The 136,516-nt window shown below is 41.2% G+C and overlaps 3 protein-coding genes, 1 long non-coding RNA gene and 3 pseudogenes across 4 annotated transcripts; 4 read left to right on the plus strand and 3 right to left on the minus strand.

Annotated features, from left to right (window-relative positions):
* The first annotated feature begins 43,702 nt into the window (after positions 1 to 43,702).
* ubxn4 (UBX domain protein 4) lies at positions 43,703 to 69,828 on the plus strand. The gene is made up of 13 exons (XM_085374490.1): positions 43,703 to 43,873; positions 44,847 to 44,949; positions 45,927 to 45,955; positions 48,340 to 48,458; positions 49,308 to 49,455; positions 49,794 to 49,872; positions 50,639 to 50,693; positions 54,601 to 54,765; positions 57,211 to 57,338; positions 64,810 to 64,912; positions 66,512 to 66,643; positions 68,074 to 68,291; positions 69,089 to 69,828. Exons 1-13 carry the CDS (start codon positions 43,789 to 43,791, stop codon positions 69,225 to 69,227), a joined length of 1,503 nt encoding a protein of 500 aa, XP_085230616.1. The 5' UTR covers positions 43,703 to 43,788; the 3' UTR covers positions 69,228 to 69,828.
* A 3,099-nt stretch (positions 69,829 to 72,927) lies between these two features.
* On the minus strand, positions 72,928 to 79,121 carry LOC146615602 (uncharacterized). The gene is made up of 11 exons (XM_085374983.1): positions 79,000 to 79,121; positions 78,410 to 78,546; positions 77,966 to 78,180; positions 77,352 to 77,410; positions 77,204 to 77,269; positions 75,914 to 76,001; positions 75,590 to 75,804; positions 75,202 to 75,469; positions 74,905 to 75,059; positions 74,433 to 74,665; positions 72,928 to 73,178 (listed from the first exon to the last, which is right to left on the minus strand). The coding sequence occupies exons 1-11, from the start codon at positions 79,119 to 79,121 to the stop codon at positions 72,928 to 72,930; spliced, it is 1,809 nt and encodes a 602-aa protein (XP_085231109.1).
* Positions 79,122 to 82,673: 3,552 nt separating this feature from the next.
* Positions 82,674 to 83,186, plus strand: LOC146615603 (uncharacterized). The gene is made up of 3 exons (XR_014906954.1): positions 82,674 to 82,715; positions 82,832 to 82,965; positions 83,072 to 83,186. It is a non-coding gene; the product is annotated as an uncharacterized LOC146615603 (long non-coding RNA).
* A 263-nt stretch (positions 83,187 to 83,449) lies between these two features.
* LOC146615604 (uncharacterized) lies at positions 83,450 to 84,877 on the plus strand (annotated as a pseudogene).
* An 8,546-nt stretch (positions 84,878 to 93,423) lies between these two features.
* LOC146615605 (C-type lectin domain family 4 member E-like) lies at positions 93,424 to 106,909 on the minus strand (annotated as a pseudogene).
* A 14,795-nt stretch (positions 106,910 to 121,704) lies between these two features.
* LOC146615606 (uncharacterized) lies at positions 121,705 to 126,778 on the plus strand (annotated as a pseudogene).
* A 3,091-nt stretch (positions 126,779 to 129,869) lies between these two features.
* LOC146615607 (C-type lectin domain family 10 member A-like) lies at positions 129,870 to 132,727 on the minus strand. The gene is made up of 6 exons (XM_085373754.1): positions 132,658 to 132,727; positions 132,451 to 132,552; positions 132,124 to 132,270; positions 131,298 to 131,440; positions 130,339 to 130,442; positions 129,870 to 130,020 (listed from the first exon to the last, which is right to left on the minus strand). The coding sequence occupies exons 1-6, from the start codon at positions 132,725 to 132,727 to the stop codon at positions 129,870 to 129,872; spliced, it is 717 nt and encodes a 238-aa protein (XP_085229880.1).
* Between the last annotated feature and the right edge of the window lie 3,789 nt (positions 132,728 to 136,516).

Below are 136,516 nucleotides of genomic sequence, written 5' to 3' on the forward strand. Positions count from 1 at the left end.
CACACAGTCCCAAGGCCAGAGACAGCTATGACACACGGCCAAGTTGCACTCCACATGTTGCCTTTAACAGGGTTAGAAGTTGTACTTGGAGACCCACCACCCTGCAAGCATATAGTCAGTGGTCACTCAAGCCTCTGCAACCCAGCTGCCTTTAGGCTGTGGCATATAATAGGCCCTGGCCTGCACAGAGAGACAAAACGACACACTTAATATAAAATTCATAGCGCAAAACCAATCCATCCCAATCATATCTGATTTCATCACATTACATACCTGCACAGAGAGACAAAACAAAACAGCAGTGGTTGTAGTGTGGGCTATAAGTAGACCAGTGTATCAGTGCAATCAAGTACACCTGCCTCTAATTAGTCCAACCTCATTCCAGCCATTGGCTCACCAAAAATGTGACACACACACAAAACCACTCCCAACCCAGTGCAACTTCACACAATAATATAAAGCTGAATTAACACAGGCACATTAGTCTACCATGTTACAAGCTGCATGCTATTAAAAGCCAACATATGCAGACTTCTGCCTTGTTCGGGTGGCAGCATTTTTCTTTTTCTTTTGTGTCCTGACACGTTTATGTTTTTGTTTTTCTTTGATTATTTTGTTGGTTTTGGAAACGAATTTAAACGAACTTGTGACCATACTTGAGAATCACAGTGACACATAGTGATTAGGCATATGATTGAAAAATGCCTAGGTTTAGAGCTGTGAGCTATGAGCTGTGAGCAATGCAAAGTTAAATATATATATTTGTATAAATGGGAAACAACCCTAACTTGAAAGTTTGAAATGTGTGAGATCCATGCATTGTTTGAAGAACTAGAAATTATCTAAAACTGCCTTAAGTGAAAATGTAGAGTTGCATCTATTCTCCCAAACCAAAAAAACAAAAAACAAAAAAAGGGAGAAGCATTCTGTAACTTAAAAATAAGGCTGACTGTTGACAACAGACTAAAACACTAATCCGCAGGTGGCTATCAGGAACAGAGAGGCGAGCAAAGTCACAAACACCAAGGCTGCAGACAGCCACGCAGAAACAGCAGATAACATAGAGACAACGCCTGCTAGAACCGTGGAGAGGAAGGTCACTTCACACGAGATTGTTGCGCATGTGAAATACACAAAGATAAACAAATAACCATTTATATAGACAGCCAGTATGTTTTCTCTGCTGTGCATCATTTTGCAAAAAATCTGGAAAACCAGAGGAATGATTACACCAACCGGAAAACCAGTTCACCATGCCAACCTCTTACAACGCCTACTGACTCTTTCATTACTACAGGCAACAATTTTGCTGACAGAGCAGCAAAATAGGCGGCACAAAAGACAAACATCACATTGATGGCAGTAAACACACATCAGATTCCACTGGATGTGTTGAAAAATGAACAAAAACAGCAAGCACAGCAGAGCAGGCAAAATGGCTAAAACACGGTGCAGTTCTGACAAACGACTTAATGATGTGTTATGGCAAGCCAGTGTTGCCAAAATTCCTCCACAAAATGGCGGCATTAGTGACTCATGGCTGTACGCATTTGTCAACGGGGGGACTGACCAGTATTGTCAACTCTCATTTCTACACTGTAAATTCTACACAATACTCTCATTTCTACACTGTAAATTCTACACTGTAAATTTTGAAACCTCAGCAAAACAATTTGTCAGAACATGCATGACGTGTCAAAAATGTAATGCTCAGGGAAACCTGAGACCACACAATCCATATGGACTTTATTGAGCTAAATGAATGCCAAGGGTAAAAATACACCCTAGTGGTTATAGATGTATTCTCAAAGTGGCCAGAAATCTACCCAGTGAAAAAGGCAGATACAATTTCAGTAGCAAAATGTATGTCTAAGTTGTAGGAAAATAAAGAGATGATTGTAAATGACGAAGAATGTAATGATGTCTATCAAGTGTCTTGCAGATCACAGCCCGGTGACTGGGTTCTGATCAAAGTGCTCCAAAGGAAAAACTGGAGCTTGCAAAATTGCGGAACGACCATCCTGGGTCCATCAGAGTCACTGCAGGCGAGTCAGTGAAGCCATCTAAACACAGCTGACGGCAGGCTTGCCTACTTGTTGTGATCTCGCCCGGTGGAGGGGTCAGCTTTCCTGGCCGGGGGGTCTACTCGCGACAGGAGGGTGTGTCCCGTCGTCATGAGGTGGTGGCTCTTAATAACTGCAGCGGCCCTGACCATGGCCGGGCTCCTCATCTTTGCTTCCGTGAGGGACAATAAGTCACGCTATATGGAGAAAAGGCAGACACTGTATGACAAAGGAAAGTACACCAAGTTTCCCCATGGCTATGCCACTAATTTCTGGTGGCAGTTTATGAACACTACAGCTTACTTGAATAATAAAACTGACTGCTATGCAAATACATATACACTTTCTGCCCACCAAGGAACGAGAGGAAGTGTATGGACTGTTCACTCAACGAAACCTGTGCCAGTAACGCGACACTGATGAGCCTCAACTGTCGCTCCAACTACAGCTACCGAATGATACTACAAACAAAGACTCATTACCAGACAGGATGTGCACGGACGGCACCAAGCAGTAAAGGAACCAGAGTTTCGCATCTGAGGAGGAGTGAAATTCTTACAGCGCTTGATCCCCGGCATTGGAGTTGCCGAGGTGCGGGATCACGTGGAAATCAACCGATATGCTCTGCTACGACACATCAACTTAACTAAGGCCCTGGGAACGGCCTTAGCAGGAGAACAGCAGGCCATCAGAACGATGGTGCTGCAGAACAGACTGACACTAGACCTGCTAACAGCATCACAAGGAGGAGTTTGCAAGCTGATCGGGGAAACATGTTGCACTTTTATCCCTGATGGATACGAAACTGGAGGAGACATTTATGAAGCTTTGCAGAATTTGACCGCTCTGCAAAAATATGTCACTGACCACACACCTGGAGCAGCTACAGCACAAAGCTGGCTGGACTGGCTGTTCAGCGGTTCATGGCTGGCTGCTGTAGCAAAGCCATTTTTCCTTCTAGGTCTCATCATGATAGCACTGCTCATATTAGTGTTGTGTGTGTTGCCATGCCTAAGAGTAATGATTTCACAGATGATAACAACTACAATGACTGCTTATGTTGCCGTGCCTGAAGAAGAACAACATCCCGTTGCAATTCTGTTAGAGGAGAACTTGTACTAGCTGCTAATAAATGACGTGGTGATTAAAAATGACTTGTCAAGTGATCATGCACTGATTAAAACATTAGTAGGTTATGCAAGTTTTCATGCTTTTATTTTTTTGAAGTCTTCAGTTTTAAACAAAGTTTTTCATTTTAAATATAAAGTTTTCATGCTTTTATTTTTTTGAAGTCTTCAGTTTTAAACATAAAGTTTCCATTTTAAATATGAAGTTTTCATTATTTTACATATAAAGTTTTCAATTTAAGGTTTGCATCGTTTTAAGTATAAGGTTTCATGCTTGTTTTTTTTGAAGTTTTCATTTTACATATTAGGTTTTCATCATTTTTAAATATAAAGTTTTCATTTTACTTTTCACCCTTTTATTTTTTGTAAGTTTTCGTTTTAAAATATATCCTTTATTTTTTGTAGTTTTAGTTTTATTATTTTTTCTTGTTTATTCCACTTGTTATTTCATTTACTATGTTTTTCTTTGTATTATTTTCTTTTGTTTTATTCTTTAGACCAAATGACTGCCATTTCTGCTATGCTGACATTTTGAAAAATTAAAAAATTGTTGTTTAAGATACTTAATAAATAACCTTCACAGACAATTGTTGTATACATTTAAAATAAGTTAAAACAGGAGGGAATGTTACAGGAAAAATGTTTCTATGTTTCTTTACCTTCTTTTAAATGTGCAAGCATGCCCTTTTGTCTATGGTTAGATTAGTTCAGAATTATCTTTTTAGACTTTCTCAGCAAAGACATACTGTTTTGGGACATATTGTTTTAGATTGTTTTATCTCTCACAGCCTTCTCCCAGCTCTCTGCTGACGAGACTAGCGCCACATATGGAGTTGTTTATTTTATTTGTTTTGTATTTTCTTATCCTGTTCTCACTGTCTTTCCTATAAAAATTACCAAGCCACTGTGCATGGTGTGAGTTGTCCTTAGCAGCTCACCCGTGTACACGTTTGATAAAGAAAGTAACTTTGTCTCATTGTGTCTTTATTTCTCCTGGGTCTTTTACAGAGTTTTCCCCCAACAAAGTACAAGATATTTACAATAAGCAGACCTCAGTGCAAGAAAGAGTCTTTACAACACTGAAAAAGCACAGAGGCCAACTTTGACATGAAAAGGTGTAAAAACAAGTACAAGATATTTACAATAAGCAGCCCTCAGTGCAAGAAAGAGTCTTTCTAACACTACAGAAGCACAGAGGCCAACTTTGACATTAAAAGGTGTTCAAACAAGTACAAGATATTTACAATAAGCAGACCTCAGTGCAAGAAAGAGTCTTTCCAACACTGATAAGCTCAGAGGCCAACTTTGACATGAAAAGGTGTAAAAACAAGTACAAGATATTTACAATAAGCAGACCTCAGTGCAAGAAAGAGTCTTTCCATCACTGATAAGCTCAGAGGCCAACTTTGACATTAAAAGGTGTAAAAACAAGTACAAGATATTTACAATAAGCAGACCTCAGTGCAAGAAAGAGTCTTTCTAACACTGAGGAAGCGCAGAGGCCAACTTTGACATTAAAAGGTGTTCAAACAAGTACAAGATATTTACAATAAGCAGACCTCAGTGCAAGAAAGAGTCTTTCCATCACTGATAAGCACAGAGGCCAACTTTGACATGAAAAGGTGTTCAAACAAGTACAAGATATTTACAATAAGCAGACCTCAGTGCAAGAAAGAGTCTTTCCATCACTGATAAGCACAGAGGCCAACTTTGACATGAAAAGGTGTAAAAACAAGTACAAGATATTTACAAAAAGCAGACCTCAGTGCAAGAAAGAGTCTTTCCATCACTGATAAGCACAGAGGCCAACTTTGACATGAAAAGGTGTAAAAACAAGTACAAGATATTTACAATAAGCAGACCTCAGTGCAAGAAAGAGTCTTTCCATCACTGATAAGCTCAGAGGCCAACTTTGACATTAAAAGGTGTTCAAACAAGTACAAGATATTTACAATAAGCAGACCTCAGTGCAAGAAAGAGTCTTTCCATCACTGATAAGCTCAGAGGCCAACTTTGACATGAAAAGGTGTAAAAACAAGTACAAGATATTTACAATAAGCAGCCCTCAGTGCAAGAAAGAGTCTTTCTAACACTGCAGAAGCACAGAGGCCAACTTTGACATTAAAAGGTGTTCAAACAAGTACAAGATATTTACAATAAGCAGACCTCAGTGCAAGAAAGAGTCTTTCCAACACTGATAAGCACAGAGGCCAACTTTGACATTAAAAGGTGTTCAAACAAGTACAAGATATTTACAATAAGCAGACCTCAGTGCAAGAAAGAGTCTTTCCAACACTGATAAGCACAGAGGCCAACTTTGACATGAAAAGGTGTAAAAACAAGTACAAGATATTTACAAAAAGCAGACCTCAGTGCAAGAAAGAGTCTTTCCAACACTGAAAAAGCACAGAGGCCAACTTTGACATGAAAAGGTGTATAAACAAGTACAAGATATTTACAATAAGCAGACCTCAGTGCAAGAAAGAGTCTTTCTAACACTGAGGAAGCGCAGAGGCCAACTTTGACATTAAAAGGTGTAACAACAAGTACAAGATATTTACAATAAGCAGACCTCAGTGCAAGAAAGAGTCTTTCCAACACTGATAAGGTCAGAGGCCAACTTTGACATAAAAGGTGTAAAAACAAGTACAAGATATTTACAATAAGCAGACCTCGGTGCAAGAAAGAGTCTTTCCAACACTGATAAGGTCAGAGGCCAACTTTGACATAAAAGGTGTTCAAACAAGTACAAGATATTTACAATAAGCAGACCTCGGTGCAAGAAAGAGTCTTTCCAACACGGAAAAAGCACAGAGGCCAACTTTGACATTAAAAGGTGTAAAAACAAGTACAAGATATTTACAATAAGCAGACCTCGGTGCAAGAAAGAGTCTTTCCAACACTGATAAGGTCAGAGGCCAACTTTGACATAAAAGGTGTTCAAACAAGTACAAGATATTTACAATAAGCAGACCTCAGTGCAAGAAAGAGTCTTTCTAACACTGAAAAAGCACAGAGGCCAACTTTGACATTAAAAGGTGTAAAATCAAGTACAAGATATTTACAATAAGCAGACCTCAGTGCAAGAAAGAGTCTTTCTAACACTGAAAAAGCACAGAGGCCAACTTTGACATTAAAAGGTGTAAAATCAAGTACAAGATATTTACAATAAGCAGACCTCAGTGCAAGAAAGAGTCTTTCCATCACTGATAAGCACAGAGGCCAACTTTGACATGAAAAGGTGTTCAAACAAGTACAAGATATTTACAATAAGCAGACCTCAGTGCAAGAAAGAGTCTTTCCATCACTGATAAGCACAGAGGCCAACTTTGACATGAAAAGGTGTAAAAACAAGTACAAGATATTTACAAAAAGCAGACCTCAGTGCAAGAAAGAGTCTTTCCATCACTGATAAGCACAGAGGCCAACTTTGACATGAAAAGGTGTAAAAACAAGTACAAGATATTTACAATAAGCAGACCTCAGTGCAAGAAAGAGTCTTTCCATCACTGATAAGCTCAGAGGCCAACTTTGACATTAAAAGGTGTTCAAACAAGTACAAGATATTTACAATAAGCAGACCTCAGTGCAAGAAAGAGTCTTTCCATCACTGATAAGCTCAGAGGCCAACTTTGACATGAAAAGGTGTAAAAACAAGTACAAGATATTTACAATAAGCAGCCCTCAGTGCAAGAAAGAGTCTTTCTAACACTGCAGAAGCACAGAGGCCAACTTTGACATTAAAAGGTGTTCAAACAAGTACAAGATATTTACAATAAGCAGACCTCAGTGCAAGAAAGAGTCTTTCCAACACTGATAAGCACAGAGGCCAACTTTGACATGAAAAGGTGTAAAAACAAGTACAAGATATTTACAATAAGCAGACCTCAGTGCAAGAAAGAGTCTTTCCAACACTGATAAGCACAGAGGCCAACTTTGACATTAAAAGGTGTTCAAACAAGTACAAGATATTTACAATAAGCAGACCTCAGTGCAAGAAAGAGTCTTTCCAACACTGATAAGCACAGAGGCCAACTTTGACATGAAAAGGTGTAAAAACAAGTACAAGATATTTACAAAAAGCAGACCTCAGTGCAAGAAAGAGTCTTTCCAACACTGAAAAAGCACAGAGGCCAACTTTGACATGAAAAGGTGTATAAACAAGTACAAGATATTTACAATAAGCAGACCTCAGTGCAAGAAAGAGTCTTTCTAACACTGAGGAAGCGCAGAGGCCAACTTTGACATTAAAAGGTGTAACAACAAGTACAAGATATTTACAATAAGCAGACCTCAGTGCAAGAAAGAGTCTTTCCAACACTGATAAGGTCAGAGGCCAACTTTGACATAAAAGGTGTAAAAACAAGTACAAGATATTTACAATAAGCAGACCTCGGTGCAAGAAAGAGTCTTTCCAACACTGATAAGGTCAGAGGCCAACTTTGACATAAAAGGTGTTCAAACAAGTACAAGATATTTACAATAAGCAGACCTCGGTGCAAGAAAGAGTCTTTCCAACACGGAAAAAGCACAGAGGCCAACTTTGACATTAAAAGGTGTAAAAACAAGTACAAGATATTTACAATAAGCAGACCTCGGTGCAAGAAAGAGTCTTTCCAACACTGATAAGGTCAGAGGCCAACTTTGACATAAAAGGTGTTCAAACAAGTACAAGATATTTACAATAAGCAGACCTCAGTGCAAGAAAGAGTCTTTCTAACACTGAAAAAGCACAGAGGCCAACTTTGACATTAAAAGGTGTAAAATCAAGTACAAGATATTTACAATAAGCAGACCTCAGTGCAAGAAAGAGTCTTTCTAACACTGAAAAAGCACAGAGGCCAACTTTGACATTAAAAGGTGTAAAATCAAGTACAAGATATTTACAATAAGCAGACCTCAGTGCAAGAAAGAGTCTTTCCAACACTGAAAAAGCACAGAGGCCAACTTTGACATGAAAGGTGTAAAAACAAGTACAAGATATTTACAATAAGCAGACCTCGGTGCAAGAAAGAGTCTTTCCAACACTGATAAGGTCAGAGGCCAACTTTGACATAAAAGGTGTTCAAACAAGTACAAGATATTTACAATAAGCAGACCTCGGTGCAAGAAAGAGTCTTTCCAACACTGATAAGGTCAGAGGCCAACTTTGACATAAAAGGTGTAAAAACAAGTACAAGATATTTACAATAAGCAGACCTCGGTGCAAGAAAGAGTCTTTCCAACACTGATAAGGTCAGAGGCCAACTTTGACATAAAAGGTGTTCAAACAAGTACAAGATATTTACAATAAGCAGACCTCAGTGCAAGAAAGAGTCTTTCTAACACTGAAAAACCACAGAGGCCAACTTTGACATTAAAAGGTGTAAAATCAAGTACAAGATATTTACAATAAGCAGACCTCAGTGCAAGAAAGAGTCTTTCCAACACTGAAAAAGCACAGAGGCCAACTTTGACATAAAAGGTGTAAAAACAAGTACAAGATATTTACAATAAGCAGACCTCGGTGCAAGAAAGAGTCTTTCTAACACTGAAAAAGCACAGAGGCCAACTTTGACATTAAAAGGTGTTCAAACAAGTACAAGATATTTACAATAAGCAGACCTCAGTGCAAGAAAGAGTCTTTCCAACACTGATAAGCACAGAGGCCAACTTTGACATGAAAAGGTGTAAAAACAAGTACAAGGTATTTACAATAAGCAGACCTCAGTGCAAGAAAGAGTCTTTCCAACACGGAAAAAGCACAGAGGCCAACTTTGACATTAAAAGGTGTTCAAACAAGTACAAGATATTTACAATAAGCAGACCTCAGTGCAAGAAAGAGTCTTTCCATCACTGATAAGCTCAGAGGCCAACTTTGACATTAAAAGGTGTTCAAACAAGTACAAGATATTTACAATAAGCAGACCTCAGTGCAAGAAAGAGTCTTTCCATCACTGATAAGCTCAGAGGCCAACTTTGACATGAAAAGGTGTAAAAACAAGTACAAGGTATTTACAATAAGCAGACCTCGGTGCAAGAAAGAGTCTTTCCAACACGGAAAAAGCACAGAGGCCAACTTTGACATTAAAAGGTGTTCAAACAAGTACAAGATATTTACAATAAGCAGACCTCAGTGCAAGAAAGAGTCTTTCCAACACGGAAAAAGCACAGAGGCCAACTTTGACATTAAAAGGTGTTCAAACAAGTACAAGATATTTACAATAAGCAGACCTCAGTGCAAGAAAGAGTCTTTCCAACACTGAAAAAGCACAGAGGCCAACTTTGACATTAAAAGGTGTAAAAACAAGTACAAGACATTTACAATAAGCAGACCTCAGTGCAAGAAAGAGTCTTTCCATCACTGATAAGCTCAGAGGCCAACTTTGACATTAAAAGGTGTTCAAACAAGTACAAGATATTTACAATAAGCAGACCTCAGTGCAAGAAAGAGTCTTTCCATCACTGATAAGCTCAGAGGCCAACTTTGACATGAAAAGGTGTAAAAACAAGTACAAGGTATTTACAATAAGCAGACCTCAGTGCAAGAAAGAGTCTTTCCAACAATGAAAAAGCACAGAGGCCAACTTTGACATGAAAAGGTGTAAAAACAAGTACAAGGTATTTACAATAAGCAGACCTCAGTGCAAGAAAGAGTCTTTCCATCACTGATAAGCTCAGAGGCCAACTTTGACATGAAAAGGTGTAAAAACAAGTACAAGGTATTTACAATAAGCAGACCTCAGTGCAAGAAAGAGTCTTTCCATCACTGATAAGCTCAGAGGCCAACTTTGACATTAAAAGGTGTTCAAACAAGTACAAGATATTTACAATAAGCAGACCTCAGTGCAAGAAAGAGTCTTTCCAACACTGACAAGCACAGAGGCCAACTTTGACATTAAAAGGTGTTCAAACAAGTACAAGATATTTACAATAAGCAGACCTCAGTGCAAGAAAGAGTCTTTCCATCACTGATAAGCTCAGAGGCCAACTTTGACATGAAAAGGTGTTCAAACAAGTACAAGATATTTACAATAAGCAGACCTCAGTGCAAGAAAGAGTCTTTCCAACACTGAAAAAGCACAGAGGCCAACTTTGACATTAAAAGGTGTAAAAACAAGTACAAGATATTTACAATAAGCAGACCTCAGTGCAAGAAAGAGTCTTTCCAACACTGATAAGCACAGAGGCCAACTTTGACATTAAAAGGTGTTCAAACAAGTACAAGATATTTACAATAAGCAGACCTCAGTGCAAGAAAGAGTCTTTCCAACACTGAAAAAGCACAGAGGCCAACTTTGACATTAAAAGGTGTTCAAACAAGTACAAGATATTTACAATAAGCAGACCTCAGTGCAAAAACGTGTCTTTCCAACACTGACAAGCACAGAGGCCAACTTTGACATGAAAAGGTGTAAAAACAAGTACAAGATATTTACAATAAGCAGACCTCAGTGCAAGAAAGAGTCTTTCTAACACTGCAGAAGCGCAGAGGCCAACTTTGACATTAAAAGGTGTTCAAACAAGTACAAGATATTTACAATAAGCAGACCTCAGTGCAAGAAAGAGTCTTTCCAACACTGAAAAAGCACAGAGGCCAACTTTGACATTAAAAGGTGTTCAAACAAGTACAAGATATTTACAATAAGCAGACCTCAGTGCAAGAAAGAGTCTTTCCAACACTGATAAGCACAGAGGCCAACTTTGACATGAAAAGGTGTAAAAACAAGTACAAGATATTTACAATAAGCAGACCTCAGTGCAAGAAAGAGTCTTTCCAACACTGATAAGCACAGAGGCCAACTTTGACATGAAAAGGTGTAAAAACAAGTACAAGATATTTACAATAAGCAGACCTCAGTGCAAGAAAGAGTCTTTCCAACACTGATAAGCACAGAGGCCAACTTTGACATGAAAAGGTGTTCAAACAAGTACAAGATATTTACAATAAGCAGACCTCAGTGCAAGAAAGAGTCTTTCTAACACTGAGGAAGCGCAGAGGCCAACTTTGACATTAAAAGGTGTAACAACAAGTACAAGATATTTACAATAAGCAGACCTCAGTGCAAGAAAGAGTCTTTCCAACACTGATAAGGTCAGAGGCCAACTTTGACATAAAAGGTGTAAAAACAAGTACAAGATATTTACAATAAGCAGACCTCGGTGCAAGAAAGAGTCTTTCCAACACGGAAAAAGCACAGAGGCCAACTTTGACATTAAAAGGTGTAAAAACAAGTACAAGATATTTACAATAAGCAGACCTCGGTGCAAGAAAGAGTCTTTCCAACACTGATAAGGTCAGAGGCCAACTTTGACATAAAAGGTGTTCAAACAAGTACAAGATATTTACAATAAGCAGACCTCAGTGCAAGAAAGAGTCTTTCTAACACTGAAAAAGCACAGAGGCCAACTTTGACATTAAAAGGTGTAAAATCAAGTACAAGATATTTACAATAAGCAGACCTCAGTGCAAGAAAGAGTCTTTCCAACACTGAAAAAGCACAGAGGCCAACTTTGACATGAAAGGTGTAAAAACAAGTACAAGATATTTACAATAAGCAGACCTCGGTGCAAGAAAGAGTCTTTCCAACACTGATAAGGTCAGAGGCCAACTTTGACATTAAAAGGTGTAAAAACAAGTACAAGATATTTACAATAAGCAGACCTCAGTGCAAGAAAGAGTCTTTCCAACACTGATAAGGTCAGAGGCCAACTTTGACATAAAAGGTGTAAAAACAAGTACAAGATATTTACAATAAGCAGACCTCGGTGCAAGAAAGAGTCTTTCCAACACTGATAAGGTCAGAGGCCAACTTTGACATAAAAGGTGTTCAAACAAGTACAAGATATTTACAATAAGCAGACCTCAGTGCAAGAAAGAGTCTTTCTAACACTGAAAAACCACAGAGGCCAACTTTGACATTAAAAGGTGTAAAATCAAGTACAAGATATTTACAATAAGCAGACCTCAGTGCAAGAAAGAGTCTTTCCAACACTGAAAAAGCACAGAGGCCAACTTTGACATAAAAGGTGTAAAAACAAGTACAAGATATTTACAATAAGCAGACCTCGGTGCAAGAAAGAGTCTTTCTAACACTGAAAAAGCACAGAGGCCAACTTTGACATTAAAAGGTGTTCAAACAAGTACAAGATATTTACAATAAGCAGACCTCAGTGCAAGAAAGAGTCTTTCTAACACTGAAAAAGCACAGAGGCCAACTTTGACATTAAAAGGTGTAAAATCAAGTACAAGATATTTACAATAAGCAGACCTCAGTGCAAGAAAGAGTCTTTCCAACACGGAAAAAGCACAGAGGCCAACTTTGACATTAAAAGGTGTTCAAACAAGTACAAGATATTTACAATAAGCAGACCTCAGTGCAAGAAAGAGTCTTTCCAACAATGAAAAAGCACAGAGGCCAACTTTGACATGAAAAGGTGTTCAAACAAGTACAAGATATTTACAATAAGCAGACCTCAGTGCAAGAAAGAGTCTTTCCAACACTGATAAGGTCAGAGGCCAACTTTGACATAAAAGGTGTAAAAACAAGTACAAGATATTTACAATAAGCAGACCTCGGTGCAAGAAAGAGTCTTTCCAACACTGATAAGGTCAGAGGCCAACTTTGACATAAAAGGTGTTCAAACAAGTACAAGATATTTACAATAAGCAGACCTCGGTGCAAGAAAGAGTCTTTCCAACACTGAAAAAGCACAGAGGCCAACTTTGACATAAAAGGTGTAAAAACAAGTACAAGATATTTACAATAAGCAGACCTCGGTGCAAGAAAGAGTCTTTCTAACACTGAAAAAGCACAGAGGCCAACTTTGACATTAAAAGGTGTTCAAACAAGTACAAGATATTTACAATAAGCAGACCTCAGTGCAAGAAAGAGTCTTTCTAACACTGAAAAAGCACAGAGGCCAACTTTGACATTAAAAGGTGTAAAATCAAGTACAAGATATTTACAATAAGCAGACCTCAGTGCAAGAAAGAGTCTTTCCAACACGGAAAAAGCACAGAGGCCAACTTTGACATTAAAAGGTGTTCAAACAAGTACAAGATATTTACAATAAGCAGACCTCAGTGCAAGAAAGAGTCTTTCCAACAATGAAAAAGCACAGAGGCCAACTTTGACATGAAAAGGTGTTCAAACAAGTACAAGATATTTACAATAAGCAGACCTCAGTGCAAGAAAGAGTCTTTCCAACACTGATAAGCACAGAGGCCAACTTTGACATGAAAAGGTGTAAAAACAAGTACAAGGTATTTACAATAAGCAGACCTCAGTGCAAGAAAGAGTCTTTCCAACACTGAAAAAGCACAGAGGCCAACTTTGACATTAAAAGGTGTTCAAACAAGTACAAGATATTTACAATAAGCAGACCTCAGTGCAAGAAAGAGTCTTTCTAACACTGAGGAAGCGCAGAGGCCAACTTTGAAATGAAAAGGTGTAAAAACAAGTACAAGATATTTACAATAAGCAGACCTCAGTGCAAGAAAGAGTCTTTCCATCACTGATAAGCTCAGAGGCCAACTTTGACATGAAAAGGTGTAAAAACAAGTACAAGATATTTACAATAAGCAGACCTCGGTGCAAGAAAGAGTCTTTCCAACACGGAAAAAGCACAGAGGCCAACTTTGACATTAAAAGGTGTTCAAACAAGTACAAGATATTTACAATAAGCAGACCTCAGTGCAAGAAAGAGTCTTTCCAACACTGAAAAAGCACAGAGGCCAACTTTGACATGAAAAGGTGTAAAAACAAGTACAAGGTATTTACAATAAGCAGACCTCAGTGCAAGAAAGAGTCTTTCCAACACTGAAAAAGCACAGAGGCCAACTTTGACATGAAAAGGTGTAAAAACAAGTACAAGGTATTTACAATAAGCAGACCTCAGTGCAAGAAAGAGTCTTTTCAACACTGAAAAAGCACAGAGGCCAACTTTGACATTAAAAGGTGTTCAAACAAGTACAAGATATTTACAATAAGCAGACCTCAGTGCAAGAAAGAGTCTTTCCAACACTGATAAGCACAGAGGCCAACTTTGACATTAAAAGGTGTTCAAACAAGTACAAGATATTTACAATAAGCAGACCTCAGTGCAAGAAAGAGTCTTTCCAACACTGAAAAAGCACAGAGGCCAACTTTGACATTAAAAGGTGTTCAAACAAGTACAAGATATTTACAATAAGCAGACCTCAGTGCAAGAAAGAGTCTTTCCATCACTGATAAGCTCAGAGGCCAACTTTGACATGAAAAGGTGTAAAAACAAGTACAAGGTATTTACAATAAGCAGACCTCAGTGCAAGAAAGAGTCTTTCCATCACTGATAAGCTCAGAGGCCAACTTTGACATTAAAAGGTGTTCAAACAAGTACAAGATATTTACAATAAGCAGACCTCAGTGCAAAAACGTGTCTTTCCAACACTGACAAGCACAGAGGCCAACTTTGACATGAAAAGGTGTAAAAACAAGTACAAGATATTTACAATAAGCAGACCTCAGTGCAAGAAAGAGTCTTTCCATCACTGATAAGCTCAGAGGCCAACTTTGACATTAAAAGGTGTTCAAACAAGTACAAGATATTTACAATAAGCAGACCTCAGTGCAAAAACGTGTCTTTCCAACACTGACAAGCACAGAGGCCAACTTTGACATGAAAAGGTGTAAAAACAAGTACAAGATATTTACAATAAGCAGACCTCAGTGCAAGAAAGAGTCTTTCCATCACTGATAAGCTCAGAGGCCAACTTTGACATTAAAAGGTGTTCAAACAAGTACAAGATATTTACAATAAGCAGACCTCAGTGCAAGAAAGAGTCTTTCCAACACTGAAAAAGCACAGAGGCCAACTTTGACATTAAAAGGTGTAAAAACAAGTACAAGATATTTACAATAAGCAGACCTCAGTGCAAGAAAGAGTCTTTCCATCACTGATAAGCTCAGAGGCCAACTTTGACATGAAAAGGTGTAAAAACAAGTACAAGGTATTTACAATAAGCAGACCTCAGTGCAAGAAAGAGTCTTTTCAACACTGAAAAAGCACAGAGGCCAACTTTGACATTAAAAGGTGTTCAAACAAGTACAAGATATTTACAATAAGCAGACCTCAGTGCAAGAAAGAGTCTTTCCAACACTGAAAAAGCACAGAGGCCAACTTTGACATTAAAAGGTGTTCAAACAAGTACAAGATATTTACAATAAGCAGACCTCAGTGCAAAAACGTGTCTTTCCAACACTGACAAGCACAGAGGCCAACTTTGACATGAAAAGGTGTAAAAACAAGTACAAGATATTTACAATAAGCAGACCTCAGTGCAAGAAAGAGTCTTTCCATCACTGATAAGCTCAGAGGCCAACTTTGACATGAAAAGGTGTAAAAACAAGTACAAGATATTTACAATAAGCAGACCTCAGTGCAAAAACGTGTCTTTCCAACACTAACAAGCACAGAGGCCAACTTTGACATGAAAAGGTGTTCAAACAAGTACAAGATATTTACAATAAGCAGACCTCAGTGCAAGAAAGAGTCTTTCTAACACTGCAGAAGCGCAGAGGCCAACTTTGACATTAAAAGGTGTTCAAACAAGTACAAGATATTTACAATAAGCAGACCTCAGTGCAAGAAAGAGTCTTTCCAACACTGATAAGCACAGAGGCCAACTTTGACATGAAAAGGTGTTCAAACAAGTACAAGATATTTACAATAAGCAGACCTCAGTGCAAGAAAGAGTCTTTCCAACACTGAAAAAGCACAGAGGCCAACTTTGACATGAAAAGGTGTTCAAACAAGTACAAGGTATTTACAATAAGCAGACCTCAGTGCAAGAAAGAGTCTTTTCAACACTGAAAAAGCACAGAGGCCAACTTTGACATTAAAAGGTGTTCAAACAAGTACAAGATATTTACAATAAGCAGACCTCAGTGCAAAAACGTGTCTTTCCAACACTGACAAGCACAGAGGCCAACTTTGACATGAAAAGGTGTTCAAACAAGTACAAGATATTTACAATAAGCAGACCTCAGTGCAAGAAAGAGTCTTTCCAACACTGAAAAAGCACAGAGGCCAACTTTGACATTAAAAGGTGTTCAAACAAGTACAAGATATTTACAATAAGCAGACCTCAGTGCAAGAAAGAGTCTTTCCAACACTGATAAGCACAGAGGCCAACTTTGACATGAAAAGGTGTTCAAACAAGTACAAGATATTTACAATAAGCAGACCTCAGTGCAAGAAAGAGTCTTTCCAACACTGAAAAAGCACAGAGGCCAACTTTGACATGAAAAGGTGTTCAAACAAGTACAAGGTATTTACAATAAGCAGACCTCAGTGCAAGAAAGAGTCTTTTCAACACTGAAAAAGCACAGAGGCCAACTTTGACATTAAAAGGTGTTCAAACAAGTACAAGATATTTACAATAAGCAGACCTCAGTGCAAGAAAGAGTCTTTCCAACACTGATAAGCACAGAGGCCAACTTTGACATTAAAAGGTGTTCAAACAAGTACAAGATATTTACAATAAGCAGACCTCAGTGCAAGAAAGAGTCTTTCCAACACTGAAAAAGCACAGAGGCCAACTTTGACATTAAAAGGTGTTCAAACAAGTACAAGATATTTACAATAAGCAGACCTCAGTGCAAAAACGTGTCTTTCCAACACTGACAAGCACAGAGGCCAACTTTGACATGAAAAGGTGTAAAAACAAGTACAAGATATTTACAATAAGCAGACCTCAGTGCAAGAAAGAGTCTTTCCAACACGGAAAAAGCACAGAGGCCAACTTTGACATTAAAAGGTGTAAAAACAAGTACAAGATATTTACAATAAGCAGACCTCAGTGCAAGAAAGAGTCTTTCCATCACTGATAAGCTCAGAGGCCAACTTTGACATTAAAAGGTGTTCAAACAAGTACAAGATATTTACAATAAGCAGACCTCAGTGCAAGAAAGAGTCTTTCCATCACTGATAAGCTCAGAGGCCAACTTTGACATGAAAAGGTGTTCAAACAAGTACAAGATATTTACAATAAGCAGACCTCAGTGCAAGAAAGAGTCTTTCCAACACTGAAAAAGCACAGAGGCCAACTTTGACATGAAAAGGTGTAAAAACAAGTACAAGGTATTTACAATAAGCAGACCTCAGTGCAAGAAAGAGTCTTTCCAACACTGAAAAAGCACAGAGGCCAACTTTGACATGAAAAGGTGTAAAAACAAGTACAAGATATTTACAATAAGCAGACCTCAGTGCAAGAAAGAGTCTTTCCAACACTGAAAAAGCACAGAGGCCAACTTTGACATGAAAAGGTGTAAAAACAAGTACAAGGTATTTACAATAAGCAGACCTCAGTGCAAGAAAGAGTCTTTTCAACACTGAAAAAGCACAGAGGCCAACTTTGACATTAAAAGGTGTTCAAACAAGTACAAGATATTTACAATAAGCAGACCTCAGTGCAAGAAAGAGTCTTTCCAACACTGATAAGCACAGAGGCCAACTTTGACATTAAAAGGTGTTCAAACAAGTACAAGATATTTACAATAAGCAGACCTCAGTGCAAGAAAGAGCCTTTCCAACACTGAAAAAGCACAGAGGCCAACTTTGACATTAAAAGGTGTTCAAACAAGTACAAGATATTTACAATAAGCAGACCTCAGTGCAAGAAAGAGTCTTTCCAACACTGAAAAAGCACAGAGGCCAACTTTGACATTAAAAGGTGTTCAAACAAGTACAAGATATTTACAATAAGCAGACCTCAGTGCAAGAAAGAGTCTTTCCATCACTGATAAGCTCAGAGGCCAACTTTGACATGAAAAGGTGTAAAAACAAGTACAAGATATTTACAATAAGCAGACCTCAGTGCAAAAACGTGTCTTTCCAACACTGACAAGCACAGAGGCCAACTTTGACATGAAAAGGTGTAAAAACAAGTACAAGATATTTACAATAAGCAGACCTCAGTGCAAGAAAGAGTCTTTCCATCACTGATAAGCTCAGAGGCCAACTTTGACATGAAAAGGTGTAAAAACAAGTACAAGATATTTACAATAAGCAGACCTCAGTGCAAAAACGTGTCTTTCCAACACTAACAAGCACAGAGGCCAACTTTGACATGAAAAGGTGTTCAAACAAGTACAAGATATTTACAATAAGCAGACCTCAGTGCAAGAAAGAGTCTTTCTAACACTGCAGAAGCGCAGAGGCCAACTTTGACATTAAAAGGTGTTCAAACAAGTACAAGATATTTACAATAAGCAGACCTCAGTGCAAGAAAGAGTCTTTCCAACACTGAAAAAGCACAGAGGCCAACTTTGACATGAAAAGGTGTTCAAACAAGTACAAGATATTTACAATAAGCAGACCTCAGTGCAAGAAAGAGTCTTTCTAACACTGCAGAAGCGCAGAGGCCAACTTTGACATTAAAAGGTGTTCAAACAAGTACAAGATATTTACAATAAGCAGACCTCAGTGCAAGAAAGAGTCTTTCCATCACTGATAAGCTCAGAGGCCAACTTTGACATGAAAAGGTGTAAAAACAAGTACAAGATATTTACAATAAGCAGACCTCGGTGCAAGAAAGAGTCTTTCCATCACTGATAAGCTCAGAGGCCAACTTTGACATGAAAAGGTGTAAAAACAAGTACAAGATATTTACAATAAGCAGACCTCGGTGCAAGAAAGAGTCTTTCCATCACTGATAAGCTCAGAGGCCAACTTTGACATGAAAAGGTGTAAAAACAAGTACAAGATATTTACAATAAGCAGACCTCAGTGCAAAAACGTGTCTTTCCAACACTGACAAGCACAGAGGCCAACTTTGACATGAAAAGGTGTTCAAACAAGTACAAGATATTTACAATAAGCAGACCTCAGTGCAAGAAAGAGTCTTTCTAACACTGCAGAAGCGCAGAGGCCAACTTTGACATTAAAAGGTGTTCAAACAAGTACAAGATATTTACAATAAGCAGACCTCAGTGCAAGAAAGAGTCTTTCCAACACTGAAAAAGCACAGAGGCCAACTTTGACATTAAAAGGTGTTCAAACAAGTACAAGATATTTACAATAAGCAGACCTCAGTGCAAGAAAGAGTCTTTCCAACACTGATAAGCACAGAGGCCAACTTTGACATGAAAAGGTGTTCAAACAAGTACAAGATATTTACAATAAGCAGACCTCAGTGCAAGAAAGAGTCTTTCCAACACTGAAAAAGCACAGAGGCCAACTTTGACATTAAAAGGTGTTCAAACAAGTACAAGATATTTACAATAAGCAGACCTCAGTGCAAAAACGTGTCTTTCCAACACTGACAAGCACAGAGGCCAACTTTGACATGAAAAGGTGTTCAAACAAGTACAAGATATTTACAATAAGCAGACCTCAGTGCAAGAAAGAGTCTTTCCAACACTGAAAAAGCACAGAGGCCAACTTTGACATTAAAAGGTGTTCAAACAAGTACAAGATATTTACAATAAGCAGACCTCAGTGCAAGAAAGAGTCTTTCCAACACTGATAAGCACAGAGGCCAACTTTGACATGAAAAGGTGTAAAAACAAGTACAAGATATTTACAATAAGCAGACCTCAGTGCAAGAAAGAGTCTTTCCAACACTGACAAGCACAGAGGCCAACTTTGACATGAAAAGGTGTTCAAACAAGTACAAGATATTTACAATAAGCAGACCTCAGTGCAAAAACGTGTCTTTCCAACACTGACAAGCACAGAGGCCAACTTTGACATGAAAAGGTGTAAAAACAAGTACAAGATATTTACAATAAGCAGACCTCAGTGCAAGAAAGAGTCTTTCCATCACTGATAAGCTCAGAGGCCAACTTTGACATGAAAAGGTGTAAAAACAAGTACAAGATATTTACAATAAGCAGACCTCGGTGCAAGAAAGAGTCTTTCCATCACTGATAAGCTCAGAGGCCAACTTTGACATGAAAAGGTGTAAAAACAAGTACAAGATATTTACAATAAGCAGACCTCGGTGCAAGAAAGAGTCTTTCCATCACTGATAAGCTCAGAGGCCAACTTTGACATGAAAAGGTGTAAAAACAAGTACAAGATATTTACAATAAGCAGACCTCAGTGCAAAAACGTGTCTTTCCAACACTGACAAGCACAGAGGCCAACTTTGACATGAAAAGGTGTTCAAACAAGTACAAGATATTTACAATAAGCAGACCTCAGTGCAAGAAAGAGTCTTTCCAACACTGAAAAAGCACAGAGGCCAACTTTGACATTAAAAGGTGTTCAAACAAGTACAAGATATTTACAATAAGCAGACCTCAGTGCAAGAAAGAGTCTTTCCAACACTGATAAGCACAGAGGCCAACTTTGACATGAAAAGGTGTAAAAACAAGTACAAGATATTTACAATAAGCAGACCTCAGTGCAAGAAAGAGTCTTTTCAACACTGAAAAAGCACAGAGGCCAACTTTGACATGAAAAGGTGTAAAAACAAGTACAAGGTATTTACAATAAGCAGACCTCAGTGCAAGAAAGAGTCTTTCCAACACTGAAAAGCACAGAGGCCAACTTTGACATGAAAAGGTGTTCAAACAAGTACAAGATATTTACAATAAGCAGACCTCAGTGCAAGAAAGAGTCTTTCCAACACTGAAAAAGCACAGAGGCCAACTTTGACATTAAAAGGTGTTCAAACAAGTACAAGATATTTACAATAAGCAGACCTCAGTGCAAAAACGTGTCTTTCCAACACTGACAAGCACAGAGGCCAACTTTGACATGAAAAGGTGTAAAAACAAGTACAAGATATTTACAATAAGCAGACCTCAGTGCAAGAAAGAGCCTTTCCAACACTGAAAAAGCACAGAGGCCAACTTTGACATTAAAAGGTGTTCAAACAAGTACAAGATATTTACAATAAGCAGACCTCAGTGCAAAAACGTGTCTTTCCATCACTGATAAGCTCAGAGGCCAACTTTGACATGAAAAGGTGTAAAAACAAGTACAAGATATTTACAATAAGCAGACCTCAGTGCAAAAACGTGTCTTTCCAACACTGACAAGCACAGAGGCCAACTTTGACATGAAAAGGTGTTCAAACAAGTACAAGATATTTACAATAAGCAGACCTCAGTGCAAAAACGTGTCTTTCCAACACTGAAAAAGCACAGAGGCCAACTTTGACATTAAAAGGTGTTCAAACAAGTACAAGATATTTACAATAAGCAGACCTCAGTGCAAGAAAGAGTCTTTCCAACACTGAAAAAGCACAGAGGCCAACTTTGACATTAAAAGGTGTTCAAACAAGTACAAGATATTTACAATAAGCAGACCTCAGTGCAAGAAAGAGTCTTTCCAACACTGACAAGCACAGAGGCCAACTTTGACATGAAAAGGTGTTCAAACAAGTACAAGATATTTACAATAAGCAGACCTCAGTGCAAAAACGTGTCTTTCCAACACTGACAAGCACAGAGGCCAACTTTGACATGAAAAGGTGTAAAAACAAGTACAAGATATTTACAATAAGCAGACCTCGGTGCAAGAAAGAGTCTTTCCATCACTGATAAGCTCAGAGGCCAACTTTGACATGAAAAGGTGTAAAAACAAGTACAAGATATTTACAATAAGCAGACCTCGGTGCAAGAAAGAGTCTTTCCATCACTGATAAGCTCAGAGGCCAACTTTGACATGAAAAGGTGTAAAAACAAGTACAAGATATTTACAATAAGCAGACCTCAGTGCAAAAACGTGTCTTTCCAACACTGACATGCACAGAGGCCAACTTTGACATGAAAAGGTGTTCAAACAAGTACAAGATATTTACAATAAGCAGACCTCAGTGCAAGAAAGAGTCTTTCTAACACTGCAGAAGCGCAGAGGCCAACTTTGACATTAAAAGGTGTTCAAACAAGTACAAGATATTTACAATAAGCAGACCTCAGTGCAAGAAAGAGTCTTTCCAACACTGATAAGCACAGAGGCCAACTTTGACATGAAAAGGTGTAAAAACAAGTACAAGGTATTTACAATAAGCAGACCTCAGTGCAAGAAAGAGTCTTTTCAACACTGAAAAATCACAGAGGCCAACTTTGACATTAAAAGGTGTTCAAACAAGTACAAGATATTTACAATAAGCAGACCTCAGTGCAAGAAAGAGTCTTTCCAACACTGAAAAAGCACAGAGGCCAACTTTGACATTAAAAGGTGTTCAAACAAGTACAAGATATTTACAATAAGCAGACCTCAGTGCAAAAACGTGTCTTTCCAACACTGACAAGCACAGAGGCCAACTTTGACATGAAAAGGTGTTCAAACAAGTACAAGATATTTACAATAAGCAGACCTCAGTGCAAGAAAGAGTCTTTTCAACACTGAAAAAGCACAGAGGCCAACTTTGACATTAAAAGGTGTTCAAACAAGTACAAGATATTTACAATAAGCAGACCTCAGTGCAAGAAAGAGTCTTTCTAACACTGAGGAAGCGCAGAGGCCAACTTTGACATTAAAAGGTGTTCAAACAAGTACAAGATATTTACAATAAGCAGACCTCAGTGCAAGAAAGAGTCTTTCCATCACTGATAAGCTCAGAGGCCAACTTTGACATTAAAAGGTGTTCAAACAAGTACAAGATATTTACAATAAGCAGACCTCAGTGCAAGAAAGAGTCTTTCCAACACTGAAAAGCACAGAGGCCAACTTTGACATTAAAAGGTGTTCAAACAAATACAAGATATTTACAATAAGCAGACCTCAGTGCAAGAAAGAGTCTTTCCAACACTGATAAGGTCAGAGGCCAACTTTGACATGAAAAGGTGTAAAAACAAGTACAAGGTATTTACAATAAGCAGACCTCAGTGCAAGAAAGAGTCTTTTCAACACTGAAAAATCACAGAGGCCAACTTTGACATTAAAAGGTGTTCAAACAAGTACAAGATATTTACAATAAGCAGACCTCAGTGCAAGAAAGAGTCTTTCCATCACTGATAAGCTCAGAGGCCAACTTTGACATGAAAAGGTGTAAAAACAAGTACAAGGTATTTACAATAAGCAGACCTCAGTGCAAAAACGTGTCTTTCCAACACTGACAAGCACAGAGGCCAACTTTGACATGAAAAGGTGTTCAAACAAGTACAAGATATTTACAATAAGCAGACCTCAGTGCAAGAAAGAGTCTTTCTAACACTGAGGAAGCGCAGAGGCCAACTTTGACATTAAAAGGTGTAAAAACAAGTACAAGATATTTACAATAAGCAGACCTCAGTGCAAAAACGTGTCTTTCCAACACTGACAAGCACAGAGGCCAACTTTGACATGAAAAGGTGTTCAAACAAGTACAAGATATTTACAATAAGCAGACCTCAGTGCAAGAAAGAGTCTTTCTAACACTGAGGAAGCGCAGAGGCCAACTTTGACATTAAAAGGTGTAAAAACAAGTACAAGATATTTACAATAAGCAGACCTCAGTGCAAGAAAGAGTCTTTCCAACACTGAAAAAGCACAGAGGCCAACTTTGACATTAAAAGGTGTTCAAACAAGTACAAGATATTTACAATAAGCAGACCTCAGTGCAAGAAAGAGTCTTTCCAACACTGACAAGCACAGAGGCCAACTTTGACATGAAAAGGTGTAAAAACAAGTACAAGATATTTACAATAAGCAGACCTCAGTGCAAAAACGTGTCTTTCCAACACTGACAAGCACAGAGGCCAACTTTGACATGAAAAGGTGTAAAAACAAGTACAAGATATTTACAATAAGCAGACCTCAGTGCAAGAAAGAGTCTTTCCATCACTGATAAGCTCAGAGGCCAACTTTGACATGAAAAGGTGTAAAAACAAGTACAAGATATTTACAATAAGCAGACCTCGGTGCAAGAAAGAGTCTTTCCATCACTGATAAGCTCAGAGGCCAACTTTGACATGAAAAGGTGTAAAAACAAGTACAAGATATTTACAATAAGCAGACCTCGGTGCAAGAAAGAGTCTTTCCATCACTGATAAGCTCAGAGGCCAACTTTGACATGAAAAGGTGTAAAAACAAGTACAAGATATTTACAATAAGCAGACCTCAGTGCAAAAACGTGTCTTTCCAACACTGACAAGCACAGAGGCCAACTTTGACATGAAAAGGTGTTCAAACAAGTACAAGATATTTACAATAAGCAGACCTCAGTGCAAGAAAGAGTCTTTCTAACACTGCAGAAGCGCAGAGGCCAACTTTGACATTAAAAGGTGTTCAAACAAGTACAAGATATTTACAATAAGCAGACCTCAGTGCAAGAAAGAGTCTTTTCAACACTGAAAAAGCACAGAGGCCAACTTTGACATGAAAAGGTGTAAAAACAAGTACAAGGTATTTACAATAAGCAGACCTCAGTGCAAGAAAGAGTCTTTCCATCACTGATAAGCTCAGAGGCCAACTTTGACATGAAAAGGTGTAAAAACAAGTACAAGGTATTTACAATAAGCAGACCTCAGTGCAAAAACGTGTCTTTCCAACACTGACAAGCACAGAGGCCAACTTTGACATGAAAAGGTGTTCAAACAAGTACAAGATATTTACAATAAGCAGACCTCAGTGCAAGAAAGAGTCTTTCCATCACTGATAAGCTCAGAGGCCAACTTTGACATGAAAAGGTGTAAAAACAAGTACAAGGTATTTACAATAAGCAGACCTCAGTGCAAGAAAGAGTCTTTCCAACACTGAAAAGCACAGAGGCCAACTTTGACATTAAAAGGTGTTCAAACAAGTACAAGATATTTACAATAAGCAGACCTCAGTGCAAGAAAGTGTCTTTCCAACACTGAAAAGCACAGAGGCCAACTTTGACATTAAAAGGTGTTCAAACAAATACAAGATATTTACAATAAGCAGACCTCAGTGCAAGAAAGAGTCTTTCCAACACTGATAAGGTCAGAGGCCAACTTTGACATGAAAAGGTGTAAAAACAAGTACAAGATATTTACAATAAGCAGACCTCAGTGCAAGAAAGAGTCTTTCCAACACTGATAAGGTCAGAGGCCAACTTTGACATTAAAAGGTGTTCAAACAAGTACAAGATATTTACAATAAGCAGACCTCAGTGCAAGAAAGAGTCTTTCCAACACTGATAAGCACAGAGGCCAACTTTGACATTAAAAGGTGTTCAAACAAGTACAAGATATTTACAATAAGCAGGCCTCAGTGCAAGAAAGAGTCTTTCCAACACTGAAAAAGCACAGAGGCCAACTTTGACATGAAAAGGTGTTCAAACAAGTACAAGATATTTACAATAAGCAGGCCTCAGTGCAAGAAAGAGTCTTTCCAACACTGAAAAAGCACAGAGGCCAACTTTGACATGAAAAGTTGTTTAAACAAGTACAAGATATTTACAATAAGCAGACCTCAGTGCAAGAAAGAGTCTTTCCAACACTGAAAAAGCACAGAGGCCAACTTTGACATTAAAAGGTGTTCAAACAAGTACAAGATATTTACAATAAGCAGACCTCAGTGCAAGAAAGAGTCTTTCCAACACTGATAAGCACAGAGGCCAACTTTGACATTAAAAGGTGTTCAAACAAGTACAAGATATTTACAATAAGCAGACCTCAGTGCAAGAAAGAGTCTTTCAAACACTGACAAGCACAGAGGCCAACTTTGACATTAAAAGGTGTTCAAACAAGTACAAGATATTTACAATAAGCAGACCTCAGTGCAAAAACGTGTCTTTCCAACACTGACAAGCACAGAGGCCAACTTTGACATGAAAAGGTGTAAAAACAAGTACAAGATATTTACAATAAGCAGACCTCAGTGCAAAAACGTGTCTTTCCAACACTGACAAGCACAGAGGCCAACTTTGACATGAAAAGGTGTAAAAACAAGTACAAGATATTTACAATAAGCAGACCTCAGTGCAAGAAAGAGTCTTTCCATCACTGATAAGCTCAGAGGCCAACTTTGACATGAAAAGGTGTAAAAACAAGTACAAGATATTTACAATAAGCAGACCTCGGTGCAAGAAAGAGTCTTTCCATCACTGATAAGCTCAGAGGCCAACTTTGACATGAAAAGGTGTAAAAACAAGTACAAGATATTTACAATAAGCAGACCTCAGTGCAAGAAAGAGTCTTTCCATCACTGATAAGCTCAGAGGCCAACTTTGACATGAAAAGGTGTAAAAACAAGTACAAGGTATTTACAATAAGCAGACCTCAGTGCAAGAAAGAGTCTTTCCAACACTGAAAAGCACAGAGGCCAACTTTGACATTAAAAGGTGTTCAAACAAATACAAGATATTTACAATAAGCAGACCTCAGTGCAAGAAAGAGTCTTTCCAACACTGATAAGGTCAGAGGCCAACTTTGACATGAAAAGGTGTAAAAACAAGTACAAGATATTTACAATAAGCAGACCTCAGTGCAAGAAAGAGTCTTTTCAACACTGAAAAATCACAGAGGCCAACTTTGACATTAAAAGGTGTTCAAACAAGTACAAGATATTTACAATAAGCAGACCTCAGTGCAAGAAAGTGTCTTTCCATCACTGATAAGCTCAGAGGCCAACTTTGACATTAAAAGGTGTTCAAACAAGTACAAGATATTTACAATAAGCAGACCTCAGTGCAAGAAAGAGTCTTTCCAACACTGAAAAATCACAGAGGCCAACTTTGACATTAAAAGGTGTTCAAACAAGTACAAGATATTTACAATAAGCAGACCTCAGTGCAAGAAAGAGTCTTTCCAACACTGAAAAAGCACAGAGGCCAACTTTGACATTAAAAGGTGTTCAAACAAGTACAAGATATTTACAATAAGCAGACCTCAGTGCAAGAAAGAGTCTTTCCAACACTGATAAGGTCAGAGGCCAACTTTGACATGAAAAGGTGTAAAAACAAGTACAAGGTATTTACAATAAGCAGACCTCAGTGCAAGAAAGAGTCTTTCCATCACTGATAAGCTCAGAGGCCAACTTTGACATGAAAAGGTGTAAAAACAAGTACAAGGTATTTACAATAAGCAGACCTCAGTGCAAGAAAGAGTCTTTCCAACACTGAAAAAGCACAGAGGCCAACTTTGACATTAAAAGGTGTTCAAACAAGTACAAGATATTTACAATAAGCAGACCTCAGTGCAAGAAAGAGTCTTTCCAACACTGAAAAGCACAGAGGCCAACTTTGACATTAAAAGGTGTTCAAACAAGTACAAGATATTTACAATAAGCAGACCTCAGTGCAAGAAAGAGTCTTTCCATCACTGATAAGCTCAGAGGCCAACTTTGACATGAAAAGGTGTAAAAACAAGTACAAGGTATTTACAATAAGCAGACCTCAGTGCAAGAAAGAGTCTTTCCAACACTGAAAAAGCACAGAGGCCAACTTTGACATTAAAAGGTGTTCAAACAAGTACAAGATATTTACAATAAGCAGACCTCAGTGCAAGAAAGAGTCTTTCCAACACTGAAAAATCACAGAGGCCAACTTTGACATTAAAAGGTGTTCAAACAAGTACAAGATATTTACAATAAGCAGACCTCAGTGCAAAAACGTGTCTTTCCAACACTGACAAGCACAGAGGCCAACTTTGACATGAAAAGGTGTTCAAACAAGTACAAGATATTTACAATAAGCAGACCTCAGTGCAAGAAAGAGTCTTTCTAACACTGAGGAAGCGCAGAGGCCAACTTTGACATTAAAAGGTGTAAAAACAAGTACAAGATATTTACAATAAGCAGACCTCAGTGCAAGAAAGAGTCTTTCCATCACTGATAAGCTCAGAGGCCAACTTTGACATGAAAAGGTGTAAAAACAAGTACAAGGTATTTACAATAAGCAGACCTCGGTGCAAGAAAGAGTCTTTCCAACACTGAAAAGCACAGAGGCCAACTTTGACATTAAAAGGTGTTCAAACAAGTACAAGATATTTACAATAAGCAGACCTCAGTGCAAGAAAGAGTCTTTCCAACACTGAAAAGCACAGAGGCCAACTTTGACATTAAAAGGTGTTCAAACAAGTACAAGATATTTACAATAAGCAGACCTCAGTGCAAGAAAGAGTCTTTCCAACACTGATAAGGTCAGAGGCCAACTTTGACATGAAAAGGTGTAAAAACAAGTACAAGATATTTACAATAAGCAGCCCTCAGTGCAAGAAAGAGTCTTTCCAACAATGAAAAAGCACAGAGGCCAACTTTGACATAAAAGGTGTAAAAACAAGTACAAGATATTTACAATAAGCAGACCTCAGTGCAAGAAAGAGTCTTTCCAACACTGATAAGCACAGAGGCCAACTTTGACATTAAAAGGTGTTCAAACAAGTACAAGATATTTACAATAAGCAGACCTCAGTGCAAGAAAGAGTCTTTCCAACACTGAAAAAGCACAGAGGCCAACTTTGACATGAAAAGGTGTTCAAACAAGTACAAGATATTTACAATAAGCAGACCTCAGTGCAAGAAAGAGTCTTTCCAACACTGAAAAAGCACAGAGGCCAACTTTGACATGAAAAGGTGTTCAAACAAGTACAAGATATTTACAATAAGCAGACCTCAGTGCAAGAAAGAGTCTTTCCAACACTGAAAAAGCACAGAGGCCAACTTTGACATGAAAAGTTGTTTAAACAAGTACAAGATATTTACAATAAGCAGACCTCAGTGCAAGAAAGAGTCTTTCCAACACTGAAAAATCACAGAGACCAACTTTGACATTAAAAGGTGTAAAAACAAGTACAAGTGTTAACTCAAAATACACGACGTCGTACTCTCAGTCACAGCGCTTTATTTGTTCCGCCATTTTTCATACGGACAACAACAACAACCCTTCGCGGTCTACAGTACTCTCGCGATAAAATAGAAAATAACAAGTTAACAATCTCCCTCTTTCTTAAAATAAAATAAAATAAAAGTATAAACACACCCCTGTAAACATTTGTATACATATATGTATATATTTATATAAATAAATAAAAAAAATTTCAAAAGTGCTTTGCTTTACTTAAAGCATACTATCATTGCACACAATAAACAATGGTACATTTGAATGCAAAGACAACTTTGTAAACAAAGGATTACAGTATCCAGAGTCCTTCATCTAGCGCCTTTAGAAGGGTTAAAGGTGAAACTCCCTTTTTTGTCAGACAATCAGCAAGTTGAGATTTTGAATCTGACCAACAAACCTGTCTGATTTTCTTGCCTTGTATGAGCTCTTTAATGCTGCTCATTTCTAGCCCCAGTCTCTTCTCTGTAACCTGCTTAGTAGACTTGAGTGCATCAAACAAGGAATGATTATCAGTCACACAGATCAAAGGAAGAGCGTTTAGACCAGTGTTACCAGTTGTAAGCTCAGAAAAAAGTGTTGCCAGGAAGACTGCACTGTCTATTCCATCTGACATGGCAAGAGTTTCTCCTGCCAGTGTACTTCTGACCACGCGCCTGATTTTTTTAGACTGCCAGAAGAGAGGACAAAACTTTCCTCCTTTACCCATAAGGACGATTAATGCCCCTCCTTGAGTACCGCCATCAGGAAGGTTGCCAAATGAAGCATCACTGAAAACAACCAATGCCAGATCCTCACTGTTACCCAAGTGCTGAAACTTAAGAGTCACTTTCTCTGCCTTAAGTTTACGGATTACTTTGTTCACTTCATGAATAGACTGTACAGTTGCATCTTTGATATTAGATCCAAGGCTACATGTGTCAAACATAACATCAGGCCTTGTTTGTTTGGCAACCCACAAAATCTGTCCTATTTTTGACCTGAGTTGCTCACGTTCTGTTTCACTTAAGGAAGCCTCCCTCTGTACAGCCCGTGCTGCTTGTAACTGAACCGGTTGTAGGTTGTCAATGTAAAGTTGTTGATGCACCTCTATTACATCATTAACTGTACAAATGTCCATACCAACATAAGAAAAGCTGTCATGTTCTTCACGGCCCACAAGGAAGGTAGATTTCAGTACAGGAATGATATGAGTTGCAAAGTGACTTGAACCAGCCCAAAGGAAATCATCAACGTGACATGCAAGCACTCCTGTAACCTCAGATTGTTCATTCTGCCAATAGAACACTGCAGGATCAACCTGTGATATTTTACCACCAGTTTTGAGCATAATGTCTTTGACCTTATTGTACCAATAAAGTGAAGCATCTGCAAGTCCATAAACACACTTTTTCAGTTTCCATAGAACATTGTCCTTGCCAGCTTCAGGTGGGGGACGAAGATAGATGCCTCTTGACAGTTCCATTCCCTGCAAGAAGGCAGATTTAATGTCCATTGAATTTACTCTCCACTTGTTTTGACATATCACAGCTAGCACCAGTCTGAGGGACTCAGACACACATGTTGGAGAGTCTTTCTGTAGTTCTTTAGTATTTACCTCTTCAAACCCCCGTGCCACAAGTCGAGCCTTTGGGACAACACCATTAGTAGTTTCTTTGAGTGTACAGACCCATCTAGTAGACACACATTTTTGACCCAGCTCTTTCACTTCATCAAACACACCATTACTTTGCCAGCTCTCAATCTCCTGCTGCTTAGCAGAATCAAAGGAAATATCTTTTGTTATGAGTACATCTGCATCTCTGTTTTCACCTTCACTACCATCATGCTCAAGATATTGCACATTGTACCAGTTTTTGTATTGCCCTTTTGCTTTTCCCGCTCTGCCTAGCACTCTGGCTGTGTGTTGAACACCGTTGTCGCTGTTGGTAAAAGCAATCAGCTGTCCTGATCTTAATTTTACATTTGCAGAGACGTGATCAGTGGGTGTAGAGGGCTCATTTGCAGTTTGTGTGACAGACATGTTTTCTGTAGTGTTGGTTTCTCTGTCAATAGTGATGTCTTCTTCCTCACTAATACTCTGTTCACCATCGGGTGTGTCAGTGTCATCATTTTCAACTGCGTCTTTGTTGTCATCATCAGTAGTACTGTGTGGTATTTGTTTATCTCCAGTCTGTGAATCCACTTTAGTCAATCTTGACTGGTGTACTCTTACAAGAGTCCCCCCATGTCTTACAAATACAACAGTTCCATCCTGCCCAATAACTACACCTGGACCCTTCCACTCTGTACAGTCGACTCGTTTGTAGTATACTTTATCTCCTGCCTCATATTTGTCATCTGTAGGCCTAAGTTGTTTGCGTAGTGCTCTCCTGATCCTTTCTGAACACTCTGCCTCAGTAAATGCTTTCCTGGAAGCATGTAATGCTGAGATATGTTCAGCTACTCTTGCACTTACAGTTGTGCCCTCTAAGGCAGGTGGCTTATCCATCAACACAGAAGGAAGGTTGGGGTTTTGGCCAAACACAAGTTGATGTGGACTATAACCATGTACATTAAGCATACTGTTTTTGGCCATAAGGGCCCAGTCTAGCGCAGTATGCCAGTCACATCCACGTTCCTTTTTTACCTTCAGGAGGATTTCTGTAAGTGTCATGTTATGTCTCTCCAGTAGTCCGTTGCTCCAGGGACTATACCCCGCCGTTGTTTTTACCTCAATGTTGAAGTTTTCAGCCATGTCCCGAATGTCTGTGTTGTTGAACTCTCCGCCGTTGTCTGTGTAGAGCCGTCTGGGGGCACCGTGAATGCTTATCCAGGTGTGAATGAAGGAGTTGATGATCTCTGCAGCTTTCTTTGTCTTTACGATGCTGCCGGCACTGAAGCGTGTGAAGTGGTCGATGATGTGAAGGTACCACACATTGGGCTCCAGCTCATGTAGATCCATCGCTACTGTCTCATTATACTCAGAAGCCAGGGGTAGACCAACAGCAGGTCTCGGCTTGGTTTTGCAATATTTCTGACAAATGTCACAGTCATGAACTATCTCTTGTAGAATAACTGCACATTGTTTATCTGTATTGCCAGAGCTTTGGATGAGCCTCAATAACCTCTCTGCAGATGCATGACCAAACTGCTTATGAAGTTTCACAAGGACTTTCTGTTTCTCTTTTGTAGACATTTCAGCAGTTACCATGAGAACTTCATTTTCATTGCAACTTTCTGTAGTATTTTCATCTCTAATGTCCACGCAATAGTGTCCCGAACTAGTGAGCTCTAGAGGAACAGGCTGCTTGAACATGACAACACTGTCATTCTCCATGTCTAGAACAGTCCCTGCTTTCTTGAGAGACGTTTTGCTCAGTAGTAGTGGAATGTCAACAGGAACTACTTCACTTTCAATGTCACATTTTGTTTGTCCAATTTTGGCTGGAAGTTTCACTTTTCTGCTGGAATACACTACAATACCATCCCCAAAGCAAAATGGTCTGGAGCTGGGGGTTTCTGATTGCAACATCTTGTTTACTTGGCCTTGGCTGAGGTCACGCATGTAACTATCTAGCCACTTCTGACCACAAACTGTACGTGTACATGCAGTATCAATAATGGTTGACCCCAGTGCCTCAGTCAGGAAAATTTCAGCGTCTGTCATTGAGGCTTTAGTGTACAAAGTAATGTTACACTCCTCCACTTTTTCATCCGGTTATAACGCTGTTCAAAGTCTATAATGTAGTCTGCCATGGACACGCTGTGGTTCTTTGCAATGGAGTCAAAACACGAGTAGGCTTCATAAGCGCGGTCTTTCTCTTCTCTCTGAAACACCGCGTCAAGTTTTGCAAGCAGTATTTCCATACCGTCATCTTTGTCCAAATCTTCTGCGGGTATCTCCATGGCCGTTTCTCTGGCTCTTCCCTCGAGGCCCAGCACCACCGCGAGTGCCTGTTTCTTTTTATCCAGCTCCGTAACTCGTCTCCAGATGTTGACTTCATTCTTCCAGCATTCGTATGGCCTGGCTTCATCAAGCTTTGGTGGTACTTTGTAATTGGAAACCATCCTCTGCTACCAATGTTAACTCAAAAGACACGACGTCGTACTCTCATTCACAGCGCTTTATTCATTCCGCCATTTTTCATACGGACAACAACAACAACCCTTCGCGGGCAACAGTACTCTCGCGATAAAACAGAAAATAACAAGTTAACACAATATATTTACAATAAGCAGACCTCAGTGCAAGAAAGAGTCTTTCCACCAATGAAAAAGCACAAAGGCCAACTTTGAAATTAAAAGGTGTAAAAACAAGTACAAGATATTTGCAATAAGCAGACCTCGGTTCAAGAAAGAGTCTTTCTAACACTGATAAGCACAGAGGTGAACTTTGACATGAAAAGGTGTAAAAACAAGTACAAGATATTTACAATAAGCAGACCTCAGTGCAAGAAAGAGTCTTTCAAACACTGAAAAAGCACAGAGGCCAACTTTGACATGAAAAGGTGTTCAAACAAGTACAAGATATTTACAATAAGCAGGCCTCAGTGCAAGAAAGAGTCTTTCCAACACTGAAAAATCACAGAGGCCAACTTTGACATTAAAAGGTGTAAAAACAAGTACAAGATATTTACAATAAGCAGACCTCAGTGCAAGAAAGTGTCTTTCCATCACTGATAAGCACAGAGGCCAACTTTGACATGAAAAGGTGTTCAAACAAGTACAAGATATTTACAATAAGCAGACCTCAGTGCAAGAAAGTGTCTTTCCAACACTGATAAGCACAGAGGCCAACTTTGACATTAAAAGGTGTAAAAACAAGTACAAGATATTTGCAATAAGCAGACCTCAGTGCAAGAAAGAGTCTTTCAAACACTGAAAAAGCACAGAGGCCAACTTTGACATGAAAAGGTGTTCAAACAAGTACAAGATATTTACAATAAGCAGACCTCAGTGCAAGAAAGTGTCTTTCCAACACTGATAAGCACAGAGGCCAACTTTGACATTAAAAGGTGTAAAAACAAGTACAAGATATTTGCAATAAGCAGACCTCAGTGCAAGAAAGAGTCTTTCCAACACTGAAAAATCACAGAGGCCAACTTTGACATTAAAAGGTGTAAAAACAAGTACAAGATATTTACAATAAGCAGACCTCAGTGCAAGAAAGAGTCTTTCCAACACTGAAAAAGCACAGAGGCCAACTTTGACATGAAAAGGTGTAAATACAAGTAGAAGATATTTACAATAAGCAGACCTTAGTGCAAGAAAGAGTCTTTCCAACACTGATGAGCACAGAGGCCAACTTTGACATTAAAAGGTGTAAAAACAAGTACAAGATATTTACAATAAGCAGACCTCAGTGCAAGAAAGCGAGGTGGGGAGGGGGTACTCACCTTCCACTTCACTGACACGCATCAGCATCCAGTTCTTCATGAGAAGAGGGGGAGGATGAGAGGGCGATGTACTCACCTTTACTGACACGCACGGTATCAGTGTCCCACGCTTCATCAGAAGAGATGGCGCTCAGGAGACTGTCATCAAGGATCCTGATGACTTCAGAAAAGTCTCGTTCTTGGGACGTTCAACAATGTAGTCAAGACAGCCTGTAAGGAAACAAAGTTTAAAATAACAGTAGGAATGTAGTAAGCACCCAGTGCTAAAGCTACAGGCTACATTCATATCAGACTGAATGACACTTTACTTGTTCATGTGAGAAGAAAACAAGATTTCAACTATGTCCACAATCATTAAGTGAAGCATCCAAATCTCTGCCAAGGCAGCTCACTCTGTGCACACTACACTTTTAAGGTAACAGTATTGTATTTTGTATACATTCATTTTGTTTATTTGTTCTTTTTAAACCTTTATGCAAACACTACGTTGGACTAGGTCATGGATAATAGGTACTGATTTGTAAAGAACTGGACATGAATAGCATACTGCAGAAAATCCATAAATAATTTAGCAGCTCATTCTCATATTTTTTTTAATTCTTTCATTAACGATGTAAAATATAACGAAACATTTAATCTCCCCATGTACCAATTCCATGTCCTAAATATTGCTAATGCAAAAAAGGCAGTAGAACTCCACACACAATTTTAAAAATAAAACACATTTTTGTAACAGTTTGACTTTATGATTATTTTTGACTATGATTGATGTTTTAATATTCTTTTTTATATTATTTCATTTTATTTTATTTATCATCGCATATGTAGCTGGGAAAAAGTTATAGTTTATTCAAATGAAGCCTTTGAGAAGAAAATGATGTCAGGACCTACAGGGGACCTGGTGTGTTTACTCCTATATGTCCTAACATTGTGAGGAGATGCTGTTACCATAGAAACCGGTATACACATATACATATGTATATTTGGGGAGGGGGGCATTTTACGAATTTTAAGCTAATTTTAACCATTTCATTGGAAAAAAGTGTCAAATTTGAAGGCTTCAAATCAAAGTAAAACCTTTTTTCACATTCATACACCAGTCGGTAATAAATTCTACACCTCTCCTGGAAAATTTAAAGCATAAAAGCGATTTGCCAGGAAAAGTCTTAGAACACACTTATTTTGATCACATTAAAACGTGATATTCACACTGGAACATGTAAAATTACTATAGTCATCTAGTGATTCTTGAAATAATTGAAGAAATTTTGAAATGTACCTGGTGGCTGTCGACGAGTCGGGGTCCACGATCTTCAAGCTTTGCTGTTATGATGAAACACAAGTACAAAAGATCCAAAGATGCAGTAGTTGTTGTCGCTTTGTAGTAAAATCCGCTTTCTGTAGAAATATTCTCCAAAAGTTATCTTTCCACAAGCTGAGCTTGGAGCAGGTCAAGACAAATCCAAGAGCAAGTGTAAAGGAACAGCTGGAACCTTGCGCAGCATTCATATACCAACAGCCTGCGTGGTTACGGTTGCTAACATGCGTGTGCACGTGATATAACTATATGAACTGAGCCCATCAGTGTAATTTACAGTAAAGTTATGGTCATTTATAGTTACTGCCTTTGTCACCCTTTATGTGGGATGTCTAATAACCATGTAGGTATATTCAGAAATAAACACAGATATTAGAAAGCAGTAAGTCAGTACCTGAGATGTTTGTTTCAGTGAATAACATTAGCATAGCTCATGCTAATATTATAGCTTCACATTTTTCTTTTCAAAGGTAACAAAAACTTTGCGTTCTCGCTACTTACCATGCTGTAATACAGGTATATGCTAGCAATGACAACATTTAACAGATGTTTTTAAAATGCTAGCCGTGCTAATTAGCCTTAGGATCGCTTGAGGTCTTGTTTCCAGCTCTAGTTGTCATAAGGGAACTTAGGCCTGTGCAAGCCTTTGGCACGAAAATGAGTCTCGTAAAGCTCACTATTAAACTGACAAAAAGCCTTAGAACCTAGAAACTATTATTCTTACAACTGTGCTGTGTTTATGTTATAACATATAGCAAGAACCTATAACGATAATTGACATTTGACCTCACTGTATGATTATAGCAGCTGTGTGTTATGTCATGGCATGTTTTTAAAATGCCACCTGAAATTTAGGAGGGGGGTTCTTGAGAGTTTTGTACTTTCATCTGATAACACATACTGTTTATGTATATTTAACACAACAGGCAAGGGATTGTGGTATAATTAGAATTAACACAGATTGTGTAGTCTTTAAATAGACGAGCATTTTTAAAAGCACACATATTATTTGAACACTTCCGTAACTTATTTTTAGTTTTGCTGCACATAAGTTGAATGCAATTAAATCTCATTACCTTTTATTATCCTTGAACTTATTTCATTACACGTAATATAAACACTTCTTATTTAGAAAATAATAATTAAAACACTCCTTGTAATGCGTTAAAATCAGCCCAACTTTTATTTTCAAATTTAAAGCATTTCAGCCAACATACTGGACACTGTTCTGCTGAACAACACACATATTTCCAATATTGTAGCTGGTGTTACTTAATAATTTATTATTTTATTTGTCACACACTTTAAAACTTTAATAACTTTTCAATGAAACAAAGTCTCAGATTTAATTATTCTGAAACTAAGTTTAAGCTTCCCATAACTTTTTATTGCAAGTTACATTACTAATATAATAAATATAAAATGTTTTTATTGTTCATCCACAAGTGCAGTCTCTGGCTCAAACAACACAGAAGCTTGGTATGTTCGTTTGTCAGTCGAGGCATTACTGCTTGAGTGCCTGTCATGAATTTAGCTCATCCAAATGCAATTGTCTGAAGAAAGTCTTTAACATTGTCCCAACTTCCCTTAAGTACAGTGGCAGTAGATGTGGGCTGGAGATGCAATGACCTTGAACCTGCAGGTGACCACACCATCTGTGATGGAGGGCTCATCTCTCCTGGTGTCCTGCAAGGAAACAACAATATTCTTTAGAACACCAAGTTATATTTGATCTACTTATTTCACTTATCTGTGGCCGGGTTGTGGGGGCAGCAGCCTAAGCAGAGAACTCCAGACCTCCTTTTCCACACCCACCTCCTCCAGCTTATCTAGGGGAACTCCATCATGTCTTGGGTCTGATTCAGGGCCTCCTCCTGGTGGGAGCTCGTCCAGTACACCTCACCTGGGAGACGTCCAGGAGGAATCCTTGTCAGATGCCAGAACCACTTTAACCTGCTCCTTTTGATGTGGATCTTTGAAAAATACAGAAAAAACCCAATAATCATATGATTTCTGATGAGCATGCGCTTTGACAACAGTGGGAAGGAAAAACTCCATTTTAAAAGAAAGAATCCTCCAGTAGCACCAGGCTGAGGAAGGGACAGCCATCTGCCACAACCTGTTGGGATGAGCAGAGGAAGACAGGACAAAAGATAAAACTGAAGGCTCTGCCTCCCATTCTACTTTTAACAGGGAGCCATAGTCTGTCCCCCAGTGCATGTAGCAGGCATGGAGGAAATCCAGGCCCCAGACACCCAGAGGCCCCCAGAATGTGAGAGCCCAAGGAGGACTATCGGAGTTGCAGCCATGCCACCCTCCTGGGAAGCGCTGAGGAGAGCCCCAGATTAGAGGTCACCCAGCAGCCACGGAGCAGAAGCCACAGGGGGCCCGTGATGTGGCTGTGGGCTCTGCCGGCAGACAGCTGTGGCAGAGTGACCTGAGCCACAGGCCCAGAGGCCAGAGGACTGAGAGCCCCCCACCCCCCGGAAGTGGCCTGACGGAGCCACGGGTGCCAGACCTCGCCAAGCAGTCACTGGGAGTGAGCCGGTACATACCTGAGCGCCCAGCCCTGGACACCAGAACCACCAACACACCGACGCCTGAGGGCATCAACTAACGGCAAGGAGTGTGGTGAATCGAGATAGGCCTCCATACCTTGGAGGGCCTGAGATGTTCCCAGAGACGTGGAGTGTAACCGACCTGACATACAGACACAGTCGAACAGGCGCACGCAGCCACCAACGGGCATTCCCACCCTCATGCACACATATTCAAATACTCCACAATCACCCAACGTGGAGACAGACACAAATGGACACTGTACACAGTCCTCTTTTAAGGAAGAAAAATCATTGCAGATTCATGCATTACTGACTTTGAAACAGTTACAACAACATATCTAATAAAATGGACATTCTCAGTCACCCACACATGAAGTCCTACCCCACCACCCTCGGGAAAAAACATACGTTACTTATGTTGTTTCTTTTTATGTGTTTTACAACTGTGAAAGATTCACTGACTCTTACTAAATGACCTCACACAGTGCCTAATTTCTAAAAAGGATTTCACACTAATAGAAACACATCGACTTCTCTTTTTCTCAGAGAGAAACATGTAAACCTGCACTCACACTGTATTCTTTTTGTTAAACCGTCACTGGCTCCTTCACTGGCCTCCTCATGTTTGGGTGACACTTAACAGCTAATTACTGAAATGTTCTCATTGCATGTTTGTATATCAACTAACGCACGGTTGGATCACCCAGAGAACTTTCTACTCACACGAAACATTTTTGCAAATGCATCCTGACGCTAATTTGACCTGCAGGCTTTCAATTGCTCCTCTGTTGTAAACCCCACAGCAGCTTTTTCAGGCCAAAAGAAGGTTTTGCACTAGCACAGAATCTGACCCTGAATATCACCATGATAGCTCTGACCACTTGATTTCTCGTTATTAACTTTATCAAATGAAACACTCTGAAGATGACAGCTGAATTCCAATCAATTAAACTAACTCTGCATATTGTATTCCTGTCTTGGGATCAAAGTGCTGGAGAGGTGATCCGGTGAGTTCCTGCAGGACAACATGATGTGAAAAATTCTTGTTTGGTTTGAACAACAAAACTGATGAGTTGCTGACTGTGAGCTGCAGCTAGTGTAAATCATGCTTTTGATGGATATTTCTCACTGACACACTTTTTGACCTCCTCTAATAACAAATGTTACCTGAGTTCAGTGTGCACTGCTTTCGTGTCAAGTAGATATGTGTCATATGTCATATGTGTTCTTGATTGAACCTCCTGCTCTGGTTGTTTCATGCAGGCTATACTTATGTTCTTGATCAAAACCGACCTCAAAAATAAATGATGTTTATCTTAAGATAGACACTCAGTGATGCTGCAATAGCAGGAACTGACCTTCAAACCCTCATCCTGCCCTGCACCAGTGGTCACAGTGGGAGATTGAAGTAGTTTAAGCAGTTTTGTCCTGTTGAAATCATCTTTAGTGAGCCCCTCTGATAAATATTTAGACTTTCACACATTTCAGGTTGTAGGAGTGGGCTGATTAAAGTGTCTACTTTCTTCACTTTACAAGCAGCTTAAATATTGTACAAGGACATTGCTCAAAATTTTATAACACATCTGTTCTGCTATCCCTCCTGTCAGCTAAGCACAGAAAGCTGAGGCTACAGTTCATATGGGTTTGGAAAATTGGGAAACAATGCTGAGTTTCAATTTCAATCTTGTTGTAACACAGATTATATTTTTCATGAATAGAGTCAGCCAGGACACAGCCTTCCTCTGCACCCGTACCTACTCCTAATACCTAATACACAGAAGAGTAAACACAGTCAGTAAGCTTGTCACTTACGGAACTCATCAGGAATCAGAAGACTGCAAATCCTGTAAAAGAGTTAAAGATGCAGCGTTAAGAGCATATGAGCTGGCATTATGGTTAGTTTATTGAAATTTAATTTTACACTTTTTTATTTAACAAGCAGACCTCAGTGCAAGAAAGAGTCTTTCCAACACTGAAAAATCACAGAGACCAACTTTGACATTAAAAGGTGTAAAAACAAGTACAAGATAAAAATGTAGGAGACTCTCACCCACGCTTGACTGCAAAAGGTAGAGATAACTTAAACAACCAGAGGAGAAGTAGGGCAAGGTCGTAGCCTTGCTGGAGCTGAGTAAAGACGTTTAGCAGCTAATAGACAACAACCTATGAGTACGCTATGCAACGTGCCTACCGAATGCTTGTGTAACACTGTTGTTTAGACTAGAGTGGGAAAACTGTTAAGCACACACCGTCATTTCGAGATTGGCAGCAGAGTGCCATGCAGGACACATCTCCCTTTTGTAAGAAATAAAAGTGTAAAATAAAAGTGTAAAATGGTCTACTGAGTGGCTCAGTAGACCATGTGCTGTCTTCCATCAGATGCCTATGAGGAATTAAACGAAACACGAAGTGTTGATACTTAACAATATTTATGGCTGAATCTTATAGAATTCAACATCCCCATGTTGTGCAAATGTTTTTTGCAGCTGTTTGATTTAAGATTTTCAAGTTACTCACAAAATAAAAAACTATAATTTGTTTTGTTTGAGAATGCCAAATGCATGTAACAGTAAGCATTACATGCAATAAAGCGTTTTTCTACAACTTCATATAAATAGCTGTAACTTTTGATAGAAGACTCAGACACACATATTTATGGCTTTATCTTAAATAATTCAAAATCCACGTGTTGGGAAAACAGGTTTTGCAGCTGTTTGAGCTAAGATTTTCAAGTTATTCACAAGATGAAAACCTATACTTTGTTTCGGTCGAGAACTCCATTCAAATGCATGTAATAGTCAGAAACGCACTGTCTTGGCGAAATAAAGCCTTTTTGTACAACTTCATGAAGTTAACTGTACCTTTTGATCAAAAGACTCAGATATACGCATTCATGGTTTTATCTTATAGACTTCAATATCCCCGTGCTGAGCAAACAGGTTTTGCAGCTGTTTGAGCTAAGATGTTAAAGTTATTCACATAATGAAAAACTTTTTTTTGTGCGAGAAAAGCACTGGCCACGGTGTAATGTTGATGGAATCAGCCAGCAACACAGGCCCTGGTGAAATGTGAATGGTATCAGCGAGCAGCACAGGCCCTGGTGTGGTGAATATGGCCTCACAGAGACCAGTGGCCCTGGTGCAATGTGAATGTCCTCAGCCAGCAACACTGGCCCTTGTGTATTGTGGATGGCAACAGCCACCAACACAGGCCCTTGTGAAATGTAGTTGGCCTCAGCCAGTAGCACAGGCCCTGTTGTAATGTCTCATCTAACAACACTGGCCCTGGTGAAATATGGATGGTATTGGTCAGCACCACGCACCCTGGTGTAATGTGGATGGCCTTAGCTAACACCACTGGCCCTGGTGAAATGTGCATGATATCGGTCAGCACCACAGGCCCTAATTTGGATGGCATCAACAAGCAGCAGAGGCCCCGGTGGGGTGAAGATGGCCTCACAGGAAGCACTGTCCCTGGTGTAGTGCGGATGGTAGAAGCCGGCATCACAGGCCCTGTTGTAATGTGGATGGTATTAGCCAACAGCACAGGCCCTGGTGTGGTGAAGATGGCCTCACAGGAATCACAGGCCCTGGTGTAATGTGAATGTCCTCAGCCAACAACACTGGCCCCAAGATGAAAACCTATACTTTGTGTCTGGCGAGAACTCCATTCAAATGCATGTAACAGTGAGAAACGCACTATCTTGGCGAAATAAAGCGTTTTTCATCAATTTCATAGAGATAGCTGTAACTTTTGATAGAAGACACATATTTATGGCTTTATCTTATAGAATTCAGCATCATGGTGTTGGGCAAACAGGTTTTGCAGCTGTTTGAGCTAAGATTTTCAAGTTATTCACAAGATGAAAACCTACACTTTGTGTCTGGCGAGAAGTCCATTCAAATGCATGTTACAGTGAGAAACGCACTGTCGTTGCCTGTTACCCACCAGCTTACCGCATTTTTATGTTTGTTTGTTTTTGTAATGGTATAAACAATGAAAGGAGGTGGATTAGCCAATTTGTCATAATCAACTCTGGGCTGGACCAATTACAATACACAGTAGCGGTTATAGATACGGGCGACACTGGCGGTTGCCCGGGGCGGCATCGTGGTGGGGGGCGGCATCACGGGCATCGGCAAAAATTTTTTTTAAAAAAATGCTCGTACTCGTGCTGCCCTGACGTCAGCCAGCGCATATTGGGAATGGCATAGGCACCGATCGGTTTTCTATCGCCCATTTCCTGGGAGTATAGGGCGCCCTTCGTTTGCGAGGTGCGCCTGCTGCTTGCGGCGCAGAGAGGAGAGGGCGGGGCGGCGGGGGATTCTCTGACCGGCTGGAGCAGCATCTAATAACCAACTCGCAAAATAAAACAAAATAAAAACAAAACAACAAACACGAAAACACCAGACATTATAATACAGACTTATAATTTGCACCGGTGTTTTTTCAAAATTCTATACATGAAAAGTGAGCGCGAGAGCCCTCGGTGCACCTGCTTGCTGCTGAAGTCAAAGTAAACTTTATTGTCATCTCCGCTACAGTCCAGTATATAGAGAGACGAGACGACGAGGCTCCAGTTACAGCAGTGCAAGTAAACAAACAATATATATAAGAAGAGTAAGAAAATAAAAATACACTTTAGGACTAGGGATAAAGGGATCAATAACAATTTAAAATTTACAGTTTGATGATTTAAAGTCTCACACACAAGCCGTCGAAAGGGGAGGGGGGTTTCCAAATAGAGCGCATTTCATTTATAATGTTGTAAATCCAAGCCTCACAGGGAGAAAATCTCAAATCTCAGAAATGCACCCTAGACAAAGTGAATCTGTGAACTAAGATGTAGGTGTGTTAGATCATGTTGGGTTGAGGGATGGGTGTTCATACTGGAGTGCAAAATTAAAACCAATGGAAGATGGACAAGAAAAGTTCAAAGCCATCAGGTCCTCAGTTTAGAAAAAAGAGAAAAGAAGAGGAAGAGAAACGAGCAAAAGATACAGGGAGGGAGTGTTCGCCCAGGGCGCCAAACAGGCTAGGACCGCCACTGAGAAGAACAGTACCAAAAAAGATGTGTCACAGTTTATGGATGATCCCTACATAAAATGCTGTTAGTATTTATGTCTCTTTTAATCATGTTACTCACGAAGCCGTGCTAAGTTTGCCCGTCACTATGGCAGTGGGTGGGCCTGGACTCCGCAGTGGATCTGCCCATTATCCCATTTCTTATTAAATAAACACTCTTTTCTACAGTCATGGGCGCTTCATTACTCCCCATAATTCTTTAGAATGTAACTGTGTTGATTTGACACATGGATGCAATGAACAAGAGGAGAGGTGATTAGAGATCTGTAAAGTTTAGGGCCAGGGAAGAACAGAAGGAGACTCTTTTCGAGAATAATTAATTAGCATAGAGTTGAACCGATTGTAATTAACTAGTGAACCTGAAGGAGGCAGAAATGCAACACTTAGGATGCTGATTGTCGTTAAACTGGAGAGAAGAAGAGAAGCTGACGCTGCAGCCAGCTGATGTGCGCTGTGAGCGGAAGTAGAAAGTGACAGGCTGACTGGGCTTTAGGTTTGGTAAGCCTAGCTGCTCATCCGTGTCTCCAAAGCAGAAACACAGAACTCAGCTTGCAATGATGCTTTGGTTTCAGGGTTCAATTCCCGATGCCATTAAATCGGCTAAACAACGGAGTTTGGTCTTTGTCGTTGTCATCACAGGTAACAGTGGAAAACATGCGAAAACTCTACATGGTGCTAGCCAGTTAGCGTTGGAAGCCATTGTAGCCATTAGCTAATTAGCATAGTCAGTGTGGTATGAAAGAAGTCGTCATATGTATTTGATGAATACCCATCGACAGCAAGAATACAGAAGTCTAGTAACGTATCTATGGTGTACACGGTGTGTCGGTGTAACGTCCTGTGCAACAGCACCTGCTGTCCTCACAGCTGAACCGGGCTGACGTAACGCTAGCGTTAGTTGTTTGCATTCCGCAGGCCAGTCCGAGGATTTCATAAATGACGGACCGTCCGTCCACTTCCAGAACAGTAGCCGAGTACACTCGTGTGGCCAGCCGCGGCGCCTTCGTCGTTACATCACAGTATGACAGGGCACTCTGGAGCAAAAGGAGCTCCACATAGTCAGCATGGTTCACGATATGCCGCATATATCTGTGTTTTGTAATTAATCAGAAAGCGAAATGTAAAAAGAAACACATTTATGGAAAGGCCTACGATCATATGTATAATAAATAACGAATTATAAAGAACTAGACCCATGGCATGGTCTCCTTTAAACAGCTCTCTACAATAAGTCTCAGCATCACACTGGACCAGGTATAAACAGCCTGTGTTAGTAGTATACAACAGTTTATTGATTTTAATGTGACTTTTGATCTGAACAGATGTTGTCAAGCACAAAGCTGACACAAAGTGAAAAGCAGCTTCTGTTTTCTGTGGGGTAAAAAAAGGTTTTGTGTCTCCGTCCTGGCACAGTTGTGTTTCTGTAATACATCAGTGCATCACAGAAACACTGAGAACAGAAGAGAGAAAAGTGGATCCCAGATTACGCAGAGGGACGTTACTGTAAGAGTTGGAAAAGATGAGACTTGCACTCTTCTGCAGTTCCATCTGTGAAGCTGGACCCATAGTTTTGACCACATGTCTCATCAGTTTTCTGTCACTCTGTCCTTAGGAGAAGATGAACAGTCAGCACAGCTGATGTCCAGCTGGGAGGATGACAGGGTCTCAGAGGCAGCCCAGAAATGTTGCGTGGCCATCAAAGTGGAGGCCAAGAGGTAAAGAGTCATTTTAGTTGAAAGTAAACTGCTAAATGATGAACCAGGATTTAAAGTTACCTGTGTGGAATTAACTGTACATAAAATCAACAATAGATTGAGGTGTACTAGCAAAACTTGCTGTGGCGACTTTAAAATCATATGACAGGGTGCTTCATGGATGTTTGTAGATATGATCTGTTACACATCATTTTGTTTCAGCTTCTCAATATTGAATCAGTTGAACATGACCTAAGTCTGTGTGTACCCTGTCTCCTACTCACCGTGTCGGCCAATCTGAATGAAACTCTGCATAAACATTGTCATAGGTACGGCGATTATGAATATTGATTGACATCGCATGTCACAGCATGATTTATTGACATAAAAAAGTTATTGTATTTGGCGATTAGACCCCGATGATCCATCATAGCAGGATGAATCACAGCAGTGATGGGATTTGAGACAGGACGCCCTGGAGTCTAGACTCTGGTGGCGATGAAGATGAAGACTGAGGCTTGGATGGAGCTATGTCTGAGGTGGAAATGGGGAGGAGGTTGGTTGCATGGACGAGAGTCTTTTTAAACCAGAGGCTAATTGGCTCAAAGAAGGTGGACAGGAAGATGATTGGACTAGAGTAATGATGCAAGTATTAAGCTTGACAGTGTGAGAAAGTAGAAGAACAGAAAACCAGACCTTATTAAACTTATGCATAAACTTATTGTTTTTAAAAAGATGTGTTATAAAGTCTTCTGTTACCTGTTCGTAGCTTAACAGTCACCAAAAATTGTATGTGCTGTGGAATTTTGTGTGAGTCACCACTAAATGGAGAATGAAGAATTTAGAAAAGTATTGATCATTGTGGGTTTTTGCCTTTTGATGTAGATCTCGATCACTCTGTCAGTCTAACAAGCATTTGATGTAATACCTCTAAACAGATGTTAATGTACATGGAGTTAAACCATGAAATGTTTCAATTTTTTCTTCTTTCCCCACAGTGACACGTGTGCACAGTTCTCCCAGATTTGTATCCTTCTGTTGTGCGAGGTTTGAACTTATTAACTAAACTTATTACTGACTTGTCTTTGGGAACTGGGTGTCTTGCCGGAGCCTCACAGTAAGAAAGTTCTGACTTGATCTGATTTTAGAGCTTTCTGTGAGCACGTTTTGCTTGTGTGGCTTTTCTCCAGGCTGCTGTGGCTTATCCTCACAGTTCAACAAAGGAGTTTTTAGAATTGTTGCTCAAGACAACTTAAAAACTTTACACAGAAGTCTGCCTTCATAGAAGCAAAATCCAAGGAAATGAAGGCAGGCTTGAGATGCTTGCAAAGTACTGTAAATTGAGACAACAGATGCTGATGTTAGCCCATATTTCTTAGCTTGAAACTGAGGTCACAGTACATGTTGCCTCTGTTTAGATATTTTTCTTAACTTTTAACTCTTAGCATTGTTATATTTATACTATTATTTCTAAGTTCTCGTCTCTTTTTAATTTCTCAGCCTCTGCTGATGATAATGTTGGGCACCTAGTAAACTCTTTTAATGAACATTGCCTTGCCATTATGATCAGGTTGCTCCTTACAAATATATAAAGTAATTGCTTTAATTTTACCTAATAGGCTGAAGGCTTTGGCTGGTGTTTCTGTCTCAGCACTTGACTGATTTTCCCCCTGTTTATCTGGAAGGACGTTCTCCTTTAGGGCAGCTTCTCCTCCTACACTGCTTGTTTGACCTGCGGTGTCTCTCAGGGTTCCATCCTGGGTCTGTTGTTATTCTCCTTTTACATGCTTGCTTTAGCCGGTATCATTCAATCTTTCTCTGGTGTTTTGTTTTTTACCATTTTTAAGCCAATGACATTCGATTGTAAGTAGAGCAGGGCGATATGATCAAAAATATTTATCACGATATACATTTGAAAATTTGCGATAACGATATAACTGACGATATAATTGACACTAGACAAAATACTTTACAACTCCACAACTTTATTAGTGCAAAAAACCCCATTAATGTATTTTCACTTAAACAAGCAGCTGTTTTTTAAGTGCATTAAAGTTATATAAAAATGTAACAGTGCAAAGGCAAATTACTTGCTGACAGTTTAACCAAAAGGCATTTCCAGTGGAAATTGGCCGACATATCCTCAGCATAACCATGTATAATATCCACAAAACTTAAAAAGAGCTTATACACACACAAGATGTTGAAGCACATTACGTATCACTCCGCGAGGCTCCTGCCTACGATAGCCTTAATGCTCCGACAATCCATCAAGCGGTGCGGGTTCGTAGCTTAGCAAAGTCGTACTGAAACATTTGAGAGATTTTCGAGCGCCGTGTACATAAACTCGTTTCGAGGTCAGTAAACACAACCAGAGTTCATACATAAGGCACACGGGATTATAAGAGGCACTGTCGACTTTCAGAAAAATCAAAGGATTGATTTTAAGTGTGCCGTATTTTCCAAACAACACGGTAATAACGACGGCCCGCTAGCATGCGCTACCAAAAATAGTGCTTTGTTGTGTATCTGAGGGACGAAAGCTAAACCACTTCCACACCACTGAAGCTGCAGCATTTTTACAAACCAGTTCTGGTTCATCCGTTTCATTTAACGATCTGCTTTCGCTCTTCTCATTCTGCGTCGCCGCCATGTGCGTATGTAAATATAGGCACTGCGCATGCGCGTTTTACCCATATTTTATCGCGATATTTCATTTTCCTATCGTTGCCCAAAATTACACCGGTATTACCGTGAACGGTATGATATAGCCCAGCCCTAATTGTAAGTGTCTTTTAAGCCTCACCAGCTGGATTGGCTGTCCACCCTAGTTGACTGTTAATCCCGCATTAGTGACCGGCTCACCGATAATTCCCTCATTTTAAACTCCAACAAGACTGAAGCCGTGATTATAACTCCTCCTCAGATACACTCAAGAATCAGTCAGACAATTGAAGTGTTAATGACGTGTGTGATATGAACTGAGATGGTAAGGTTTAAAGCCTTCAAAGAAAATAATGAGAGTAATGATGAGAACCTGCTACCAAGATCCATCTGCTTGTAACTAATGACTGGAATAAGTAACGTCGGGCTTGAATGAATGAGCACATTTTTTTTGCAGTTCTTAATGTCAGTTATCGTATTGTCATTTTTAGAAGGAAATGCAGTAAAGATTGTGCACATTCATGCTACCCTCACAAAGTCTCGTAGGTCAGCAGGCGTACTCAAATGTTTGGTGTTGTTTTGGTGTATTGTGTTTATTGGCAACCCTTTCTGCTCTGTATGCCTGTGGACTAGAATCCACTAGAAACCCTTTTAATGTAAATGATGTGTGCTATTTAAAGACTCAGTCAGTTCACATCACTCATGTGAGTTGCTTGAAACTTGGGCCTTAACAAAACCACCCTTAAGATCCAGTGGTGTGCGTACCATCGAGCTTCTTCATTGGAGAGAACGGGATTCCTTTGGAGGTCATCGCTGGAAGTGTGTCTGCTGAAGAACTGATAAAGAGAATCAACAGAGTTGATCAGGTACTGATGCAATGTGTGAATTATGTACAGTTACTTTTACAGCTACGGGCAACCCTACTGTTAATTTTTTTTTTTTAAATAACTGTTCCTGGAGTCGTGATTCTATTTTGCAGCTCAGCAATGTGATGTTTGTGTGTGTCTGTGTGCACATGACAAATTCTTTTAAATGAAGATGGCAGCAGAAATCAACCATACTTTGTCAGTACTTGGTATCCCGTTGGTAGAGAGATTGTGCCAGAGACCCTTTAAAGACTCACACTCTGGCCTTTGTAATGAGGTGACAGGTCATTTTTGTTTGCACAGTCATGCTGCACACTGTATCAGTGCAACATTATATTGATGTTAGTTAAAAGTTGCTGCTTTTGCAGTGGAATTGAGGTTCTTTTATCTGCTCATGACATTAAAGTTCCATATGTTGTGAGGTTGAGCACGTATGATTTTATAGCCCTTCCAGTAGTGAGTTTCATAATATACAGTGCTCATCAAATGTATTAGACCACCACCCAATGTTACACATGAATTATACTTCTGTGTCAGATCTACGTCGTAATTTACACCACAAGGAGAGCCCCACCAAACGCAGCAGCCTTGTACATAACCTGGTGTGTACCTCCTGAGAAATGTAACTACACGTAGCGTTGACAGATAGCACAACGACTTGGAAGGTTGTGCTGTAAGGATACCAGTTACTATGTAAGCTGGGACATGAATTTCCTGAAGAATGCCACAGCTGCTCTAAATTATCAGTATTGGTAATAACCAAATACATGTAATGTTTCTTGGTTAACACGAGATATTTAATTCAAATTATTTTTTTGTGTTATGATTTTTCTCCCTGCTTTCTGGTAGATGCACACTCAGGAGAGTGGAAGTGGGACAGTGTCATCAGAGGCAGATGATCCTGTAGCGACCAGCTCAGCCACAGAACCTGCCTCAGCTTCAGCAGTGCCTCTATCATCTACAGAAACCACAGAGCCTGTAGCAGAAGCAGCAGGAGGTGATTGAGCCTGCGCCACATACTTAAAAAAAAAAAAAAAAAAACATGTCAGGAAAAAAAAGTCCACCCTAGATTTGGGGATCATGTGTGATCGCTGTTCAGATAGCAATACCTGCTGTTAATGAAGCTATACAGCAAACAATCGTTGTTAACTGAAGATCTGAAACGGTCACTTGTTCAGACCACTAGCTGTGGAGATTTTGATCCATTTCCATTTTTTGATGGATCAGGAATTTAACGAGGTTGTGTGGATGTAGGGAAAAGATTATGCTCAGACTGTGTTCATGCTGACAAGGTCTTAACTCTGTGCTTCTCTTCTGCGTCCCTGTTCTACATAGTGTCTCCCTCAAGTCCAGAGAATGCATCTTTAGATCATCCGACTCAGGGTGAAGAAAACTTGGATGCTAAGGTGGAACGGTGGGTACACAAATGCATGTCAGGCTGAGTGTGATCTAAACAGAGGATGTTCTTTGTGTTAAATTGCAAAAAATGGCAACTTTTACAGCAGAATAACAATCAAGTCTAATGTTTCACTGCAGTATTAATAAAAATGTGAGAGTAGCTTTGTGAAGCTGTGCTTTGATCTTTGTGTTTGTAAGCTTAACGTCTGAGACGCTGCTTTTTTGACCCCTCAGCTATAGAAGGCTGATATTGCCAAAACCCTACTGGGCGGGTGGGCAACGTGGACAGTTTGAAAATACGATAACTCGAGAACAAGGCAACATGTGATTTTTTTTTTTTTTTTTTTTTTTTTTTATTAAATTGATAGCAAAGGTGGAGCTACTAAAAAATCTCTGAGTTTGCCTTCCAGTGACCTTAACCTCAAAGTCAGGTCGACTTTTCTGTAAATGTTCACATTTTCATCATAGATGGGTCTATTGGGAGGCCCAGGGGTAGCACTGGTGGCTGCCAGTATTCTCCAGGGTTCTAAGACACAAGCTTAGAACCCTGGAGAAATATTGGCAGCGTATTAAGGTGTGGCGTGATGGATGTCAACCAAACCTTCTGTGCCATAGCTCGATTAAAACATTACACGTAACCAGCAAAGAACAACAAAGACTCAGACTGCCAAGTTTAATCATAATTAATTTTGGCATTTCGGGACTGGGTTACGATTGACATGAGACTGGAAAGATAAAATACCAGCTCGATGTGTGATTGGATCATTTTCTTACTTTGTCAGATTGACCAAGAAGCTGGAGGAGAGACGAGAGCAAAGAAAGAAAGGAGAAGAAGAGGTAAGACATTTTGAACACTGAAAACTGTTTAACCAGAAAGAGCACAGTGTTTGTAGGCCCTGGTTTTTTGCAATGATGCTTACATAAAGTGAAAAGTGTAATATCAGAGAAACATAACAAATCCGATGCCTGGCCATAGCATAGCCCATTTATCTTTGTTTACGCTAAGGGAACAGTCAGACCACACTTGAAGGATTTTCACCATGTGATCCACTGGGGCATCTACAACAGCAATGTGTTGTTTCAACAGATATGAGTTAATTACCTTTGAGCTGAGGTCACACGAGGGCAAAGTGGGCTCTTCTGTGAAGGTGGCGTGGTGTTTTGATGCGCTCTGTTTATTCGTAAACTCTGCTTTGCATTCAACCAGAACTTCTTACACCAGAGATAAGCTGATGAACATAAGGGCTGCAACCCATTAAGACTTATTTCTATCATTCATCACCTCAACTGCCAACATTTGGACCGTTCTTATTCACAACGTGAGACACCGTAGGAGAGGAAAGCCAGACAGTGTGCTCGTGTGTCTCTTTCCTCTCCAGTGTGTCCTCACCAGTGTTGGTCAAGTTACTTGAAAAAAGTAATCAGTAACTAATTACTGATTACTTCCCCCAAAAAGTAATCCCATTACTTTACTGATTACTTATTTTCAAAAGTAATTAATTACTTAGTTACTTTTTTAAAACACGATTTACAACCTGAATAGGTGATAAAGTGATAGATCTTTCAGCCCAATTCTACTTTTTCTACATAATCCATCATACAAAATGTAATCCAATGGAAAAGTCCCTTTTTAAAACTTGTTTTATTAGTTTTAATCTTTTAACTTTATGCATCAAGCAAAAATTTAATTACATGCAACATTCTCTGACTGGAAGAAATTTGTTTAATATTTAAACCTATTTTCTGCACATTCCAGCACATAAAATAAAATATTTTTTTTGTGTGTTTACACTCACTAGATGCAAGTAAAACACAGCAGAAAATAAATAAAATCAAAGACTAGCGGTCCTTTTGCTCTATTTTCACCTGTAAAGCAGGAGTAGGGAAGGCGGAGGTTTACCCTGGTGCAGGTGTGCCGCAGCGGGCAGTGGAAGAATCCGCGAGTTTCTCTGTGAATTTCCCATTACGTCGTAGCGCACTCGGTGCTTGCTTGGAAGTTTAGGGGTTTTTTTCGCTGTAAAAAGAAGTTTTCTTCCCACGCGCAATGGACGCTAATGTTTTTGCCACGTTTTATGTAATCAAACTCAAAGTAAGATCAGTACTTCCACACTTTAAACGCTGCACGCTCATACTCTCTCCCGCACTCGATATATGATCCATTGTTGATCTGCACACAGCTGTTGTCACGAACCTCGCACTCACTTACGTCACTGTCATGAGACAGTCTCGCCAAAAAATCACGGTTTTAGTAGCGCAGTAACGCAGCGTTCCTACGGGAAAGTAACGGTAATCTTATTACCGTTTTTGCAATAGTAATCCCTTACTTTACTCGTTACTTGAAAAAAGTAATCGGATTACAGTAACGCGTTACTGCCCATCTCTGGTCCTCACAATAAAACAGATGAACTCCAGCGATTGAGAGGGAAAAACAGAGACCCCTCTTCATCGGCTGTTTTGTGGAAATGTAGCTGTGCGGATCAATATTGGGCTCTGCGATGCAGCTGGCAGGATTCCACTTCTTCAGAGCAGATTGGCACACGGAGATCTGCAGCAAGACAAAAGCTGGAGGAATCTGTGTTTATATAGGCAGTGGTTGGTTTAACCATGTGACTGTTATTTAATAACATCGCTATCCTTACCTAGAAACTTGTTTCATCCACTGCAAACCTTTTTCCCCGTTTTGAGTATACTTCAATTATTTTGCTCAGCGTGATTATTCTTCCAAAGGCCAGCGTACAGGAGGCCCAGTGTGTGGAGTGAACAAACCCAGAATCCTCAGGTATTGTTCTTGGTGATTTTAACAAAGCAAACCTCAGACAGGAACTCCCCAAATACAGACAAGTTATTAAATGTCTGACCAGAGAAGACAACATTTTGTTACGTCATAGTAAACAATGCCTACAGCTGTATACCATCATGCACCAGGGTGAGTTATAATGATAAGTCCTGGTTCCCAGCTAAGGAGGCCAAAGCAAGAAAAGAGGAAGTGTTTCAGAGTTGAGACAGCGACTGTTTCAAGTCATCAAAGTAAAGGTTTAGCAAGGCAGTATGAGAGGCTAAACAGACAGAAGAAAATACAGTGGCCGTCAGCTTATGACTCTCCTTCTGTCTGGAAAGGGCTCGAGAAGTTAACCAATTACAAGCCTAATGCCACCCAGTCCACCAACAGATCACCAACAACCTGAACAGCTTTTTCTGTCACTGACAAACAGTGAAAGAGTGACCTGCCCACCCCCCGACTCCAATACAGGAAATGGATTACTTATTACTAGGGGCAAGAATCTGGCGATGTGATATATATCACAGTACAGGGGAGACGATACGATATATTGTGATACTAAAAACCAGACTATATTTGTGATATTTTAAGACTGAATTTAATTGTAGGAACTAACAGTAAACAGTCCAAACTGTTAAATGCTTAACATCTCAACCAAAATAAATTTCACTAGAGGAAACAAAAACACTTGCTCTTTAAGTTCAAAAGAAATGGAGAAATTAACATCTTTATCAAAGTCATTTCAAATAAATAAAAAAGGCAGTCACTGTAGTGTTACGTTCCCCTAAAAGGGTCCAGGCGATGAGAGAAAGTAACAAAAAAAGGAGACAGAGAAGCAAAATGGTTAAATTAAAGAGTTTTATTAAAGGTTCTATTAATAACTCAACTAACAGAGACTGACAAGCCGCTATCACCATTTAAAGAAACAAAACAAAACTGAAGCGTTGGTCAGTAAACTGAAAAGTAAGTCAGAAAAGGGTTAGTAACTAAGCCAAGCCACCAAGCAGGACCAAACAACCAGCTGCAGCCACTCACATGGCACTCTGGCACCGGAGCTCACCTTTCTCTTGGCTGAAATACTTTTACTTGCTGATGGAAGGCAGCTGTACAAAAGAAAAAGGTGGCACCTAAGGCAGGAGAGCTGGTAGGACCACACAGGCAACTTCAGGAGGAGGCCCCGATAGGGCCGTAACAGTAGCAACACAAACACAACTACTTTCATCAAATATCAACTCTTTTGAATAACATGAAAAAATATGTGAACAAGGTAACATTGAGGTCTTTCTTATTAAGTACTTTGATTTTAAAATACTAACCCAAAAAATGCTCTCAGCAACATCAAAACAAAGCACTTTTATGTTACTTTAAGATACACGAATATAAATCAAAAATGAAACTGCCTGAAAAATTAACCAAGTAAATACTGACAAACAATATGTGCTATTACAATAAAGTACAGCCCTGCAATGTCCATCAGTAGAACACTTTTTGTGCAACCTGAAAAAGGAAATTTACTCGTCTTCCAATGTAAATAAGTGCCTATGAGACGGATGAGACCAAAATATCAAACTCAAACCTGACATTTTACATGTTCTAACTGATGCTCACGAGCGTTTGGTACCACAGTGTGTTCAAACACTGCAGACAGAGGGGGCTGTAAGTGACCCGGAAAAGTTTGAACACCTGTAGGAATTAGTAACACAAGCTTTCAAAGCTCGATCAACCCCCATTGGTGCAGAACAGCTTTAAACTGTGTTTAATCCTTGTTTTTATAGACAGCGGCACTTTTCATATCATGGGTATTGTCAGTAGTGCTTTGTTTTCATTTGGTGACTAATTTGTTTTGTAGTGTTCCTCTTAAACATGTTGTTACAGCTCTGACCTGTTAGTAGTGTGTTGGATGATGTCTTTTTAGAATATGAGCCACTCCACGCTTAACCTACCTGTGTTTTGTCTCTGATTCAGAATGAAATCAGAAAGGAAATGGAGAGACGGAAAGTGGGGAAAGACATGCAGGACTTCAAGAGGAAACAAGAAGAGGAGAAAACCAAGCGACTCTTAGAGGAAAGGAATAGAGAGAAGGCAGAGGAGAAGGCTGCCAGGGAACGGGTCAAACAGCAAATTGCTATGGTAACCTTATCTGCTCTGTTTGGAAGGAATACCAAAAACAATCATGTCCCCCTCAGAGAAATCTGTCCTTTGTGTTTTACATCATCAGACCTTTAGATAGTTGTTAAGTTATATATTAACTTATGCTCTATTTAGCATGTGTTGAGCTACTGTTGCGAAATCAGTTTTACCCCGGTTCTTTTATTCGTCGAGGCATCCAGAGACGGCACCGGAACTCAGTAGTTATTTCACAAAACCTTTATTCATCTTTATTCATCTTCATTTAAGCATGCATCTTCTAGAAGGGAAGCCTTGCCAGGCCGGTGCCCCCCTGCAAAATCTTCCCCCCTTTGTCTGTGAAACACAGTTTTGTAGGGGCGACCCTATCATAAAACCCCCACGGTGGGCTGTCTGTGTGTCTATGTGCACGAGCACATGAATGCCTACATGTGCGCGTTCCCGCATGTCTATGTGAGTGCTTGTGAGTGAGTGTGCGTGTGGATGTGTGTGCGTGACAGTTAAAACACTGTGGGTGTAGGTGACTCCCTAGAGGTCATAAAACCCATCTCCCTTCCAGACCACAGTTATCCAGTTACAAATGTTGAGACCCCCACCCAAACATTCTCTGGGGAATTTCCACTCAGCATGAACTCCTCTCTGTTTTACTTTCACAGTTCAACTGGGGAGGGTCTCCTATACTATACTCCTAAGTTCATGACACAGTCAGGCCTTTATTACATTGAGGGCAGTGTCAGTGTCTCTACAATAATTCTAGATTCTATGTTTACACATTTCTAAACTCTAAATCAGCTAAACATTTCTACACTACTTGCAGTATATATCTGTTTATCCCATTGTGGTCCCAGCTGTAATGGAGCGAGAGGTCAGTACACACTTGTACAGGCTGGAAGTCTGTGGAAGGGCTAACACAGAAAGTCCTGAAACACCCCTGCTGTGTCAGCTCTGTGACAGGAAAGAAAATGGATGGATGTGTTTTCATTTTGTTTTGGGTGAAACTTGAAAGAAAGGCATCAGAGCTCAAATGTGACATATTTAAAGTCTTTATACAGTATTTTCAACATGTTGACTACACACAAAGCACACTTGTAGGAATCCTAGTCTCTTCAGTTATAACAGTTTGTGTCACTGCTGAAAAAAATGTATCAGTAAGTTGAGCGTGAAGACTTCGGTGGATGTAAGGCACATTTTAATGGATCGTTTACATGACCCCATTGTTCACCCCTACAGAATTTTTTTCAAATTCATTCAAAACTTTTTCAGCTGTCTTGTTTACAGACAGAATGACACAAGCGTAGATGCAACCAAAAACATAACCTGGTAGAGGTGATTAAGTGTAGTCATGTGTTAGATTACTGGATTACAGACATCTTAACAGATTTTCTAACGTCTGTTTGAATTCCCATGCTAAGGACAGTTGTAGAGTTTACTGTGAAAGACCAAAGGTTTTGACAGTAAATTTTATTTCAGTTGTTGTAAACATCTTATAATCTGATATTTGAAATTTGCCCCACTCACATCCTGGGTGTAAAGGCGTCTGGGAAAGGATCTAAAAACTGGATTATAGATGGCAGACAGTTGGTGTCGTAAGCCCCGCCCTCCGTTCAAAGATGGTCGTTCACAGTGGACATAGATGGCTTCTTTCACTCCTCTTTCCATCTTCTCTGTCCAAAATGTGAACACTGGCATCCTCGAAAGAGTGACCTTTGTCCTTTAGATGCAGATGGACCGCCAGGTCCATGACCCTCTTGGGACGCTCCCATAGGGCTTAAAATCTGGGACTCTCCACCAGTTGCTCTTAGAACCAAAGAAGCTTCTCGAATGTGAGGTGAATCGTCTTCAAGGAAACTTAAAGAAATTCCAGACGCTTTTCTTTCCAAGCTTCTTAGACTACGATGACCTGGATCACTGAGGACATTCACAGACATTCTGTTTTGCGTTCTTCACTTTCTACCCCTCAGCTGTAAAAACCTGGTGGGGTGTTGTTGTCACCCTGCTGAGTGAGCAATGTAGACACCCAAGTTTTTAGATGCAGTAAGTCGAGAATGATGCGATCTAGGAACTTCAAATGAATACAATAGGTACATCTACTAAAAATCTTGGACGAGTTTGAATTTTGACCTCAACGTCAGAGTAAGTTTTCCAAAGATCTTGTGAATTTGATAACTTGAGAACAAGGTTACATAGGATTTTGAAATTAATACCATAGGTGTGTGTACTAGGGGCTGAGGGGTAGGACTGGTGACTGCCTGTATTTTTGTACTATTGGTTTTATTTAATTGGTGGCTGTAACAGAGTGATTTCCCAGTTTGGAGAGAAAATAGCATTTTTATTTTATCCTGTTTTTTATTTATTGCAAAAAGTAATTGTTACTACAGTATTGCATTACTTTGGAATGTGTTGTGCCCAACTCTGGCTGTATCTGCTTCCTGTCTTTGTGTTTTGCAGGACCGAGCTGACAGAGCAGCGCGCTACACCAAAACACGAGAGGACGAAAAGGCTGCTAAGCTGGCGCTGCTGCAGGCCAGGCAGGCAGAAGAGGAGGCCAGGAAGGAGGCATTAGTTAGGGAGAGGAGGTGAGTGGACCATTTAAATTTAAGAAGTAATGTACAGCAATCACATGCATTATTGAGTCAACTGATAGGTGAAGCGAACAATCTCTTCACATTTAGAGTCCGACTGATTTTTAAGACTGATGTAGATATTTGGTCAGTTAAAATTTGATATGTGAGCCAATATTTTTCCTTTCAAACTAATAAAACCTAAATATCTCCTCAACATTTGTTGTGTAGTTACATATGAGTCCTTAATAAGATGACAATGGTATTTAAAAATACGTTTCTTTTATTGTCACAAGTTACTTGACTGACTGTGCTTGGATCAGCTGCTTTTTGCGATTGTGGCGTTCAAAACCAACATGGAAGTTGCAAAGTGCCCTCTGGTTGACAAACTATACAGTATAATATGGTTGAAGGGTGTTTATCCAGTCCTTTTTTACTTTAATTTTCTCATACCAATATATTTTCAAATAGCCAATATTGGCCTTGAGCTCTAATCACAATCTGAATGAGCATCCACAAAACCCACACAGAACCCAAAAGATCCACTGCCAGTTTGAGAATTGCAGGTTAAGTAAGGGCACTGAGAGGAGATCCAGCATTATATGGTAAATTGACTTCTTATATAGCACTTTTTCTGCTCTACCTGAGCACTCAAATCGCCTTGTTCACCCATTCAAATAAGCACTTTTTTTCTATACTTTTCTGTGTAAGTGTTCTCTAACAGTCACACACATTCATAGTGCAGGGCTCTAGAGTGCGACCAATTTGGTCGCAAATGCGACCAAATTTTTCAGTGGTGCGACTAAAAATAAATATTTGGTCGCACAGGTGCGACCAACTGTTCCGGTAACAAAAAAAAAATCTCTGTAACTCTCCGTGTGGTCAACAACAGACACACATTATGCCCCTATCGTGGACTAAACCAATCAGAGATAGTCAGGGGCGGGACCTCTCTGATTGGCCGTGGTCCAGTTGAAAGTGCAGGTGGAAGAGAGAGGTGAGTAGCTTGAATAAAGCGATATCAATTCATTAACGGATTCCACACAAAGACCTAAACACGGAGCGGACCCAACACATCAGAATCAGCTTCGTCTTTCTCGGCTTTCTCACCCGACGGCCTGAACACGGACACGCTGTCGGAGCTTAGCGATTCTTCGGGTCCGCGCTGTGTTTACGTCTTTTTGCGCTGATTCTGAGCTGCAGGTTTTGCCTCTCTCCAACCAAAATTCACCGAGCCTGCAGCAAAAGAAGCAGCAAACTGCGCTTCACATTTGATCAATGTCGTCATGAATTCCCTCTGACTTTTGCTGTTTTGCTTCCACCACGATAAAAATCACACTTCCTGCACAGCTCTCTCTCTCTCTGTACTTCAGGAACAGTTTCCCGTCTCAAATCTGTTTTCTGCATTATTCATTCGCTTATTACCCACCAGTCTAGCGTTGTTTACAGCGCTTTTTCTTTTTTCACTTAAATGACCTCGGACAAGAAAGCCTAATTTCTGCTGTTCAATACTGAAGAAATTTAAATTTCTTAAAATTATGCAAAATTGCAGAATATTTTTAAGGTTATCTGCTATAAAAAGCCAGACCAGGAAAATCTCCTTCATGTTTTCCTGTGTTTTATTCTCAGTTACTTTCACACAAAGGCATCTGCTGTGATTTTCACAATTCTGATGAAGTCTCATGTGTATCAGTACTGATAAATGATCAGAATTATAATATTTCTGACTGTCTGAGGCTAAATTGAATCAAATCAGGACTTTGAGAACCGGAATTGAATGGATTATAGAAATCAGTGATGATACTCAGCCCTAGTGAGCAGCCTAGGCCTGAGAGAAGTGGATGTACTGTAGCTGTGGGTAATAAGAAAAGATGAAAAGAACTATTGATAACTTTTTTGTTAAGTTAAGGCCTGATCTGTCTGAAATTCATAGCCAGTGCTCTGACACGGTGCCATCAATATTTGAATGCTGAAAAAGCACAGTGTATCCAGAAAACACATTATATGCTGCAGTAAATGCACTGCCCAAGTGTCCCCTCTCCCCACGGCCTTTCAGCAGCAGACAGCAGCAAACAGGTCGTCAGAGGAGGCCAAGATGATGATTAAGTTTTTAACATTTTCTACAATATTGACAAAGCACTTTAAGCACAAGTTTGTTAGTTAATAATTTAGAAATTAATATTGTCTGTATGGACTTCCCCCCCCCAAAGAAAGTGCACATGTAAAACTGCGGTGTTAAGCGATGCGGTTGAAAAATTTGAGTGCGCCTAACTTTTGTGCCGGTACGCCTAAATTTTTAAAGTTAGGCGTACCGGTGCGCCCATGTCAAAAAGTTAGTCTAGAGCCCTGTAGTGGTTTATACTCTAATGGATGCATCAGAGAGCAACTTGGGATTAGGCATGCAGACTGGAGTACCAGCCTTCTGATTGGTGGATGACCTGCTCATCTTCCTGAGCGACAGCCACCCCACATTTACATTTGATTTCCTGTTTGTTTCAAACTGGACTTATGACAAAAGGGACCCGAGGCATCATCATCGATTTTGGTAAGTTTAATGTGTAATTTGTTATCTGTTCAGTAATGAGTCTCAGCTAGCTAGCGCACAGTCAGCTATCAGAGGAAAGCCAGGGTAGATAATGCATGCACAAAAATGAAGTTCCTTACCCCAACTAAGGAAATCACTCTGTTGTGCTTAAATGTTAATTAAATGTCAGTGCTGTTGTTTAGCTATTAGCTTTGCTGGTCATACTGTAGTCGACTGAAGGATGTGAAGATCTGCAGCAGGTGTTGAAACTGTTGACATGAGAAACTGAGAAGTTATTAAGCTTGCCCCAGTCAGTAACCATTACTGTGCGTTTATTGTAAGTGATAGCAAGCGGAACTTGCTATTAAATGTAATTATGAATTTGCTACTAATGACAGGGAAAACACAGCATTAACCAAAGATAAATTACTGAGAAATCTGAACACTTTCCCACAGTATTTTGGGCTGAATTCACACACTGTTGGTGATATTAATTGAAATATGGATTAAATACTGAAAACACAGCTGATAACCATAAAATAAACAGGGTTTAACTAAAGCTGTCTATGTGTGGCTGAGCTGTTACAGCTCAGTTTGTAATTCACATTAAAACTAGTTAGAGCCTGGTAAACTCAATCTGTGACTACTGGCGTTACATCAAGGCCTTATCACATCTAAAACTATATACAAAATTAAACTTTAACAAAGCAAATTGACCTCTCCTTTCATTTCATAGAGCACTATCATAAAGCTCCTCATCCGTTTGCATTGATCATTTACATTACTTACCGCAGTGAGGCTATTTTCACCACAAGCTGCGCTTGTTTCGCACTTATAGGAGATTGATGCTGTCTCCGTTTTACAGGTGTTTCTGTCTCCCATTTATAATAACTTGAGATAGGCAAGCTGAGAAGCCAGCAGCTATTTTCTCATGGTTTACACATTGTGGATACATTTTTGGCCTTTGACAGTAAACTGATCAGAGACTTTTGCTGGTCTGAGATCATTTCTGTGGAAAGCTGTGTTCTGTGGAAGCACAGGAAGCATTACCGTGTAACCAAGTTCAGTAATTTGTCATTGTAATAGATCAGAGTATAAGAGATTGTGTCCTGGGGATCTCCTCCTAATTCTGGACCAGGGCATCACTGAGCTCCTGGACAGGGCATCACTGAGCTCCTGGACAGTCAGGTGCAACCTGGCAGTGTCAGCAAAGCATCATTTCCCAGAGCTCTTCAATTAGATTTAAATCAAGCGAGCTTGGTGGCCACTCAATGGCATCAATTCCTTAATTCTTCAGGAACTGCCTGTATACTCTCACCACACGAGGCACCAGGAGGAACCCAGGACCCACTGTAGCAGTGCAGGGGTCTGACGATGGGTCTAAGAATTTCATTCTGTTACCTAATGGCAGTCAGGGTGCCATTGTGTAGGCTGCATGATTTAGGATGTTAGTGAGGCACTTTGAACTCTTCTTAGCAGAGTTCGAACCACATATGAGGAGGTAGAGAAATCATTTCAGAGAGCCAAGTGAGCTGGAGTATTGTTCAGCTGTGTGTCTGAGGTAAAACTGTATTTATTTTATTATTTTTATATCATTGCATATTCAGTACAATTGCGCAATTTGAGCCATGAGTGCAATTGTTGCCAAATGCAGTGATCTGATTGTCGGATCCGTTTATTCGGATCCCAAAATATTTTTACCCTTGAAATATTCACATGAATTTTACACATCCGGTGTGAAAGGGTCTTTACTCTGCTCAAAAAAAGTTAATCGGTACAGTGCTTAATCAGTCTTTTAAAAGGACAAAATTTTGAGAAATTTTTCAGCACCACATTTTAATATTTTTATTACAAAAATGTAGATACATACTGAACACATCAAATATATGAAGCAAGATATATGGAATTATGTATTAAAGAAGAAATTGATTTTAAAAAAAAAGTCTGATATTTTAGATTCCTGAAAGTAACCACCCTTTACTTTCCAAAAGTTGATTCTGTTCATCTGGACGTTTTCAGTGGGAGAAACGTTTCGTCACTCATCCAAGTGACTTCTTCAGTCTCAGATGACTGCAGGTTTCCAACTTTATAAACAGAACATTACCACAATGACTGAAACTAGCACCACTTAATGAACAACGGGCTGTGAGGTCAGTTCCTTCATCATAAATATGCAAATTGTCATGACCATTGATTAACAACTACTGATCACAGACCACTGATCAATGGCCATGAGTACCATTCACAGAGAGTTGGGGAATGGCTGCAATCACAGCATTGTAAGATGGTTAAAGATGTACCCTTAGGCCCCCTAATTGATTCAGAGAGGGTATTTCCCTTTTCACGTAAATGGCTCCTTGACTCCCCGCACAAACCAGTATTCTCTCCTGTCCAGGATGTGTACTTCCTCATCGTTGAAAGAGTGTCCACTGGCCTGAGCTGAGACTGAAGAAGTGACTTGGATGAGTGACCAAACGTTTCTCCCCCTGAAAACACTACGTCCCGAAGAACAGAATCAACCTTTTGTGACCAAGCTGTGTAAGGGCTATTTGACAAAAAAGAAGAGTGATGGAGTGCTGTGCCATACAGCCTGGCCTCCACAGTGACGTAAACCCAATCGAGATGGTTTTTTGATGAGGCGGACTGCACAGTGTAGGCAAGAAGGCCAACAAGTGCTTAGCATCGAGCAGGGATAGCTCTGTAGGTAGAGTGGTCGCCCCATGATTGGAAGGTCGTGGGTTCTAATGCACTGAATGCAAGGCTACCCTGAGGCATCCTTGTGCAAGGTTTTGTCTCTACACATTGCTCCCCCTGGCGCTGGACTGGTAGCTGCCCACTGCTTTGCTGAGTGAATGGGTTAATGTAGAGGAGGGGTTTGAAATTAAAAATCTCTGGGAACTCCTTCAAGACTGTTGGAAAACCATTTCAGGTAACTACTTCATAAAGCTCATTGAGAGAATGCCAAGAGTGTGCAAAGCAGAGGGTGGCTGTTTGAAGAGTCTAAAATATAAAACGTTTTGAGGTATTTCTTACTTTTTTTGTTTACTACTGTGTCCATTCATAGTTTTAATGTCTTCAGTGAGAATCTACAATGTAAATAGTCACGAAAATAAAGAAAAATGGATAAATGAGAAAGTATGTCCAAACTTCTGACTGGTAGTGCATGTTGTCAACTTCTAGGGCAGCAGATTAATATAATTGTGTTAATACCTCTGTATGTTTTGCTCTGTTTTTTTTTTTTTTTTTTTTAATGTTGACAATGCTTGACTGGCCTGATCTTTGCTCAAAATAGGTAAAATAGTCTGCATTAGTAAAAATCTAAGAGCTGAGAAAATCAGGACCTGTTTCAGGACAGGGATGGACTTTATTTCAGCTTTGAGGGACAAACTGAACAGTTAACTATTTGTGATCATTGTTTTCTCTTTGTGATTTCAGGAGCTGCCCTCCGATTCAGAGCCCAGCAGCACACAGAGACGACATGGGCAAATCATTCTACGTGTCTAGTTCTTATACTGAACACACTTGTTTTTATATTGTAAATAAATCTAATTACCAAATACATCAAATGTATGTAATGTATGTATATATTAAAATTAAGTGATACCTTAAATATAAGTCATGACAAAAGCACGTTATGAGCTGTCAGTAGAAACTGTAGTTTCACCAACAAAATAAAAGAGAAAAAATTCAATAGGGATTAAATATGTTAATATCATCATTATATATCCACACGTACTCTGCTTCTCCTACTTTTGTATTTTAGGAGTATAAACTGTGATTTGGTGTTTAACAAAAAAAAATCCACTGTTACAAGCCGAAAAGTTGCTAATCTAAATGGGCTTGTGTCTGATACAAGTATGTTTTGAGAAAAATTAAAGCTGCAGAATAGCTGACACATAAATGTTAAAATAATGATGAAAGCTCTTTTCTTATAGCCTTCTGTAGGAAATTAGTTGAAAAGGAAATTTTCCACTAATAAGTGTGATGGCTGAAACCCAGTGGTGTTTCCCACTTGAGTTGTCATTCTTTTAATATTTTATCTAATTCTTTTCTGTTGATGCCGCTTTCTCCTGTAAAATGCACCGTGAAACAGCACAAATGTCATGCAGTAGTGTGCAGTGAAACAAAATCTAAAATATCCACTGATTCTTTAGATGACTTGGTTTGGAAATCTTTGACTTGGCTAAGTTTGGCCACAATGAAAGCGAGGATGATCACCCTCTTCATGTAAAACAGAGTTTGGTGCTCATGACATTTGTATCCTGTTGGGACTAAATGATGTGAATTTGAAACTGTAAACATTACCTGATTGTGTTAGGAATAATTGCTGCTTTTTAATCACTGTGAGGGAGGGAGAGTGTACTTTATGTGTCTGAAAATGTGAGGAGTAGTTAGATAACAACTCACGCATTTCAGTTTGTGTAAATGTGAAGGTCTCGCCTCGTCACACCACCGCCACCGCTGAAAGCCTTCTATAAGTGATGTCACCAATGGATGGATGTTGCACGTATTACACAACAAAAGTGAATGAGACACGAGGCAATTACAGAAGATTTAAAAAAAATGTTAAGACTGAATCCAAAAAACTAATGTGAAAGTGGAGAAATTATGTGTTTTTGTTTTTAGTGCAACTATAAATTAGTATGAAAATGTATCAAGTTGAGTTTACTTTAGGTAACCACGTGGAGTTTCCACAGCTTGCATTATTTCAATAGATAAACTACTATTATAGCAATTTGCTAACTTGAATTGTTAAAAGTCAATATAATGCATATCGAAAACATGACTAATTCATACGTGTACAATACAAAGTTCCCAGGCTCTGGCCCTAAAAAGTGGTTTCCCCTTCAGCAGGACTAACCTTTGCTTGACTGTAGCTTCCAGCAGTTCTGTGAACAGTCTGATGTGCATGTGTATATGCATATGCTGCTCAAATTTTATCCTCTCCTCGCTCTTCTTCAGTACCATAGCAAGGATCCAGTTCCGCCTCCCAGACGGCTCCTCCTTCACCAACCAGTTCCCCTCACAGAGTAGACTGCAGGAGGCTCGAAACTTCGCTGCTCAGGTCTGTCTTGATTCTTGAATTTCACATCCTCTCTGCTCTTGTTGAGCAGTCCAGATATCCTAATATATAAATATTAGGATCAGGTTATCTTTGTCACAATCGGCTCAAAGGATATGACAACTGGGAGACCACACACAGGCTTTTAAAGGCTGTAAGATATATTAATGAAATAAAGTAAAGAAACTCAAACACAGTTTAAATGTTACAAAGGCCATAACAGAACATAACCAAGGGAGCATAATGAGCCACAGACGGGGAGAGACAGAGGTTCAGTCAAAGTGGCTTTATAATGCACCATGACTGGATTTCTCTGGTGTGCTGCATCTGTAATTGGGTCAGCTCCTGAGACTTAAAACATGCGGTTGAACTACTAAAAGCAGAAGACAAATCAATAGGTCTGGCAGGACACCTCTCTCTTTCCAAGTGTTTAAGGAGCAAGTTAAGATATGTAGCATCTTCCACTCCTCTGTGGGGCTTGTAAGCAAACCGTAGAGGATCCAACATAAAGTCTCTTGCCTGGATGACTGTGGGACAATTACAGCATCCTCCCAGACACTAAGGAGATGTTGTCATTTTAAGGACTGATTAAAGATGTTGTGAAACACTGGACTCTGCTCCTTCGCACACTGTTTAAGGAGCTGTCCACTTATATTGTCTGGTCCACGGCACTTTTTACCTGAATGTGAAGAAATTTCTCACAACTGTTATAAAAGCAGTTTAGAGCATTGACAAATTCTGTGTGAATTAATACCCTCTAAAATATCCTGAGCACTGGTCTTTGCATCCTGGATTCCTACAGTGTTTTTTTTTTCTTTTCTTTTGCAATACCAAGCCAAGTCCAGGTTATTGCAGACATTTTATTTTCGAAGAGGAAAAAAAAAGTCTTTGTTCACAGCCAGCTGGATTTCTCCTCCTCAAATTTCTGCGGATCGATGAAAGGCTTGTCGGCTTGTTTAGCCTTTAGGATTTCTCCTTTCAGCTCTTTGGTAGCTGTCTGCAGCTCTGATGCCTCATTCTTTAAATTGTGGACAAAACTGCCCAGATTGCTTGAAGACATCCCATTCAGTGCATTGGAAACAGCCCCACAGGCAGAGCACTGCTTCCTCATTCCAGTTCTTAATGTACATGATTTGGACTTTTTCCCTCCTGACAACAGTTTTATAGCTAGGCAGATGTACACAGTTATGATGTGTCGATCCCAGAGGTGGGAATCTGAGGGATTTAAGAAAGACATGCTGATAAAGGTTAATGTTTTTGGGTGTTTTTTAAGACATACATGATTATAATCATCCAAAATAAAAATTCGGGGCACCAGGGATAGTGTTTGCACAGTGTTAACAACTAGAGACAGAGGCAGGCCTTCTGGTGAATGTACACTGTGGTACTAAATGTATCGCTTTCAGCTGTAGTGTGTAATGTATGTGTGGTTGCGCTGCATTTTTGCTAATTCAAGCATCAGGATGATTTTCTGCTTGCTGATTTTTGTAGCCTGTGTGTTAAACAAAGCTCTTCATTATTCAGAGTATGTTAAAGCATGTCACCCAGCACTGTATCACTTCATGCTAAGTCACTGTAAAATGTTTGTCCTGGTGTCCTCAGGAAGTTGGCAACCGCTATGGAAACTTTTCCCTCGCAACCATGTTCCCTCGGCGCGAGTTCACCAGTGAAGACCTAAACAAGACTCTGCTAGAACTGGACCTGGCTCCAAGTGCTTCTGTTGTTCTTTTGCCAGTGAGTAGTCTACTTTTTAGTAGTTAGTTACTAAGTTACTCAGAGAGTTTCATATTCAGCCCAGGCCTTGGCCTTAACAGGTTTCCTTGGCAACAATTGAAGTTTCACCTCAGCGGGTTTAGCAGAACATGGAAATCCCTGCGAAACCTAAAAAAAAAAAGTTTCTTTCTACAAACCTTGACTAAATTAAAAACTGCAGATTTCTTTTATGGTTGGCAAACATTTACGATACTCAAATGTCTTAAGTCACTTGTCATTGCTTTTCTGAAGGAATGTACTGTATTACCTTGTAACTTTTTACCCCTCAGCCATAAAAGGCTTGTATTGTCATCCTGGACGGACACAAACTTGGACGTCCAAGTTTGTGAATGTGATAACTAAGAACAAAGTGATTTAGTAGTTTCGAATTGATACTATAGGTGAAAAATCTCAGATAAGTTTAAATCTCAGGCCAAGGTTAGAGCTCAAATTTTCTGCAAGTCTTGTAAATGTCATAACTTGAGAACAATGGGACCATTGGCAGTATTTTTAAAGTGGTCTTGAACAGTAGTTCTCCAGGCTTAAGAAATTACTTTCAAGTCAAGTCATCTTTATTTATATAGCACATTTAAAAGACATCAAGTGTCGGCCAAAGTGCTGAACAGAGGGATAATATAATAAAATAATTAAAATAGAAAGAAAACATTTTAAAAAAATAATTGTAAGACATGTAAGAGTATATAGCATATAATGTACATGCATATATGCACATACATATACAAAACTGTACACATTCACACACAAGCACACATATGTGAACATAACGTATATACACATACAACACCATCCAATAAGATAAGAGACCAAATAGACAGAATCAAAAAGATATCAAAGTCCCGTTTTTTCAGGGTTTGCTGTGGTGGTATTTTTATGTTAAGTATTCTATTATACGGGGGGCTTTCCAGTACAGTGAGTGGATCTGGGCAGGTAAGCTGACCCTGAACCACTCTCGCCTCAAGGCACTTTATGTTGCAAGGTAGACCCTAAATAATACGCACAGAGAAAAAGCAAACAATCATGACCCCCTATGAGCAAGCACTTTGGCATCAGTGGGAAGGAAAAACTCGCTTCTAACAGAAAATAACCTCCAGCAGAACCAGGCTCAGGGAGGGGCGGGGCCATCTGCTGTGACGGTTGGGATGAGAGAAGAAAGACAGGATAAAGACATGCTGGTGAAGAGAAACGCAGATTAACATGTAGAGGGAGCCATGAAATTCTCTGAAATTTTCTTTGACTTATGCACAAACTCAGTTTAACATAGAAAAGTGTGGACACACACACACACACACACACACACACACACACACACACACACACACGTGTGCATGTTTGAAAAGGTGAATCCTTTTTAAATGCGCCTCCTGTGACAGTGTATGAACTCTTCTTCTCAGCAATCAGGCAGGCCTGCAAACACAGTGGTCCAGTCCTCTGGTGGTGGCATTTGGGCAGTTCTGGGTACACTCCTCTACCCTCTGCTGGCTGTATGGAGATTTCTCAGTTCCTTTGTGTTTGCAACACCACCCCCCTCTGCAGCATCTGTCCAGCCCAGGGGTCCCGCTCAACAGTCCAGCTCTTACAACAGCTCATCAGCCTCAAACAAGGCAAAGAGGTGAGGGCCATTTTGCAGTCTCCACACATGTAGAAGCACACATCATTAATGCGCATATAATGCGACTTTAATGAGGTTCTTCTTAGGGCTAACATTGAATCCCTGATTTTCTGTATTTTTTTTCTTGCAGAAATTCACATTAAAGGCCTTGACACCTGTGTGTAACATTTGTGCAGATATTTCCTATTTTTAAAAATATTTTTTGTACTTAATTGTTCTTAACGCAGTCTTTCATATCCAGCGCTTAGTGTCATTAGACATATTTGCAGCATTTCTTTTTTTGACCCAAGCTTTTTTCCACAGTATTTCTGATCTGACCAATCAGACCACTGTATTTGACAACAAGTGTGCAGGTAGCACAAAACATGCGCTGCTACTGAATATACAAATAGTTTTAAGTCAGACACACAGTTACATGCTGCTCCGGGTCACTCAGCTTCGTGAAATTACTTCTCTGCCTCCTCAGATGTGCACTGAAATATGTACAAAAGCTTCCATGATGTTCCTGCTGAAGCCTCCTGTTGGGAATCGGATGACCCAGAATCTCAGTTTTTTCTTTTCTTGTCTAAAAACATCAAGACCAACTCATTATCGCTTGATGTCGACTTCCTTTTTCTTTCTTCATTTTCAAGTTTGGATCGGGAAAATTCTAAATGTTGTTGTTTTTTCACAACGTGTGATGGCCTTAATATAATGACATTTTTAGACATCAGATGTATTGTTTCTTTTTCTTGATTTGGAGAGTTTATGTTCTGAATGTGGTAACTGGCTTACTGTCCTGTTATTTTCCATTTCAGGGGAAATCTCTCCAAACACACGTTGGAGAACCGTCCCAAGGAATTCAAGAAAGATGGTAAAGTCTGTAGGCTCAGGACTCAGGAGGACAGTGAGGATGACAACAACACTTGGAATGGAAACTCCACCCAGCAGATGTAGTACATTCAGTAACAGCAGCTTCTCCTTCCTCTCACTCTGTTGCTGTGAATTAGTTCAGTCTGACCAGTTCCAGATTTCTGCTGCACGTAGACCTGATCTCTTTTTCGTTTTCTCTTACTGTGTTCCAGCCCTATGCTCTGCACCATGGGTAGCTCGGTTATAATAATCCACAGAGCCTCCTTTGGGCTTAATCTCAGTGCTTTGTGTTAATTTTGACATGATTCTGACACTTAATTAGGCTCCGATTTTAGCAGGTTGAAACCCCTGCGACCATAAAAGACTACACCAGCACCACCTCTTTCACTTACAGCTCCTATGTGATTACTGTTAAGTACATGAGACGGTTAAACCAAACTGACTTTGTGGAGAAAATGACAGAAAAGAGTTGACCTACAGGTCTTGTAATCTGAGTCCAGCTTTATGTTTTGGAGTCACTGCGTTTTGAAAAGCGCGCACTGGTATGTCTGCTGCTGCAGTCAGAGTTCTACCAAGTGAGACGCAGCACACCTTCACAGGACTGTTGGGATTAGTTGGCAGTGGGTGACTGTTGTAGTTCTTCTAATTCAACATTAAAAATCAAAGCAGCTTGGTTTTGTTTTGTTTTGGGGTTTTTTTTTTTAATAAAATCACTTAAACTGTGTCTGACTGCTTTAGTGATGTCATCTGAATTCAGACAAACTGGTTCAACAGACTCACTGTACTGTGGTTGCTTTTAAAACTGGAAGCGACCTGGTGACCAGAGACCACAGAATGAATATTTGCCTGTACGTAGTTTAGCATTTGTCGGCAATTTACCCAATTTAAGTGGATAAATTTTGGGACCCTTGCAAACTTAACTTTGCAGGAGCTGCAGTCTTTGAAGCTGACTTCTTGTGCCCCTCTTTGTTTAAAATTCAGTCATTTTCAAGTTTCACTCTTCCATTCACATTAAAATATGAAGAAGGGCATGAGAGAGTTAAAAAGTCAGCTTAATATGTATATAAAAACATATCAGAGAGGGGAAACAAATTGGCCCAGCCACTGCTACAGATATGCGGACGACACCTGGGTCAAAATCAAAACTCAAGAAGTATCCTTCACTGCAAACATAAACGCTGTGGATAAAAACAAAGTTCACCAGGGAAGACATAAAGAATAACTGTTTGCCAATCCTGGACTGTGCCGTGCACATTGAAGGGAATGGAAACCTCAACATTAAAGTTTACTAGAAGCCCACACATACGGACTAGTACCTCCTCTTTTACTCCCACCACCCTCTGGAACACAAACGTGGAGTAATCCGGACCCTACAACACCAGGCAAAAATATTCCCTCTAAGCCTGAAGGGGAAAAGAGGTAACGCACACCTGTAAAGAAAGCTCTTAAAACGTGGTTAGCTTAACTGGGCTTTTATCAAGTCAGCAAAGATGCACAGAAAAGAAGATCAGACACCAACTAAGGATAAGAAGAACAATTGGAACAAAATTGTCATCCCCTATGTAGCAGGTTTATCAGAGAAACTCAGGAGTTTTCTCCAAGCACGACATCCCAGCTTACTTCAGACCCATCCACAAACTCAGACAAAAACTGGTTCATCCCAAAGACAAAACTCCTAAACACAAACTTAACAACGTAGTGTATGATGTACAGTGCAGCGAGGAATGCCCAGACCCAGGGCTGGACTGGGACAAAAAATCAGCCTGGGCATTTTGACTAGAGACTGGTCCACCAGGTATTATAGGAAAAACCATAAAGCCTTTGAATGAAAACAAACGTCGTTGTGACAGTGATGTACACTGTCTTGTACACTGTCTCTAATATTAGGGGACTTTAATCATGTCTCGCTGTACTCCACACTGCCCACCTTCACCCAGTATGTGACCTGCCCCACCGTAGGCAATAAAACATTGTACTTAATGTATGCCAATGAAAAAGTGGCATACAGTTCATCACCTCCCCCTGCCCAGGGAAGATCCGATCGTAACCGAGTGCGTCTTGTCCCTGTGTGCAGCCCTTACTGTGCAGGGAGCCACTAATCACCCACGCAGTGCAGAGATGGTCCGCGGAGGGCATATAAATAAATAATAAAAGCAAGTAAATGACAGTATGCTCTTTCTGAAACAAACAAAAGGAGACCTTAACTTTTATGAAAATACCGCTTTACTCAGTTTAAAGTAATACCACTGTATAATAGCCTTCAAATTTAATAATGTTAACAGTATCTCAGGAATATTTTTCAAATCTCACCTTTTCCCCTTATTTTTCAGAGATTACAAGTTCATGTGTGACATTTATTTAAACCACCATGTAGCTAAAAGTAAAAACAAACACTGTAGAAGCACTTGTGGCTGTGTCCTTTGTGAACACACATTAGGGAAAATGAAAAACATTCATTTATAGAGTGTTTGATCTATAAACATGTACCACTGTGTAATCCTGTTTTTGGATGAACTGAGGCTTAAAAATATAGGCTAGAAAGCGACTGTTCATTTCAGGGATTTTGGTTCCTTATCAGCGGAGTCAGACAGCATGAATATGATGAGGCTTGTAGAGATGACAGTAGGCAAGCAGACAAGTTTCCTGAGGTTGGGCTGAATGAACCTAGAACACAGGAAGAAACCTAAACAAGCATAAGGAACTTTAGCTAAATATATTGTCACGTACAGCCAAATGACAGTAATAAAGAAGGTAAGCCGTGACCATAGAAAAAGCAAAGCAATCACTGGATTGACTGTCCAAATTGCTACACACTTTTTAAGCATCGTTCACCAACAAACTGAGTCTAACAAATCATTTTCTTTACTTTGGTAATTACAGTTATTGCCTTATGTATAAAATATAATTTTAATACCAGTGTTCATTATCTTGACATTATTTTTTTACAAAAAACACTAGCTTTACAGCCATCATCTCTTACATAATTCTACCACAATACTACCAAATTCTACCACATTTACATAATTGATTTTTAACCAGGTTATAGTAAAAGGCCAGGTGCCAATCTCAGAGTTAACGCCGGAGTTTAAAGTCAGTTTGTTAAAACTGCTTTGTTCTCGAAAGCAGTAAAATTAATTCATAACTTTTAATTCTGAGTTGAGATGGATTCTTCAGTTCTTGGTTTGAGAACAGATGAGGGTAAATTCATTTAACCTTTTACCTTGACTTAAGCACATAATTGTACTTCATAGCCCTCGTCAATGGAACCCAATACCAGTATTTGACAGTAACAGGTAAGCCTCAAATTTAATTTTTAAATAGACAAGACACCATGAGAACTGACATTACAATATTTTATTTTACAAAAGTCAGTGTCTTTTAGTTCAAAGTTTGTCTGGCATCTCTTGTACATCTTGAAAATAAATAAATAAATAAATAAAAAAAACCCACACTCTATGCAGTGTACTATAATTGAACATAAACAACAATTTTCCAAAAGAATATTTCTAGATGAATTGTCATTTGAACTATTTCCTGGAAACTTTCTGAACACCACTTATTTTGCATGGCTTGATGCATGCATACCCTAGTTGTCTTAACTGGACTATAAATATAACTATATACACAATGAACAGTCATTTGTAAAAACACTTTTAAAATGTAAAATCTTTAAGAAGCCTGAGTGCCAGGAGCAATCCCCTTTAAGAACACTTACAATAACAACTTCATCCCAAAAGGCCACAGGTTTTAACCACAGCTTCCCAGCATCAGTTCATGTATGCAGCTACACCTTTCCAAATCCCAGGGATCCTTTTAATGCATCGTTCATAAGATCTTTGAATTGATCTTCATCTGCAACACCTCTTGGGAGATACAGGGATAAGCTGCACATTGATTTGTATGGGAAGCGCCGCATCCCTGACTCCTGATCGTAAAAGTCTATGTTGCAGGACTGTGGGAACCCCAGTGGTGGAAGTAAGTCAGCCCCAGTTATAAAGACCAGCAGCTCTTCAAATGTGTGGTCCACCTCTTGCTCTGTTAAAATACATACAAGTGTTAAATAAGGTGCAATGTGTAGATTTATAATCAGTTACACTGACTGCATAGTAGAGCAGTTGCGTTAATGACTATTTTGGAGTCAAAAACAGGTTTTTAGGCAAAACCATTATTGCAAAGCATTGTATTAAAAAAAAAAAAATACTCAAAGCAATCCTGCCCTCCTAAGACAGGAAATTAATTTTGGTCCTCCAAGTCAGACCTATATGTCAAGGACTGTTTATGCAATGTGTATTTTTTTTTTAAAGTTATTCATTCTGTCCTTGCAAGAGTACATTGGCTTTCTAGTGATGTCACATTTGCGCGGGTGTTGTCATTGCACCACTCGATTACCCTAGGACACTAATATACAGGCGGTTTCGTTATAGTCAATGGAATACCTGAAGGTTCTTCTAGTTAGGCAGTGCATCTAATTAACAAATGACACAAATAACACAATTTGAAACCTGTCTTAAACACTGCAAAAATACTGGGGGCGATCGTGGCTCAAGAGTTGGGAGTTCGTCTTGTATTCGGAAGGTTGCCGGTTCGAACCCCGGCTCGGACAGTCCCGGTTGTTGTGTCCTTAGGCAAGACACTTCACCCGTTGCCTACTGGTGGTGGTCAGAGGGCCCGGTGGCGCCAGTGTCCGGCAGCCTCGCCTCTGTCAGTGCGCCCCAGGGTGTCTGTGGCTACAATGTAGCTGCCATCACCATTGTGTGAATGGGAGAACGACTGACTCTAGTCCTTAGGGACTAGTAAAGCGCTATACAAATACAGGCCATTTACCATTTACTTAATTCTCAGATGTGCTAATACAATTGAATCTTAAATTTTACCATATTTTAAATACAAGTATGTAATATAACTATTTAATATTTTAGTGTTAGGAGATGTTTTCGGTCATGTAATAAAAATAATGTTTTACCAGAAATCACAATGAAAATCAAATTACATCCTATCAGTCTAAACAAGATCTGGTAGAGATGACAGAGGATAAAAGAAATAATCTTCAAAAAATATTTGTTGTAGGTGGTTTCCTTTCAAATACCTCACCTAAAAGGTAAAATAGTCAAAAACTTCCTCATATGCTCTAAGAAGGGGTGGATTTTGCAAAGTTCTAAGGTTTTATTGCACCCAAGTGTTGTTTCGATTTAGTTGTCTGTATTTTGTATTGTGGACACTGTATTTAACATGAAATGCCTGAAGCAATTCAAACAGAAACAAGACATGTGTTGTATTCTATGTACTCACCCTGAATGGCCATAAGCCACCATTCCCACTGAAAGATGGTGGCTTTTTCACGTCTGTCACTTCCAGCTGGACTCCATCCAATGGTGAAGAGATCCTGGAAGCTGTTTCTTGTAAGTTTATTTCCTGCAATTGTAAATACAGGAAGGAACTGCTTCCAGCATCTCTTCACCATTTGCCAGAACCGACCACACGAGTCCATACCGGCAACAAACTGCTGAATCATGCTGGCAACCCTGTTGACCACAGATTGTACTCTCAATTCATACAACATAGCAAAATTGTGAAACAAAACAAAAAGTTTTGTCAAAACAAAAAGTTTTGTTTTGTCAATTTAAACACCACCTTAACTGCAATACAGATATCAACTCAGCAGATTGATGATTTGTTTAAGTGTTAACTATTAGGGGGGAACACAATGGGAAGACGAGCCCTGACCAGGAAACTACTTTGGAATTTTCTAGCAAATTCTCACCTGTGAAATGCAAAATGAGATACAATCTCACCCCTTATCCTCTTAACATCAAGTAGTGTGGCAGTGTAGATGTCAGGGATACCACAGCCTGCAATCCAGTCCCCAAGGTGACTTTTCAAGTCTGCCAGGTCTTCTAGGGTGCTGAAGTTGGAAACCTTGAAAATCAGGCACCTCCATAAATACATACGTTTAAAGCATTCACTAAGTGCACTTACATTTTGAGACGTTCCACTTATGAGTTAAGCTATGCATCGTTTCATTGAATTTAATTACACCTCAGCATGCACACAGCTTTACCTTTTCTATGTTCTGTTTGATGTCTTCGTCCATGAAGACCTCTACATCGAAGTCATCAAGAGATGTCTTCTGGCCACACATCATACAGAACAGGTGTCTGTTGATACACCGTGGCCCTGGCCCATTGTGTGCTATCGACCAAGCAATCAGTTTACCAGCCGTATAAAACTTGTTGCTTGACAGCAACTGCTGGCTATAGCTGAACAACAGACTGCCAGGCTTCCCCTCAAAAATCCCTAGGGAATTCTGAGTTTCGACCATAAGTAAGCTGCAGGAAAAGATAGTAAAAAATAAAAAAAATTGAGTCAAATTGTGATTTCATCTTTGCAACAACAAAAAACACATTCACACATTCTATTATTGTGTGGGAGAGATGGGAATGGGTTACCGAAAAAATTCCTGCCTTGGGCCTCCATAATCATCGGCCATTTCACCAACAAATTCAATATTTGGCAATTTATGCCAGGCAAAATATGACTTAGAAAGTGCCATGCAGGCACTATGTAGGATTTTCCTTCGTCTGGCTATTATTGTACAATAATTGCTGGTGTCAAGATGTGTTTCCTGGAAATCTTTCAACACAGTCGCAAGGTCCATCTCGTCCTGAAGAAAAGGGGGGGGGGGGGGGGGGGGAGAGAGAGAGAGAGAGAAAGGTCATGACTACATGAAACACATACACAGCAGTTCTGGCAGTGTTGTTCATGAGACATACATGTGAATCATTTCGTTCAGGGGAAGCCAGGACAGCCTCATCCAGGTCTGATACTTCTGACTCTGCAGAGTCGATGTAAAACTCTTCCCTAAACAGAACAAATGCATTTGATTTTTTTAATATCATGTGTACATACTGAAATGGAATGACTCATATGATAAAAGAATCTGATTTCACATTCTTTTACTGTATAGATACAGGCACTTAAAATGGCCATGTGGTCCTTGATTGCATCTGTTGGAGCCCTTTGTCTTTTAACAAATTTCAAAATATTAAAATATAAAGTTTGTTGTTAGTTTACTTCTATTTTTGGGCTAATCATTTTTTATTTGTAGGTTAATGCTCATTCCATTGTTTTGTTGTTTATCTTATCAAGTCAGCCAGGAAGAATTTCAGGGCTATTTTTGATAACTTAAGAGACTGGTATAAGACCAGCATGCACTGAGATGGGCCTTTTGTTTTGTTTTGTTTTTAATTCGAGAGACAAGCAGCATGAAGCAACAAAAATGGATCTTGTTATTGGTTGCCAAAATGGATCAATAAACTATACAATGCAACTTTCAAGTTTTGACAGTGCAGTTTTCCCTGCGCACAAAAGATTATCACAGGGCAGCAGTGTCTTCTTTTCCTTTTTTTGTGAAACATAAGGAACTGCCACTACAGGGCCCATTTACTGGGAATAGTTTGGGTGATTTGTAGTTCCAAGTGTCTGAATGGTCAGGCTGACTAAAGTGTTATCGATGCATTTTCAGCAATTAAAAATACCAATATCATGACATCAACAAATCAGAAAAACATGAAAAAGCAAAACAGAAACCGAATGAGGCAATTAAACCATTGGTCTATATTCAGGGCACATAAATGTTATCAGTTCAATACATGCAACCTTTAAAATTTTAATATTCGCTGGTCTCACCCCGTATATTGTACTAATTGAGTGTCTATTTACCTATGGTGTGTGCTTTATAAGTTCCAGTTTACACCTAAGTTTTGGCATGTTATTCAACAACTACCACTTGCCTGTTAACCTCTGGTTCCTGGAGACCATGCCTACTAGAATGAGCTGTATGGTTTTCATGCAGACCACTGCAAAGGAATAGCAGAAATATTTCATAGCAGGAAGAGGACCCCAATGCAGATATTTATTGATCTAGACTACACAAAATGATCCAAGTTATAATAATGATAGAATTCGTTTGTACAACAGTTGTTTTACCAAAAAATAAAATAAAATTGTGCAATAGTTTAAGATTAAAATTCCAACTCATAAACAAACAGAGTGCCATTTACCTGATAACCTCTGGCTCCTGTACATTGTGCCTGCCATGGTCAGGTGTCTCGGTGTCATGCAGCACACTGCAATATGGTAAATATTGATGATGAGAGGGTGTAATGCATTTACAGTGCTACAGTCCAAAGGCAGTTGTCAAACACTTACATTGTCATTTCAGACTGCACAACTTCTCCACCAGTTGAGTCCTCATTGGCTTCTGTAATCTAAAACACCAGAGTATTAAAATATAAAAGAAATGGAACAACAAATGACAAACAAGAACAGAGGACAAGTCAAAGACAAGAACCAAAACAGCCACACCTAAAATGAATGAAAGCATAACCACAGAAGATCAGTCTTTGGGTAGGTATAACTTAGGATAACTGAGGGGGGAAAATAAATAAATAAATAAATAAATAAAGCAAAGGTTAAGGACATTAACAAAAGACAATGAAAAAGCCAAAACCCAGGAAACTGGGATTACAAGAACAAAATGACCCTAACCCTAAAATACTGTTAGACCACAGTTCAAGCTTGCTCTACTGCATTTCTGTTATTAACAGTGAATCAACTGAGGGGGAATTATTTAAGCATAGCCATCTGGCATAGTGATCAGATGAATGTCTCAAATCCTTTTGGGAAAATCACAGCATTTATTATTCTGAGCAGTAACATGTTAAAGATGTCTTATACAATACTAGGTTGACTGGAGCGCCACTGAGTTACAGTAATAGTGACAATTATGCCATATCAGCCACCCGAGTGGAACATTTGAATACCTTTGGACGGACATAAAGATTGGAGCGACCCAGTAGGTTTCTTGCTCTAATTTCTTGGGGCGTCTCCTCTTCAAGAGGAAGAATGAGCCGCTGTCCATTCACTTTGCATAGATCGAACTGCAAAGGTATGTCTGCAATATTGTCCCGTAGTGCCTGCCTGAATTCAGTTGCATTTAGGTTTACAGGAACGACCACTCGAGTAGCAGGAGTGGCATCTGTAATCAAATTTAAACCAAATTAGCTTTCCCTAAAAACGGAAAAGGGTAAATTGTCACATTGTAGTGTCTCAACATCAACTTATTGGTGCAAGGAAATAAAGATTACAAAGGTGCTAAAAATCTAATGCCAAATTCTACAATTTGTAAACAACTGACACCATGATGTAATTCTCTTTTTTCAAACCCATCACTCCAAATAATTAATATTAATATAAATATTGATTACCCCTATGGGATCGGTAGTGTGTCAGTGTCGGATTCCTTAGTTCTGACACCTTAAACGTTAACTGGCGATGTCTGGTTCTCCCGCCTCTTGGTCTGCGCACTGGTCCACCTCCGTGCTGTTGGCGGAAAACTCCAAAGCTATCATTAGACCATGAGATAATTTAAGTCAAACTAATGACACAGAGACCCCCCCCAAGAAAAAAAACGAAAAGAAAAAAAAAACCACCCAACACACTTAGAGTAAGGAATGAGTGTTCAACACATCGGTGTTTATTGCATGCATTTTTCGATTGTCTCGCAAATTAAATGCTCCCTGAAACTATGGGATATGCTACATTTATAAACTAAAATCTTTATGCATAAATGCACATAACAGGGATTAAAATGACTGTCATTTGAAGTCGTCGATCTAGGATAGATATTTATGATTACAGAATTTGTTGTTAAATGCTGTCGATTGAATTGTAACAGATAATTAGTAAACGAGCCATTTATTATTTAAAAATGTTAAAGTTATTTCGTTTTGCAAGAACAAAGAAGGCGCAAAGCTAAAAGCTTGCCAATAGAGTAACCACCACCAAAGCATTTCACCTTTGTAGAAGAGATGTCCCCTCTTCACTGTCATCTTGATTCAGTAGCCGGTTAAATTGGGCATTCATTCTGTCTCTGATATCAGTGAGTCTCCGTCGAAATGCAGCGCTCCGTTCAGACATGACTGTCCACAAAAAGTCCGCCAAAAGGCTGGGCATATATATATATATATATATATATATATATATATATATATATATATATATATATATATATAGCATCCCGAAAATTCAAAGTACGGCGGGAGAAGGTACATTGTTTGTGATTGGATCAGCAAGACTGAAAGTTGTGGGTTTTTTTTTAATCCACCCCTTACCACAACCTGTGATCAGAATTTGTGGTAACCAATCACAGTCAACCTCATTTTTATGTTGTCTCAATCAAGCTATGTGCAACAACCTACATACAGGTGAATGGATACGAAATCTCTGCACCAACAAAAAACACCGTAAGTACCCTAGTTAATCTCAATTACTGTTCGACTTTGCTAACTAAAAGCTAAGCGATGATTCAGAAACATTGCTTTGTCCTTTTAAGCGCATGTTACATGTTAGCTTTGTAGTAAGCGAAAAAAAAAAAGTCATGCTAACCTTGGTCCGTTAGGAATGTTGCCAACATGCCATTTTAGGTGAGGCATGTTAATAAGGTCTTTAATATGGTACTCCGTTTAGCCACTTTATATTATTTAAAATACGGTTTTATAACGGGGCAGCACGGTGGCACAGTGGTTAGCACTGTTGCCGCACAACAAGAAGGTCCTGAGTTCAATTCCACCATCAGGCCGGGGTCTTTCTGTGTGGAGTTTGCATGTTCTCCCCGTGTTTGCGTGGGTTCTCTCCGGGTACTCCGGCTTCCTCCCACCGTCCAAAGACATGCAGCTTGTGGGGATAGGTTAATTGATTAATCCAAATTGTCACTAGGTGTGAATGTGTGAGTGAATGTGAGTGTGAATGGTTGTCTGTCCCTGTGTGTTGGCCCTGCGACAGACTGGCGACCTGTCCAGGGTGTACCCCGCCTTTCGCCCTATGACAGCTGGGATAGGCTCCAGCGCCCCCCGCGACCCTGAAAAGGATAAGCGGAAGCGAATGGATGGATGGACGGTTTTATAACACTTGTTACATTAGCCGGATTAGGCTAAACGGTACTGCACTGCCATCCCAGATAGCAAGACGACATTGAATTGATGTTGATTCTATAAAGTACCGGAGAAAGTAGATTGAATGTTCTTTTGTTATCACTGATTTATGGTCTAGTTACAGTTCACCAGCTATGTCGACGTGCAATTTATGTATATCTGACCGGGAAATTAAAGCAGCGATCACTTGGACTGTTCCGTATCACCCCTCTTACAGTGGTACATCCCTCCAGGTAACCATTCACAAGTCTTGTACAGTAGAGCGGGAATTACTCTCAGCGGAATTGAGAGGAGAAAGTGGATGCAAGCTACCGTTAAACTTGACTGAAGAAGAAGAGAGGAGAAAGCATATAAGTTCATGCACTTCACTGGCCTGCACCACGATTAGTATAAGGTAAGAATGAATGAATTATATTCTATTCTTTATTTATAGGTTGTTTACAGTACAGTAAAAAAAAAAACTCGTTAATATACAGTTTCGGACAAAATGTGTAAGCCCGAAATTGTGTCTACTTTCATCTTATAGTCCGGCAACAAATAAATTGCACTGCGAACGCAGTCCATCAACAAAGAAAACATTTTCGTTTCATACTTTTCCACTAAGCTAAGGCTTCGAGGGTTCCTTTGTTAGCCTTGTCGTCGCCTCGGCCACCATTGACCCAGACTGTAGCTCTGTGGTTGCTTTTTTTGCATAGTACTAAAAAAATGTAAATCTGTGATAAATGGTAGGTAAACGTAAAGGTAACTGTATAAATGTGTTCAATGACTTTGTTACTTTTGATGATTGGAAAGCACCCGCTTCAGTTCGCACACGAAAACTTTAGACTCAGTTCGATTGCTCACGCGGCATGCCCACGTGACTTTACTTCGCAAGCTCACCGGAAAAATCAATGCGCAATTATGTGAGGTAAAAACTATAACTTTAATCTCAGCCAAACCCATTTACTCAGGAACAAATACAATAGTTTAAAAAGCCAAACAATAACATTTTTAAGTTATCTAAGTGACTTATATATATTTAACCTGAGTAGCGAAAGACGGCGGTGGGTTTGAAAACAATTTGCCGGGAGTCCGGTGTTCTCACGGCTCTAGCACTCGCATCCCCAGGCTTCTACCTTTCTACCTATAAAACCCGGAGAGCAGCCAAATGGCTGGTAGGCTTTTAGCTAAACTTTAGCTTCAGCCAAGTGGAAGCTTAATTGGCTTGTCATTCATATGTATATTAGGTTGTTACCTGGGAATTCTGGAGGGAGGGGAGTGGGGGTGTGTGATTGAGGGGGTGGGGGAGCTGCTAAAAGCTGTGCACTTCCTTTTGTGTTTCATCTTGATGCATTCTCAATCATCCAGGGAAATAAATCTCCAAAAGTCACCAACTTGGAGTGTTTCAGTTTGCCATCTTAGGGAGAAATCAACACACATGGGTGTATGTCCTTTGTTGCTGAGATTTATTGATAAAAACAGTACAAAAAACCAACCATTTTTACACATATTTACAAATAATAATAAAAAGTGAGTGAGTACATTTCAACATTTTCAGCAATCACTCACAATCCTGGCACTGCCATGGTATCTGTAGTCTGCATTTACCACATGTGTATCTGTTGCAGTGATATTTGAGGTTTACACAGCTACATTTCATCCTGAAAATATGTTAAATGTTTATTTTGTGACCCAGAAAGAATAATCAGAGTAATATTAAAACTAACTAGCTGCCGCCATTGTTGGAAACTGAGCAGGGCTGCGCTATGAATTCTGGGACAGAGCTACTACTTCTTCGGGGTTTAACGGCAGCTGGCATCCTTGTACATGCAGTGCTGCCATCTTCTGTTTCAGTCCGTTATTACACTCTTAAATCCACAACGAGTAAAGAAATGAATAAAGAACAGTATATGCAGAAAATAAATAATAAAGTTAAAAGACAGCATGGTCTTCATGAACCCAGGGTACAATACAAAAATGTCGTTTTATTTAAGTGAACAAAACAATGTAGACCATGTTCATTTTGTTAATAAGTTGGAAAAAAAAACTAATGACAGCATTTAAAATAAACAAAGATAAATAACATAGATGGGAACATTTGACAATGGAATTGGAACATTATCAAAAATGATTTTTCAGATATGCAGAGTAGAAGATGCGGAGATTCAAATTTTTAACTTGGGTGTGTGTTTGAAATATGAAAATATTGGTTGACATCATTGACATACTGTTATTAAAGATAGGAATATGTATGAAACGTAGATTCAAAAGCTCTATTAACAGAACTATAACCTGTTAGAATCTGACATTTATTTCAGATGCATTCTGTAACTGTTCACAGTCCCAATACTTAGTGATGACAGAGTGTTTCCAAAAGTACTCAGTCACAATTTTCAGAAGACTAACATGAAATTTTTTGATTTATTTAAATATATAAACCTGTTGAAGGTAATAATTTAATTTTTTGTCTTTGTGGGATCACAGTACAAAGTATGGCCTGGAGGATTTTCATCTCAAGGTGCAAGAACATTCTTAATGACTGTACACGGCGGCTGCTGATGGACGATGTTGGGCCAGATGTGCTACAGTTAGCGTTAAGGAGGTATGATCAAAGCATGATGGAAAACATTTAACATTTTAACTTGCATAAAATGTTTAAGGGGAATATGGCCTGAAAATATAACATGAATTAAGAAGTAATTTTTTGATATCTTTGAGGTTGGAGACAATGCAGAGAAGCCTTCGGTGGGCAAGAGGAAGACTGATCAGTGTAACTGCAGCAGATCAACTTCTGCGTGACTTGGCTGAATTGATTCAGGAGGTCGAACTGTCTACTCAGCATGGCCAACAAGGTAAGCACATATTGTGTCGATTCCTTGACTCATCAAAAGTGTGAAATAAATTATGACTCTGTCTTAACCTATTTTCCAAATACACCAAACGCTTATATATTTTCAGGCTCTTTTGGATACCAGGCACCAGTGGTTTTCAACAGAGGTAGAGGCAGATCCCTTTACCTTATCACTCGGGAACAGCTTTCATTCCTGAAGTCATGTGGATTCACTGCACCTCAGATGGCTGATATTTCGAATGTTTCACTTCGTACAATTCGAAGACGTCTGCGGTCAGTGACTTTTGAAACCAGTGTGACTTTCAGTTCTTTTGTGACACACACCCACTGTTTATTCAAATTAAATGGTATTGTGAAATTGTAAAAATTAGTATATTTGAATGTGCACTAACTAGTCAAGTAATGATGTATGTTGTTATGGCAGTGATAAAATACTCATGTTTTTTTTGTCTGATTTCAGACAGTATCATTTCACCCGTGCATCAATGTATGCGGAACTGACTGACAGTGCGCTGGATGAACATGTGCAGGACATTGTCGCTGGCAATGAACAAATTGGTCCTGAGGCTGTCAGAGCCTCCCTGCGAGTACGTGGACTACAGCGAAGGAGGGTTCGAGCAAGCATGCTACGGATAAATCCTGGAGCAGCTGCCATAAGAGCAGTTTTGCGGAGACCAGAACGAAGAACATATCAGGTTGCAGGTCCAAACTTATTGTGGCACATTGATGGAAATCACAAGCTGATAAGGTAACCAACCACACTGATTTGTTGAACACCTATTTTGACCAAAGTGAAATTCAGCATTACATCAAATATAATTGTTGAACAGTAAGACACGTCCAATAGAGCCAGGCCCTGGGATGGGCAGTCCTCTAACACAACTGGTTATGTTTAAAGGGGAAGATCAGAGAACACAGAGAGCGCAAGCAACGTACAGAGAAAAATTCAAACTTGACATGCAATAGTGCCATGTAAATCAATTAAGACTGTGTTTTCCATTGTTTCAATAACAAAGCAGAAATAATATTTTTCTTCTTATGGACCACGGTTTTAGGTGGAGGATAGTCATTCATGGGGCTATTGATGGATACAGTCGTCTTGTGGTCTTCCTTCATGCCTCAAACAACAACCGTAGCAGCACTGTTTTATCAAGTTCATCAGAGCCGTGGTATCCTATGGTGTACCCTCGAGGGTCCGGACAGACAGAGGAGGGGAAAACAATGCTGTCTGCCTGATGATGAACATTTTCAGAGGCTTTGATCGTGGAAGTGCCCTAAGAGGAAGGAGTACCCATAATCAGAGAATTGAGAGGCTCTGGGGTGATCTGTGGCGAGGAATGACCAATGTGTACTGTGATTTATTTCACCACCTGGAGGAGGAAGGCATCATTGACATTGACAATGAAATGCACCTTTGGGCTCTCCATTACATCTATCTCCCAAGGATCAACAGAGATTTGAAAGACTTCACTCAACAGTGGAACAATCATGGCTTGCGGACAGAGAGACACTTGAGCCCATTACAGATTTTTGTCCGAGGCAGCCTCCAGCAACAGGGCCGAGCCTCAACTGCCATGCAGGACATCTTTCAGACTAGAGCAGCTGCTGCTGATGGGACTATTGGTGGGACAGCTGATGGTAGTGTGACAGCCACTGAGAGTGAGACGACTGCTGCTCAGGGCTCAGGTGCAGATTCTGGTGGTGGTGGTGGTGGTGCTCATGGTACAGATGAGCTGGGATTGCTGGTTGACTGGCCTGAGAGGATTACTGCGCCAGACATTGAATTTACTCTGGACAGAACGGTGATGGAGCAAGTGGTAGAACTATTTAATCCACTAAGTGGCACCAGAGGGAGTCATGGTATTGAACTCATATCTGGCTTAATATACTTTCTGGACTCCACATATCACTGAGACAGGCGTGTCACAAATTTAGAGGATCATCATTTAGCCTGGAGAAATAGTTTGCTGCTTTATAAGAAAGCCCTCCGCAAAGCCAGAACATCTTACTATTCATCACTGATTGAAGAAAATAAGAACAACCCCAGGTTTCTCTTCAGCACTGTAGCCAGGCTGACAAAAAGTCAGAGCTCTTTTGAGCCAACAATCCCTTTAACATTAACTAGTAATGACTACATGAACCTCTTCACAAATAAAATTTTTATCATTAGAGAAAAAATTACCAGTAATCATCCCACAGATGTAATATTATCTACAGCTACTCTTAGTACCATTGATGTTAAGTTAGACTCTTTTTCTCTAATTGATCTTTCTGAGTTAACTTCAATAATTACTTCCTCCAAACCATCAACGTGTCTTTTAGACCCCATTCCTACAAAACTGCTCAAAGAAGTCCTGGCATTAATTAATTCTTCGATCTTAAATATGATCAACCTATCTCTAATGATCGGCTATGTACCACAGGCCTTCAAGCTAGCTGTAGTTAAACCTTTACTCAAAAAGCCATCTCTAGACCCAGCAGTCTTAGCTAATTATAGGCCAAATCTCCAACCTTCCTTTCATATCAAAAATCCTTGAAAGAGTAGTTGTCAAACAGCTAACAGATCATCTGCAGAGGAATGGCTTATTTGAAGAGTTTCAGTCAGGTTTCAGAGCTCATCACAGCACAGAAACAGCTTTAGTGAAGGTTACAAATGATCTTCTTATGGCCTCTGACAGTGGACTCATCTCTGTGCTTGTCCTGCTAGACCTTAGTGCAGCATTCGATACTGTCGACCATAATATCCTATTAGAGCGATTAGAACATGCTGTAGGTATTACAGGTAGTGCACTGCAGTGGTTTGTATCATATCTATCTAATAGACTCCAATTTGTTCATGTAAATGGAGAGTCCTCTTCACACACTGAGGTTAATTATGGAGTTCCACAGGGTTCAGTGCTAGGACCAATTCTGTTTACATTATACATGCTTCCCTTAGGCAGCATCATTAGAAGACATAGCATACATTTTCACTGCTATGCAGATGACACCCAGCTCTATCTGTCCATGAAGCCAGATAACACACACCAATTAGTTAAACTGCAGGAATGTCTTAAAGACATAAAGACCTGGATGGCCGCTAACTTTCTGCTTCTTAATTCAGCTAAAACTGAGGTTATTGTACTCGGCCCTGAAAAGCCTAGAAATATGGTATCTAACCAGATTCTTACTCTGGATGGCATTACCTTGGCCTCCAGTAACGCTGTGAGGAACCTTGGAGTCATTTTTGACCAGGACATGTCCTTCAATGCACATATTAAACAAATATGTAAGACTGCGTTCTTCCATTTGCGCAACATCTCTAAAATTAGAAATATCCTGTCTCAGAGTGACGCTGAAAAACTAGTTCATGAATTTATTACTTCCAGGCTGGACGACTGTAATTCATTATTATCAGGATGTCCAAAAAACTCACTGAAAAGCCTTCAGCTAATCCAAAATGCTGCAGCAAGAGTACTGACAGGGACTAGAAAGAGAGCATATTTCTCCTGTTTTGGCTTCCCTTCATTGGCTTCCTGTTAAATCCAGAATTGAATTCAAAATCCTGCTCCTCACATACAAGGTCTTAAATAATCAGGCCCCATCTTATCTTAATGACCTTGTAGTACCATATCACCCTATTAGAGCACTTCGCTCTCGCTCTGCAGGCCTACTTGTTGTTCCTAGAGTATTTAAAAGTAGAATGGGAGGGAGAGCCTTCAGTTTTCAGGCCTCTCTTCTGTGGAACCAGCTTCCAGTTTGGATTCAGGAGACAGACACTATCTCTACTTTTAAGATTAGGCTTAAAACTTTCCTTTTTGCTAAAGCATATAGTTAGGGCTGGACCAGGTGACCCTGAATCCTCCCTTAGTTATGCTGCAATAGACGTAGGCTGCCGGGGGATTCCCATGATGCATTGAGTTTTTCCTTTCCAGTCACCTTTCCGCCACTCGGATGGCACCCTGAACGCACCATCCGAGTGGCGGAAAAAGCGGCGTTTGTTGGAACTGAACGCCGGTTTTTTCGGCGTTTTGAATGATTGAACGGCGTTTTTTACGCCATTTCTTAACCAAACGGGTTAGAAAAGTGGCGATTTTTGGCACTAATGGCTTGCCATAGTTTGCATCGTCAAAACGCGTGAAACGCGCGTCAGTCTAGCGCGTCTGGCACGTTTGACTCGCGAAAAAAACCACGCGCGTTAGTTTTTGTGTTGCATTTTGTGCATACGCGCGTTTCGCAAGTACCACTCGAGTTGGAAAAATCTGAACTCCAGCGTCAAATCGCGCCGCGACAACCAATCAGCAGCCTGGTGACGTGGTTGTGACCTAGGTCAAAGAGGCAGATCCAGCCAAAGCCCTTCATTCTTCAATGGAGGGAAGGCTAATCAAAGCTGTAGCAAACAACCCGGAGCTGTACGACACCAGCTGCTTTCTGTACCGAGACAGGAATATAAAGGACCGAGCTTGGAGGAAGATATGTGAAGAGATCGGGCAACCTGGTAAGTTCATTCATTTGTCTTTTTTACATTTTTGACTGACCCGGGGAAGCCGCACAAAAGCTAGCAAGCCACCACTATTTTCCCACTGACGTACAAATACCGTTCTGCTTTTATGCATGTTGTCATATAGGAATATATTTTGTTCATTAATAAACAGCGCACAGTAGTCCCGCTCATCCGCCACTGCTTCGCTGTTTTGCTGATTTTTTATTGCACCGGACAGCATTGCATTCTGCAGCCTAATTGACAAATCTCCTCCGTGTCGTGTCTCCTGCGCTTGCCCAATTTATCATGTTTGGTTTTAATAACCATCATGTCCAATAGAAAAAACAGCACAAAAACACCCATAACTATGACCCTCATTCGGAAATAGACACCTGCACCGGCGCACGAAAGTGGCAGGCAGATGAAGACAAAACGCGGCATAATAATACTTTTACGTTTTGCAATCTACAAAGGTTTGCACTTTGAGAATCAGTTGTGAGAACTGTGACTAATGTTCGTGTGTGTGTGGAAAAAAGTGTATAAAGTGAAGTGTGTGGCGAGGGGCTAGTTATTCTGAGAACCCCTGATGCAGTAAATGAGGGACCACTGTATATACTTTCTCTAATTATATTCAACCTGTTAACATTTAATACTGTATTGATAGAACCAACTGATTCTGCAGCAGAGCATCCCCTGTTGTTTCTCATGGCTCCCCAGTCTCTGAGCTCCTGCTGCTGCACCCACAGGTAGTCAATTGTAGCATCAGATGTACAGCACGCACTGATAGCTTTGTACTCGGTGGGATTCCCTTGTGATCACCTTTACTAAATATCTACAACAAAACTGATTATATCCTGTTTTTTTTTGGTTTTTTGATGTTGAAATTAAAATCTAGTAGCAGCCTTCTCATTTCTTTGTGTTTTGTGCTGTGTTTTACAGGCCCACAGAGGAGGACGGCTCTGAGACAGATGAGGGACGGGTCCCAGGACGGTCCATCGGCGGTGGAGCTGGCCATCCTGGTGAAGAGGCCACACCAGTCTCCAATGGAGCATTTCCTCCTCAGCCTTGTTCCTGCTCTGGAGAGCAGCTGGGTCCTTTTTATTCCTGTCTCTCTGTAAATACTTATATTTTATATATTTATGTTTAATGTTTTTCTGTTTGAGAATTTTAATATTATTTCAAATAAATTTTTATAATGACTAATGTCTCAGTTCTACTACACAGCAAATGTTGGCACACGACTTGACACATGTACAATTTATTTCTTATTATACTAATGACAAAATACACTAATACAGTGGGATGCAAAAGTTTGGGCAACCTTGTTAATAGCCATTATTTTCCTTTATAATGGCTATTATTGTTGGTTGTTACAATAAAAAAGGTCAGTTAAATATCATACAGGAGACACACACAGTGATATTTGAGAAGTGAAAAGAAGTTTACTGGATTTACAAAAAGTGTGCAATAATTTTTTAAACAAAATCAAGCAGGTGTATAAATTTGGGCACCACAAAAAAAGAATTGAAATAAACATTTAGTGTATATCAATGTGTGTGTCTCCTATATGATATATGGGGTGCCTTTGTCTGGACGTGCTTCCCATCCAAAGCTGCACAGCACAGAGGAAAGTTCCAGCGCTCCTGGAATCCCTCTGTGATGGACCGCCAGTCTCCAGGTGAAGGCACAGCCATGAAGTCGTCCACTAGACAGTCCCAGATGGCCGCCGCTACCTGTGGGGTGATCTGGCTCACCGTGGACACACCGACTCTGAAACTGAACGCGATGGTCCTGAAGGAGTCCCTGGTGGCAAGGAACCTGGACAAAATTGTTTAAAATTAGTATTATGTGTACTGCAGTTACAAAATACATTATTCAAATTCCAAAATACTTTTGTGATGTCAGATTTAAATTACAAATCATCAAATTTATAAAAAAAAACATTTTGCAATTATAAGGATAATTACATAATATATATTAGATATAAAACAGTCAGTTGTGTTTTGTTTTAACTTTAACATATCATAATGTGATTTGACTTTCACCCCTACAGTGAGCCAATCACTCATAATTCCTAAACATGTCAATCAGGTAGGGATGAAGTAAGACATTAATAGAAATAAAGAGTTGTATGTTGACATGTAGCCCTTTCCTTGCTTATATCATTGTTAATATTTTTGAAAAATTAACCTGTGATAAGACAGCATATCAAGATAGAATATGCTAGATAGAACCATATAACTAAAGATGAACCAAACTGTTCACAGTTTTATCAAACTCTCAGTTTAAAGAAAGGCTGGTGACCCCTGTTATAGAGTCTGACAGCTGCAGGGATTATATACAAATATTCAACTATACCAGAATTAAATCAGGTCTAAATAAAAAGGAGTGAGTATCACTACAAAGATTAACCCACAGTGGTCCTCGTACCAGTTTGATATCAGCAAACACTGAGAGCATATATTGATATGACACCACAGCCATGCTATCATTGCAAACACTGATAACAGCATAAATTGAATTAAATTGGGACTTGATGAGACCTTTCGAGTATCACTAGAAATATTATAAACAGTCGTCTCCATACCACAGTTTGCTATCAGTAAACACCAACGGCATTCATTGATAGCATACCACATCCATGTTAGCAGTCTATAAACGATAGTTTAGCATATATTAGCACAGGTATCAATAAAGGACTACCGTATTAAACACTTTTACTAACCTCAGGCAGATGGACAGACGCTCTGCAGGTGGGATTGAGCGCCTGTAGTTGGTGTCTAGCCGGGCGATGCTTGGATCAACGCGGGACAGCAGGTCCTCAAACTGGGCGAGGGAAAGACGGCAATATCGCTGAAATGAACGTCATCCAGGCGCAGCTCCTGGAGCAAGTGGTGTGACAAGGGATTTCTTAAAATCACCCTGTAATTCTTCAGCTAAGACACCTGAGTTAGAAAACACAAACACTGCAGTCGTCTTTACACGCGTGGGCAGTGACGCACACTCTGCGATCTGCGTCTGCCTGTGTACTTTATTTATACATGTCTGTATGTCTGTGTGTGTGTGTGTGTACAAAAATAACAACGTCACTCAGAGCAACAGGTTCTTCCCCTTTTCTACATCTGCATGTTCTCGGAAAGAGCTGCGGTTTTTCTTCTCTACAGCTAACTGTTCTCTGAAAACAGGAAGTGGTTTAGTAGCTGAATAAGTTCATCACAAAAGTTATTTGGTGAAAAGTCACATAGATATGTAGATTACTTAGTAAACAGAAAAAGCACATTTCATGAAGCTGATCAAATTATATAAAAAAAAATACTTTGACATGGTGAAACTCACCAAACTGCTCACACTTCAGGAGGACCTGATGGATCCAGGTATGGCGAGGACGTCCTTAACGCCGCTGCTCTGCTCTCCACAGTAAATAGAGCAGGGAGACTCTCTCTTCAAACGCTAGCTCGACAGCTGCCATCTAGCAAAGATACCGGTCTGGCACAACTTCCTCCCACATCCCTCCACATTTCCGGTTCACGCGCGTCAAAATATGCAATTTTGAGGCGCGATGGATTTTTCTTGGACACGCGTCGAGGTGCGAATATGCACGCGTCAAATTAGGGGCGTTTGGGGCGTTTTCGCTCGCGTCTATCGCGTTCGGTGTGAACACACCGTAAGAGGTCTGTGGGTCTCTTGTAAAAGGACAACATCTGCCTGTAGTTTTTTGAGTTGGTAAAATATTTTTAACCTCTTTTCTCTGGAGCCAGCTCCATTTATATTCCATGTAACGAACCTTAGTGCACCCATAGATGTCTGTGTATAACTAGGGGTGTATGCTGTGTGCGTCGCTTAGACAGGTGGAGAAAATACATCACTTGTTCATAAATAAAGAGAAGGAGAGAGAGAAAGAATGTGTGGCGAGAAATCACACTTAAGAGTCGCCCGTCCAGCTTCAAGCCAAGTTAGCTGGTGGGTCCGAGGAGCCCACCCAGCACCACGCCTCATCTGCTGGGGGTCCTGGAGGACCCAGCCAGCACATCCTCATGTCAACTGACGGTCCGGGGAAGTCTGTTCAGCCGTCACCTGCTGAATCATCCCCCGCGACTTCTACACCGTCACCTGCAGCATTCACATCACCGCCTGCAGCCTCACCGCCTGCTGCATCCACATCACCGCCTGCTGCATCCACATCGTTGCCTGCAGCATCATTGCCTGCAGCATCCACATCGTCGCCTGCAGCATCATCGCCTGCAGCATGGCCACTGTCAGGTTCCGCAGCCGCCACGCTGCCGTCAGGTTTCGCAGCAGTGTCTTCATCTATGCCTGCAGCGTCAGCCTCATCCACACCTGGTCCTGCCTTGTCAGCTTCATCCACGCCTGGCCCAGCCTCTGTGTCTTTATCCACGCCTGGTCCTGCCTCGGTTGCTTCAGCCTCGTCTGGTCCTGCCTCGTCTGCTTCAGCCTCATCTGCTTCAGCCTCGTCTGCTTCAGCCTCATCTGCTTCAGCCTCGTCTGCTTCAGCCTCATCTGCTTCAGCCTCGTCTGCTTATGCCTCGTCTGGCCCTGCCTTGTCTGGTCCTGCCTCATCTGCTCCTGCGGTTGCCACACCGTCATTGGACCCAGGTCGTCCTGTTCCACTTCGCCTCTGCCAGCCGCTTTCCAGGCCTCTAGTTGGGCATTATGGCCATCAAGGCCGGCCTCCGGAGAGAGTTCGTCGCCACCGCTGGCTTCGCTGCCGGCCTCCGCACCTGCTCAGTGGCCACCACTGCCTTCCAAGTGGCCGGCCTCCTGATAGGTTTTGTCTGCGCCGTTGCTGTGTGCACGGTCGGCCCCCAGAACTGTTTGCCCGTCGCCGCCGTTGCTGTCCGCACAGCCGGCCCCCTGAACTGTTTTTTGCACTGTGCTGTCGACCTCCGGGTTGACCCCCTGAACTTTTCATGGACTCTTGTTGAGCTCTAGTTTGGTTTTTTTGTTAATCTCTTTTCCTGTGTTCTGGACTCTTGTGCTTCTTTTTTTTTTGTTTGTTGTCTTGTCTCGTTAATTACTCCCAGCTGTGTCCACCACCTGTGTGTAATCCCCCTGTGTTTCTCTGTGTGTATTTAAGTTGTGTCTTCTGTCATTGTAGTTGCTGGTCCGTCTGTGTATCCACCATGTTTCATTCGTGTGTCCCCTGCCGTCATCATCATGTACCATCATCTTCCTTCCTTTATGTCCAGGTTTGTGTTCTTGTTCATGCTCAGTAGTTTAGTTGTCCCAGTATAGTTTAGTTCTCCGTTTTGCCGTTTGCCTATCTATATTTCGTGTTCAATAAATCACCTCCACACCTTCACGACTGCCTGCGTTTGGATCCTCCTTTACCTTTTCCGCACGGCTCTTCTCACTCGCCGTGACACCTGTCATAGGTTACATTTTCTTGAGAACAAGAAAATCTTGAACGCTCTCTTAGCTAAGCTTATAAGCTATATTAATAGATCAAAGTGTCTTCAAGGTTTACAGTAGCTCAGTTTGTTTTATTAAGTCTGTTGTTGTATTACCATCTTTTAGAGTTATCACAAGTTAACTTTTACTTTGGGTCATCTATAAGTTATGGATTTTTGGAATTTTATGGAATTTTGCTTTGCTTACATAAATTCTAAACAACCCTTCAACTATAGTATTGAAGTTACGTTAATCATTGATGGTTCTCATTTACATGACCTGCAGTAGGAGTTTATCTTCTGGAAACTGTTGCTTCAATATGGCAGACATCACACTGTAAGTGTAATCAGATTCTCTGACCACCACACTTCTCTTTTCCTAAGTTATGACTTAAACATTAAAATAATAATAACCACTTTAAGCACTCATATTTTTTGCTTTCCAGGCATTTGATAATACTTTTCCTCAGTCTTCATGGACATAAAAAAATTACCTCATCCTGATAGAACAAACTACCATGTTACAATTTAAAGCTAAAACTGCAAAGCAATTATAATTAGATCATCTTTAAGAAACTGCACAGAGGTTTTACGGGTTTTTTTCACAGATCCACTTATAAGAAGTTGAACACGAGCGATCATTCCAAGTCTTGTTCGTATCAGTTCTGACATGAACACAGTCCTCTTCACCCCAATATGAACTTCCGCCACCATTATCAGGTTGATCTTCTGCCCAGTTCCCAGCAGGTCTGTGATGACATTATACTATTATTAGTAAGAAAACGTTTTGACATTTGTTGTGGGTGTGTCAAAGCTCCTAAGTAAGCTAACTTTTCCATCAGCAGCTTTTATAAGCACACTGTAAATTATGATTGGAATATTTTAGATAGTCATGGCATGGTGGTTGTTAAAGAAGCCTACAGTATACAGTTAGTCAAACACAGTCAAACCTGCATGGATATCATGTCTTGAGTATCTTGTTTTCCCCCAATGTGGCCAAAACAAGTCATCTTACATCACACATCTTTAAGCTTTTGGCCTTGCAGTTTGGCTTAACCCACTGGCATGTAAGCTAACCACTGTGGATACAGCTGCATGATCTATAGATTTAACAAATATCTTTTGGAAAGTTAAGTAAAAAATGAACCAAGCTGAAAACTTACATCAGAGTCAGTGGAGTTCCATCTACCCATTTCCATGTTCCCTCCTGTTCTTTATCATTCAAACCAATCCAAGCTGCTGCTGTGGCAATATTTGAGACGGCAGTCTGTTTAACACACAAAAAAACCTATTTTATTATAGTTTAAAATGACAATTTTAGTCTATGCAGTTTATCCCACTTTTATAAATGTCACAGTTCTGGGTCTTTTTGACCCAGCATTTTCAGTTTCTTGTGTTTTGGTATTTTTCTATATTATGATTTATGTTCCGATTCTTTAGTTGTGCTGTTTTTATTAATATTGTAGGTTTAGTTCAATGACAAGTTTGCGTCTTTGTGATTTGTTTCTTGTTTCCGATTTTATTTTGATAGTCCCAGTCCTATGTCAGTGTATTCAGTTTTACCTCCTCATGTCTCGTTAGCCCTAATCTCTCCCAGCTGTGTCTCCCTCCTGTTTCCCATTCCCTGATTACTCCCCTGTGTATACGCCCTGTGTTTTTCTTTGCTGTCTGTCATGTCGTACTTTCTACTTGCTGTGTATTTGTCATGTTCCAGTGTTTCAGTTCCTCTGTTCTGAGGAACACACACACACATAAAACATATTAAGGATTGTACATTAACATAAAACTGTTGTCGGAACCATACTGAATTTCACCAGAGAAACACACACACACACACACACACACACATATGAAGAGAGAGAGAGAGTATACATAGTATGCAAACAGCTACCAAACAGCCATCATAATTCGTCATAGAACAGGACAAATCAACAATTGACAATGACTAATTAATATTAAAATCTGTAACATAATGTATTGTTTGGAGTTTAGTCTGTTACTGTTACTATTTTTACCATTTCTTTTTGGAGCAACTGTAATCCACATTATTTCCTTAGGGATTAATAAAGTATTCTGATTCTGATTGTTTCAGGATGACCTGCCATTATCCAGTGACACATCTGCTCATTTCTCTTCCTCTTCTTTTCTCTTTTTTCTAAACTGAGGACCTGATGGCTTTGAATTTTTCTTGTCCATCTTCCACTGGTTTTAATTTTGCACTCCAGTATGAACACAAATCCCCCAACTCGAGGATCACCACAACATAACCTAATAGACCGACACCTTAGTTCAGAGATTCACTTTGTCTAAGGTGTATTTCTGGGATTTCACACAACCCAGGATTCAGATCATGAATACATAATGGGCTTGGATTTACATCATTATAAATGAAATGTGCTCTAGTAAATAACAATCACCTAATGTTGTTCATGAGACTAAAGTCATCTTACTTTGGTAATGTAAATATAATATGGCCAATATTAAAGTTATTATTTCAATCATTATTAGTTATCACAGCAGTGAATGAACTCTGTTTCAAATACTGAGCTTCAGTAAAGATTCAAGCTGCATTTATTTATATTTCCTGTCACCTTAAATCTTCCCTCAAAGACAGGTTCTTTTGACACTGTATATATAAATGTATTATATGTAAGAGACAAATATTGTTCTTTTAATATGTTGGCATTACTAAATTTCTCTCAGTGCTTACTTTAAATATCCATGAAATCATCACATTCTCTGTAAAATTAAGGTCAACTATTGAACAAATAAAACACTGAAGAAGCCAAACAATAACATTTTCAAGTTATCTAAGTGACTTATATATCTTGTTCAACCTGAGTAGCAAAAGACCACGGGGAGTTTAAAAACGATGTGCCGGGAGTCTTAAAAGTTTATTTTATGACCTAGAAAAAGTAATGAGTGTTAGGAGGAGTTTTATAAAAAGTTGTCATTGTTGTACTTAAATTTGTAAACATTGTCTTGAACTGCATGTTCCCCTACACATCTAGGATGGTGAGGGATGCTATTTGCTATAGTGTTTAACTGCAGGCACACTGCGTGTAAGGTCCTGGGTTTCCTTATTTGGTAAGGAATGTTTACTTCCTGCCCTTTAGTCAAAGGAGCTTGCAAAGAAAAACGTCTGGACTTCTTTAAGTTACTTGAAGATGTTTCAACTCTCATCCGAGAAGCTTCTTCAGTTCTAAGGTCAAATGGTGGAGAGTCCCAGATTTAAACCTAGTGGGAGTTTCCCCCCACAGAGGGACAAAAGGACCCCCTGATGATCCTCTAATCGCCTGAGCCAAGGTGTGAAACTGGGTGTGGGTCCCAATCAGCCAGAGTTTCGGGTGTGTTCATTGTGAAACCTGGCCCCACCTTATCATGCGAATTCCTGAGGTCAGATGGCCCAGGATGTGAGTGGGCGTTAAGGGGCCTGGGGAGGGAACTCAAAACTGGATTATAGATGGCAGACAGTTGGTGTCGTAAACCACCGCCTCTGTTCAAAGATGGTCGCTCACAGTGGACATAGATGGCTTCTTTTACTCCTCTTTCAAACCATCTCTCTGTCCAAAATGTGAACATTGGCATCCTCGAAAGAGTGTGCTTTATCCTTAAGATGCAGATGGACTGCTGAGTCTTGTCCTGTGGAGGTGGCTCTTCTGTGTTGTGCCATGCACTTGTGAAGTGGCTGTTTGGTCTCTCCAATGTAGAGGTCTGGGCATTCCTCGCTGCACTGTACAGCATACATCACATTGTTAAGTTTGTGTTTTGGAGTTTTGTCTTTCGGGTGAACCAGTTTTTGTCTGAGTGTGTTGCTGGGTCTGAAATGCACTGGGATGTCATGCTTGGAGAAAACTCTCCTGAGTTTTTCTGATACACCAGCTACATAGGGGATGACAATGTTGTTGCGTCTGTCCTTCTTATCCTCCCTCGCTGGTGTCTGGTCTTCTTTTCTGTGCCTCTTTGCTGACTTTAAGAACGCCCATTTAGGATAGCCGCACATTTTGAGTGCTTCCTTTACATGTGTGTGTTCCTTCTTTTTTCCTTCAGGCTTAGAGGGAACACGTTCTGCCCGGTGGTGTAGGGTCCAAAAAAAAAAAGAAGGAACACACACACACACAGTGCATTTAACTTTCATGACACACCACAAGGTTGTACAATGGGTGTTTGGGTAACTGTTTGTCACTGAATAAAAGGTGGCAAGGGGACACTGTTTTTTTGGAGTCAACTGAGTGCGGTTGCAGAGCTTGCTGCTCTGAGATTCCGACCGGGCTCCCCTTGCAAGTTAAAATGGATCGAGCTCTGTCTTGCTTTGTTCACCGTGGATATGTCTCTGAACCAGCGGGGGCCTGCGAGTGCAGACCTAACAATGAGAGTAATATTAAAACTAAGTAGCTGCCGTCATTGTTGGAAAGTGGAATTGGCTGGGCTGCACCATGAATTGTGGGATAGGTTGGGCCACGAAGGATGCACCCGACCAATCCTTCAAATCTGGGGATATGAAGGACGCATTTGGAGGAGTCTACGAATTTAGACAGCCTTCGTCGCTGCCTACAAATGCAGCCTCAGGAGGATGCAGCCTCTGAATTTGGACACAGCTAGTGCTGTTGAGTAAGGTGAGGGAAATAATGGGGAAGGGCTCCTCTTGAAGTCCACTGTCTTCTTTACAGTTTTGTGCATATTTTTTCTGACTGCAGCACAGTAAGAACAACCTATGCATACAGGCATGTGGTTGAACACGCTTGCATGTATTTAACCACATATCTGCATGCAGGCTCATCACCATCCTTGATGAGTCTGATGTCATGTCATCTGGAAACTTTACGATTCTAACAGTCCTTTGAGGTTTTAATCCAATTCTTAGCTTCATTTTTTTCATATTTTTGTTCAGCATGGGAAGAGTCATTTACATACAAAATTATGAGTTTAAATTTCCATATTCATTTACAAACACAATAACACACACATACATAAACACTGTACCTGATCCTCTGGGCTGTCAATAACCACCAGATCTGCTCCTCTGTCTCTGCAGTCCTTTCTGGCTGCATCCCAGGAAGCAGACCTTTCAGAGAGGAGATAGCAGCTACAACTGAATCTGCTCCATCCTGCAGGGCATGTTTTATCTGGAAGAAATTACAAAAACAAAAATTTTACATTAACAAATTCCTGGGGCCCATTTTCCTGGCCACCTAAGTAATAAAATAGCCATTTTATCAAGACAAAGGACCTGACAGAGGAGAGCTGCCGTTAATGAGTGTAGCTTTTAACTGTACTTAATTATCAGGGTTGTTAGTTAGTTGCATCATCACACTGAAAAAAGGCCATGTTGGATTTACTTGATTCAATAGTGGACATTGGTTGCACACAACTGCACGACTTTTAACTGTGGGAAGAAACCAGAATACCCAGAGAGAACCCAGTGCAAACTAGCCAGATTGTGGATTTGAACCCCAGATCTTCTTACTGTGAAGCAACAGCACCAACCACCATGCCACCAATCCAGCCTTAACAAAAGTAGGAAAGCTATGATTTCAAGGCTTGATGCAGAATTTTTTTGTACGTTTTGTGATTTTCCTACAGTTTGATATCTCGTGCAATCTTGTGAATTTCATGAGTTTAGCAACTAACCACTCTTACTAGATTGTATCATGTCATCTCAACAAGGACAAATTAAGTTGTTGAATTTCGTACAGATCCTTCATGATTTAATTACGTTCATAGAAGCATGAAATGATTGTGTTTAAATTACAAGTTAGACTTTTTTAAGGTAACAAACACCCAATTTACTTTTTTCAGTATACCAAAAAAAGTAGTGGAGGCAACTCGATTTGACTGAGATGGATGCCTTCCTGAAACCACGATCCAAAGCATACGGGACTGAAAGTTATTGACTTACTTCACTCGAACATGATATGAACAATTTAATCTAGCCTCTCTGCATATCATGTAGTTTCTACACCAGGGGTGCCCAATCCCGGTCCTCGAGAGCTACCGTCCTGCAGCTTTTAGATGCATCCCTACTCCAACACAGCTGAATCAAATGGTTTGATTACCTCTTCAGCATGCCATCGTGTTTGGCAAAGGCCTGATAACAAGCCATTCATTTGATTCAGCTGTGTTGGAGTAGGGATGCATCTAAAAGCTGCAGGACGGTAGCTCTCGAGGACCGGGATTGGGCACCCCTGTTCTACACTATATAGTTACACTTAACTTTAAAGCATGAGGCACTTATGTTAAATACACGCAAGATGCTTACGTAAATCCAAGAGTTGGCCAATCCCTTTTTTTCAGTGCAGAGGACAGCGGGATTGTTATCCTAATGTAGGCCTGCTAGAGCTAGCTAGAATCAGAAACTATAGGATAACTGGATCTAACATCTTCATGTGTTTGTGGAAGGAATATATTTTATCCTTATTGTATCAATCGGATTTTTCTTGTAAATGTGAATTTGTGATGAGCACTTCTACAATGCAGCTTTATATTGAATAGCAAAGATTAAAGAATACTGAAAACATAAATCATTATTCCTATGATAACGTTTTTTTAAAACTGAATTATTGAATTTCTGAGTAAAACACGCAACAGCTCACACAAGGACTCACTCTGATTGGACAAACAGAGCAGCCTTTTCAGCTCTTTGGTCTTTTCAGTCAGCAGGTCTCTCTCCTTGATCATCGAAGAAAGTTGACTACTCATAGCTGAGAGTTTCGTATTCAGAAGGTGTCTCTCCACAGTGATCGAAGAAAGATTGTTACTCACAGTAGAGAGATTTGCATTCAGAAAGTCTCTCTCCTCACCCATGGAGGAAAGTTGGTTATTCATTTCTGACAGCTGTTTAGCGGAATCATATACGCAGTTTTGGTCTGAAATGAAGAGAAATAACATTCATTTTTTTGACACACAAAAATTTAAGTTTCATTTTGAGATTTAGATTCATTTTATTTTAAAAATATATTTAAAATTTGCCAGTTGGTAATGAAACATGTGTAAGGTCTAAACTCACAGACCTCGCTGTCTTAGAGAACTGTTACTGTGAACCAAGCAAGACACTCAATTCAGTTCAATTCAATTCAATTTTATTTATAAACCACCAAATCACAACAAAAGTTGCCTCAAGGCGCTTTATGTAATATAATATGATAACTCAGAGCTCAATCGGTTTTACTTGCCAGCAAGGGCAGTGTCCAGTAGAGCACAAACCTGACTTCCCTCTTTGCCTCTTTTTATTGACAACAATAATGGATTGCATTTATATAGCGCCAGTGGCGGTCCTAGCCTGTTTGGCGCCTGGTTTTAATTTTGCATTCCAGTATGAACACAAATCCCCCAACTCGAGGATCACCACAACATAACCTAACAGACCTACACCTTAGTTCACAGACTCACTTTGTCTAAGGTGCATTTCTGGGATTTCACACAACCCAGGATTCAAATCATGAATACATAATGGGCTTGGATTTACAACATTATGAATGAAATGTGCTCTATTTGGAAGCAGCCGGCCCCTCCCCTGTATGTGTGAGACTTTAAATCATCAAAGTGTAAATTATAAATTTTAAATTGTTATTGATCGCTTTACCCCGAGTTCTAATCTGTATATTTATTTTCTTACTCTTCTTATATATATTGCTTGTTTACTTGCACTGCTGTAACTGGAGCCTCGTCGTCTCGTCTCTCTATATACTGGACTGTAGCGTAGATGACAATAAAGTTTACTTTGACTTCAGCAGCGAGCAGGCTCACCGAGGGCTCTCGCGCTCACTTTTCGCGTATAGAATTTCTAAAAAACACCGGTGCAAATTATAAGTCTGTATCATGATGTCTAGTGTTTTTGTGTTTGTTGTTTTGTTTTTTATTTTGTTTTATTTTGCGAGTTGGTTATTAGATGCTGCTCCAGCTGGTCAGAGAATCCCCCGCCGCCCCGCCCTCTCCTCCCTGTCCCGCAAGCAGCAGGCGCACCTCGCAAACGGAGGGCGCCCTTACTCCCAGCAAATGGGCGATAGAAAACCGATCGGTGCCTATGCCATTCCCAATATGCGCTGGCTGATGTTGGGGCAGCATGAGTACGAGCAATTTTTTATTTTTTTTGCCGATGCCCGTGATGCCGCCCCGGGCAACCGCCCGTGTCGCCTGTATCAAAAAACGCTACTGTAGGCTTGGGAGAACCCGATTGTCCTGCAGAGACGTTTGCTGCTGGATACTCGATGGTCGGTTGCGTTGTGTGTCTGGTAACACTCTCGACGGAGGACATTGAACGACATGTACCAATTTGGAACCACAATAACAGAGTTCAGGCTGATTGGAGCTGGCTTGGACCTGGCTTATCGAAGAACAAGAACAAAATCCCATAAGGCTGGCCGACATGATAGACGATTGGCAGGGCTGTGAGTACTCAGACTGTGTTTTGAACGCAATATGGATAGGATCTTGGAGAAGCTCATGGCTCTGCAATATGGATAACATATTGTAGAAGAACAACGGGAATTGAGATAATTGGTGACCAGCAGAGATGGGCAGTAACGCGTTACAAGTAACGCGTTACTGTAATCTGATTACTTTTTTCAAGTAACGAGTAAAGTAAGGGATTGCTATTGCAAAATCGGTAATTAGATTACCGTTACTTTCCCGTAGGAACGCTGTGGGAGTATCAGCTTTCCACGTGTAGATATTTCTGTTGCATTTTTGTAAATAATACTTTGAATTGCGTTACTAAAACCGTGATTTTTTTGCCAGAATGTCTCATGACAGTGATGTAAGCCAGTGCGCCGTTAGTGACAACAGCTGTGTGCAGATCAACAATGGATCACATATCGATTGTGGGAGAGAGTATGAGCGTGCAGCGTTTAAAGCGTGGAAGTACTGACCTTACTTTGAGTTTGATTCCATAAAAAGTGACAAAAACATTAGCGTCCGTTGTGCGTGGGAAGAAAACTTTTTACAGCGAAAAAAACCCCTAAACTTCCAAGCAAGCACCGAGTGCGCAACGACATAATGGGAAACTCACAGAGAAACTCGCGGATTCTTCAACTGACCGCAGCACACCTGCACCAGGGTAAACCTCCGCCTACCGTAGTCCTGCTTTACAGGTGAAAATAGAGCAACAGGACCGCTGAGTCTTTGACTTTATTTATTTTCTGCTGTGTTTTACTTGCATCTATTTGAAAGAGTGAGTGTAAACAAAAAAAATATTTTATTTTATGTGCTGGAATGTGCAGAAAATAGGTTTAAATGTTATACTAATTTATTCAAGTCAGAGAATGTTGCATATAATTACATTTTTGCTTGATGCATAAAGTTAAAAGATTAAAACTGATAAAAAAAGTAAAAAAAAAGAGACTTTTCCATTTGATTACATTTTGTATGATGATTTATGCAGAAAAAGTAGAATTGGGCTGAAAGCTCTATCACTTTATCACCTATTCAGGTTGTAAATCGTGTTTTTAAAAAGTAACTAAGTAATTAAGTAATTAATTACTTTTGAAAATAAGTAATCAGTAAAGTAACGGGATTACTTTTTTGGGGAAGATTACTTTTTTCAAGTAACTTGACCAACACTGGTGACCAGTGATGGACATTAGACAAACTGTAAAAGTTGGATGCAGTTGTTCACACTAAACATAAAAATTCACCATCTTCACTCGTGCGGCTATCCCACTGGCGCCAGCTGAAGGCCTGCCAAGGTCGAAGTTGACTGCAACAACAAATTCTTCCCATGATAACAGGATTGTTGTCAGAACTCTTTGTACCTCCTTCAAGGCCACCTGGGTCCATTGGAGACTGTTGACCTTCGCTTAACCAGGCGTGGTGACACTTTCTCTCAGCTGAACACGGGATACACACACAAACATGCACATGCACGAAACATGTACACTGATACTAATACGCCCTCACTATCATCCTCCCTCCGCCGAATCCAACGCCTCCTCCCATGCTTACCTCACATCCGATGTGGACACCGGATCAGCTGGAGGTACAATCGAAGATTGCAGCGGACCCAGATCAGCTGTACACACTGGAATACTCTCCCATGTTGCTTGTCTGTGTTTTATTGTGTTATGGTGTATTGATATCTGTGCATTCCTGGATTATCCTTCTGTGTTACACATTTCAATGTTTTTTTCCCTTGCTACCTAACCTGACCTGTCTCCCCAATGTGATGTTTGTGTATTGTATGTACGGTCAGCAAGGTCTGTCATCTCGATTGTGGCCAACTGCAACTGACAAATAAAGGCTATCTCATCTCATCAAAGCGCTTTACAATTCCACTATTCATTCACTCTCACATTCACACACTGGTGGAGGCAGCTACAGTTGTAGCCACAGCTGCCCTGGGGCAGACTGACAGAAGCGAGGCTGCCATATCGCCCCTCTGGCCAACACCAGTAGGCGGTAGGGTAAAGTGTCTTGCCCAAGGACACAACAACCAGGACAGAGAGAGCTGGGGATCGAACCGGCAACCTTCCGATTACAGATGAGCTTCCCAATCCCCCTGAACCACGGTCGCGCGTGTGTGTGTGTGTCTGCGTGCGTGCGTGTGTGTGTGTGTGTGTGTGTGTGCCAACATGTACAAAAAACTGTAAAAAGCAGAAGTCCTGCTAAAACAGGAACTTGTAGCTGGCTATGCTTGCCATAAAAAATTACCAAAGCTGAAAATAAATCTTCTAATCATCTAGCTCCTTCTGCACAATGACAACCATATTAGGACACATAGAAGCAATGGTCATGTGACTTTGCACAAATGACAATCTCAAAAGAATCAACTCTAACAACATGTTAAATATGTACATCAGTTTTATGCTAGTGTATGAGAATAAGGAGCCACTGTTGCTATGCTCTCATCATCTTGGTGTAGTTACTCTTGTTTGTCAACTTTTAGTAGAAGTGACAACTGAATTGAATTGTATTGAACTGAATTGAATATTTGCCTTTTTACTGTGGCTGATGGTGGCTGCTGGTCAGTAGAGCAAGTATTGATGAAAAACATGCAACTCACAGAAGAAACCGAGAGTGATCAGTCCAGCCAGAAGGAAAACACTCAGCAAGCTCAGAGAGAGAATAACGCCCAGATAAAAACTTCTCTTAGAGCTCCTTGGACCTGAAAAAACAAAGAAAGGAAAACAGGGAATCCAATAAAATGTACACAGTAATAACAGACGTTAAAATACCTATTTTCCTATGTGTGTTACTTCTTCCTTTCCTGTGTTGATTTGTTGCTTAAAACATTTGACCTTGATGTATATTTAGTACATTGCATGCAAGGATGGATGGATTATTTCTAACTGTTAGGGTCCCTGGGTCGTTGACCCAGTGTTTTGTGTTTTTGGTTCTTTGATTTTGTTATTTCATTATATTCTAGCTTTGCTTTATGGGTTTTAGGATCATTCTTAGTTTAGGTTCTCTGGGTGGGGTTGGTTAGAGTTTTAGTGTTCTGGTTTTCTGTCTGTGTTCCTTAGTTGCTGTCTCCCCTGTCTGCTGTATCCCCACATCCAGTCAGTGTCTGTGTCTGTCCTGGTCCCACGTCTCTGTTCCCTCTGTAGTAGTGCTTGCATGTGAGTCTGTGTCTTTTGTTCAGTCTGTGTTTTGGGTTTCCTGTTTTACTTTGAAAGTCCATGTCTCATGTTAATGTGTTTGGTTTTGCTTCTCCTTTGTCTCGTTAGGCCTGATTTGCCCCAGCTGTGTCTCCCTCCTGTTGCCCATTCCCTGATTGCTCCCTCTGTGTATTTAAGCCCTGTGTTTCAGTTTGTCAGTGTCGCGATCTACCGTTTATTTTGCTGTGTGTTCTGTCTGTGTAAAGTTTACCTTGGAGTCTCAGTTTTGTTACTTTTTTGGAGTTCAGCATTAAAGCTGTATTTAAATTCACCTTTGATTTCCGTGAGTCTGCATTTTGGGTCCTTCATATCACCACCCCTGCGTAGGGATGGGTATTGATAAGATTTTAACGATTCCGATTCCATTTTCGATTCTGTTTAACGATTCGATTCCTTATCGATTCTCTTATCGATTCTTTTTTTTTTTTTTAAAGGAGAACACTAAAGTCGATTAGCTTAGAACTGTGTTTTATATCTTCTCTTTGAACAAGATAGAAATTTAGGAGTAACATGGCCTTACAAACCCAACAGTGAGATCTTAAGAGAGCCACAGCCTACGGCTCTTCAATGGGGTGTCACAGGGTCCCCAGGAAAAAAAATGTATATGTAAAATAATAAAATAAATATTCTCCTGTAGCAATAACAAAGTTTAACATAAATTATTCTGTAGCAATTACACAAGAATATCCAGTAATGTCCCTGCCTACAATTAAACACATTCACTTACCAAAGTGAAATCGGGGCATCTGCTGTGGCAAATGGGTGCAAGCCTTTGACCACAAACTTAGACACTGCTCGGTGACATTCGTCTATCCTGGCCTGAAAGGAGACGCTACCGGTAGACTGCAGCGAGAACTGCCAGCATCTGAGCCAGCCAGACTCTGTCTCTCTCATCATGGTTATCTAAATGCAACGCACAGTAATAGCAGGTTTTGTTATAAGGTAAATCGCGCTCATATAATATGCAATGCTAATTGATTAGTTACCTGCAGTATTAACGGGAGAGGACGTGGAAACGCTACCGCTGCTGCTGGGTTGAGCTTCACTAGTCCGGAGCGGATCAAAAACACGACATTCGTTGAACGCAATCGCGTGTTTTTTGAGCAAATGCTTTTGCATATTCGTAGTGTTTCCTCCCTTTGATGAAATCTCTACTTTGCAAGTATTGCACGTTGCCCTGTTGTCATCCTTTCTCATAAAGTGTAACCAAACTTTTGAGCGTTTGTGCCGCTCAGGCGCCGTGTTTCCTACTGGGTAAAAGACGCTACTCAACGTGATGACGTCATTCGGGGCGACTGGAATCGATAAGGGAATCGTTTTTAAAAGTGGCAAACGATTCCAAGGAATTGAAACAGTGGGAACCGGTTCTCAACAAGAACCGGTTTTCGATGCCCATCCCTACCCCTGCGTGCACACAGCCTTCACATAACACTAAGAGCTCAGCTCTGCAGCACAGGTTGTCTGAAGTGTTAAAGTATTACTGGTTTCAGTCTATTCTTTTTAGTTCTGAGAGAGTCACCCATTTCATATGTAGTTCATATGTGGTTTATGCAGCTAAGCCACCACTGAAACTGGACCTGTTCTCAAGCTTTGTATAAACTTTAGTTGTGTGAAAGGCTACAGAAGTCAAACTTCTTTTAATAGTTTTATTAATAACTTTTAAAATAACATTTCAAGAGAAGGAAAATAGTCAAGTATAGGTTACAGACAAAGACCTTATACACACACAAACAAACACACACAAACACAATGAGTTCCTGATGAAGGCTCTTAGGGTCCTGTTGATCTCGTACAGTTTTAGGCCTGAGAGTGCTAAAACTTGACTTCAGGTAGAGACTTGAATTGCGAAGAGTTTTTGTGTCATGACAGCAGTGGCGTCTCTGCCTGTGACCATCTTATTTTTAAAAAAGGGCAGCAGGTCATACTCGAACCCAGGCCATCAAAATAAATAAGGACCTCTAATTTGGAACAGAGACATTTAAAAAAATGTCTAACTGCTGGCTAGTTAAAATATTAAAAATTAATATTTAATCCCATATTTGAGCACACAGTAATAAAATACTTCACATTGCAAAAGAGTGACAATTTCTGAATGGCCTTTAGTTATATTTCACAATAATGTAACAAATTAAGCATATATAATATTTTTCAACAAGAAATTGTCTTTCACAGAAATTAAGAATTCATTCTACTCTCATGTTGGATTGAGCAAATACAGCAAGTTGGATTACAAAAGCAAAACAATAAGCAGATAGTGAAAGCCAATCTCTTGCCCTGGAATACTATGAAATTCAGGTTAAAATCTGTTACAAAGCAAAATATGCATATATTTAACAAAATTTTTTAAAAAAAGGTTTAAAACAGTGTATAATAATATTTTTCTGACCTGACACATTATGGGTGTCAGGTCACTTATTTCCTACCTGTGTGATTTGTTGAAGGTGCTGGTTTGAAACATTCAAGATTCACATATATTTCGTCCATTGCATGGAAGAATGTAGATTATTTCTGAGAAGTGAGCTCTGCAGCCAGGTCTCATGAAATGCGAAAGTATCATCAATTTTAGTCTAATCATTGTTTAGCTCTGAGGAAGTCACACATTTCATATGTGGTTTATGTAGCTATGCCACCACTGAAACTGGATCTTTTCTTAAACTGTGTATAAACGGTAGAAGTCAAAAGTCAAACAACAGAAGTGAAACTTTTTTTCCATAGTTTTGTTAAGAACTTTTAATGTTTTTAAAAAGAAATAATGTACAGTAGTATAGGTTAGACAGACAGACAAAAACCTAAAATGCTGCACACACGCACACACCACACACACACAACACTGCTCATTTTACTTCTCTTTTTTTTTTTTTGCCTGTCCTGTTTGGTTTTTTAGCCGTCAGAATTGATGTCTGAAAGCCAACAAAGATACCCAATGGATTTACTTTGCCAAATGGATCATCACGGCCTTGCTGTATTGGTCCATTTGATCAACCTTTGTTGTTATTATTTATTTTATTTTATTTCATTTTCAGTTGTTACAGATGGGACAGACATGGCCGGGGATAGCAAAGGGAGAAGGAAAGATGAAGGGAAAGAAAAACAGAGGTGAAGAGTGACAGTGAGAAAGGGCACTTAAAAAGAGAAAAATCTCCTGGAACACCTGTTGAGAGAAAAAAAAGAAGGAAAAAAGAGAAAACAAGCAAAAAAAGAGAACAACATAATAAACACAGCACCATCGCATTAATCTAAGTAACAAAAAGAACAGTAAATACTAAATATTGACTGATATTGTGCAGCACGCAGGACCAACAGTGCACAATGTGCTTTGAGGTAGCAACCAAGAAAGGTGTAGTTTGTGTCTGTGAACACCTGCATGCACACCTGTGTGGATCAGCGCGCTTGTATTAAAAAGGTTTCTCCATGTAACGATCTGCTAGAGGGTGTAGGGAGCCATAGACCCATCCTACAGGGCATGAAGCAGGCATGGAGGAGATCCAGGCCTCAGACATTCAGAGGGCCCAGAGTGCGAGAGCCCAAGGAGGACCATCGGGGCATCCGTGCTACCCTCCTGGGAAAAGCTGAGGAGAGCCCCAGATGAGGGGTCACCCACCAGCCACGGAGCAGAAGCCAGAGGGGGGTGCAGTGGCGTGCACACGGACTCTGCCAGCAGCCAGCTGTGCCAGAGTGAACTGAACCGCAGGCCCAGAGGCCGGAGGACTGAGGGCCCCCCACACCCCGGAAGAGGCCCAACGGAGCCACAGGCGACAGCCCCCGCCATAGAGCCAACAGGAGTGAGCCGGTACATACCTGAGTGCCCGGCCCCGGACACCAAGAACCACCAACGCACCAACTTCTGAGGGCATCAGTCACACGCAGGGAGTATGGTGAGGGGAGATAGGCCTCCAGGTCCAGGTACCCTCACCCCCAAAGGAAGGAATCCCACCTAGACCCAGGAGATGTTACCCTTTCCCCCTGGGGTGGAGACAAGCTGCCGGCCCTGCAGCAGCAGGGAGGCCCCTCATCCCAGATCCCAATCGGACGGCCAACACCGTCACCCAGCCCCTCCGCCCCAATGACTAACAGAGAACTGGGGTGTGTGAAGACCCCATACCTACCTCCTATTAGGTCCTGCGTGTTGTACTAAAGTACATTTAAAACACGGGAGGGCATGGTGCTTCCTGCCAGAGAGCAGCAGGTGTCAGTACGGCCCCTCCCGAGAACACTCAGTGTCTACATGCATTTAAAATTGAGAGGTGGGCAGAGGTGAGGTGGAACACACAGACCGTCCTCTGGACGCCGTGTAATGTGCCCATCCCCAAGGCCCTATATGTATGAGAGTGTGAGTAATGTGGATGTCTAAGTTGTGGAGTAAAATTGAGGTACAGGTAGCCAGAAGGGAACAGAGGAGGAATGCCTCCCCTGCACCCTGGTGACACACCTGCACTCCAAGGCCCTGCATGTGTGGGTGGGTGTGGTGGAGCAGGAAGGGCGAGGGAGTTGGGGATGGGAAGGGAAGGGCAAGTAGCCCTTTCTGGGGTCTCCCCCGCTGACCCCAGTAGGAACCCCTGCCCTCTGGACCCCACCAAGGAAACGGGGCCCAGGCCCATCCAGACTGGGGCCCATGGCAGCAGCACCGCCAAGCCCCACAGGACCCAGGGCAGCCCAACTGACCCCACCGCAGAAGAAACTGTACCCACAATCAATCAATCATCAATTCAGTTATCTCCCAGGCTACACAAGACAATAGATATCCAGGTTAAGTCCATTCTCCACCTCTCCTATATCTCTCCCCCACCTACAGAGTGAACTCCTGCATGGATGAAACAACCTCCCTGCCAGCTGAAGAGACCCCCAGTTAGGCTGATGCACCAGAGGCCCCCTGTGACCCTTCCCATGAGTGATTTGGGTAGAGATTTCTATCTAGTCAGATCGCCTTGTACTTTCTTTAGAAGTGGGGTGTGGTTTAGTTAAATCTGCAAGCTTAGGAGAGACGGACGATCTGATATTCTCGTGTTGGCGTTGTTCCCACATCATCATAATTAATGTTGTTCCAGGGTCCACATTACAAGTAACCAATCACCTTGTTGTGACGTCATACTTTTGCGACTTCGAAAAATACCCACCTTAAAAAAACAAATGTTCTTCGAGAAACCACCTTTTGTCCGCCGATTCAGCAATTTCAATTCCTCTCAAGATACTTTTCTTTAATAAACGGTAAGCATAATACATATGTTTTCCTTGAAATGGATAGCTGTTTGTTTGCTAGTGATAGGCTACTTGCGAACCAGTGTTCTCCAGACAGAGAATTGCGTGTCAATGTATTATGATTAATTATGAAAGTACAGGTGAATATAGCTCTCCCGTCAATATATTATGATATATAATAAATGTACAGGTGAATATAGCTGTGATAACAATGTCAGGCAAAATTGCAGTAGCTTCCCTGATCACTTTACAAACATAAGTGAAGAGAATTTGAACTAAAAGGCCTAGACTAATGGTTGTGTGCTGAATCTATGAATCAAACTATCACCTGGAAACATAATTAACTGGTCCATAGCTGTGAAACTGGACATGAGTTCTTGATTCTATGGAGATTAACAGTAATCCAGAAATTTACAAATTTGTCCTGGGCCATCTTGTAAATGTTGTCCCTGGGACATCGTGTTAAAGTTGCCAGACACATACCATATGAAAGTTTAGCCTCTTTTAGCCCCTGTTTGTTTAATATTATATATATATATATATTGTTTTAATATTATATTTAATATTTACATTGTATTGGAAAACAACCCAAAACAAGTTAAAATGAATTAATGAATATTGACTAATTAAACCTTTGTTATTTTACCACCAGAAATGCACGATATAATTAGAAGAAGTGTTCTGAATGACGAAAAAAAAAGAACTGGAAAAGATACACAACTTTGTGTGCATGTGTCACAATGCCAGGAGGACCCATTCAGTGTCGTGTTAGAAAAATTGAACTCATTAACCCTTCATGGACATTATAAATGTTTAAATGTGGCCTCAGGTAAAGACAGGAAAAGAGACTATTACAAATTCAACTGCATCAGAGCTGGAAAAAAAAGTCGAAACAGCTACAGGGCAGTGGGCTGTAAGGCCTTTGTTTCATTTAAAGTACTCAAAGTACTTTGTTTTTTGCAGTACTCAAAAAACAGAGTAGGTGGATTTGCCTAAACCAGCTAAACCGGCACAGAGCATTCCTTTATAAAAGACGTGTGCAATTCCAATTTTTTTTTAAATAATACAGTCTTGATTTAAACTTTAAATTCCTTCAATTACAGTTACTAATCATTTCAAATAACTTTTTTTCAGATTTTTCCACCGCCTGAAATACCTTTTTTTTTTCTGAGTGGTCCCACCTGCAACTGATTCCTCGCCAGCTGCTGCCAATCATCCACCATTGTGACAGAACTATTTAATGGTGTGGCTGAGTGACAGACAGCGCTGGAGTATTCCACCAAGCCGGGTAGTGACTCGAATTCAGCGAGTGTTAGACAAACGTTTGATAGCGGAGGGAGGCTAACCGCATCTGTTTGCCTTTTTTCCAGGCTACGAGTGAGACGGAGATACGAGAGGAGAGACGTCACTGTTTACGAAAGTCGTATGGACACACGAGGGGAGCACGGAAGGGACTTAGCACTATGGATTACTTTGGATTTGCTTCACTGTAAATAAAGACACTGTTCAATCTTAACGAGCGATCCGCGTCTGGGTTCTCTTACTCATCACTCCCGTAACACAAACGCTTCTTCTGCATCTAGAGACAATATTGTGGTTTCAATGTTTTTACTGTATGAGTAGTCTATTAAATTAGGTAATCTACTTGTATTTGTTGATGAGTGCCTACCTTTTATGAAACCAGTTTGGTCAGGATGAATTAGATGGGGGGGTGTGTATCTTCTCTAATCTTTTTGAGAGAGCTTTGCAGATTAATTATTTTGCGGTCTACATTTATAAGGGATATTAGACGATAGCTTGAGGGAAATACAGGGTCTTCCTGGTTTTAGCAGGAGACTAATGTTGGCAGCATTCATAATCTGCCATTTTCCTTGATGTCCTTAAACATTCTGTGGAATACTGGTGCCAAAAATGTCCAGATTTCTTTGTAGAATTCTGCAGGAAAGCCACCTGGACCTGGAGCCTTATTATTGGGCTACTTATCAGGGTTTCCTGTAGTTCACCTGGCGTCAGTGGCGAATCCAGTAACATTGCCTGACTGTCTAGTAATTTTGGAAGAGTTACGTTGTCAAGAAACTGATCAATTTCATTTTTAGACGGGTTTATTTGTGGTGAATATAAAGTTTCATAGTAATCCTTAAAAATGTTAATTCTTTCAGGGTCATATATTGTGTTCCCAGACAGCACATATAGTTGTTTTTTCTTCACTTATTTTTAACTGTTTAGCTAGAAATCGACTGGATTTGTTACTGTGTTCAAAATTCTGCAAGTGAAGTCTTTGTACAAGGAATTGAGGTTTTTTTTATTAATAAATTCATTTCATTCTAATTTTGTTTTGCATATTTTGACTTGGTCCATAAGGATTTTATGTTTTTTTCTAGTTCCTGAATATTTTTGTTTTCTTCTATCTTTTTATTTGATGAGAAAGAAATTATTTTACCTCTCATCACAGCTTTCCCTGCTTCCCAGAGAACAGATGCTGATGTTCCAGGAGTGTCATTATAGTCTAAACATAAAGTCCACTCTTTTTTACAGGAAAACGCTGGCAGCTGGGGTTACCAGGGACTTCCTGTAAAAAATATAGTAGATAAGATAAGATAAGATAAGATAACCTTTATTAGTCCCACACGTGGGAAATTTGTTTTGTCACAGCAGGAAGTGGACAGTGCAAAAGTTATGACGCAAAAATTAGAATACAGCAGACCACACCATAAAAGATAGCAGAAGCCACCACAGAGTCATAGAAGGTCTTCAGGAGTGGGCCCTCCACTCCAAATGACCTGAGTCTCCGCAGCAGGTACAGCCTGCTCTGCCCTTTCCTGTAGAGGGCGTCTGAGTTATGAGTCCAGTCCAGTCTATTGTTCAGATGAACACCAAGGTACCTGTAGCTGTCCACAGCCTCAATGTCCATACCTTGGATGTTCAGTGGTTGCAGTGGAGGATGCTTGTGCCTGCGGAAGTCTACCACCAGCTCCTTGGTTTTACTGGCATTGATCTGGAGGTAGTTCAGCTGGCACCAGTCCACAAAGTCTTGAGTCAGTCCTCTGTACTCCTTGTCGTCCCCATCAGTGATGAGGCCGACTATTGCAGAGTCATCAGAGAACTTCTGCAGGAAGCACTGGGTGGAGTTGTGGGAGAAGTCTGCAGTGTAGATGGTGAAGAGGAACGGAGCCAGAACCGTTCCCTGTGGGGCCCCCGTACTGCAGACGACCCTGTCCGACACACAGCCCTGAGTCCTCACATACTGTGGTCGGTCGGTGAGGTAGTCCAGGATCCAGGTAGTGAGGTGATGGTCCACTCCAGAGTTCTCCAGCTTGTCCTTCAGAACCGAGGGAAGAATGGTGTTGAAGGCACTGGAGAAATCAAAGAACATGATTCTCACAGTGCTTCCAGCGGTCTCCAGGTGAGCGAGGGAACGATGTAGGAGGTGAATGATGGCATCATCTGCTCCAATGCCAGGCCGGTAGGCAAACTGAAGTGGGTCTAGTGATGAGCTTGTTAGGCGCCGAAGCTGAGCCAGGATAGCTTTACATACAAAATATGTAAACTGGTTTACAGTGAATGAAACTCACAAATGTTAAATCTACAAAAAAGAAGTTAATTTCACACAACAATTGTTGTATATTCATAGAATATTTCCTGTATTTTTTTTACATGTAATAATTGCTTATTGTGGATCCATAAATTGTAAAATTAACAGGGAAATATCAAACAAAAAACAAATTTGAACTGATAAAACAACTGTGAAACTGTGCATTTTAAGTGGAGCTGCTCTGTATATTATACATAAAATCTATTACTATGCTGTATTTTTATGTTTTAATGTAAAAGTTTAAATCATAAACCTGCAAACTTCTTACTGCTATGCCTACACCTAAACATGCAAAAATACATCTTCAGAAAAGACAAGTGAGGAAAATATCACTTTTGGGAAATTTATTTTGCAGCCATCATCAATAAAACAATTGACAACAATTGGATGCATTTTTTTCAACTTGCACAACAGTCACACAATTCAATCAAAATGCTATAAAACTGTGGAACATTCCCGCAAAGCAACAACCATCTTCATTAAACAAGCATGTGGCAGACCCTCTACCAGAAAAAGTTACATAGCAACCTGTTAAAACAAAAATGACATATTGTGCGAAAATTACTGTAATCACCATCCCGCGCAACACGCACTCTGCTGTCACCACAACCATGGCCCTGGTCATAGAAAACACATGTGTAGTTACCGTACCAAAACATCAGGAAACCACCTGTGGGGAAACAAACCTATGAACACTGCAGTAACAGAACTATAGAAAAACAAACAAACAAACAAACAAAAAACTGTGGAACATTCCTTCAAAGCAAGGACATCTTCATGAAAAAAGCAGGTGGCGGACTCTTGACCAGAAAAAGTTTCAAAGTACACATTGTGGACAGTACAAAGTACAGATTGTAACAATGTAAAAGCTACCAGTCCATGAAGTGAGTCAATATTCAGGCTTAACGCCACTCGTGGTCGGAGAGATCCTGAATCAGGGTGAGGACTCGAGGGTTCTTGTTGGAAAGATGCTTCAAGTTTTTGTTCTCTTTTTTGGTTCCTTTTTCTGGGTTTATGGAGAAGAAACAACTGTAGAATAAAATCATATAGGAGCATATTAAGCATTTTAATTGGTCAGTTAAAAAATAGTTACAACCATATAAGTACACATACACAGTCATGGCCAAACTGCAACAACAGTTGGTTTCCCCAAATTCAAGACAAAATATAACCAAAATGCTTTGGGAAGTGAACACTGCATGGTCAAAAGTATTGGCACCCTTCACAACATGTGTCTTTTGCAGTGATAAATCACACTTTAGCATTTTAAAAATCCAGCCCAAAGGTTATAGGTAGTCAGACGTCAGCTGAGTCTTGGTCTGGCCCCGAGTCTTAGCCAGGCTTGTACCCAGATTCAGATCCCAGACTCTCAACCACAATTGTTGTAACGCAAGAGTCTCAGGTCTGAGAAATAAGAAAGACATATTTGCTCACCTTTGAAGAACTTCCAGAGTGGAAGCCAACTCAGATAATGGATGTTAAAATTGTAGTAGCTCCCGAACATGATGCACAATGCAGAAATAAATGAGGATATTGTAATGACCTGGCTGGGGTTGTTAGCCAGGTGCATTCTGGGTATTGCGTTGTCTCTGTGTTTTCTATCGTTCCGCTAGTTCATATGTGTTTGATTTGCATGTTGTGTTAGTGTTATGTTAATGTAAGCCACAGTGAAGTTGATGTGTGTTCGGTGGAGGGGGGTGAATTGGCATGGTTGGCTGACACCGCGACTCTATGTGGTGGGAGCGTGATAGGGGTTCGGTGTCAGCAGTGTTACGTTGTGAAAAAATAAGACGGCAAATAAATGACTGGTGTGAACCACTACTGCCTCCTGCTGGATCATTTGGGGATTATCAGTCTGCTGCTGAGACGCTCGGGCTCGTGCGGTGTATGAGGCACGAGCGCTCTCCATTCGCTGTGAAGTTTAGCCAGTTTAGCTCCACTAACCCACGGTCGCTACAATTGGTGTCAGAAGTGGGATTCGTGAGTGTCTAGCAGACACTATGGAGCCGACCATAGGCGAATTAGAGCGTGTAATCCGAGACAACAGCTCGCTTCTGGAAAGCATGGCTGCCGAGACCCAGCGGAGAAGACCCGAGCTGGGGCGGCCAGAGGGCCACAGCGCGCCCCGGAACAGCCACCCCCTGCTCTCCCTGCGACGGGAGGGGATTCCTGGGGCTGCACCACAGCTTCCTGGCAGGACGGCTGCTAAGCTACAGCACTACACTGGGGCGACGCAGCTGGAGCCGTATCTGGCCCAAGTCACGCTGGCTGCCACTCACAACGGGTGGGGTCAAGAAGAGACTGCCACCCACCTGGCGCTTGCACTGGAGGGCCCAGCGCTCCAGGTTCTGCTGGACCTGCCCCCAGAGGAGCAGCGCGACCTCCGGGCCTTGACCACGGCGCTCGGCAGACGGTTTGGACAGAGACCACCAGCCGAACAGAGCAGGGAGGAGCTGGCTTGCCGACGCCGACGCGAGGGAGAGAGCCTGGGGTCCTTTGCTGCGGACGTCCGCCTCTATGCCCGACGGGGCTACCCGACATTCCCAGGAGCGGCACGAGAGGAGCTGGGTCTCCACGCCTTCCTGAGGGGCCTCACACCGGAGAGGCTGCGACAGCATGTCCGGCTGTCATCCCCCCGAGACCTGGAGGAGGCACTGAGGGAGGCTGAGCGGGCTGAGGAGGTGCTGCGGGGCGAGCCAGGGACCCGACGATCGGCCAGGATGGTCGAGCGAGAGATGAACGCGTCCCAGTCGGATGAGGAGGAGGAGGCCAGACGAGCCCAATCAGAGGCAGTTCCACCTCGCCCGGAACTGTCCCGCACCTAGTCCTCGGAGCCGAGTGACATCACCGACGGGAAACGGGGTGGGACAGTGAGGGAACCCCCACCCCAATCGTTAAACCCTCTCCATGACACTCATCCCGTGGTGGGCCGCTGTGGGTCCACCCGTGGACTGTACCTGGACTGTATAGTTGATGGACGGTCTTGCCGGGCCCTGGTAGACACGGGGTCCACCATCTGCTTGCTGCGAAGGGGGGTGCTCCCGGAGACGGGTGGCTCATTGCCAAAAGACTGGACCCCTACTCACACAGCGTTGTACACTGTCACAGGAGAAAAGACTGTGATGCCGGGGAAAAAGACTCTGCAGGTGGTGGTGGGAACGAACAGTGTGAACCATGAGTTCTGGCTTGCCGACATAACAGACGAGTGCATTGTTGGACTGGACTTGCTGGCCCACTGGGGGGCACGGGTCGATGTACCGGGAGTTGCCATCCACCTTGGTGCTGAGACCGTGCAGCTTCAAGTGGGCCGCGGTAGCCAGGGACAGACCCCCACCCCACCAGCACCCCCAAAGCCCTTACGCCCCGCAGCTCCATGCCACAGCCAGGGGCCGAGGGCGGCAGGGGTGCGGAAGAGGACCCAGGGGGTGGACGTAAGCAGGGCCAACATCCCGCAGCCAGAGTCGCCGCCTAGCTCGGCAGTCTCCCCGTCACCTGAGACTGTCGCGGCAGTAGAGGAGCTTGGGCGGCGAAGTGGGGTGCACCTCAGTGCGACACAGCAGCAGCAGTTGCAGAGCCTCTTGGCAGAGTTTATGGACACTTTTGCCGCCAGGGAAGAGGACTGCACAAGGACGGGCCTGGTGCAACACACTATAGACACTGGAGCAGCTGCTCCAATCCGGCTGCGGCCCCACCGCCTGCCCCTCGCCAAACGCCAAGCTGCCGAGGGACTGATAAAAGAGATGGCAGCTAATGGCGTCATTGAACCCTCGGATAGTCCATGGGCCGCACCTATGGTTATGGTGCGGAAGAAAACAGGGGGGTGGCGCCCTTGTGTGGACTACAGGCGTCTGAACGCGGTCACCCGCAAGGACTCTTACCCGTTACCTCGCATCGATGACGCACTGGATTACATCGCTGGGTCCAGTTGGTTCAGCTCGCTAGACCTCCGCAGTGGGTACTGGCAGGTGGAGCTCGCTGCCGAGGCACGGCCCAAGACTGCATTCACCATAGGGCAAGGACTGTGGCAGTTTAAGGTGATGCCTTTTGGACTATGCAATGCACCAGCCACGTTCGAAAGGTTAATGGAAAGGGTCCTCAAAGACATTCCCCGTGCCCGCTGCGTGGTCTATTTGGATGACTTGCTGACTCATGCTAAGGACTTTGAACAGGCCGTGGCCAACCTACGAGAGGTTCTGACTGCCATCCGCGGGGCCGGACTAAAGCTGAACCCGGCCAAGTGCAACCTTCTTGCTCGCCAGGTGAAGTTCCTGGGACATGTGGTGAGCGAACAGGGGGTGGCTACTGACCCCGAGAAGGTGGTTGCTGTGGGGGACTGGCCTACCCCATCGAACGTCGCCGAGCTACGAAGCTTCCTGGGGCTGGCCTCCTATTACAGGAGGTTTGTAAAAGACTTTGCCACCGTCGCTAGCCCCTTGCATCAGTTGACAAACAAGGGTCAGCGGTTTGGTTGGACGGAGGGCTGTGCAACGGCTTTCGAGCAGCTGAAAACTGCCCTTGTGAGTGCCCTGGTCTTGGCGTATCCTGACCCCAGCCAGCCTTTCATTTTGGACACCGACGCCAGCAACGTGGGGGTCGGAGCGGTGCTCTCCCAGAGGGGAGAGGCTGAGGAGCGAGTGGTGGCATACTACAGCTGCAGCCTCAGCCGGGCCGAGAGGAATTACTGTGTTACCCGGCGTGAGCTGTTGGCTGTGGTCCTGGCGGTTCGTCACTTCCGACCTTACCTCCTGGGCACTAAGTTCCTGCTCAGGACAGACCACGCCAGCCTAACCTGGATGCTGAACTTTCGCCAGCCAGAGGGTCAGGTGGCCCGGTGGCTGGAAATACTACAAGAGTACGACTTTGAGGCCCAGCACCGACCAGGGCGGCAACACGCCAACGCTGACGCCCTGTCCAGGCGCCCCTGTTCTGCGGATGAGTGCCGGTACTGCAGGCGCATGGAGGAGCTGGACCGGGGTCCGACATCGGCAGCAGCAGAACCTGAGGGTGTGGATGAAGGGCAGGAACCTTTCACCGCGGCGGAGCTACAGCAGCACCAGGTGAGCGATCCAGCGCTGGAGATGGTGAGGGACTGGATGGAGGCAGGGACACGGCCAGACTGGTCCGCCGTGTCTTCCCAAGGGCCCGAGACAAAGTCGCTGTACTCCCAGTGGAACAGCCTGGAGCTCCATGGCGGTGTAATCTACCGGCGGTGGCGAGCGCCAGACGGGGGAGGCGACATACTCCAGCTCCTGGTTCCCCGGGCCTTGCGGCCTGAGGTCCTCCGCTGGGTCCATGGGGCTGCAGGTACTGGCCATTTTGGGAATGGCAAGACGTTGCGACGGCTGAGACGGCGGTTCTACTGGCCGGGGTGTCGTCAGGACGTGGAGATCCACGTCCACTGCTGTGACGACTGCACGGCGCAGAAAGGTCCCAGCCAGCGCTCCCATGCCCCATTGCAGCAATACCTAGTTGGGGCGCCAATGGAGCGGATCGGAGTGGATATCCTGGGTCCATTCCCTGTGACTGATGCCGGCAACCGGTATGTCCTGGTCGCGATGGATTATTTCTCAAAGTGGCCAGAGGCGTACGCGGTGCCGGACCAGAGTGCGGTGACGACGGCGCGGACTCTGGTGGATGAGATGTTCACGCGGTTTGGTGTACCGGAGGAGCTCCATAGCGACCAAGGGAGGAACTTTGAGAGCCAGGTGCTGGGAGAAGTGTGTCGGAGGCTGGGGGTGAGAAAAACGAGGACCACCCCCCTCCATCCTCAGAGCGATGGTCTGGTTGAGCGGTTCAACCGCACGCTGGCCACCCAGCTGGCCATCCTGACCAGCCAACATCAGAGGGACTGGGACCAACACCTGCCCCTTGTTTTGTGGGCATATCGAACAGCAGTGCAGGAGTCAAGTCAGTGTACTCCTGCAGCGTTGATGTTCGGAAGGGAGCTCCGGACCCCGGTGGACTTGGTGTTCGGAGCGCCCCCTGAGCCGGAGATTGCTGGTGGACCAGAGATGGACTACTTCCGGCGGCTCAGGGAGCGGTTGCACACGGTGCATCAACTGGCAAGACGGACATTGGAGGGAGCCGGGGCCCGCCAGAAACGGGCGTATGATACCCGTGCGCACGGTCCTATGCTGGGGGCCGGAGATCGGGTCTGGGTGTTCTGCCCCCAGAGGAAGCGGGGGCTGACCCCCAAGCTCATGAGCCACTGGCAAGGCCCGGGCGAAATCCTGGAACAGCTGTCGGAGGTGGTCTTCAGAGTCCAGATGCCGGGGCGGGGAAGGCGGGTGGTGCTACACAAGGACCGGCTGGCGCCATACCATCCGCTTGCCCCCAACCCGCAGGCTGGTGTGCAGCCTGGGAACTCCTCGCCCCCTACGCCCGGCCCGGAGGGGGGCGCCATGGATTCCCAGTCGAGGCCGAAGCGTACTCGACGCCGGCCCGGACATTTGCTGGACTACATTGTGGACAGTTAAGGTTGTGGGGACACTAAACCTTTTTGGGAGGGGGCTGTGTAATGACCTGGCTGGGGTTGTTAGCCAGGTGCATTCTGGGTATTGCGTTGTCTCTGTGTTTTCTATCGTTCCGCTAGTTCATATGTGTTTGATTTGCATGTTGTGTTAGTGTTATGTTAATGTAAGCCACAGTGAAGTTGATGTGTGTTCGGTGGAGGGGGGTGAATTGGCATGGTTGGCTGACACCGCGACTCTATGTGGTGGGAGCGTGATAGGGGTTCGGTGTCAGCAGTGTTACGTTGTGAAAAAATAAGACGGCAAATAAATGACTGGTGTGAACCACTACTGCCTCCTGCTGGATCATTTGGGGATTATCAGTCTGCTGCTGAGACGCTCGGGGTCGTGCGGTGTATGAGGCACGAGCGCTCTCCATTCGCTGTGAAGTTTAGCGATAGCTGCTAGCGCCCCGCTAGCCGTTTTAGCTAGTGAGCAGTTTAGCCAGTTTAGCTCCACTAACCCACGGTCGCTACAATATGTTTGTGCTGATGAGGTTCCGATCAAGACTCAGCATGTATCTTCTTAAGGAATAGCAGGACTGTCCTGTGAACAAATTATTTAACAAGTTATATTAATAAGCACTGCAGTACATGACATTCTATAAACAGTGCAATAAAAAGAGAGAGAGAGAGCTATAAAACAGACTTACCAAAGACAATAATAGTGGGTGTCAGAGACACTTGCTCCAGTTGCACCTCATCTGCCAGACATGTATCTTCTACATGGAAAAGCATGAACTCCTCCTCCTCTTCAAAGTAGCTGAACAGAAGCAGGACCACCTCTTTCACATCATCTGAGCAGCCACTCTGCGGTCCCCGTATCCTCTTAAGCCTTGCATCAGTCTGAAGGAACGTCTTGCTTTTGCTGACACCAACTGTGGTCATGCAGTCCAGAAGACCTTTTCCCCTTCAAATCCAAGTAGTCTGTATAAGCAGTTAGCAGCTGTCCTTGCAGTTTAAGGTAAAAGAGACACATGTTTCTGAGATAAGGCTGACTATCACTGGCTGAACTAGCAGATGACCCGCGCGGGAGCTTGGGATTGTTTACCTAAACGGCCCTAAACCGTTTCCCATTCATTCTCTATAGTAGTGCTAAACAACTACGGATGTAATCTATTTTTGGCCACTACGGTCTTCCGGCGCTGTTGCGAGTTTGAGATGCTGCAATTTTTAAAAATCTCCACTTTTAAATTCCGGGAGACAAAACAAGTAACGCACCGCTTGCAACACATCTCAACGATCCTCGTTCATTGATCAAAGGTAAGAAACGTCGTTTGCAATAAGAGTAAACCAACAGAATACATTTACAGGTGTATATTACAGGTAATAGACGTGTTGCGATTGCATTTACGAAGCATCCATCGCTCGGTTAAAGACAGTGGGAGTTTATCCGGTGTTGTAAAGTGGCACGGTAAAAAATGAATGAACCTGCTCCTTAAATAAATCGCGTGTTCCATTCACGTGTTTTACTGTTGAATAAACTTGGTAGGTTTCTGACTGCTGTGACACTGACATTACAATAATGTGGTATAATTAATGCTAAATGACTTAACCTGCATTTTTTTTAATTGGTATTGCATTCATGTTGTAATGGTCAGTAATGTTATCTATACGACAGTCTTGATATCTCACTAACATGAGCAATGCCCTCTAGTGTACGAATAAACACGATAGCTTAAATAGGTATGTCAATAATCTGCCTGCAGTTCTTATGTGCCATGACTACTAAGCAGTTGGCACAAATTTTGCATTAAACCATGAAAGGTTTTTATTTACAGACAGAACAGTTTGTAATGCCTGGAGAAAAAACACTTATATCGCAAATGTTTATTCAGATTTTGTCTCTTTATTGTTCTCCTGCATCCTGCTTGTCTAAACCCAGCCACAATGTGCAGCAAGATTATAACCTGAAATGTCTTTGTTTCTGTTTGGAATCAATTTTGTTTAATATAATTGTTTATTTTTTCACTGCATGTTAAGATGCACAAGAAAGTTGCGCCATATCCAGGGAAAATCTCTGTGGTGTTCCGCAAGGGGCCACTTGGATACCTTCTCCAGGACCCGTCAAAAGAAGCTCGACGGATTAAAAATGACCCCAAACGTCAGCACAAGTCTGCACCTGTGAGGGAGGACGTTGTACGTCAGAATGCTCTGACTGTCGTCTATCAGAGAGGAGGGGATGCGTCTGACATGAAGGAAGTGCAGGGACAGTACATCCTGCAGTTTGGAAAGTATAAAGGGAAATCTTTCTGGTGGCTTCTGGGGAATGATGTCGGATACACCATGTGCCTGATCAAAGATCTCCAGAAGCAAGAGGCTGCAGGGACCTCTGTGGAAGAAGGGCATAGCAAGGAGAGCTTGCATTCATTTGTACAGTATGCCCTCAGCTTTGCAGAGATAAAGACTCTTCTGAACTACGAGGCCAGCAGAGTGAGTGTTGCTGCAGAAGCCTCTGAGGATGATCAGCTGGTTGGCGTTGGCTCACGAGCCAAGAGCACCTGGAAGGAGATTTGGGACGGCAGAGGTGACAGCTATGCAGACTTTATCATGAGGAAGAGCTGCAGTCAAGGCACAGATGCATAAGCTGCAGCAGTACCTGCGGAAGAAGCAGCTTATGCATCTGCTTCCACAAATGCTCCAACTAAACCCCTGGGTAAGTTGTTTTAAGAATATTTTAATAATGTTGTTGATGTGACATAAGTTCAGTATATATTTATCTAATTGTTGCCTGCATCATAAGGATGGATGAGGATAAAGACCTGGAGGACGCAATGCTGAGCATCTCACCTGTAAAACTACAAATGCAGAGCTGTAAGTACTGCGTTATTACTAAATGTCAGAAGTCTGTTTCTGTCTCATATGCCTCTGTCCTCTGTCTCTGCATAACTAGTCACTGTGCCAGCAGCAGCAGGGTCCACACCCAGAGGATCTTCAGGAGCAAACACAGGTTTTCAAATGAAAGGTTTCAGAACTGGAGTACAATAGTTTTCCATGAATTGCTCTGCAAACTGAGCCTGAACTTGAACTTTTATATATTGTCTTGTTCTTGTTTTGTGTGTTCTGGCCATGTTCCTCTAATAGTATGGTTGTATGCTGGCATTATGCTAACTGTCCAAAGGACTATGAATTGATACCAACCACAAAGAGTATGTGTTCTTGTTCTCTATGAATGTGTTAAAAACAAATTAAGTAGCAGTAGTTACTAACACCTGAATGCATGTTGTTCACTGACTTATACCGCTCCTCCTGCTTTGATGTGAAGAGGTTAAAATGATTTGGTTTGGCATTTCTGTTGCATATAAATATATTACATTTGTTTTTCAATGAGAAACAGGAGTATGGATGTGTGAGTTCCTACTAACAGCAACACTCATATACAGTGTAAATTATGAAGTTGCTGACAAGTTTTCTTGTTGTAGTTCCATCTGCGGCGCTGTCCATACCACCGTCCAGTACAACTGCTGAACTTTAGGCCTCATCAGCCGATGGTACAAAACAACTATAATGTTTTTCACATAATTAAATGTTCTTTTTATTGTGTCTAGAGTAAAAAAAAAGTTTTTTCTATTACTATACCTGTAGGTGCAGCCTCAGGTGTGAAGAGGAAGTCACCTGTGCCCCTCCCACAGGAGCTGGCATTTCTACTAAAGGAGACCACAGGTCAGTCAAACAGAAAGGCCTGAGTCAAATCCTGGTCCCTCTCTATTTTCATTTATAGTTGATGTTCAGTTAAACATCTGCTTAAAGCATAGATCATTAATGATAGCATATTATTCACGCTCACGTTACATTTTGTCATCTTGCTCATAATTTGCACAAATGAATTACAGAATGACTGCATTAATTTGTTTCAGGACCGAGTACAGATGCTGCTTCCACATCTGTGCGCAAAGTGCTGACTTTTGAAGACAGCAGCGAAGATGGTGAGCGTATACAGCATGTCTTTTTTTTTCTGTGTATTCCAACAGCAACAATATAAGAGTAACACTGTTTTGTCAAATATTTATGTTTCAATCCCAGCTCCTTCAGCTCAGCCAGCTGTTCCAGTTCCAGTAAAGTAAAAGTAAAGTGTAAAGTAAAGTGTAAAGTGTGCGTGTTAGTCCCCATAGGGAAATAGTTCCTCTGCATTTAACCCATTCACCCAGTGAAGCAGTGGGCAGCCACCAGTGCAGCGCCCGGGGAGCAGTGTGTAGGGACGGTACCTTGCTCAGGGGTACCTCAGGGTAGCCGTTCAGTGGAGTCGAACCCCCGACCTTCCGATCATGGGGACATCACTCTACCTACTGAGCTATCCCTGCCCAGTGGCTGGTTATGAGTATGACCTCAGGAGCTGGAATTGTTCTCCGCACCAGAAGCTGTGGATGAAGACTGAGCTTCAGGACGTTGGACTGTGGCCTGGGTCTCGACCAGTGCGTCACACAGGGAACGCGATTTCACTCTGGCGTCTCCCTCCACAGCCTGAGATCATAGATACAGTGGCTGACCTACCATTGCCAAATTTCTTCCAGCTCCACCCCTTCTTTATTTGGAAACCTGAGAGTGCTATCATGGTCAGGTTAAGAAACAATTATATCTTGCCATGTCTCCATGGTTGCTTTCGTTCACAAGTGGTCTCTGCTGGTGTGGGCAGGCCACGAGTAATTGTTTGCACCAGTGGTGAGTATTACATCCTGTCCTCACGACTCTGCTGCAGGGCTTGTCAGAGGAACTGGTTTGCTGACAATCCACGATGGCTGGAGAAACTGCCCAAAAGGTTTACCAATATTCTCCCTGCTTTACTTACATACAAAAAGGCCATCTGCAAGACTGTTATGAATGAGCTCAGGAGGACTGGCAAATCTCCAGCAGACATGGCAAACCAAATAAATGAACTCATGCACCTCAAGTACGAGCAAGCTCACCTGGCGTACCTCCATGCCACAGATTCGGTCTGAGATTCTGAGGCAGGAGCACGTGGACAGAGGACCATTGGGCAGTTCCTGAGGAAGGAAAATAAGCCACAGGAGTTCAGGTCTTATGAAGACCCACATGCCTGGTGTGGCGTCTCTGTGTCCAGCCATTACCTGACTGACTGCCTGCTCAATGAATTCCGATGTCAACATCCAGCCATATCTAAGGAGCTCGGAAAGAAAAGCGTCTGGACTTCTTTGAGTTGCTTGAAGATGTTTCACCTCTCATCCGAGAAGCTTCTTCAGTTCTAAGGTCAAATGGTGGAGAGTCCCAGATTTAAACCCAGTGGGAGTTTCCCCCCAAAGAGGGACAAAGGACCCCCTGATGATCCTCTACCTAATCACATGAGCCCAGGTGTGAAAGCGGGTGTGGGTCACAATCAGCCAGGGTTTCGGGGGAGCTCATTGTGAAACCTGGCCCCACCCTATCATGTGATTTCCTGAGGTCAGATGGCCCAGGAAGCCATTTACGTCCACTGTGAGTGACCATCTTTGAACAGAGGCGGTGGTTTACGGCACCAACTGTATGCCATCTATAATCCAGTTTTGAGATCCCTTCCCAGACGCCTTAACACCCACTCACATCCTGGGCCATCTGACCTCAGGAAATCACATGATAGGGTGGAAAATCTATCGTGGGATGCCTGGAAAACTACTTCTGCTGTTGTTGCTGCGGCCACATCTGGACCAGTGGCAAACAGCTGTGCCTCTCAAACCCACTAAAATAAGAACGTTATTGTAAAACTGGACCTGTTCCACTGCCTGAGGTGATTTTCGCGGGAGTGCACCTCTGAGCATCATCCTCTGTTCAGCACTTTCTGCCAGCTTCTCTCTGCTGCATTCTCAGTGGTTGATCAGGCGGACCGGAAGAGGCTCCAGGAAGCTTATAAGTTCTGTGGCATCCATCCTGCTAATCCCACAAAGCAACACATACGGGAGCACTGCAGGATCCAAATACCACAACCCACTGAGCTGCTGAACAGAGTGGAAAAGGTCCTGAACCATTTTCACCTGGCCACAGACCCCAACAACGTCCCACTCTTCAAGCCATCCATGCTGAAGGTGTGGCACATTCAAAGAGTGCACATTCTGCGTGGCTGCCTCAGTGACCCTGGATTCCTGTCCGAGGCACTTCACAGCAGGAGGGTTATCATTTCCACCAGGCCCAGTGGATTACCAGGACTCATGTATCCACTGAACTATTCCAGGCCCAGGGCATGACAGGGGTGGCACAATGGAACTACCAAAGACTGGTGGACCTTGAGCAGCCAGGTGTCAGTCTCCCTTCTGTTTTTGAGTCAGCTCTAGTGGTGGAGTTGAATGCAGCCTCCAGAAGAGTGACTGGTCAGGAGAAGTGCCCTGCACTTCACCTCTCTGACAGAGACACTGGAGAGCGATTTGGGCTTGAACACAGAGAGCCAGGCTGCCGTCCAGTCCCTCTGAACTGGGACAAACACAAAACCCTGAGAAAAGATGAACCGGCTGCCCTTTAGCCCCCATCCTCTGTTCCAAAACCTGTGGCTGCCCAACTTCAGGTTCCAGCAGCGGGACCCTCCTCCAGCCTGGCACCGCTAGGTGTGGCATCCCCTGCACCAGCACCACCTGTCACCCACCCTTTCTCTGGTGCACTTTTAAAGCAGGAGTTAGCATCAGAAGACACCCAGCAACCTACAACAGTCATGGGTAAGTTAACATAATGGTATTGTCAAACTGTAATTACTAGTATTATTATTATTAATATATACGTTATTATTATTAGTTCATTGCATGATATATGAGTAACTATTACTATTGTTTCCCAGAAATCTCTGAAGCTCTACCTCTGCCGATGCGGGCCTCACCAAGGAGTGCTCGCACTGGACCTATAAAGACAGGTGGACAGGTTTTTGTGCTGGACCACACACGCTGGACACGACCCATGAAAGAGGCAATAGATGATCTGTTGGAAAAGTACCATGGGAAGAAGGACAACCTGAAGCTTGTGGATCAAGATTATGCAGACATGGTCCATCGCTCGGCTACAGATCCCAACAGCCTGCTGCATCCCACATCCAAGGTGCACATATCCCCTGTATGTGAAGCACTTGGCTAAACTTCTCAACTAGGGCTGGGCCATATTATACCGTACGGTAATACCGGTATAATGTTAGGCAACGATAGGAAAATGAAATATCGCGATAGAATATGAGTAAAACGCGTGCCTTTTTTTTCATACGCACATGGCCGATTGTTGAGTGAAACAGATAAACCAGAATTGGTTTGTAAAAATGGTGCAACTTCAGTGATGTGGTTTGGTGTTTGTCCGTCAGATACACAACAAAGCACATTTTTTTGCAGAACATGCAAGCGGCCGTCGTTATTGTCGTATTTGTCGGACTAAGATGCTCTTAAATCTGGGAGTAATCTGGGTCCTAAACTCTGTATACTTCAGGTCAAACAACACTGCAGCATCACTGAGAGTTAAAAACTGTCTAAATTCTTTCATCTTTAATAAAACGATCAGCATTGCTGCTTTACCAGGTGTAACTATGAAGTTTAACTTCCAGGCATCCATGAAAACAAAATTTATTATATTTAACGGAGTTAGAAGTTAGCAGGAAGCTAGCGGAAGTTAGCTCGCTAGTTTCGCTAGTTACCTAAGCATGATATTGCATGTTCTGACTGAGAGATTTCTGAAAAAAATCAAACGTACAGCTCTGCTATCACTTCCAACATAAATGAAGACAGGAAACTAAACAGCAGTGACGTTTGTAGGGTTACTGAAGTTGGGCTAGCTGGTATATTACGTGATCACTAGCGACACAGCTATGTTAGCATAACATAAACAGTGAAGCTGGAGGACGAACACTAACACTTTTCCACTTATAAAAGTTAACGTGAAGGTTCCTCATGGTTAGAGACAAATGCAATCGCATGGCAGGATGCTGTAAACGGACCACACTTCAGTCAGGAGAACAACTGAGATAATCCATCCACAATACGAGGTTAGTCATTAATATACTGCAACAACATGGGAATAGAGCAGCTGCCAGAGAATTCAACATTAATGAATCAATGGTACAGAAGTGGAGGAAGCAAGAAGAATGAGTTTAATAAAGTTTGATTTATCTGACTGCTTTGTTTTGCTTAATGTGCCTTATAATCCTGTGCACCTTATGGTCCGAAAAATACGTACTGCACACTGCAGTTTAATGTTGCAAAGCACCTCTTTTTAACTTCAGTGGATATTATACATGGTTATGCTCAGGATATGTCAGCCCATTTCTACTGGAAATGCCTTTTGGTTAAACTCTCAGCAAGGAATTTGCATTTGCACTGTTACATTTTTATAAAGCTTTAATGTACATAAAAACCAGCTTCTTGCTTAAGTGAAAATAAATAGAAGGTTGTCTTTTTGCGCTAGTAATTTTGTGGAGTTGTATTTTGTCTCGCATCAATTATATCGTCAGTTATATCGTTACCGCAAATTTTCAAATATATATCGTGATAAATATTTTTGGCCATAAATCCAGAGGAACTAAACTTTGTTGTTGTTTCTTTGGGCTCAATTTTGCCTGAGGCTGAAATTGATCTGATTTCTGACAAGGACACAAAATGTTTTCTTCTTTCAGAAGAAAACATTTTGCCAATAATCAGATAAAAAGATTGTTGAACCAGGTGGTATTCTCTGGAGTTTAAGACCAAAACTGAACTCAGTGAATTGACATTAGACTGGAATTCATAAGATGAATAGAAATACTGCTGAAGCTGAATGATATATATATGTGCGTGTGTGTGTGTGATCTTTGTTTTCTCCAATTCACCAGGTCTGTATAGTTCAGTATGACTGTGGTACATGATACAAAAGAATAAATACAGAAGAATAAAAACTTTATGTGAATAACTTTACTCTTCTTAAAAATAACTCATAAAACAAGTAAAAGTACAAATGTGTACAAGTTAGAGACTTCCTCAGTAAGTTTACACTCTTTTGGAGTGATTTTAATTGTGTGTTAAAGACGAAAGAGATTAGAGGTAAAGTAGAGGATGAAAGAGTCCATCACTGAGGCCGTCTCTCCTGCATGAAGTCCAGGTGCTGGTTTTCCAGTGTGTGCGTCTGATGGCCCAAAGCTACCTCGGAGCTGTAACAACATCTTTCTCCAGTTTTACTTCTCATCGTGGTAACACAAGTGGTGTTCCTGTTTAAATTTAAAACATCTTTAAAAAGTAATCACATACTTTTTCGGTGATGTGATTTTTTTTTTCTACTTAGCGGGAATATATTGTCTGCTAAAGATTGTTGTGACTGTTAGTTAGGGTTAGGGTTTTTCTTTAAATAGCTTGGGGTCCCTCTAATCGGGAAGGACCCCCAGCTGTTGGGGGAGATCAAAAGATACTAGAAATGCACAGCATGGGTTATGGAACCAGTTTCCTGCAGTCATAACTGTATTTCAGTCAAAATGCTTTTCAAAAATGCATGTGGTTATTTTAATAAAATAAAATAAATGAGATTATTATATGAATAAAACAGTTAAAATAAGGCTGGCAGGACCATGTCCTTTTCTGCATCAGAAGGGAATTTAATTTATTCATTTAACTATTTATTTATTATTTATTTCTGTTATTCATTTGGCAGGGATAATGTCAAACACATTTATTGTATACAAAAAAACAAAACAAAAAAACCCACTGAAAATCAAACCAACCAGCTTCCAACCAGAATATAATAAACATTTAATTAATGCAGTAGAATTGCAACTGGAGGTGACACATTCATTATTGTGCTTAATAACTGCATACCTGAGAACCTTTCAGCCATGTTTTTAAACTATAATTAAAACTCTCCAAAAGTATTTGTGTAAAAAGTTCTAAATTTCCACTGACCGTGCTGAAACACAAATAATTAACTAAATTAATATAAAAAAAACGTTGAATGAAATTTAACACAACAGCCCTCTGCAAATGAAGCTCTTGTTAAGCCTAACCATTGAACCAGCACTACAAGTTGATAAATGTTATTCATAAAAAAAGGATCTACAGACAATAAACCAACTTTAGCCATAGTGGATTTAGCTTAGATTTGATTGGATTTCTATAAGCTGGATACCTATCCTCAGTAGAATAACTCTAAAAATGTAAAAACAAAACAAAAACACAAAAAAACAAACAACAATGGTTGCTCAATTTGCAAAATATGTACACATATCTTCGTGTTTCTTATGACATTTTTTCACAGACCCAATGCAGAGAAGCTCCACATGAACGATCATTCCACAAAGTGTTAGCAGGAGTTCTGATATGAGCACAGTCCTCTTCACCCCACCGTGTGTCTCCAGCACCATTATCAGGTTGATTACTTTCCCAATATCTGGAAGGTCCGTAAACAACACATTTAGTATTGCTGAGAAAAGAAATGAATTAGATTAGAAAAATGTATACAAGCACAAAAGCCCGGAAGAAAAACACCTTTTAGATCAGGGAAGTGCCAAAAGTAGTGTCTATTTTTGTTACTTGTTTAGTTTCTACTGGTGTTGAGTAAAATGTTTAGGTGATAATATGCCATACAAAAATGCCACAACTCAATCTTTAAAATTATTTTTATTATTATTATTCAGTGATATCTTAAGTCCGTTAATGAGGTCATTTCTACATGTGCAGAAAATATGCTGCATGAGTGAAGACTTACTTTAGAGTCAGAGGAGTTCCGTCTATCCATTTCCACTTTCCTTCTTCTTCTTTGTCATTTAAACCAATCCAGGCTGGGTTCTGAGTGAGTGTAATGAGGTAGTTCTATTCAACAATAAGAAATTCTATTTAAATGACAATATAGTTCAGTATGTGGGTGGGGTTTTTCAGTTTTATCTGAGCACATAGAAAATGATCAAAGATTTCACTTGATACAACTTAAGCTTTTAATATATCATTTACAATGGTGTTATTACAACTTATACATCATTGCTAGGCTGCATTTTTATTTGCTTTCCCCTCCCAAGGGCAGGCTGTTGCCATCATGAAATGTTCACAAATTCTAACTCTGTTGCTCCACATTACATTAAACTTATTTTAGCAGGAAGTAATCTTCAAAGCAGCAGTTTTCTACGTAGTTATTTTGAAATCTAAATAATCACACAGATAGTAGTCCATATAATTGTTATAATCTGCTGATATATCCACATGGACATATCATGGGATTCCAGCAAACAAAGATTCTAAATATTTCAGATTACTCGGTGTACACCTCTATGTTATGCGTGTGAGTTTTCTTGTTTGCCTTCAGCTTAGTTCTGTTGGTATTTTGACCTCATTAGTTGGTGTCCCTTGTGTCTTCTTATTACTTTTAATTCTTGTCTGGTGATTGTCTTGATGTTGTTCAGCTGTGTCTCATTCCCTTTTGATTTCAACTTCCTTAGTTTGCCCTGAAGAATATATGATCCTGTCTCGCTTTCTCCCCTGTGTGCTGTCTGTTTGTTTTGGTTTGGTTTTAAATTTGCTTCATATTTTACATTTTTGTATCTTGGACCTTTACATTCAGCGTAAAAAATGTATTTATTTATTTAATTTTAATTTGGGTCTACTTTCTGCATAGACTGACACACATTTATAAATATGAAAGAAAAAACACCCACATGCACACAGACATTTTACCTGTTCTTCAGGGCTCTCTATCACCACTAGATCTGCTCCTTTGTTTCTGCAGTCCTTTCTACCTTCATCCCAGGAACCAGACCTTTCAGAGAGGAGATAACAGCTGCAGCTGAACATGCTCCATCTTGAAGGACACGTTTTCTCTGAAAGAAAGATTGAGCACAAAATACAGCACCAATTTACTCATACTAATAATGAAAGTAACCAAAATTTGTGTCACTCAACACACAACAACACAACAAAATGTTGGTCACCGTTATAAACTGCTTGTTTTAGATACCTGGAACATCACTTCTCTGGTAGGGAAGGAGTCTGAGCATTTGCAGGAGGTTTACAAATACTTCCTGCAAATACACAGCACGGGTTATAATCAGTCTCTGGCAGAGACAGTCAGAACCTGTAGCTTGAGGTTTTCCCAAGCTTTAAAGTAGACTTTGACCTTAAGGCTGGGGAATGGATCCTTGCTACTGGTGAAGCTTATGAACCAAGCAGCAGCTCAGAGTCCTCAACTGTCTTGGAGTCCCTTGATGGGGTGCTCGAAGGACCATTTTCAGAAACTCCTTTGCAGGCAGCACCAACCTGCGACAGGAATGTGGTCATTTTCTTTTGTTGCGACAACCCCCAAACCAAAAGGTTTGCACATGAGGCCTGGGAAATTGTCACCCAAAGACTTGGGTGTGTGATGGCCTCATGGGAAAAAAAAATCTCTTTTTGGAAGTCTAAGAGAGAGGAAGCCATCTACCACTACCACGTGTGGGGGTGAGGGGAAGAGGAGAAGAGAAAGAGACTCAATAACTAAATATTAACAGCACATACAAAGACTTACTCTGTTTAGACATCATCTGAAGCCTTTCAAGTTCCTTGGTTTTCTCAGTGAGGTTTGCCTGGAGCAGGTCTCTCTCCTCAGTCACGAAGGAAAGGTTGTTACTGATGGCAGAGAACGCTGCTGCTGAATCACGTAAGGAGTTGCAGTCTGAAACAGATTGAGATGGATGCTTTTGAAACACAAAACATTGCTTCCTTCCATCATTCATTCATACTTACTGTGTCTGTAATTATGTGAATTAAAGTCAAAATATTTAAACTTTTTTAAAGTTGTTTCAGGATAGGCTGATAGAGTTTTGAGTCTCTTCAAATGAAGAACCAGACTCACAGCTGACACCAAGGATGATGAGTCCAATCAGCAGGAAAAAACTCAGCAGGCCCAGAGAAAGAATAATAACTAAATTGAAACCCCTCTTAGAGCTCCTTGGACCTGAAAAAAAGAAAAGATCAGTGAAGCAGTGCACTGTACAAAAGATTAAAGACCATCACAAATGATAAAATACATCCGTTTTGTTTTCTGCCACTTCTTTCTTACCTGTGTAATTTGTTGAATGTGTTGGGTAGGAAAGTTTGGCACAATCCACATTAGCGTAAATCTCCTCCATCGTTCCGAAGGCTGCAGACTGTTTCTGTCAGCTCTGCCGCACTGGTCATGTAAATTGTGAAAGTAATACTGATTTCAATCACTTGTTTTTCATCATTAGAGGAAGTGAAATGTTTCAGATGTTATTAATATCGTTACAAAACCATTGAAACTAGCTGTGATCTTCAAAAGAAAAACAAAAGGAATTTAAACTTTCTTTCTGTTCATAGTTCTCTGAAAAACTTCCTTAATCAAAGAAATCACATAAAAGATCTGAACCTCAGTCAAAGACCTTTCACTTATCGAAAGTATCCATGCTAATAGAATTTGTCAGGATATTTTAGAGGTTACTGACTCAAAATGATTTATAGACATTCATTTTGTATACTGAAACTGTTCAACTGTTGTTTTTGCAACCGTAACTCGAACCTCTCTTTCTCTATAGATATAATGACAAGGCACGAACACATATACACAATAAAAAAACAAAACAAAACGACACCTCAACATTAAAAGTGCTCCTATAGGAAAAAGTCAGGACCACTAGATGGAGCCACTGGAACTTGTAATGCTGTAAACTGTGTGTCCATTGCAAAGAATAGGAAAGGTTTGTTTAATCAGCAGTGCCCTATGTCACCCTGTATCTTGCTTGTGTCACATTAGGTTTTTTGTGCTTTCTTGTTGTTTTAAATATCTCTGCTTAATTGTGTTCTTGTTGTCTGTTCAGATCAGATCAGGCTTTTTTTGTACCCTGTTTTATTTGTATTTGTGTTTTTCTACTTTCTTTTGTGTGTGTGGTGTTTGTGAGGCTGTGTGTGTGCAGACAGGTGTATTTCGTGGCCCTTGTGGACCCTTGACATGATTAGGTGTCCAGCAGGAGTCTTGGAGCAGGGAGCAGCAGCACAGAGGAGCTGATGGAGTCCTGAGCCCAGAGCTGGTTTCTATTGTCCCCAGTAATTGGATTTGGTCTGGGAGGAGAGATGGCAACCAGTGAGAGGCTGCGATCATTAGGTGTGAATGAGACATGTGGTTCGAGGGCTGAACACACAACCCCACGCAAATATGCGTACACACAGACACACATTGGTATTGTATGTGTGTGATACACGTGCCCGCTAATCCAGATTAGTCAGAAATCGTCAGCCCTCATGTGTTTTAAGATCATTTTGTAAAAGATCTCCACAGCAGTGAAATATAAAAAACAAATAGCAGAACAGCATTTCTATATTACATTGCTGCCATCTTCCATCATAATATTACTGTCAGTACACAGTGAAGAGGGATGTTTCATGGTCACCAGGTAGGACAGGCCTCACTCTAGAAAATCAGTGTTTGTGGCAGCAAACTCAGATAAATCCCTCCTGTGCTGCAAAGAAGGTATTCACATAAAACATCCTGGTTAGTTTTCAGGCTTAGCTTCACCAGGACAACCAGTCGATATACAGAGATATACACTCACCTGTTGCTCACCCACTGTGACAGCTCTGTTTATGGGTGTCTTTGTCCTCTTATGGGGAAAATGTAATTAGTAAACTAAATTAGAATAAATGTATCTGAGAGGTTCCTCTGTAGTTAATCTCTGCTTCAGCCTAACAACTCAAAGCACTAGTATTATGCATAACTACATCTCTGACTAAACCGCCAGATACCCTGTTGCATTATGGTTAATGTGGTCGTTTGGCTTTGACAAGTGAATGGTAAATAGACTGGTACTTCTATAGCACTTTTCTGCTCTAAACAGAGCACTTATTAACCCAATTACACACACTTTCACAAACATTCACACAAACACACACACACACACACACACACACACACACACACACACACACACACATGGATGCACATCAAGGACACCTGTTGTTCACTATCTTGCCCAAGGATACTTCAGCACACAGGCAGAGTAACCACTAACCTTCCAACAGATAGCCCACTCTACCTCCTGAGCAACTAAGAGAACAAATTATTGTTACCTTAAAAAAGAAAAAAAGTTTTTGTTTTTTTTAAAAAACACTTGTAAGCTTCCCATTTGCTTAGTTTAATATAAAAATAATTATTCAGTTGGTTTCTGAAAAAATAGTGGTTGGCTCAAAATATAGGCAAGTAAAAATTAAACACAAGCAGACATTCTTCAGTTTGACAACAAGCATCAGTGTCAAAGTGTCCAGCTTCTCATGCAAAAAATACACATTTAATGAAGAGCTGATTTGAAAATATTTTACAGGTGTACGGGACTGCGTTAATGAGGGAGATGTCTTTTTGTGTTCCCACAGTGAGATGGCGCAGATGATGCTGGCAGAGAGACAGAGTGGCTGCGTCCGAGGCGGGTCCCAAAAAACCCCCGCAGATTATTGTCAAAATAAAAAGACACTAAGCATAACCCGTGTGTGTGAGGGTCCTGTGTCACAGCCATTTTTGGGGGCAGGGATAGCTCAGTAGGTAAAGTGGTCGCCCCATGATCGGAAGGTCGGCGGTTCGAATCCACTTAACGGCTACCCTGAGGTACCCCTGAGCAAGGTACCGTCCCTACACACTGCTCCCCGGGCGCCTGCTTAGTGGGCTGCCCACTGCTTCACTGAGTGAATGGGTCAAATGCAGAGAAAAACAAGTAATTTCCCCATGGGGATCAATAAAGTATCCATTATTATTATTATTATTTTTATTAGGATGCTGTTGAAGCTGTTTCCAGTGCAAAGACAGTGAGTGAGTTTTATTCGAAAACACAGGACACTTTGCACATTTGCTGCTTTGATGTCATTCTACTTTGCTACTTGAATTATTCTTGAGATCATGCGAATTTCAGGAATTCCTATATTCATATTCAGAATTCCTGAAATTCGCATGGTAAGGTGGGGCCAGGTTTCACAATGAGCTCACCCGAAACTCTGGCTGATTGGGACCCACACCCAGTTTCACACCTTGGCTCAGGCGATTAGAGGATCATCAGGGGGTCCTTTTGTCCCTCTGTGGGGGGAAACTCCCACTAGGTTTATATCTGGGACTCTCCACCATTTGACCTTAGAACTGAAGAAGCTTCTCGGATGAGAGGTGAAACGTCTTCAAGCAACTTAAAGAAGTCCAGACGCTTTTCTTTGCAAGCTCCTTTGACTACGATGACCTGGATGACTGAGAACCTTCACAGACATATTCTTGAGATTGAGCTTCCTTTTTTTTCACCACTGAAACATACACTTGTTGCTCTTTCTTACAGACCAGCACGTGTGCAGCATATTGCTCAACTCGCCTGAAGTCTTTCAGGTGATCTGACCAACAAACCTCTCACTAAAATGAGACCAGTGCAGTGTGCTGCTTATGGATTATTTGCATAGAAAATTTGTCCTATGTTTGTTGAGAAACATTACCTCAAAACACATACGCACACAGTGTTTCCATGGGGACCAATCAGCCACTCTTCTTTTCAATAGCGCGCGAGTGAGTCGAGGTAGACGTCTATTGTGTTGTGTGTGTTTGGGGGGTCAGGGTGGTGGTTCGAGAGGGGTTAGGGGGAGCAGTATTAAACAACACACTAGACAGATGAAAGCGCTGCACATCCTTAAATCTAATCATAATTTAGTCATCAGTACAAGATGGTATGCTCGAAAGAAAGAAAATAGGCAAGACTGACAGGACGGCAAGAGACAAGAGTCCATAAGTCAAGGGAAGGGAGACGGGAGATTGCTCTCAGATGGAAAATGATGGACAGAGACGGTCTTATTCCTAAAGATGATGCTTAATTGTTGCTTCAGTCCACATATTCAGCAACAAACACTTAGCCTAAAAGGATTTCTGATGCTCAGATACACTGCAGCAA

The sequence above is a fragment of the Diplotaxodon limnothrissa genome, linkage group LG16 (genome assembly GCF_057381915.1).
Source record: "Diplotaxodon limnothrissa isolate DT_005_m linkage group LG16, D_limnothrissa_male_GT1.1, whole genome shotgun sequence".
NCBI classification, from domain to species: domain Eukaryota; kingdom Metazoa; phylum Chordata; class Actinopteri; order Cichliformes; family Cichlidae; genus Diplotaxodon; species Diplotaxodon limnothrissa.

Coding starts and splice junctions, on each gene's coding strand:
- ubxn4 (XM_085374490.1), top strand. CDS start 43,789: ATGATGCTTTGGTTTCAGGGTTCAATTCCCGATGCCATTAAATCGGCT. Junction 45,956..48,339: donor TGCACAGTTCTCCCAGATTT/GTATCCTTCTGT, acceptor ACCACCCTTAAG/ATCCAGTGGTGTGCGTACCA. Junction 66,644..68,073: donor CTTCTGTTGTTCTTTTGCCA/GTGAGTAGTCTA, acceptor TCTTCTTCTCAG/CAATCAGGCAGGCCTGCAAA.
- LOC146615602 (XM_085374983.1), bottom strand. CDS start 79,121: ATGTCTGAACGGAGCGCTGCATTTCGACGGAGACTCACTGATATCAGA. Junction 78,181..78,409: donor ACACTACCGATCCCATAGGG/GTAATCAATATT, acceptor ATTTGATTACAG/ATGCCACTCCTGCTACTCGA. Junction 75,470..75,589: donor CCAAGGCAGGAATTTTTTCG/GTAACCCATTCC, acceptor CTTTTCCTGCAG/CTTACTTATGGTCGAAACTC.
- LOC146615607 (XM_085373754.1), bottom strand. CDS start 132,727: ATGGAGGAGATTTACGCTAATGTGGATTGTGCCAAACTTTCCTACCCA. Junction 131,441..132,123: donor TCAGATGATGTCTAAACAGA/GTAAGTCTTTGT, acceptor TCTTTCTTTCAG/AGAAAACGTGTCCTTCAAGA. Junction 130,443..131,297: donor TAGAGAGCCCTGAAGAACAG/GTAAAATGTCTG, acceptor ATTGTTGAATAG/AACTACCTCATTACACTCAC.